The sequence below is a fragment of the Hyla sarda genome, chromosome 3 (genome assembly GCF_029499605.1).
Source record: "Hyla sarda isolate aHylSar1 chromosome 3, aHylSar1.hap1, whole genome shotgun sequence".
Lineage (NCBI taxonomy): Eukaryota > Metazoa > Chordata > Amphibia > Anura > Hylidae > Hyla > Hyla sarda.
This window is the reverse complement of record NC_079191.1, coordinates 27050095-27171990: the sequence shown is the minus strand read 5'-3', so window position 1 is coordinate 27171990 and position 121896 is coordinate 27050095. Positions and strand designations below refer to the sequence as shown.

The 121896-nt window shown below is 43.6% G+C and overlaps 1 protein-coding gene across 2 annotated transcripts; it reads left to right on the top strand.

Moving 5' to 3' along the window:
* Positions 1-2528: 2528 nt before the first annotated feature.
* MMUT (methylmalonyl-CoA mutase) lies at positions 2529-88340 on the top strand. 2 transcript variants are annotated; one of them, XM_056563946.1, is made up of 13 exons: positions 2529-2616; positions 8158-8580; positions 10105-10472; positions 13603-13760; positions 15562-15733; positions 15832-16080; positions 17391-17502; positions 21690-21805; positions 40928-41043; positions 64406-64537; positions 67437-67584; positions 80410-80577; positions 88007-88340. In XM_056563946.1, the coding sequence occupies exons 2-13, from the start codon at positions 8193-8195 to the stop codon at positions 88133-88135; spliced, it is 2256 nt and encodes a 751-aa protein (XP_056419921.1). In that variant the 5' UTR covers positions 2529-2616; positions 8158-8192; the 3' UTR covers positions 88136-88340. The 2 variants fall into 2 exon arrangements, with proteins under 2 accessions (XP_056419921.1, XP_056419922.1); XM_056563947.1 differs by lacking the exon at positions 2529-2616 and adding an exon at positions 6455-6564.
* Positions 88341-121896: the final 33556 nt, after the last annotated feature.

Genomic DNA, 121896 nt, shown 5'->3' with positions numbered 1-121896 from the left:
CTGAGGGAACGAAAGCGAGAGAAGGAATTCTTGCACACTTCACCATGGTACACCCCTGTGAAGACCTCTGATAGCTTGTTTAGGTAAATTGGACATTCAACTAGTGCAGAGTTAGGGCTGGGTTCACATCACGTTTTCTCCCATACGGGAGCGCATACGGCAGGGGGGAGCTAAAACCTCGCGCTCCCGTATGCCTTCGTATGCGCACCCATATGTAATTAATTTCAATGAGCCGGCCGGAGTGAAACGTTCGGTCCGGTCAACTAATTTTTGCGCTGTATGCGCTTTTTCCCCGGACCTAAAACTGTGGTCAATCACAGTTTTAGGTCCAGCTGTAAAAGCGCATACGGCGCAAAATTGAGCCGACCGAACGTTTCACTCCGGCCGGCTCATTGAAATTAATTACATATGGGAGCGCATACGAAGGCATACGGGAGCGCGAGGTTTTAGCTCCCCCCTGCCGTATGCGCTCCCGTATGGGAGAAAACGTGATGTGAACCCAGCCTTACAGCCTCAAGCCAAACCTAAAACCCTTGAATTAAGTTTAGTCTCAAGAGCTGTGAAGAACAAGCCGAGCTACACCATGCAGAGAACACATATCACCCAGGGTAGACCGAGCTATTGAGTCTAACACGTATCACAAGGGAAAAAAAACTCTAAATCTTAATAAAACCAAATCTTAAATCTGCAAATTATTTCCGGACTGTGACCAACTGATCCTAAACTACAAAATGTATCTCAAGAACTGTATCTCAAATCTGCATTATTCCAAAGTGCTGAACACAGCAGCATGTACAAAAAAAACTCCTTTAGGGAAGGGGGAACATAGGGCTATCTCTTGCTATGTACCCATCGTATGTTATATATAACCATATATTGAAATAGTATAGCGTATAGCACTTGTCATATAAAAAATACTGGATGGATAAGTAACTGAATAAGCACGGACATGCCTGATGCAAAAGGAGGGTCAAAAAATACCATTGACATGAATGGGATTTTTTCACGGCCGCTTTCAGGACTTTTTGCGGGGAGTAATAACGGAGGATTTTACAGGAAGATACATATAGTGTGAAAGGGGCCTTACAATAACATATACTCTATGATTTTATTTATGATAAAATGTGTGTTCTGTGTTTTTTCCTTTAGTCATTTGCATCGCATACTACGGCACATCCGTGATATGTTAGATCATTTCAGTGCACCTATAACACACCCCAGCAGCGTTACTTGTGGCTTCAATAGCCCCCACAATAAATACAAATAAAGCCTTACTTTCTCCCACAGGAGTGTGCGCACTTTTCATTTGATTCCCTTAATTGTACAAATGAGCTTGAAAAAAGTCCTATTATTGGTTTTGCAGACGCCCTATTTCACAGGGGTTGGATATAGCAAGGAAAAGGTGACCTTCGTGAAGGTCACCGTTTCCTTGCTATATCCAGTCCACATACAGGATCTTCTTCTGGACCCATCCTGAGACCTGCGGGCTTGCACAGGACCCTCTCTTTTGCGCCTCAAATTGAGGTTACATGTGTATTTAATGTACACTCCAGGTGAGCGGCCATCCATTAGACCCCTTACCCACCCCCACTTTTTGTGGGGAATTTCATGTCTCCCAGCGTAATGCACTAGGTGACTTTATTGGGCCTCTTTTTTCTTTCTTTACTATTTCACAGGGGGTCCTAACTACATCTGACCCCCTCCCCCCTATTTCACAGGGGGTCCTGGCTACATCTGACCCCTTCCCCCCTATTTCACAGGGGATCCTAACTACATCTGACCCCCTCCCCCCTATTTCACAGAGGGTCCTGGCTACATCTGACCCCCTCCCCCTATTTCACAGGGGGTCCTGGCTACATCTGACCCCCTCCCCCTATTTCACAGGGGGTCCTGGCTACATCTGACCCCCTCCCCCCTATTTCACAGGAGGTCCTGGCTACATCTGACACCTTCCCCCCTATTTGACAGGGGTCCTGACTGGCTACATCTGACACCTTCCCCCCTATTTGACAGGGGTCCTGACTGGCTACATCTGACACCTTCCCCCCTATTTCACATGGGGTCCTGGCTACATCTGACACCTTCCCCCTATTTGACAGGGGGTCCTGACTGGCTACATCTGACACCTTCCCCCCTATTTGACAGGGGGTCCTGACTGGCTACATCTGACACCTTCCCCCCTATTTCACAGGGGGTCCTGGCTACATTTGATCCCCTCCCCCTATTTCACAGGGGGTCCTGGCTACATCTGACCCCTTCCCCCCTATTTCACAGGGAATCCTAACTACATCTGACCCCCTCCCCCCTATTTCACAGGGGATCCTGACTGGCTACATCTGACCCCTTCCCCCCTATTTCACAGGGGTTCCTGGCTACATCTGACCCCCTCCACACTATTTCACAGGGGGTCCTGACTGGCCACATCTAACCCCATACACCTTTACACAGCCGCATACGGGGTGGGTGTGTCAGACGGAACCCAATCCACGGCTCCTTTTCCCGGGGGTGTTGCACGAAGGTCCGGACACCGGAAGTGACGTCCGTGCCGCCCTGAAGCACGCCGGGATTTGTAGTTCGGTCACGTTTCCTGACAGTGTACAGCTTGCAGGACATAAGGTGAGAATGTCAACACGTTCTGGGGGTCCTGTGAGTCAGGTTATTGGGGGGGACAGAGCACAGACCCCCTGTCTGTATGTAATTACACATATGCCATGCATTTTGCTGGTAAACATGGTGGTGTGTGCAGGTGATATAAGTTATATACTGTATATATATATATATATATGGACTGAAATCAGAACCATATGTTTGCAAGCTCTTGTGTCCAGATTGCCCCCTATTGCTCATATGTAGGGGTATGCCTACTTCTAAATTTCTAATATACTTTTAAAGGGGTTATCCAGCATAGTTGCTCTCTTTCAGAAATAGCACCACCCTTGTGCTCAGGTCGTGTGCAGAATTACAACTCTGCTCAATACCATGTGCCAGTGTTTCCCAATCAGGGTGCCTCCAGCTGTTGCAAACTACAACTCCCAGCATGCCCAGACAGCCGAAGGCTGTCTGGGCATGCTGGGAGTTGTAGTTTTGCAACAGCTGTAGGCACTCTGGTTGGGAAACACTGCCACACGCAAACTGATAACAAGGGTGGCGCTGTTCTCTGGAAGAGAGCATCTGCGTTATTCTAATTTAGCATTTCCCAACCAGGGTGCCTCCAGCTGTTGGGAGTTGTAGTCTTGAAACAGCTGGAGGCACCCTGGCTGAGAAACACAGTTCTAATCCATCATTTCTAAGAGCCAGCTGTGCTTGCTGTTAGTGAACGGAAAAGGAGTTTGATTATATGTGTCTGCCTCGAGCAGAGGGTTTGTTACAGTGTATCCGTCTCTGGATGATCAGCCAGCAGCAATGACAATCCCTGTCCTGGGCTTTAGACTGATCACTTTTTTTTACCTATGCAGATGAATTTGTAGCAAACCCTCATCTGTGAGCAAAGCAGGGCTGGGAAAAGTTGGAGGCAAACACAGAGCCCGCCCTCACCATGTAGTCACTTCCTCCCTGAGTCTGCTGTGCTGGGTCTTCTCATCCAATCACTGCAGGCTGCTCTGTATCCCCCTCCTCTCCGTTTTCTTGCTGCAGTCTGATAGGACAGGAGTGAGCACAGAGAAGTGCTAGTCCCGACCTCACTTCCTGGACATTGTGCCTGCCTGTGCTTCAGCTGGGACAAAGATGATGCTGCAGCCGGACAGGAATATGTTCTGGATGGTATGGGGACCCCTAGTGGCCATTTTTATTATAAGCCATGATTTATATAAAAAGGAGATGTACAACATATTAAATGTTTTATATTCAGACGGCACATTTTGGTTACTGGGATTAGAGCTGGCTGTGAGTGTTATCTGCTAGGTATGGAGCAGGCTCAGGAGAACAAAAAATGTTTATTTATTTATTTTTTTAAATCACCTGGTGCCAGAAAGTTAAACAGATTTGTAAATTATTTCTATTTAAAAAGCTCAATCCTTCCAGTACTTATCAGCTGCTGTATAATAGAGAGGAAGTTCATTTATTTTTGAATTTCTTTCTGTCTGACCACAGTGCTGTCTGCTGACACATCTGTCCATTTAAAGGGGTACTCCTTTAATAGGGGATAAGATGTCTGATCACGGGGGTCCCGTCGCTGGGGACCCCCGCAATATAGCATGCAGCACCCACCTGTATCTGCTTCCGGCAGCGCTGGAGGTTCTGGCTCCCGACCATGGGAACGGAAGATCGTGACGTCACGGCCCCTCCCATAGGCTTGCATTGAGGGGGCGGAGCATGACTTCACACGGGGGCGGAGCCGTGATGTCACAATGCTCTGGCCCCGTGATCGACAGTAATCAGACCCGGAGCGAACACGCTCCAGGGACTGATTTTAACAGGGTGCAGCGTACAAGATCATGGGGGTCCCCAGTGGCGGGAACCCCGCAATATGGCATCTTATCCCTTATCCTTTGGATAGGGGTAAAGATGTCTAAGTGCCGGAGTACCCCTTTTAAGAAACTGTCCAGAGTAGGAGCAAATCCCAATAGCAAACCTCTCCTGCTCTGGACAGTTCCTGAAATGGACAGAGGTGTCAGCAGAGAGCACTGTGGTCAGACTGGAAAGAAATTAAAAAAGAAATGAACTTCCTCTGTATTATACAGCAGCTAATAAGTACTGGAAGGATTAAGATTTTTTTAATAGAAGTAATTTACAAATGTATTTAACTTTCTGGCACCAGTTGATTTAAAATTAAATTGTTTTCCACTGGAGTACCCCTTTAAGTGACAGGCATTAGAGCCGGCCGTGAGTGTTATCTGCTGGGTATATACTTATAATTGGGCATTAAAGGGGTTCTCCCCCATAAGGTGATTTTAGTACGTACCTGGCAGACAGTAATGGACATGCTTAGGAAGGATCTGCGCTTGTCTTGGGGCTAAATGGCTATGTTGTCAGATTACCATAACACTGTGGCTAGCTTTTTGGGAACTGGTATTTCCTGTTCAGTTTTGGGCACCTGTCCATAAAAGGGACACTGCGGAGTTGGAAAGGGTGCAGAGACGTGCGACTAAACTAATATGGGACATGGAACATCTTAGCTATGAGGAGCGATTAAAGGAGTTACAATTGTTTAGTCTTGAGAAGAGACGTTTAAGGGGGGATATGATAAACGTATATAAGTATATTAATGGCCCATACAAAAAATATGGAGAAAAACTGTTCCAGGTTAAACCCCCCCAAAGGACGAGGGGGCACTCCCTCCGTCTGGAGAAGAAAAAGTTTAGTCTCAAGGGGCGACACGCCTTCTTTACCGTGAGGACTGTGAATTTATGGAACGGTCTACCTCAGGAACTGGTCACAGCAGGAACAATTAACAGCTTTAAAACAGGATTAGATACATTCCTGGAACAAAATAACATTAATGCTTATGAAGAAATATAAAATCCCATCCCTTCCCCAATATCGCGCCACACCCCTACCCCTTAATTCCCTGGTTGAACTTGATGGACATATGTCTTTTTTCGACCGTACTAACTATGTAACTATGTAACTATGTTTGACTTTTCTTCTTTTGACTACAAATCCCATAATTCCATTTTCCTCCCTCCCACACATCAGCCACCCCCCCACCCATTGAAACATAAATGAGCTGCATCCATTCAAAAGACCTGTGGTTTTCAATCAGGGTGCCTACAGCTGTTACATTAGTTGCAGATTGATCTCTCTCCCACCAAGCGATCGCTACACCCATTGAAGCAGACAGGCTCCCTGTCATCAGCTGACTAGTGATGTAAGGTCTCGGCCGCATTGCAACCTGGGAAAAAATCTGAGGCAACAGTCATTTTGTATGCTGGTAAAAATAAGTATTGGGGTGAAAATCACAGAAGAATTGTGAGAAAACCGTCACACACAGGTACAGACACTATTAGAGATGAGCGAACTTACAGTAAATTCTATTCGTCACAAACTTCTCGGCTCGGCAGTTGATGACTTTTCCTGCATAAATGAGTTCAGCTTTCCGGTGCTCCGGTGGGCTGGAAAAGGGGGATACAGTCCTAGGAGACTCTTTCCCAGGACTGTATCCACCTTTTCCAGCCCACCGGAGCACCGGAAAGCTGAACTCATTTATGCAGGAAAAGCCATCAACTGCCGAGCCGAGAAGTTCGTGACGAATCAAATTTACTGTAGGTTTGCTCATCTCTAGACACTATATTATGAACTACACTAACTTTACAGCCCCTGTAGCATAGTCAAATAAAAAAAAATTCCTGGAATAACCCTTTAAGGGGAGAAAGTAATTGAACAAATTACACAAGATCTCAGAATGAGAAATTTGGCTCTGAAAGCTGTTCTGTCTTGGTCACATCCCCCCCCCCCCCCTCTTATTTGACATATAAGGAGGGGCTTGTCTGTAGTGGTGACTCCAGATCCTCACTGCCCCGTATTACTATACGCCTCTGATAGTAAATGACACTTCATCTCTATGTCTCAGGGAAGAGATTCCTCCCGGGGTTCTAGGACGATCTATGTGTCCAGCTGCTGCTGTAGGTGAGGTCTGCAGCCGCCCCCTCCCCCCCCATACTGTCCTTGTGTGATGATGCACTGAAGTGGATGAGTGTGACTGTGCCAGTTTTTCCCTAACCAGGGTGCCACCAGCTGTTGCAAAACTACAACTCCCAGCATGCCTGGACAGCCTTCGGCTGTCCAGGCATGCTGGGAGTTGTAGTTTTGAAACAGCTGGAGGCACCCTGGTTAGGAAACACTGGACTGTGCGGTGAATGGATGCCGTGTCCCTAGAATCCTACAACCATGGGAAACTGTCCGAAACCATCGGATGAGGTTTATATTATGTGCTGGGTTTATACTTTACCAGTACGGGAGTATTATAAAGGTCAGTATTACATCGTAACTATTTGATGAATTAATAATTATTTAATTGAGATATAAAGAAATAATAATAATAAAAAAAATAAAATAAATGTCAGTATTACATCCACAATTCCCGGCCCAACCATGGTCCTGATGACCTGAACTGACAGATGTCAGGCTCATGGTTGGCCGGGAATTGCGGACGTTGCCCAACATGCGTCTGTGATCAGTTCTGAGATAGATCTGTCTGATCACTACAGCAAATGATGAGAAAAACACTGATTATATTATTCTACAGAGCTGTACTCACTGTTCTGCTGGTGATGTCACTGTGTACATACATTACATTACTTATCCTGTACTGATCCTGAGTTATATCCTGTATTATACTCAAGAGCTGTACTCACTATTCTGCTGGTGAGGTCACTGTGTACATTCATTAAATTACTTATCCTGTACTGATCCTGAGTTATATCCTGTATTTTACCCCAGAGCTGTACTCACTATTCTGCTGGTGAGGTCACTGTGTACATTCATTAAATTACTTATCCTGTACTGATCCTGAGTTATATCCTGTATTATACTCAAGAGCTGTACTCACTATTCTGCTGGTGAGGTCACTGTGTACATACATTACATTACTTATCCTGTACTGATCCCGAGTTATATCCTGTACTATACTCCAGAGCTGTACTCACTATTCTGCTGGTGGTCACTGTGTACATACATTACATTACTTATCCTGTACTGATCCTGAGTTATATCCTGTATTATACTCAAGAGCTGTACTCACTGTTCTGCTGGTGGAGTCACTGTGTACATACATTACATTACTTATCCTGTACTGATCCAGAGTTATATCCTGTATTATACTCCAGAGCTGTACTCACTATTCTGCTGGTGAGATCACTGTGTACATACATTACATTACTTATCCTGTACTGATCCTGAGTTATATCCTGTATTATACTCAAGAGCTGTACTCACTATTCTGCTGGTGCGGTCACTGTGTACATTCATTAAATTACTTATCCTGTACTGATCCTGAGTTATATCCTGTATTATACTCAAGAGCTGTACTCACTGTTCTGCTGGTGGGGTGACTGTGAACATACATACAAGTAATGCATGTACACAGTGACCCCACCAGCAGAATAGTGAGTGCAGGTTTAGAGTAGAATACAGGATGTAGCAGGAAAAGTAATTCAATGTGTGTTGATTATTGAAGGAGTTAATTCTTGTATATTAATTCCTCTTCTATTGCATTTTCAGCTCCACCTGCTTAGACTTCTGCCCATCGCCGGATCATGCTGAGGGCGAGAGTGCAGCATCTGCTGCTGGGGAAGATCTGCGGACACCAGCGCCCCGGGCCCACCGCGCTGCCAGCTCTGCTGAGCCATCCCTCCGCGCGGAGCCATCAAACCTTACATCCGGAATGGGCAGCCCTGGCCAAGAAACAGCTCAAAGGGAAAGATCCAGAGAGTCTAAGATGGCACACGCCAGAGGGTATAGTGATCAAGCCTCTGTACACCAAGAGGGACACCGCAGACCTACCCGAGGAGCTGCCGGGGGTCAGTCCGTTCACCCGCGGCCCGTACCCCACCATGTACACCCACAGACCCTGGACCATCCGGCAGTACGCTGGCTTCAGCACCGTGGAGGAAAGCAACAAGTTCTATAGGGATAACATAAAGGGTAAGTCACTACTAGCTGTAGAGTAGGGAAAGTAACCCTCTCACTGCCAGGGACCTGTCTATTACATCACGGCAGTTGTCAGGATGCAGCATGGAAAGCTTTACCATCTGGTTTTTGGGGGGGGGGGGGTGTTCACAAACTTTTTATCCACATGTATTCACACCCTGCACCTATACTGAATATCGACCTTATAGCCTGGAGATTTTTGAGGTCTGTAGTCCAGTGTTTTCTAACCAGTGTGTCTCCAGCTGTTGCAAAACGTCAACTCCCAGCATGCTGGTAGTTGTAGTTTTGCAATAGCTAGAGGCACACTTGGTTAGGAAACACTGCTTTGGAGGCTCAGTTTATGCATTAGATGGTCAGCAGGTTTGGCAGATGGGGCAAAACTACAACTCCCAGCATGCCCAGACAGCCAAAGGCTGTCTGGGCATGCTGGGAGTTGTAGTTTTGCAACAGCTGGAGGTGCACTGCTTAGAAAACACTGGTCTACGTTCTCCCACCTTTGCTAAACTACAAAGCCCAGCATGCCCTGACAGCCATCGACTGTCCGCAGGCATGCTGGGAGTTGTAGTTTTGAAACAGCTGGAGGCGCACGCTTAGGATACAGTAGTCTACTTGCTCCCACCTTTGCAAAACTACAATGCCAAGACAGCCATCGGCTGTTCGCAGGCATGCTGGGAGTTGTAGTTTTGCAACAGCTGGAGGCGCACTGCTTGGGAAACACTGGTCTATGTTCTCCCACCTTTGCTAAACTACAAAGCCCAGCATGCTCTGACAGCCATCGGCTGTGCGCGGGCATGCTTGGAGTTGTAGTTTTGAAACAGCTGGAGGCGTACTGCTTAGGAAACAGAAGTCTACTTGCTCCCACCTTTGCAAAACTACAATGCCCAGCATGTCCTGACAGCCTTCGGCTGTCTGGGCATGCTGAGATTTGTAGTTTTGCAACAGCTGGAGGTACACTGGTCTACGTTCTCCCACCTTTGCTAAACTACAAAGCCCAGCATGCCCTGAAAGCCATCGGCTGTCCGCGAGCATGGTGGGAGTTGTAGTTTTGAAACAGCTGGAGGCGCACTGCTTGGAAAACACTGGTCTACGTGCTCCCACTTTTGCAAAACTACAACGCCCAGCATGCCCTGACAGCCTTCGGCTGTCCGGGCATGCTGGGAGTTGTAGTTTTGAAACAGCTGGAGGCGCACTGCTTGGGAAACACTGGTCTACGTGCTCCCACCTTTACATGAACCAAAGAGGCTACAAGGTTGAGCATCCTTATGGGATCATTGATGGTGATCATAGTGATGTGGAGGGGGAGGCCATGAAATGACTACATAGGGATGAAATACCATGAATGTTAAGTGAATTGGGTGAAGGCCGTAATTGTGCTCCTTCTGCTTCTGGAAGCTTTCTCCTCAGGGTTTCCTTGGTGAGATGAGGCTGCATTCCCATGGTCACTGGTTGGGCCCCTTCTCCTGATCTGTCACACTTTACAGGTGCCACGTCTCTCACAACCTTTTGATCTCCTTGCAGCCGGTCAGCAGGGATTATCCGTAGCCTTTGACCTGGCCACCCATCGGGGATATGACTCGGACAACCCTAGGGTTCACGGAGACGTGGGTATGGCCGGGGTGGCCATCGACACTGTAGAAGACACCAAGATGCTTTTCGATGGTATTCCCTTGGAGAAGATGTCCGTTTCCATGACCATGAACGGGGCGGTCATCCCTATCCTGGCCATGTTCATCGTCACCGGACAGGAGCAGGGCTGTCCTCAGGAGCAGCTGACCGGGACCATACAGAACGACATATTGAAGGAGTTCATGGTCAGGAACACCTATATATTTCCACCGGAGCCGTCCATGAAAATCATCGCTGATATCTTCCAGTACACCTCACAGGTGAGATCTTAAATGGACACTGTCACCAACTTTATTTTTTGATATGTTGTAGTATTTATGTACTACAACATATCTCTAATATACTTTTATTTTTTTCATTAAAAAGGTTTAATTTACATTTAAAAACCGGCCACTAAAAAAGGACTGATTTTGGAGTGGCAATCAGTCCTTTTTCAGTTAGGCTGCACTCGCTCCCTGCCTGTCAATCAGACAGGCTGGAGCGAGCGCATTGGCTCCCCGGTCACTGGCTTGGAGGCCACTCCTCCCGCACATCGCCGCCGCCGCCTCGTTGCTGCCGCTGTCCCTGCACGCTCGCTGCCGGACTCTGCAGTAACTGCAAGTGTAATGAGGGAACGGGGTATGCGGGGCGGGGGGAGGAGTGAACAGGCTAGTGCCGTAGCAGGGGGGGGACGGGCTAGCAATAAAAAATAATAGGATGGTGGGAGCTACCCTTTAAAGAGGTACGACACTGGAAAACGTGTTTTTTTTATTTATTTTTTTTATTTTTTTTTTTTAATCAACTGGTGCCAGAAAGCGAAACCGATTAGTAAATTACTTCAATTAAAAATAATCTTAATAATTCCAGTACTTATCAGCTGCTGTAGGATCCACAGGAAGTTCTTTTCTTTTAGAATTTTCATTCTGTCTGAACACAGAAAGTCTGAACACAGAAAGTCCATATCAGGAACTGTCCAGAGCAGGATAGGTTTGCTATGGGGATTGGCTTCTACTCTGGACACTTCCTAAAATGGACAGAGGTGTCAGCAGAGAGCACTGTGTTCAGACAGAAAGGAAATTCAAAAAGAAAAGAACTTCCTGTAGAGCATGTAACAGCTGATAAGTACTGGAAGGATTAATATATTTAATTTTTTTCCAGTGGAGTACCCCTTTAACTCACGGTGGTGTGAAGTATTGCAGCTCAGGGCTGCGGCAAGGATATAGAAGGCCCCTTTACAGCTCCCCCCATATAGCGGGCCCCTTTACAGCTCCCCCATATAGCGGGCCCCTTTACAGCTCCCCCATATAGCGGGCCCCTTTACAGCTCCCCCATATAGCGGGCCCCTTTACAGCTCCCCCATATAGCGGGCCCCTTTACAGCTCCCCCATATAGCGGGCCCCTTTACAGCTCCCCCATATAGCGGGCCCCTTTACAGCTCCCCCATATAGCGGGCCCCTTTACAGCTCCCCCATATAGCGGGCCCCTTTACAGCTCCCCCATATAGCGGGCCCCTTTACAGCTCCCCCATATAGCGGGCCCCTTTACAGCTCCCCCATATAGCGGGCCCCTTTACAGCTCCCCCATATAGCGGGCCCCTTTACAGCTCCCCCATATAGCGGGCCCCTTTACAGCTCCCCCATATAGCGGGCCCCTTTACAGCTCCCCCATATAGCGGGCCCCTTTACAGCTCCCCCATATAGCGGGCCCCTTTACAGCTCCCCCATATAGCGGGCCCCTTTACAGCGCCCCCATATAGCGGGCCCCTTTACAGCGCCCCCATATAGCGGGCCCCTTTACAGCTCCCCCATATAGCGGGCCCCTTTACAGCTCCCCCATATAGCGGGCCCCTTTACAGCTCCCCCATATAGCGGGCCCCTTTACAGCTCCCCCATATAGCGGGCCCCTTTACAGCTCCACCATATAGCGGGCCCCTTTACAGCTCCCCCATATAGCGGGCCCCTTTACAGCTCCACCATATAGCGGGCCCCTTTACAGCTCCACCATATAGCGGGCCCCTTTACAGCTCCACCATATAGCGGGCCCCTTTACAGCTCCACCATATAGCGGGCCCCTTTACAGCTCCACCATATAGCGGGCCCCTTTACAGCTCCACCATATAGCGGGCCCCTTTACAGCTCCACCATATAGCGGGCCCCTTTACAGCTCCACCATATAGCGGGCCCCTTTACAGCTCCACCATATAGCGGGCCCCTTTACAGCTCCCCCATATAGCGGGCCCCTTTACAGCTCCCCCATATAGCGGGCCCCTTTACAGCTCCCCCATATAGCGGGCCCCTTTACAGCTCCCCCATATAGCGGGCCCCTTTACAGCTCCCCCATATAGCGGGCCCCTTTACAGCGCCCCCATATAGCGGGCCCCTTTACAGCGCCCCCATATAGCGGGCCCCTTTACAGCGCCCCCATATAGCGGGCCCCTTTACAGCTCCCCCATATAGCGGGCCCCTTTACAGCTCCCCCATATAGCGGGCCCCTTTACAGCTCCCCCATATAGCGGGCCCCTTTACAGCTCCCCCATATAGCGGGCCCCTTTACAGCTCCCCCATATAGCGGGCCCCCTTTACAGCTCCCCCATATAGCGGGCCCCCTTTACAGCTCCCCCATATAGCGGGCCCCTTTACAGCTCCCCCATATAGCGGGCCCCTTTACAGCTCCCCCATATAGCGGGCCCCTTTACAGCTCCCCCATATAGTGGGCCCCTTTACAGCTCCCCCATATAGCGGGCCCCTTTACAGCTCCCCCATATAGCGGGCCCCTTCACATTGCCCCCATATAGCGGGCCCCTTTATAGTTACCCCACATTCCCTCACATTGACCCCTATATTCCATCATATTGCCTTCATGTAGCTGGCCCTTTTCATTGACCCCATATAGCAGGCTCCTCAAATTGCCCCCATATTTACGCACACTCTCCCCCCTCCCTCAATATTTATTCACATTGCCCCCATATCCCCTCACATTGGGGGAGATTTATCAAAACCTGTCCAGAGGAAAAGTTGCCGAGTTGCCCATAGCAACCAATCAGATCGCTTCTTTCATTTTAAAAGAGGCCTGCAAAAAATAAAAGTACCGATGCTGATTGGTTGCTATGGGCAACTGCACCGCTCTTCCTCTACACAGGTTTTGAAAAGATTGCCCCCATCTAAATCCCCTTGCATTGTCCCATGTTCCCTCACATTGCCGCCCTACAGCAGGCCCAATAAAAATTCCCCACACCCCTCCCTTGTTCCCCCTAATCCTCTCCCAGCGGCTCCTATTATTTCTGTGCAGGCAGTGTCATACAGATGCCCAGTTTAAATGTTTACTTTTCCCTAACAAGTCATTTTGATGATTTTAGACTTTTGATAATTAATACAATCCTACATTTTACCCCTTTGTTTTACCTTTTTCCAGTTCATGCCAAAATTTAACTCCATCTCAATCAGCGGATATCACATGCAGGAAGCCGGGGCCGATGCCGTCCTGGAGCTGGCGTACACAATAGCGGATGGTCTGGAATATTGTCGGACAGGGCTAAAGGCCGGGCTGACCATTGATGAATTTGCTCCAAGGTATTAACTATTAACCCCTTAAGGAACAGTTTTTTTTTTCCGTTTTTGCACTTTCATTTTTTCCTCCTTGCCTTTAAAAAAGCAAAACTCTTTAAATTTTGCACCTAAAAATCCAAATGATGGCTTATTATTTGCGCCACCAATTCTACTTTGTAATGACGTCAGTCGTTTTACCCAAATATCTACAACGAAACGGAAAAAAAAATAATTGTGCGACAAAATTGAAGAAAAAACACCATTTTGTAATTTTGGGGGCTTCTGTTTCTACACAGTGCATTTTTTGGTAAAAATAACACCTTATCTTTATTCTGTAGGTCCATACGATTAAAATGATCCCCTACTTATATAGGTTTGATTTTGTCGCACTTCTGGAAAAAATCATAACTACATGCAGGAAAATTTATCAGTTAAAATTGGCATCTTCTGACCCCTATAACTTTTTTATTTTTCCGCATATGGGGCGGTATGAGGATTCAATTTTTGCACCGTGGTCTGAAGATTTTAGCGGTGCCATTTTTTGTATTGATAGGACTTTTTGATCGCTTTTTATTCATTTTGGCATTACAGTGATCCCTCAACTTACAATGGCCTCAACATACAATGGTTTCAACATATAATGGTCTTTTCTGGACCATCGTAAGTTGAAACCAGATTCAACATACAATGCTACAGACAGTCCAGATCTGTAAAACGTGTCAATGACTGGAAGAACCGACCAATCAGAATGGGCATTCACTGGTAAAACACCTGTATTACTGAAGTGTATGCACTGACTGCTGTCTGGTAGCGCCCCCTGCAGTACATGGAGGTATTACATGTTCTGTACTCTACCTGTATTACTGAAGTGTATGCACTGACTGGTAGCGCCCCCTACAGTATAGGGGAGGTATTACATGTTCTGTACTCTTTACCTGTATTACTGAAGTGCATGCACTGACTGATGTCCCCTACAGTACAGGGAGGTATTACATGTTCTGTACTCTTTACCTGTATTACTGAAGTGTATGCACTGACTGGTGTCTGGTAGCGCCCCCTACAGTACAGGGAGGTATTACATGTTCTGTACTCTTTACCTGTACCAGGCTTAGCTGCTCCTTTGAACACCAGGTGAGGGCGACTCCATTTTTAAGACACTGTGTGTACTGTACAGGACCCCGAAGAAGCTCCTGTCCTCTACATAGACCAGTGTTTCCCAAGCAGAGTGCCCCCAGCTGTTGCAAAACTACAACTCCCAGCATGCCCGAACAGCCAAAGGCTGTCCAGGCATGCTGGGAGTTGTAGTTTTGCAACAGCTGGAGGCTCCCTGCTTGGGAAACACTGACATAGACAGTAGATTTACAGCTCCCAGCAGATCTTTCTTACTTTTATATGTAAGGATTTGCTTTATCTATATTAATTATCTATTTATTTTTCTTTAATCCTCACTTTTTCCTATTTTTGGATGACATTTTGGGCCTTTAGAACCAATTACCAGGTTTCCATAGAGTTCTGGTCTCAACACACAATGGTTTCAATATACAATGGTCGTCCCGAAACCAATTAATATTGTAACTTGAGGGACCACTGTATATAAAAATTGACCAAAAATACGCTATGTTGGACTTTTTTTTTTTTGCGCCTACGCAATTGACTATTTTTATAGTTAGAACATTTCCGCACGCGGCGATACCACATATTTTTATTTGCACAGTTTTTTTTTTTTTTTTTTTATGGGAAAAGGCGGGTGATTCAAACTTTAATTAGGGAAGGGGTTAAATGACCTTTGTCATTTTGTGACTTTTTTTGTGACCTACCCCCTCAGGTTGTCCTTCTTTTGGGGCATCGGGATGAATTTCTACATGGAAATTGCAAAAATGAGAGCCGGTCGGAGGCTGTACGCCGACCTGATAGAGAAGAACTTCCAGCCCAAGGAGAAGAAGTCGCTGTTGCTGAGAGCGCACTGTCAGACTTCTGGGTGGTCACTCACAGAACAGGTGGGGGCGCTCACACTCACTGAGAGGGTCCGGTATAACACCATCTTCTATATTGTCTTTGTCCGACTCACGTGATACCCTTTGCACATTATTGGCAGGACCCCTATAACAATGTCGTCCGCACGGTGATTGAGGCCATGGCCGCAGTTTTCGGGGGCACCCAGTCGCTCCACACCAATTCCTTCGATGAGGCTTTAGGTCTGCCCACAGTCAAGAGCGCACGGATCGCCCGCAACACCCAGATTATAATTCAGGAGGAGTCTGGGATACCCAAGGTGGCGGACCCCTGGGGTGGGTCCTACATGATGGAGTGCCTGACAGAGGATGTCTACCAAGCTGCTCTGAAGGTGAGCTGTGCTTCTGGTACTATGTGTCGGCAGAGCTGAACCTGGCACCATGTAAACCTACCCTTAAGAACAGCAGTTTCCAACCAATGTACCTCCAGCTGTTGCAAAACTACAACTTCCAGCATGGCCGGACAGCCGAAGGTTGCTAGGAGTTGTAGTTTTGCACCATCTGCCAAACTTGCTGACCATCAAATTCGGTGTTTGCCAACCAAGATGCCTCCAGCTGTTGTAAACTACAACTCCCAGCATGCCCAGAAAGCCTTTTGCAACATCTGGCAAACCTGCTGACTATCTAATGTAGCCTTTACCAACCAGGGTACCTCCAGTTGTTGCAAAACTACAACTTCCAGCAAGCCCAGAGAGCCGAAGCCTGTCTGGGCATGCTAGGAGTTGTAGTTTTGCAACATCTGCCAATCCTAATGAAGCATTTCCCATTCCAGTGTGCCTCCAGCTGTTGCTAAACTATAACTGTGGAGGCACAGTGGTCGAGAAACACTGTCTTAGAACAGTGTTTCCCAACCAAGGTGCCTCCAGCTGTTGCAAAACTACAACTCCTAGCATGCCCGGACAGCCTTCGGCTGTCCGGGCATGCTGGGATTTGTAGTTTTGCAACAGCTGGAGGCACCCTGCTTGGGAAAAGCAGCCTTAGATGCTCAGTTTGTGGCAGCGTTATTACATTGTATACTTGCCCATTTACTTGATATTGTTGCCCGGCTTGGGAGCCACAATAAGGCATTAAAGGAGTACTCCGGTGGAGTTTTATTATTTTTTTTCTTAAATCAACTGCTGCCAGAAAGTTAAACAGATTTGTAAATTACTTCTATAAAAAAATCTTAATCCTTCCATTACTTATTAGCTGCTGAATACTACAGAGGAATTTCTTTTCTTTTTTGGAACACAGAGCTCTCTGCTGACATCACGAGCACAGTGCTCTCTGCTGACATCTCTGTCCATTTTTAGGAACTGTCCAGAGCAGCCTATGTTTTCTATGGGGATTTTTTTTTTCTTCTCTGGATAGTTCTTAAAATGGACAGAGATGTCAGCAGAGAGCACTGTGGTCATGATGTCAGCAGAGAGCTCTGTGTTCCAAAAAAGAAAAGAAATTCCTCTGTAGTATTCAGCAGCTAATAAGTACTGGAAGGATTAAGATTTTTTTTATAGAAGTCATTTACAAATCTGTTTAACTTTCTGGCAGCAGTTGAAAAAAAAAAAAAAAAAAAAAGTTTTCCACTGGAGTACCCCTTTATCTAAACTCACTTTTATACGTCTTTTCTCCTCCATGTTTTGGCACGCTCCTCATCCCGCCCCAGCTTATTAATGAGGTAGAAGAGATGGGCGGAATGGCCAGAGCCGTGGCGGAGGGTATCCCAAAACTGCGCATCGAGGAGTGTGCGGCCCGCAGACAAGCCAGGATCGATTCAGGTGAGGAATCGGCACTGACATCTACAAAGCAGCATGTATGGTACAGCACCAAAGCAAAACTATGTATATGCAGGTTATGACCAGCAGATGGCAGTATAATATTGCAAGTCTGAAATTTGCAATACAGTTCCCGTATACGTTTTCAATGTGAAAACCGTACGGAACCGTCTTGACAACCGTATGCATTCACTCTCCATTGAAAACCGCATGACAAATGATGCATCCGGTTGTGTCTGTTTTCCATCTTGTACGATTTTGTCTTTTTTTTTTTTTTTTTCCCGTACCCAAAAACGGAGCCTACCACAGTTTTTGGTCCGGGTGAAAAACTGTATGAAAATCGTATACTTTTTATTTTTTATTTATTTATTATTTTTTTTAAACATGGGATCCAATGGGAAGATTCGTATAGTACCGTATGTGCGTACGGTTCCATCCGGTTTGCACCATACGGTTTTTGACTTTGCACATGCGCAGTGCACGCCAAAATAATTATTTTTTCTTGGAATTTCAATCAAACAAATGAAACTTGGAATGAAAAGCTAAAAACGTATACCGTATTTTCCGCCGTATAAGACGCACTTTTTCTTCCCCAAAACTGGGGGGGGGGGGAAGTTGGTGCGTCTTATAAGGCGAATACACACCTATCGCGACGGTCCCTGCAGCCATCAATGGCCGGGACCCGCGGCTAATACAGGACATCACCGATCGCGGTGATGCCCTGTATTAACCCTTCAGACGCGGCGATGAAAGCTGACCGCCGCGTCTGAAGCGAAAATAACACGGCTGTTCAGTCGGGCTGTTCGGGACCGCCGTGGTGAAATTGTGGCGTCCCGAACAGCTTACAAAACACCGGGGGGGACCTTACCTGCCTCCTCGGTGTCTGATCCGTGCCGGGATCCCCTGCATGGCCGGCGCAGTCCTTCGTCGTCATCACGTCGTTGCGCACGCCGTCCCGTCATCCAGTAGGAGCGGCGTGCGTAGCGACGACATGGTGGTGACGGAGAGCGAGGATACCGGGCAGCAGAGACGTTCCGGAGCGACGTGGACACCCCGGGGACGGGCGACAGCGATGGAGTGCGACATCCAGGGCAGTGGTGACGGGTCCGGAGCGGCGGGGACACGTGAGTACTACCTCCTATACCAGTGGTCTTCAACCTGCGGACCTCCAGATGTTGCAAAACTACAACTCCCAGCATGCCCGGACAGCCAACGGCTGTCCGGGTATGCTGGGAGTTGTAGTTTTGCAACATCTGAAGGTCCGCAGGTTGAAGATCACTGTCCTATACTTTACATTGTATTTGGTTCAGAATCTTTATTTTCTAGATTTTTATCCTATAAAATTAGGTGCGTCTTATGTGCAGCAGCGTCTTATATGACGAAAAATACGGTACTTTTTTTTCTTAAAAAACGGATGCAGATTTCAAACCGTGTACGGGTTAAAATTTGTACACACATTTTGATACAGTTGAGGGCGCATTCACACCACGTTTTTGCAATACAGTTCCCGTATACTTTTTCAATGTGAAAACCGTATGGAACCGTATTGAAAACCGTATGCATTGATTTTCCATTGAAAACCGCATGACAAACGATGCATCAGGTTGCATCCGTTTTGCGTCTGTTTTGCGTCTTGTAAAGTTTTGTCAGTTTTTTTTCCCGTAGACTACCACGGTTTTTTGTCCGGGTGAAAAACCGTATTAAACCGTGTAATTTTTTTTTTTTTTTTTTTTTTTTTAACATGGTTCCATCAGGTTTTCACCATAGGGTTTTTGACTCTGTACAGTTTTTTTTTCATGGAATTTCAATCAAACGAGTGAAACTTTATTTATAATGTGAAAAGTTAAAAACGTATACTGTTTTTTTTTTTCTTAAAAAAAAAAGGATGCAACCGGACATCATTTTTCAAACCGTATACGGGTTAAAATTTGTACACACGTTTTGATACAGTTTAGTCCGGTTTTGAGGAATCTGTTTTTCATCCAAAAACCTGATACGGGAACTGTATTGCAAAAACGTGGTGTGAATCAACTCTAACTCTGCTTCATCTCTGTGTGAACTGGGTGAAACAAGAACAGTGATAGGTTGTTGTGGAAAGCAAAAGTTACACTCACCCAGTTACATTCCTTAAAGGGGTTATCCAGGAAAAAACATTTTTTTTATATATCAACTGGCTCCAGAAAGTTAAACAGATTTGTAAATTACTTCTATTAAAAAATCTTAATCCTTTCAGTACTTATGAGCTGCTGAAGTTGAGTTGTTCTTTTCTGTCTAAGTGCTCTCTGATGACACCTGTCTCTCGGGAACTGTCCAGAGTAGAAGCAAATCCCCATAGCAAACCTCTTCTACTCTGTGCAGTTCCCGAGACAGGCAGAGATGTCAGCAGAGAGCACTGTTGCCAGACAGAAAACAACAACTCAACTTCAGCAGCTGATAATTATTGGAAGGATGATGAAAGGTCACATGACCTGAAACGCGTCATGCTGGGCGCTTCCAAAGATTTTATCCTTGTTTGTTACTGAAGCTCTTCCATGACCATGCTTTTAATATGAAGAAATAAAGGTGAAGTTTTCCTATCGCTGGCAACTACCCATTCTTCTGTTTAGATTTATAACTTACTTCTATTAAAAAAAAATCTTAATCCTTCCAGTACTTTTTAGGGGCTGTATACCACAGAGGAAATGCTTTTCTTTTTGGTTTTCTCTTTTGTCACGACCACAGTGCTCTCTGCTGACCTCTGCTGTCCATTTTAGGAACTGTCTAGAGCAGCATATGTTTGCTATGCAGATTTTCTCCTGCTCTGGACAGTTCTTAAAATGGACAGCAGAGGTCAGCAGAGAGCACTGTGGTTGTGACAGAAGAGGAATCCAAAAAGAAAAGCATTTCCTCTGTAGTATACAGTCCCTAAAAAGTACTGGAAGGATTAAAGGGGTTATCCAGGAAAAACTATTTTTTGTATATAAACTGGCTCCAGAAAGTTAAACAGATTTGTAAATCACTTTTTATATTTTTTTTAATCCTTTCAGTACTTATGAGCTGCTGAAGTTGAGTTGTTCTTTTCTGTCTAAGTGCTCTCTGATGACATGTGTCTCAGGAACTGCCCAGTTTAGAAGCAAATCCCCATAGCAAACCTCTTCTACTCTGTGCAGTTCCCGAGACAAGCAGAGATGTCAGCAGAGAGCACTGTTGCCAGACAGAAAACAACAACTCAACTCAACTTGATTTAAAAAAAAACAAAGTTTTCCACAGGAGTACCCCTTTAAATGACGGACATTGGAGCGATCTCAGTTGTCCGTCATTAATGGCAGATGTCAGCTGCTATCAGCAGCTGACATCTTCCGGTTATGATGCAGACCCAACCCGCGGGCTCTGCTCACCCCACCAATGATGTATGTCATAGGAAGGGGTTAAAGGGGTACACCGGTAAAAAAAAAAAAACTTTTATTTATTTTTTTATTTTTTATTAACTGGTGCCAGAAAGTTAAACAGATTTGTAAATTATTTTTTTTTAAATATCTTAATCCTTCCAGTACTTATTAGCTGCTAAATACTACAGAGGAAATTACTTTCTTTTTGGAACACAGAGCTCTCTGCTGACATCACAAGCACAGTGCTCTCTGCTGACACCTCTGTCCATTTTTGGAACTGTCCAGAGCAGCATATGTTTGCTATGGGGATTTTCTCCTACTCTGGACAGTTCTTAAAATGGACAGAGATGTCAGCAGAGAGCACTGTGCTCGTGATGTCAGCATAGAGCTGTGTTCCAAAAAGAAAATAATTTCCTCTGTAGTATTCAGCAGCTAATAAGTACTGGAAGGATTAAGATTTTTTAATAGAAGTAATTTACAAATCTGTTTAACTTTCTGGCACCAGTTGGTTTAAAAAAAGTTTTCCACTGGAGTACCCCTTTAAAGACGCGTAGTTGTGCCGCCATATTTACATCAAGAAATCTTATGTGTGTGTAGGTGCCTTATGTTGTTCGTGGAGCCGGGTGTCACAATGATACAAACTCATGCAGAGCAGTGAAGAGCAGAAGGGATAGACATATGAGTAGCAGTATATCACAAAGCATGAATGCCATACACATCTGAAGAGTTGTATAGTGTCAGTCTTCACTGTACGTCTAGAATTCTGCTCGTGATTATAGGATCCAACACTAGATCAATCTGTAACTTCATCATATTTTGCAGCTTCTGAAGTGATTGTCGGTGTGAACAAGTACCAGCTGGAGAAGGAGGAGAGTGTGGAGGTTCTTGCCATCGATAATACAGCGGTCCGCACCCGGCAGATTGAGAAGCTGAAGAAGGTAAAAACCTGAAAGAGTGATAAGTGTAACCCCAATGGTGTGTCCTAAATGCTCCAGAAAATAGGCTGCCTGACCATTGTAGTCTGACTATATTTAATGCTATGACCTGGCAATATCATAGTAGTTATATTCTTGTATATAGAAGCAGTATTATAGTAGTTATATTCTTGTATATAGGTGCAGTATTATAGTAGTTATATTCTTGTATATAGGAGGCAGTATCATAGTAGTTATATTCTTGTATATAGGAACAGTATTATAGTAGTTATATTCTTGTATATAGAAGCAGTATTATAGTAGTTATATTCTTGTATATAGGTGCAGTATTATAGTAGTTATATTCTTGTATATAGGAGGCAGTATTATAGTAGATATATTCTTGTATATAGGAGCAGTATTATAGTAGATATATTCTTGTATATAGGAGGCAATATCATAGTAGTTATATTCTTGTATATAGAAGCAGTATTATAGTAGTTATATTCTTGTATATAGGAGCAGTATTATAGTAGTTATATTCTTGTATATAGGAGCAGTATTATAGTAGTTATATTCTTGTATATAGGAGCAGTATTATAGTAGTTATATTCTTGTATATAGGAGCAATATCATAGTAGTTATATTCTTGTATATAGGAGCAGTATTATAGTAGTTATATTCTTGTATATAGGAGCAGTATTATAGTAGATATATTCTTGTATATAGGAGCAGTATTATAGTAGTTATATTCTTGTATATAGGAGCAGTATTATAGTAGATATATTCTTGTATATAGGAGCAGTATTATAGTAGTCATATTCTTGTATATAGGAGCAGTATTATAGTAGTTATATTCTTGTATATAGGAGACAGTATTATAGTAATTATATTCTTGTATATAGAAGCAGTATTATAGTAGATATATTCTTGTATATAGGAGCAGTATTATAGTAGTTATATTCTTGTATATAGGAGCAGTATTATAGTAGATATATTCTTGTATATAGGAGCAGTATTATAGTAGTCATATTCTTGTATATAGGAACAGTATTATAGTAGTTATATTCTTGTACATAGGAGGCAGTATTATAGTAGTTATATTCTTTTATATAGGTGCAGTATTATAGTAGTTATATTCTTGTATATAGGAGCAGTATTATAGTAGTTATATTCTTGTATATAGGGGCAGTATTATAGTAGTTATATTCTTGTATATAGGAGCAGTATTATAGTAGTTATATTCTTGTACATAGGAGGAAGTATAATAGTAGTTATATTCTTGTATATAGGAGGCAGTATTATAGTAGTTATATTCTTGTATATAGGAGCAGTATTATAGTAGTTATATTCTTGTGTATAGGAGCAGTATTATAGTAGTTATATTCTTGTACATAGGAGGAAGTATAATAGTAGTTATATTCTTGTATATAGGAGGCAGTATTATAGTAGTTATATTCTTGTATATAGGAGCAGTATTATAGTAGTTATATTCTTGTATATAGGAGCAGTATTATAGTAGTTATATTCTTGTATATAGGAGCAGTATTATGGTAGTTATATTCTTGTATATAGGAGGCCGTATTATAGTAGTTATATTCTTGTATATAGGAGGCAGTGTTATAGTAGTTATATTCTTGTATATAGGAGCAGTATTATAGTAGTTATATTCTTGTATATATGAGGCAGCATTATAGTAGTTATATTCTTGTATATAGGAGGCAGCATTATAGTAGTTATATTCTTGTATATAGGAGGCAGTATTATAGTAGTTATATTCTTGTATATAGGAGCAGTATTATAGTAGTTATATTCTTGTATATAGGAGCAGTATTATAGTAGGTATATTCTTGTATATAGGAGCAGTATTATAGTAGATATATTCTTGTATATAGGAGCAGTATTATAGTAGTTATATTCTTGTATATAGGAGCAGTATTATAGTAGATATATTCTTGTATATAGGAGCAGTATTATAGTAGTTATATTCTTTTATATAGGAGCAGTATTATAGTAGTTATATTCTTGTATATAGGAGGCAATATCATAGTAGTTATATTCTTGTACATAGGAGTAGTATTATAGTAGATATATTCTTGTATATAGGAGCAGTATTATAGTAGTCATATTCTTGTATATAGGAACAGTATTATAGTAGTTATATTCTTGTATATAGGAGCAGTATTATAGTAGTTATATTCTTGTATATAGAAGCAGTATTATAGTAGTTATATTCTTGTATATAGGAGCAGTATTATAGTAGTTATATTCTTGTATATAGGAGCAGTATTATAGTAGTTATATTCTTGTATATAGGAGCAGTATTATAGTAGGTATATTCTTGTATATAGGAGCAGTATTATAGTAGATATATTCTTGTATATAGGAGCAGTATTATAGTAGTTATATTCTTGTATATAGGAGCAGTATTATAGTAGATATATTCTTGTATATAGGAGCAGTATTATAGTAGTTATATTCTTTTATATAGGAGCAGTATTATAGTAGTTATATTCTTGTATATAGGAGGCAATATCATAGTAGATATATTCTTGTACATAGGAGTAGTATTATAGTAGATATATTCTTGTATATAGGAGCAGTATTATAGTAGTCATATTCTTGTATATAGGAACAGTATTATAGTAGTTATATTCTTGTACATAGGAGGCAGTATTATAGTAGTTATATTCTTTTATATAGGTGCAGTATTATAGTAGTTATATTCTTGTATATAGGAGCAGTATTATAGTAGTCATATTCTTGTATATAGGAACAGTATTATAGTAGTTATATTCTTGTACATAGGAGGCAGTATTATAGTAGTTATATTCTTTTATATAGGTGCAGTATTATAGTAGTTATATTCTTTTATATAGGTGCAGTATTATAGTAGTTATATTCTTGTATATTGGAGCAGTATTATAGTAGTTATATTCTTGTATATAGGAGCAGTATTATAGTAGTTATATTCTTGTATATAGGAGCAGTATTATAGTAGTTATAGTCTTGTATATAGGAGGTATCTTTCATGTCATTTGCAGTCAGTGCAGTTTTCTATGCCCACAGACTCACAGAGGTCAAGTCCTGATATTTTCTCTCAGCTGATAGATGCTTCTCTACGTACTTGACCATTTGTGAGATTATTGTTAAACATAAGAGTGTTTTCACTTAATTACGCTGTTCACTCTCAATGGCACTACAGAACATAGCTGAGCATTGTACTCCACTATCGTCACAAGCCCCCATAGAGAGTGAAGTGCCACTCTAGCGTGTACACTGCCACTCTAGTCACCCAGGGGACAAGGAACCTCCATTCTCATAATTGGTGGGGGTGGATAGAGGAGAACTTTCATTGCTGGGATAACTGCTTTAATTCCAGTTATATGCTATGTAAATATAATGTGCATGTAGCTATTACCTTGAAAGGAGCCTAGGTATAAGCATTGTGACGTCTGAGCACTACACCACAATGCTAATTAAAGGGGTACTCCAGTGGAAAACATTATTATTATTATTATTATTTTTTTTTTTTTTTTTTAAATCAACTGGTGCCAGAAAGTTAAACAGATTTGGTAATTACTTCTATTAAAACATCTTAATAATTCCAGTACTTATCAGCTGCTTTATACTACAGAGGAAGTTGTGTAGTTCTTTACAGTCTGACCACAGTGCTCTCTGCTGACACCTCTGTCCGTGTCAGGAACTTGCCAGAGTAGGAGCAAATCCCCGTAGCAAACCTCTTCTGCACTGAATAGTTCCTAACATGGACAGCGGTGTCAGCAGAGAGCACTGTGGTCAGACTGGAAAGAACTACACAACTTCCTGTGGAGCATACAGCAGCTGATAAGTACTAGAAGGATTAAGCTTTTTAAACAGAAGTCATTTACAAATCGGATAAACTTTCTGGCATCAGTTGGAGCACCTCTTTAAAGGAGACGATAAAAAGTTGTATTTTGGCTCTTAGTGGGCTAAATGCGTATGGGTGGGTCATTAAAGGACAACTGTAGTGGTCAAAAATCCCTGCCCAAATGTTCCCCAAACAAAAGTTATACAATTCAGTCAATTAGTCCTATTTACCTATATGCAGCCATTTCTGAGATATTAGAGTTGCCAGCATAGCCCAGTAGTCCTGCGTCCGTCCCCTATTCATTACATTGCAGCCGCCATCTTGGGGACGGAGATCTCTTCCTCCCAGCAGTGTTTGTGCTCCCCCTAGCCTCTGTCAGCTCCTCCCTGCTTATGCATATGCATGAGCGGGTGCTTTCTGAGGCAGCCATAGGCTCATCCTCAGAAACGCCCCTATCTATAAGATTCAAGCAGGGGGAGAATGAGGACGTCCACAGCTCCTCCCCCTCCCCTGCTCTGTCTACATAGGACCTCACTTATCACCGGGAGGATTCAAGTTTTCATGGGGGAAAACACAGAGCAAACCACAGAGCAGGGAGGGGAGGACGTGTGTGTGAAGGAGACATATTACACTGCACGGGCTGGTGGTGTATACAGGGAATAAATATCATACTGATTCTGTGTGTGAGAGGGGGGGGACTACTGAATGACACATGCTGGGAGTTGTAGTCCCTGTTATGTGTGTGTGTATGCCAGTGTTTCCCAACCAGGGAATGCTGGGAGTAGTAGTTTTGCAACATCTGGAGGCACCCTGGTTGGGAAACACTGGTGTATGAACTACAACTCCCAGGAGATTACAGAGATAAAATATAGGTGTTAGTGAACTACAACTCCCAGGAGACTACAGAGATACAATAGAGGTGTTGGTGACATACAACTCACAGGAGACTACAGAGATACATTACAGGTGTTGGTGAACTACAACTCCCAGCCAGGAGACTACAGAGATACAATATAGGTGTTGGTGAACTACAACTCCCAGGAGACTACAGAGATACAATATAGGTGTTGGTGAACTACAACTCCCAGGAGACTACAGAGATACAATATAGGTGTTGGTGAACTACAACTCCCAGCCAGGAGACTACAGAGATACAATATAGGTGTTGGTGAACTACAACTCCCAGGAGACTACAGAGATACAATAGAGGTGTTGGTGAACTACAACTCCCAGCCAGGAGACTACAGAGATACAATATAGGTGTTGGTGAACTACAACTCCCAGCCAGGAGACTACAGAGATACAATATAGGTGTTGGTGAACTACAACTCCCAGCCAGGAGACTACAGAGATACAATATAGGTGTTGGTGAACTACAACTCCCAGGAGACTACAGAGATACAATATAGGTGTTGGTGAACTACAACTCCCAGCCAGGAGACTACAGAGATACAATATAGGTGTTGGTGAACTACAACTCCCAGCCAGGAGACTACAGAGATACAATATAGGTGTTGGTGAACTACAACACCCAGGAGACTACAGAGATACAATATAGGTGTTGGTGAACTACAACACCCAGGAGACTACAGAGATACAATAGAGGTGTTGGTGAACTACAACTCCCAGGAGACTCCTGATACAATAGAGGTGTTGGTGAACTACAACACCCAGGAGACTACAGAGGTACAATAGAGGTGTTGGTGAACTACAACCCCCAGGAGACTACAGAGATACAATAGAGGTGTTGGTGAACTACAACTCCCAGGAGTCTACAGAGATACAATAGAGGTGTTGGTGAACTACAACTCCCAGGAGTCTCCTGATACAGTAGAGGTGTTGGTGAACTACAACTCCCAGGAGTCTCCTGATACAGTAGAGGTGTTGGTGAACTACAACTCCCAGGAGTCTCCTGATACAGTAGAGGTGTTGGTGAACTACAACTCCCAGGAGTCTCCTGATACAGTAGAGGTGTTGGTGAACTACAACTCCCAGGAGTCTCCTGATACAGTAGAGGTGTTGGTGAACTACAACTCCTTTATACACTCAAACAGCAGAAAGCTGACACGGCATGCTTGGATGTATAGTCTTACAACAGCTGGAGTCACCTCTGCAACTCCAAGCATGCACATACAGCAGAAAGCTGACAGGGCATGCTGGGATTTGTAGTCTTGCAACAGCTGGAGGCACCACTGGAATTCCCAGCATGCCCGAACAGCATATAAAATAACTGGGCATGCTTGGAGTTGTAGTTGTGAAAAAGATGGAGGGACCCCTATCAGGACAGTTTTATAGACAAACAATTATGTTTTTTTTTACCATTTTTACTTTCACTCTCCACTCTCCAGTGTCCACACTACAGTGAGCACGGAGGCAGCTGCTTCATCACTGGACAGGAGCAGCATGGGGAGGGGGAGATGAGCAGAAGGGGAGGGTGTATGCATAGGGAAGGGAGATGTGGGCGTTACAATATAATAATTTGCTCGGGGGGGGATAGAACAGGGGGAGGGCAGCAGCTTACAGGAAGTAAGCACAAGGCATGATGGGAGATGTAGTTTTATTTTCACTTCTCCTCCGTAATTCGTGTGCTGATAACGGGAGAAAGACTGGGCCAATTTTGATGGGGGAGACATCGTTGGAAAGGTCTTTCAAAGACCTATTAAATGAGGTAAAAAAAAGTTTTTTTGCCCAGCACTGCAGATGTCCTTTAAGCCAAAGTGACCCGCAATTTGTATGCAAGCTTAGGTAAGCCAGGGGTTCTCCTATTGCAGTGTTTTCCAACCGGGATTTCTCCAGCTGCTTCCAAACTACAACTCCCAGCACTCTGGTTAGGAAAGACTGTCTTGTACTAATATGGTTTAAAGGGGTACTCCCGTGGAAAACTTTTTTTTTTTTAAATCAACTGGTGCCAGAAAGATTTGTAAATTACTTCTATTAAAAAAAATCTTAATCCTCACAGTATTTTTTAGGAGCTTTATACTACAGAGGAAATGCTTTTCTTTTTGGATTTCTCTTCTTTCATGACCACGGTGCTTTCTGCTGACCTCTGCTGTCCATTTTAGGAACTGTCCAGAGCGGGAGAAAATCCCCATAGCAAATATATGCTGCTCTGGACAGTTCCTAAAATTGACAGAGAGGTCAGCAGAGAGCACTGTGGACAGACAGAAAATAAATCCAAAAAGAAAATAATTTCCTCTTTAGTATACAGCCTCTAAAAAGTACTGGAAGGATTAAGATTTTCTAATAGAAGTAATTTACAAATCTGTTTAACTTTCTGGCACCAGTTGATTAAAAAAAAAAAAAAAGTTTTCCACAGGAGTACCCCTTTAAACTGCAGGTCAGTATGGGTTTAGTGACTCAGGGAGTGTGAGCTGACCCTTGGAAATCTTGCCACAGAAGTGAGCGCTGCAAAACGAGGACCTCAGACTCACCTAAGCTTGCATTCCAATTGTGGATCACCTTGGCTACATTGGGTCATTACCCTGTCTTTTTTGACAGAGTTGCTCGAACATATAAATATTGTTGGAACCTTCCCTCACTCAGGTCCTTTTTACGTTTGTGGAGGTTATGGGAAACCCAAACGAAGTATGTATGTAATGTATGTATACTAGGGCTGCACGATATGGGGAAAATGTGCGATTGCGATTTTGGACCTAAGTATTGCGATTTTGATATGCGATGCAATATAATAAAAAAAAATAGTGAAATCCCCCCATTTCATGTCAAATCGCCTCCATTTCACATCTACCTACCCATTTTATGCCCACCACCTATTTCACATCCCCTCCACCCTTGTCACATTCACCTCCCCCCTTGTCACATTTCCCCTCCCCCCCTTCTGTCACACCCCCCTCCCCCCCTTGTCACATCCCCCTCCCCCCCTTGTCACATCCCCCTCCCCCCCTTGTCACATCCCCCTCCCCCTTGTCACATCCCCCTCCCCCTTGTCACATCCCCCTCCCCTCCCCCCCCCTTCTGTCACTTCCCCCCCCCCTTCTGTCACATCCCCCCCCCCTTCTGTCACATCCCCCTCCCCCTTGTCACATCCCCTTCCCCTCCCCACTTGTCACATCTCCCCCCTCCTTGTCACATCCCCCTCCCCCTTCTGTCACATTCCCCCCCCTATTCTGTCACATTCCCCCCCCCCCATTCTGTCACATTCCCCCCCCCCTTCTGTCACATTCCCCCCCCTTCTGTCACATCCCCCTCCCCACTTGTCACATTCCCCCCCCCCCCTCCTTGTCACATCCCCCTCACCCCCCCCCTTCTGTCACATCCCCCCCTTCTGTCACTTTCTTGTATTCTTGTACTGTAGTAATACATTGGGTTTCCTGGGCGGATTTCAAATCTTCCATGGGACCCGGGAATCCTAGTGTATTGCTGCAGTACAAGATCTCTCCCCATCAGCCAATCACTGGCTTGACATGTTGCACCACTGCGGCCAGTGAATGGCTGAAAAGGGAAAGGTCCTACTGTACCAAGAAGAGATGAAACTCTGTAGCGCACGGAGACGAATCTGCAGGGACCGGGACATGTGAGCAGAAGGTTTTTTTATTTTTCTCCCTGCGCCCTTAGCTCAGTGTTTTTCTAGCAGGGTGCCTCCAGCTGTTGTGAAACTAATACTCCCTGCATGCCCGGACAGCCTTTGCCGGTTCGGGCATGCTAAGAGTTGTAGTTTTGCAACAACTGGAGGCACCCTGGTTGGGAAACACTGACTTTTAGTATTTAAATTAGTTTATACCTGTTCTGGCTGCCCCCGCCACGGGAGCCAGCCCGAGCAGATAATCGCATGTTTTCCCGGGGGCCGTATCGCCACATCGCAAAAAGCAAAAATCCTGATTCAATTGCTTATGCGATATATATCGTGCAGCCATAATGTGTGTATGTGTCTATATAATATAATTATTTATTTTTTCTGGCTAATGTTGTGTACTATCCAGTTTTAATACTAGAAACCCAGACAAATGCGTACAGTCTAGGTGTCCCCTTAATTGAGGCTCTGAAGTAATGGGAAGGTAATTGCGGCTGTTTCGGAGATTACTAAGGCTTTTTAACAAGACCTTCATCCACAGGGACCATCATCTGCAAGGAATATAGGAGTCTTCCGACTGCCGCAATTGTCATATAATTGTCCCGAAGAAAGTCACGAATCTGAGCCTAATGTTGAAGGGATTGTAATTATTCCTTAGTTATATTTAGGAGTAAAATGTTTTCCCAATCACAAACGCAGCTCATCGTGGCAAAAAGTTTTGAGACTGACATCATGCATTTTGGTTAGAATCAGCTGCTGGGCTAAATCCTGAATGGTGACAACACATTCTCACCTAATGACTGCACGGAGTGTATCCCAATTTCATTGTTTAGTGTTTGCCCCATTGACCACAGGTTCTTAAAGGGGAACTCCAGGACAGAACTTCTTATCCTCTATCCACAGCATACGGGATAAGTGTCTGAACGCTAGGACCCCCCATGATTTCCTGCCGGGCTCCTTGGCTCTCTCCATGGACAGAGCGATCTCGGCTACTTGCACGGATTACTGTGGACCTCGCCAAAAAGCGCTGGCCAACACGCCCTTCCATGAATCTTTATGGGAGAGTCGGAGATACAGAAGTACTATAGTGCCATGTGAAGTACTATATACAGAAGTACTATAGTGCCATGTGAAGTACTATATACTATATAGAGAAGTACTATAGTGCCATGTGAAGTACTATATACTATATACAGAAGTACTATAGTGCCATGTGAAGTACTATATACTATATAGAGAAGTACTATAGTGCCATGTGAAGTACTATATACTATATACAGAAGTACTATAGTGCCATGTGAAGTACTATATACTATATACAGAAGTACTATAGTGCCATGTGAAGTACTATATACTATATACAGAAGTACTATAGTGCCATGTGAAGTACTATATACTATATAGAGAAGTACTATAGTGCCATGTGAAGTACTATATAGAGAAGTACTATAGTGCCCATGTGAAGTACTATATACAGAAGTACTATAGTGCCATGTGAAGTACTATATAGAGAAGTACTATAGTGCCATGTGAAGTACTATATACTATATAGAGAAGTACTATAGTGCCATGTGAAGTACTATATACTATATAGAGAAGTACTATAGTGCCATGTGAAGTACTATATACAGAAGTACTATAGTGCCATGTGAAGTACTATATACAGAAGTACTATAGTGCCATGTGAAGTACTATATACTATATACAGAAGTACTATAGTGCCATGTGAAGTACTATATAGAGAAGTACTATAGTGCCATGTGAAGTACTATATACAGAAGTACTATAGTGCCATGTGAAGTACTATATAGAGAAGTACTATAGTGCCATGTGAAGTACTATATACTATATAGAGAAGTACTATAGTGCCATGTGAAGTACTATATACTATATAGAGAAGTACTATAGTGCCATGTGAAGTACTATATACAGAAGTACTATAGTGCCATGTGAAGTACTATATACTATATACAGAAGTACTATAGTGCCATGTGAAGTACTATATACTATATACAGAAGTACTATAGTGCCATGTGAAGTACTATAAACAGAAGTACTATAGTGCCATGTGAAGTACTATATACTATATACAGAAGTACTATAGTGCCATGTGAAGTACTATATACTATATACAGAAGTACTATAGTGCCATGTGAAGTACTATATACTATATACAGAAGTACTATAGTGCCATGTGAAGTACTATATAGAGAAGTACTATAGTGCCATGTGAAGTACTATATACAGAAGTATATAGTGCCATGTGAAGTACTATATACAGAAGTACTATAGTGCCATGTGAAGTACTATATACTATATAGAGAAGTACTATAGTGCATGTGAAGTACTATATACTATATAGAGAAGTACTATAGTGCCATGTGAAGTACTATATACTATATAGAGAAGTACTATAGTGCCATGTGAAGTACTATATACTATATAGAGAAGTACTATAGTGCCATGTGAAGTACTATATACAGAAGTACTATAGTGCCATGTGAAGTACTATATACAGAAGTACTATAGTGCCATGTGAAGTACTATATACTATATAGAGAAGTACTATAGTGCCATGTGAAGTACTATATAGAGAAGTACTGATAGTGCCATGTGAAGTACTATATACAGAAGTACTATAGTGCCTATGTGAAGTACTATATAGAGAAGTACTATAGTGCCATGTGAAGTACTATATACTATATAGAAGTACTATAGTGCCATGTGAAGTACTATATACTATATAGAGAAGTACTATAGTGCCATGTGAAGTACTATATACAGAAGTACTATAGTGCCATGTGAAGTACTATATAGAGAAGTACTATAGTGCCATGTGAAGTACTATATACTATATACAGAAGTACTATAGTGCCATGTGAAGTACTATATACAAGAAGTACTATAGTGCCATGTGAAGTACTATATACTATATAGAGAAGTACTATAGTGCCATGTGAAGTACTATATACAGAAGTACTATAGTGCCATGTGAAGTACTATATACTATATACAGAAGTACTATAGTGCCATGTGAAGTACTATATACTATATACAGAAGTACTATAGTGCCATGTGAAGTACTATATACAGAAGTACTATAGTGCCATGTGAAGTACTATATACTATATACAGAAGTACTATAGTGCCATGTGAAGTACTATAAACAGAAGTACTATAGTGCCATGTGAAGTACTATATACTATATACAGAAGTACTATAGTGCCATGTGAAGTACTATATACTATAACAGAAGTACTATAGTGCCATGTGAAGTACTATATACTATATACAGAAGTACTATAGTGCCATGTGAAGTACTATATACTATATACAGAAGTACTATAGTGCCATGTGAAGTTACTATATACAGAAGTACTATAGTGCCATGTGAAGTACTATATACTATATACAGAAGTACTATAGTGCCATGTGAAGTACTATATACAGAAGTACTATAGTGCCATGTAAAGTAACTATATACAGAAGTACTATAGTTCCATGTGAAGTACTATATACAGAAGTACTATAGTGCCATGTAAAATACTATATACTATATACAGAAGTACTATAGTGCCATGTAAAATACTATATACTATATACAGAAGTACTATAGTGCCATGTGAAGTACTATATAGAGAAGTACTATAGTGCCATGTGAAGTACTATATACAGAAGTACTATAGTGCCATGTGAAGTACTATATACAGAAGTACTATAGTGCCATGTGAAGTACTATATACTATATACAGAAGTACTAAAGTGCCATGTGAAGTACTATATACTATATACAGAAGTACTATAGCGCCATGTGAAGTACTATATACTATATACAGAAGTACTATAGTGCCATGTGAAGTACTATATACTATATACAGAAGTACTATAGTGCCATGTGAAGTACTATATACTATATACAGAAGTACTATAGTGCCATGTGAAGTACTATATACTATATAGAGAAGTACTATAGTGCCATGTGAAGTACTATATAGAGAAGTACTATAGTGCCATGTGAAGTACTATATACAGAAGTACTATAGTGCCATGTGAAGTACTATATAGAGAAGTACTATAGTGCCATGTGAAGTACTATATTACTATATAGAGAAGTACTATAGTGCCATGTGAAGTACTATATACTATATAGAGAAGTACTATAGTGCCATGTGAAGTACTATATACAGAAGTACTATAGTGCCATGTGAAGTACTATATACAGAAGTACTATAGTGCCATGTGAAGTACTATATATACAGAAGTACTATAGTGCCATGTGAAGTACTATATAGAGAAGTACTATAGTGCCATGTGAAGTACTATATACAGAAGTACTATAGTGCCATGTGAAGTACTATATACAGAGAAGTACTATAGTGCCATGTGAAGTACTATATACTATATAGAGAAGTACTATAGTGCCATGTGAAGTACTATATACTATATAGAAGTACTATAGTGCCATGTGAAGTACTATAAACAGAAGTACTATAGTGCCATGTGAAGTACTATAAACTAAGAAAGAAGTACTATAGTGCCATGTGAAGTACTATATACTATATACAGAAGTACTATAGTGCCATGTGAAGTACTATATACAGAAGTACTATAGTGCCATGTGAAGTACTATATACTATATAGAGAAGTACTATAGTGCCATTGTGAAGTACTATATAGAGAAGTAATATAGTGCCATGTGAAGTACTATATACAGAAGTACTATAGTGCCATGTGAAGTACTATATACTATATACAGAAGTACTATAGTGCCATGTGAAGTACTATATACTATATAGAGAAGTACTATAGTGCCATGTGAAGTACTATATACAGAAGTACTATAGTGCCATGTGAAGTACTATATACTATATACAGAAGTACTATAGTGCCATGTGAAGTACTATATACTATATACAGAAGTACTATAGTGCCATGTGAAGTACTATAAACAGAAGTACTATAGTGCCATGTGAAGTACTATATACTATATACAGAAGTACTATAGTGCCATGTGAAGTACTATATACTATATACAGAAGTACTATAGTGCCATGTGAAGTACTATATACTATATACAGAAGTACTATAGTGCCATGTGAAGTACTATATACAGAAGTACTATAGTGCCATGTAAAGTACTATATACAGAAGTACTATAGTTCCATGTGAAGTACTATATACAGAAGTACTATAGTGCCATGTAAAATACTATATACTATATACAGAAGTACTATAGTGCCATGTGAAGTACTATATAGAGAAGTACTATAGTGCCATGTGAAGTACTATATACAGAAGTACTATAGTGCCATGTGAAGTACTATATACAGAAGTACTATAGTGCCATGTGAAGTACTATATACTATATACAGAAGTACTATAGTGCCATGTGAAGTACTATATACTATATACAGAAGTACTATAGCGCCATGTGAAGTACTATATACAGAAGTACTATAGTGCCATGTGAAGTACTATATACTATATACAGAAGTACTATAGTGCCATGTGAAGTACTATATACAGAAGTACTATAGTGCAATGTGAAGTACTATATACAGAAGTACTATAGTGCCATGTAAAGTACTATATACTATATACAGAAGTACTATAGTGCCATGTAAAGTACTATATACTATATACAGAAGTACTATAGTTCCATGTGAAGTACTATATACTATATAGAGAAGTACTATAGTTCCATGTGAAGTACTATATACAGAAGTACTATAGTGCCATGTAAAGTACTATATACTATATACAGAAGTACTATAGTGCCATGTGAAGTACTATATACTATATAGAGAAGTACTATAGTTCCATGTGAAGTACTATATACAGAAGTACTATAGTGCCATGTAAAGTACTATATACTATATACAGAAGTACTATAGTGCCATGTGAAGTACTATATACTATATAGAGAAGTACTATAGTTCCATGTGAAGTACTATATACAGAAGTACTATAGTGCCATGTGAAGTACTATATACTATATAGAGAAGTACTATAGTGCCATGTGAAGTACTATATAGAGAAGTACTATAGTGCCATGTGAAGTACTATATACTATAGAGAAGTACTATAGTGCCATGTGAAGTACTATATACTATATAGAGAAGTACTATAGTGCCATGTGAAGTACTATATACAGAAGTACTATAGTGCCATGTGAAGTACTATATACAGAAGTACTATAGTGCCATGTGAAGTACTATATACAGAAGTACTATAGTGCCATGTGAAGTACTATATACAGAAGTACTATAGTGCCATGTAAAGTACTATATACAGAAGTACTATAGTGCCATGTAAAGTACTATATACTATATACAGAAGTACTATAGTGCCATGTGAAGTACTATATACAGAAGTACTATAGTGCCATGTGATGTTCGAAAACTATAGTGCCATGTGAAGTACTATATACTATATACAGAAGTACTATAGTTCCATGTGAAGTACTATATACAGAAGTACTATAGTGCCATGTGAAGTACTATATACAGAATTACTATAGTGCCATGTGAAGTACTATATACAGAAGTACTATAGTGCCATGTGAAGTACTATATACAGAAGTACTATAGTGCCATGTGAAGTACTATATACAGAAGTACTATAGTGCCATGTGAAGTACTATATACAGAATTACTATAGTGCCATGTGAAGTACTATATACAGAAGTACTATAGTGCCATGTGAAGTACTATATACAGAAGTACTATAGTGCCATGTGAAGTACTATATACTATATACAGAAGTACTATAGTTCCATGTGAAGTACTATATACAGAAGTACTATAGTGCCATGTGAAGTACTATATACTATATAGAAAAGTACTATAGTGCCATGGTCAACAGTTATCTGTGCACAGAGTGTAGGTTGAAAAATAAAAGTATATTCTTCTGAAAAAGGCGCTGGTTCCCAAGATTTATGACAATAATTACTTTATTTGCAACGCGTTTCGATCCCGGACAGGGATCTTCGTCAGGCATCTCTGACAATATTGCAACGCGTTTCGATCCCGGACAGGAATCTTCGTCAGGCATCTCTGATGCCTGACGAAGATCCCTGTGCTGGATCGAAACGCATTTCAAATAAAGTAATTATTGTCATAAATCTTGGGAACTAGCGCCTTTTTCAGATTTATGACAATAATTACTTTATTTGAAACGCATTTCGATCCCGGACAGGGATCTTCGACGGGCATCAGAGATGCCTGACGAAGATTCCTGTCCGGGATCGAAACGCGTTGCAAATAAAGTAATTATTGTCATGAATCTTGGGAACCAGCGCCTTTTTTTCAGAGGAACGTACATTTGTTTTTCTGCCTATCTCCACCGGTCCGACTGACGTCACACCGGGAAGTTCCTCGTGGCAGCGATCCTGCCGTCCTCTCTCTCAAGACGCTACTGTAGGTGTTGTGCCCTGAGCGCAACACCACCCATCTTTATTTTTACTTTTGGTACTTGTGGTCAACAGTCTTCACTAGGGGCGCACCTCTTGTCCTTTGTAGGTTGCTCCTTGCATGAGGAGAGCTGGGGGGGCTTGGCAGGAGATTGCGGGGGGTCAGACTGCTGGGACCAGACATTTATCCCCTATCCTGCTGATAAGGGATAAGATGGTTTTGTACCAGAGTACCCCTTTTAAAGAGGTACTCCACTCCCCAGCGTTCTGAACATTTTAGTTCCGAGCACTGGGTGTGGGCTTCGGGATCCCTTCTGCTCCACGGGAGGTTTTGGTCCTCCATGAGCTCGCCCTGCCCCCTCAATGCAAGTCTATGGGAGGGGGTGTGATGGCCGTCACACCCCCTCCCATAGACTTGCATTGAGGGGGCGGGGTGTGATATCACGAAGGGTGGGGCGTGGCATCACGAAGAGTGGGGCGTGGCGTCACAAGGGGGAGACCCCGAAGCCCGCACCCAGCGTTTGGAACTAAATGTTACGAATGCTGGTGAGTGGAGTACCCCTTTAAAGTGTACCAGTCATATTACAGGAAAAAAATAATGCATATATATATATATATATATATATATATATATATATATATATATGTGTATATATGTTACTTATATATGATGCTTCACATGTCTTTTTATGTGTCTTTGGTTCACTGGATTAAGGGCTCGTTTCCCACTACGGACATTTGGCCTGCAGAGTTCTGTTGGCTGAATGTACACTTGCAACTTGCACCAGCAGGGGCTGTTAGTCGATAGAACCGCACAGCTGTGCGGCTTCTCATAGATGGCAGTGCAGTCCGGTAGAATTCTTCCTGAAGAATGAACATGTTCTTTCTTTGGGCAGACGTTTATTCCACCGGCTAAATGCGCATGATGAGCAGAGCAGCAGACTCCCATTAAAAACAATCTGGAAGCCAGTTTAACTGGAGCCAGAAAGTTTAAACAGATTTGTAAATTATTTCTATTAAAAAATCTTAATCCTTCCAGTACTTATCAGCTGCTGTTATGATTCACAGGAAGTTCTTTTCTTCTTTAATTTCATTTCTGTCTGGACCACAGTGCTCTCTGCTGACACCTCTCTCCATTTTAGGCACTGTCCAGAGTAGGAACAGATGCCATAAAACACCTATCCTGCTCTGGACAGTTCCTAAAATGGACAGAGGTGTCAGCAGAGAGCACTGTGGTCAGACAGAAAGGAAATTCAAAAAGAAAACTTCCTGTGGATCATAAGAGCAGCTGATAAGTACTAGAAGGATTAAGATTTTTTAAATAGAAGTAATGTACAAATCTGTTAAATTTTTTGGCACCAGTTGATTTAAAAAAAGGTTTTCCAGTGGAGTACCCCTTTAACTGTGCTTAATGTAGTTCATAAAATAGTGTTTGCACCTGTGTTTGATGGTGGTCTCGCAATTCTTTTGTGATCTTTGCCCCAATGTTAATTTTTAGCAGCATACAAGAAGAGTGTCGTCTTGGGCCTTTCACAGGTTGCAGTGCGGCCCAAGGCATTACATCACTAGTCAGGTGTTCAAAGGGAGCCTGTCTGGGCTTCAATGGGTGAAGCAACCGCTTGGTGGGAGGGAGATCATTCTCCACAGGGCTTCAGGAAATTGTAGTTTCAAGCACAGCATGGAAGGGAACTCAGCTGTGCTGCAATGGGTGGGGTGGCTAATGTGTAGGAGGGAGGTAAGTCACTTCCAACCAAGAAACAGGGGATCCTGGGGATTGTAGTTGGAGGGAGGACACAGAAAAAGGAAATGGCCAGTTGACACAAACAAGCCAGCAGCGTGATGGGGGACACCGGACATGGCTATTTACCACCAACACAAGCACAGGTCCTTTGTTAGCATGTCCATTACTGGCTGACAGGCAATTAGAAAAGTCACCATATGTTGGATAACGCCTTTTAAAATAAATGCCTGCTTTGGAGCATTTGTTTTGTTATAGAAGGTTCCCCCAGTGATAAGTCGATCATATATTGTTCTGTAGCTCTGAAACTCCAACAATCAGCAGTGATCTGATTAGAATCTGGCTGCAAGGGTTCAGTTCTGCTGCAGCGCCACCACAGGGCACGCTAAGAATTGCATGGATCCCACTTAAAGGGTATTCCAGGCAAAAACTTTTTTTATATATATCAGCTGGCTCCAGAAAGTTAAACAGATTTGTAAATTACTTCTATTAAAAAATCTTAATCCTTTCAGTACTTATGAGCTTCTGAAGTTAAGGTTGTTCTTTTCTGTCTAAGTCCTCTCTGATGACACCTGTCTCGGAACTGCCCAGTTTAGAAGAGGTTTGCTATGGGGATTTGCTTCTAAACTTGGCGTTTCCCGAGACACGTGTCATCAGAGAGGACTTAGACAGAAAAGAACAACCTTAACTTCAGAAGCTCATAAGTACTGAAAGGATTAAGATTTTTTAATTGAAGTAATTTACAAATCTGTTTAACTTTCTGGAGCCAGTTGATATATATAAAAAAGTTTTTGCCTGGAATACCCCTTTAAAGGGGTTATCCAGGAAAAACCTTTTTTTTTAATGTAAATTACTTCTATTAAAAAAAATCTTAATCCTTTCAGTACACATGAGCTGATGAAGTTGAGTTGTTCTTTTCTGTCTAAGTGCTCTCTGATGACACGTGTCTCGGGAACCGCCCAGTTTGGAAGCAAATCCCCATAGCAAACCTCTTCTTCTAAACTGGGCGGTTCCCGAGACACGTGTCATCAGAGAGCACTTAGATAGAAAAGAACAACCTTAACTTCAGAAGCTCATTAGTACTGAAAGGATTAAGATTTTTTAATAGAAGTAATTTACAAATCTGTTTAACTTTCTGGAGCCAGTTGAATATATATATATATATATATATATATATATATATATATATATATATATTATATATAAAAAGTTTTTTCCTGGATAACCCCTTTAAACCAGTCATGCAATGGGCTTTGAGGGAAACAGGTGCTTTTTATAGCCCTCTATGCCCTGCATCAGTGTTTCCCAACCAGGGTGCCTCCAGCTGTTGCAAAACTACAACTCCCAGCATGCCCGGACAGCCGGAGGCTGTCCGGGCATGCTGGGTGTTTTAGTTTTTGACAGTTGGATTCACCCTGGTCGGGGTTCTGAATGGGGTGACTTCTTTCTATAAACCTAATAGGGTTTTTAATTTTTTTTCTTAACCACCCGTAGATAAGGTGTTGTGCATTCTTTTAAATTTTTTTTTTTTCCAAATGTTTATAATAGCTTCTTTTTGGTGCATTTAGTGAGTGTAGGACATATACTGCTCTTCATGGTATCTGTCTGCCTCGTAGGTCAAGGCCAGTAGAGACGGAGCTGCTGCGGAACGCTGTTTGACTGCAATCACTGAATGTGCCGCCACCGGCCAGGGAAACCTCCTGGGACTTGCAGTGGAAGCCGCCCGTGCAAGGTGACCCCATTTCTTCTTTATTTTAACCTTTTATTTGTAGCAACATTTTATATCCCAGTCCTGTGCGGCCAGGCCCTACAGACTAACCTATAGACTGGTCACTGCCCCCCCACAAGGTCAACATACTCCTACTACAGTGTTTTCCAAACAGCGTGTCTCCAGCTGTGGCAAAACTACAACTCCCAGGATGCCCGGATGTAGAGGAAGAGTGGTGCAGTTGCTCATAGCAACCAATCAGATCGCTTCTTCCATTTTTCAAAGGCCTTTTTAAAATAAATTTGGGAAGCGATCTGATTGGTTGCTATGGGCAACTGGTCAACTTGCGCAGGTTTTTATAAATATCTCCCAATGAGTTTGATGGACGTGCCAACACCTATAAAGCAAAAAGCGTCTCTTTTTGGTGGCTTCTTATTGGGTATAATAGAGGAAGATCTAAGGGGTCCTCCTCCATTATGGCTGAAAGCCTCAGGGCCCCTTCACATGTCAGATTTGATGTCGATTTCGGATCTGGTTCTTTGTTGAAATCCAAGTCAAATCCCGAGATGATCCCTATCCTTATTATGTACAATGGACACCTTTGGAAACCTTTTATATATTTTATTTATTTATTTATTTTTAAAATCGACTGGTGCCAGAAAGTAAAAATACTTCTATTAAAAAAATCTTAATCCTTCCAGTACTTTTTAGGGGCTGTATACTAAAGGGAAATCCAAAAAAGAAATGCATTTCTTGTGATGTCCTGACCACAGTGCTCTCTGCTGACCTCTGCTGTCCACTTTATGAACTGTCCAGAGAAGTATATGTTTGCTATGGGGATTTTTTCCAGTTCCTAAAATGGACAGAATAGGTCAGCAGAGAGCACTGTGATCAGGACATCACAAGAAATGCATTTCTTTTTTGGATTTCCTCTGCAGTATATAGCCCCTAAAAAGAACTGGAAGGATTAAGATTTTTTTTTATAGAAGTGATTTACAAATCTGTTTAACTTTCTGGCACCAGTTGATTAAAAAAAAAAAAAGTTTTCCACGGTAGTACCCCTTTAATCCTTCCCGTGCTTATTAGCAGCTGTATACTACAGAGGAAATGCTTTTCTTTTTGGATTTTTTTTCTGTCACGACCACAGTGCTCTCTGCTGACCTCTGCTGTCCATTTTAGGAACTGTCCAGAGCAGGAGAAAATCCCCATAGCAAACATATGCTGCTCTGGACAGTTTCTAAAATGGACAGCAGAGGTCAGCAGAGAGCACTGTGGTCGTGACAGAAGAGAAATCCTAAAAGAAAAGCATTTCCTCTGTAGTATACAGCCCCTAAAAAGTACTGGAAGGATTAAGATTTTTTAAATATAAGTAATTTACAAATCTGTTTAACTTTCTGGCACCAGCTGATTTAAAAAAAAAAGAAAAAAAAAAGTTTTCCACCAGAGTACCCCTTTTTAATACCTTATAATGATAAAGTGATCACAGATGGTATTGGGCCAGGGCCTCTTTTCCTCCAGACACTTAGAATTGAGAATAACTTACTAATCCATTCAATTATATATATATATATACACCTCTGTATCAGTCACATAAGATACCAAACTGCATAGTCGGATTTGACTACTTCTTCAGGCGTGAATGTGCTTATCCATTCATCTATATTCTCATTTATGCACAAGCACATCCCCCTACTCGTATATATCCCTTAGGCTCCGTGTTACTCACCGTATATTTCATTTAATCTTTTTCATTTATTTTACACTCCATATTTTATACCACAGATTTTATTTAATTTTCCACATACGTCTGCTGATTCATTTATTTTATATCTTTTTTTTTCTTATGTAAAATGGATTTTCTTACATTTTTACGTTCTATGCAAACAGGACTCGATCATTGCTTATTTTTATTTTTTATTCTGTATTTCTACATATATTTTTATTCATCCCACAATATGAACTCTTTTTAAATGTATTTATCCTATTTATTATACATCTACAAATTGTTTTATTGTGGACTACATCTTCTGTTACATTGAATTAATCACAATTGATGTTGGTTCAGGAGTCCAATAAACATTTAGGAGATCACCCCCCCCCCCACCTCTATTTCACCTGACAGGAGGAAAACCATGATAAATTCCATTTTATTGTAAATCCAGATTCTTTGTCTGTCCTGTCCGAGATAAGAAATGTCACAGACGTCTGTGAATGTAATATCAGGTTATCCATCAGTCCCAGCCATAGGGCGGAGACGGGGGACATGTTATTTTCTCAGCTGAATGATAATCCACACGGGTGACAAGATATTAAGTAATTACTATAGCAATCATTTACCAGCAATCTGTATGACGCCCAACCACAATACAACCGCACTGATGTCATATTGTAGAGTTGGTATATAGGAGCAGTATTATAGTAGTTATATTCTTGTATATAGGAGCAGTATTATAGTAGTTATATTCTTGTATATAGGAGCAGTATTATAGTAGTTATAGTCTTGTATATAGGAGGCAGTATTATAGTAGTTATATTCTTGTATATAGGAGCAGTATTATAGTAGTTATATTCTTGTATATAGAAGGCAGTATTATAGTAGTTATATTCTTGTATATAGGAGCAGCATTATAGTAGTTATATTCTTGTATATAGGAGCAGTATTATAGTAGTTATATTCTTGTATATAGGAGCAGTATTATAGTAGTTATATTCTTGTATATAGGAGCAGTATTATAGTAGTTATATTCTTGTATATAGGAGCAGTATTATAGTAGTTATATTCTTGTATATAGGAGCAGTATTATAGCAGTTATATTCTTGTATATAGGAGCAGTATTATAGTAGTTATATTCTTGTACATAGGAGCAGTATTATAGTAGTTATATTCTTGTATATAGGAGCAGTATTATAGTAGTTATATTCTTGTATATAGGAGCAGTATTATAGTAGTTATATTCTTGTATATAGGAGCAGTATTATAGTAGTTATATTCTTGTTTCCTCATCGTCCCCTCCGGCAGCACAACTGGGTAATACTGGTCATTTGACCACACACTAGGACCGCCCACCTAGACTCAATAAATTAATTAATTAATTAACACTGGGCCAAATTGCCCATAAAACACCCTCACCAACAGATCCACACTGTGTTTTTTTTTGGTCCTCTTTGATGAGGGCCACACGCTGTTCGCCCATCTATCAGTCCTGCGGGGTCTGGGCTGCATCTTTGTACGTGAGTATGCTGCCAGTGCGGGGTCCTGGCCTTCCCTGCCACCCTATGTGCCGGTGCGGGGTCCCGGAGTTGCTCCTGGACAGGAGTAGGTGGCAGGGCTCAGTCAGTGAAGTAGCCTGACTTGGATGGAGCGGACCAGTGCGGGGCCTGGGCTCCGAGGCGGAGATGTCCGGACTCTGATTATAGGCTTATGTGGCGGTGAAGAATCCTGTCAGCCTATCCTGTCTACATGTCCCGTGATTGTACCGGGGTCCTCCGGCAGATGCTGTGGCGGTGAGTCTTCTTCTCTACCTTTTCCGGGCTGTGCGCGCGGCCTCCAGCTGCGCTTCTGTGTACTGGAGGCGCGCTTGTGACGTCGGCGCCTCCTCCTGTGTGTTCCGGCGTCTTGGGCGCGCGGCCTCCAGTTGTTGCTTCTGTAGGCAGCAGCTGGGCGCGCGCTGGTGACGTCATTGGCGTCCTTCTCAGCGGGGTGCCGGCAGTTAGTACTATATTAGACCGGGAGTCTGGTGTGCTCACCCTCTTGCTGGGCAGCCGGGCTCTTGGTCTAATAAGGTATTTAAGTTTTTATGGTGGTGTTTCCTGGGCATGCTGCTGTTGCTAGCATTCTGGTTGCTGGTTTCTTCTTCCTGTATTGCAGATGTCGGAATCTGGCAGGAAGAAGAAGACAAAGTCTAAACATAGATGCTGTATGTTCTGCAATGAACCCCTTCCTGATGCCTTCCCATTTGATGACTGTGAGCTCTGCTCTAAGAATATGGAGCAGAGGTCTCTAGGTTCCAGTAAAGTTAAGCGCTGTATAAGCTGTCTTCACCCGCTCGGGGCCTTATCCTCTTCCAATATCTGTGATGATTGTGCTCCTATTGAGAAGGAAGGCTTTGAGGATGAGGCTAGAGACTTCTTTTCATGGATGCGTGAACGCATGTCTGTACCTATTACTTCTGACAGCAGTGCGAAGCCTAAGAGAACTAGATCACATTCTAGTTCTTCATCTGATTCTGGGCCGGTGTGTTCCAAGAGAGTGAAGCGTGTAAAGAAGTCGGTCAAAGTTTTGTCTTCTTCTTCTGATAGCTCTTATGGGAAAAAGAGGAAGCATTATAAAAAGAAATTATCCTCATCCTCCTCTTCTAGTTCCGGTTCGGAGTCCGATGTATCTGATGACTATTACTTGTTTAACTCTGAAAAAACTAACAAGTTGATAATGAAAGTGAAGAAATGTGTGGAGACAGGAAAAGATAAGCATAATATTAAAGGGAGAGAAAGACTCTTTTATTTTCCTAAGAAAAGGTCTAAACATCTATCAGGTCATAAGATACTTGAAAGTATCATGAATAAAGAATGGGAGAAGCCGGATAAACGTCTGGACTTAGGATCCAGATTCAGACGTCTATACAGGTTAGACCCTTCAGTATCTAAACGGTGAGAGGAACCTGCTAGAGTAGATCCGGCGGTGGCAGGAATCTCCAAAAAAGCATTTTTTCCAGCTGATGATTCCATCCTGTTAAAAGATACCATGGATAAGAAAGCTGACACTTTGCTAAAGAGGTTACATATTAATATGGTGTCTTTAAATAAAGCAACTTTGTCTTCAGTCCCCGTATCCAGGGCTATGAGATTGTGGTCCAGCCAGCTCTCTCGCAGGTTAAAGAGAAAAATGCCAAATCATCATGCAAAAACTCTAATTTCCTCTATTAATTCTGCTACTGATTTCTTATGTGACTTTTCTTTAGATGTACTGAAGATAGCAGCCAAGTCTATGGCAGTAGCAAACTGCGTCCGCAGAGCTATCTGGTTAAAATCCTGGTCGGGAGACTCTTCATCTAAATCTCACTTTTGTACCTTCCCCTTCCAGCCAGGTAGACTATTTGGGAAACATCTGGATAAAGTCCTTAAGGATAAGAGAAGGGATGGTGGTCTGGTCCTGCCGCATTCCTTTCGCAGACCCTTCAGAGGGAACCGTAACCAAAGGGGCAGAGGAGGTTTCCGCAGGCGGAGTTTTCAGGAAAGACCGGATAAAAGGTTCCAGTTCAAATCTCAAGATAAGGGAAGAAAAAAGCCTCCAGGTCCCCATCTGCCTAAACCGGAGTTCTGACGCCAGAGGTATGGTTCCGGTAGATGCAAGGCTTTTCCATTTCTTGGAAAACTGGGAAGAAATTACTTCCGACCGGTGGGTTTTGAACATAATCCGATCCGGTTATGCTCTGGAGTTTTGCCACCTGCCCAGGGACAGATATTTGCTCAATCTGGACAAAGACCAGCGGGTCTTAACTCTTCTGTTTTTTAAACAAACATCTTCTAAAAACCAAATTTCGAATGGACAACATCAGGTCCATTTATGGGATCGTCCAGCAAGGGGAAGTCATGGCATCACTGGACTTGAAAGATGCTTACCTACACATCCCTATCAAAGAAGAGCACAGAAGGTACCTCAGAGTAGCGATTTCCTCGGAAAGGGGAAAAATTTTGCATTACCAGTTTCGTGCTCTACCCTTCGGGTTGTCTCCTGCTCCAAGGGTATTTACAAAAATTGTGGTGGTCCTTGTAGCAGCCCTCCGGCTCCAAGGAATGAGAATCGTACCATATCTGGACGACTGGCTGGTTATTGCCAACACCCCAGAGCTATTGAAGGATCATCTATCAGCCTGCATTCAGTTATTACAAAAAGTAGGATTCATTATAAACTACCAGAAATCGGAACTTCTTCCAACATCGCGGATTCAATTTCTGGGGTTGATGATAGATCTGCAAGCGATGAAGATTTTCCTGCCATCTGCCAAGATCAATTTGATAAAAAGAATGATACTGAGTCTGTATCACTTTCCGAGACTGACCATCAGAAGGGCGATGAGCATCCTTGGTCTCCTTACGGCGACCATAGAAGCGGTTCCGTGGGCGAAGGCGCACTTTCGACCACTGCAGCAGGAAATTCTTCTAGCCAACCAGCGTTTTCTTCACCTGGATGCTTCCATGAATGTTTCCTTCAAGGTCAGGACCAACCTTTTGTGGTGGACAAACAAACTACATTTACAGAAAGGAAAGAGTTTCGTTCCAAGCGACCAGGTAGTGATTACAACGGATGCCTCGGCTGTGGGTTGGGGTGCCCATTTAGGACAGTCATGGACTCAAGGTCTCTGGATCCCAACTGTCTCGAAGAAATCATCAAATTTCAGGGAGCTTAAAGCCATTCAGCTTGCCCTGCGCCATTACGAGTCATCTGTCTTAAAAAAATATGTCTTAGTGCAGACAGACAACGCTACCGCAGCTTTCTATATCAACAAGGAAGGCGGAACTCGTTGTCGCTCCCTCCAGAAATTCTGTGCAGAGATCATGAGTTGGGCGGAGCCTGTGGTTCTGGGTCTAAGAGCCATTCATATCAAGGGGGAGACGAATCTTCAGGCAGATCTTTTGAGCCGACAGACTCTTAAGGCAGGAGAATGGTCCCTGAGCACAAAATACTTCAACACGATAACGGAATTATGGGGAGTCCCAGAAATGGATCTGATGGCCACCAGGGAGAATCGGAGATTACTCAAGTTCGGTTCTCTCAGAAGACTCGACCGTCCGGATGTGTTGGACGCGTTCTCTTTACCATGGATCGGGAAGTTTCTGTACCTCTTCCCTCCACTTCCCATAATTCCCAAAGTATTGAGCAAGATTTTGGCAGAGTCACCATCTGTAATTCTAGTGACACCTTTCTGGCCCAGGAGGGCCTGGTTTCCGGTTGTCTTACATCTGTCAGGAGGCAAGTTCTTCAAGTTACCACCTGTTCCGGATCTGCTCCGACAAAAAGGGTTCTTGCATCCGCGTCCGGAGCGCCTTCAGTTGACGGCCTGGTATCTGAAGGGGAGAGATTAAGGCTTCTGGGACTTTCAGATAAAGTAGTGAACACCTTGCTTGCATCTAGAAAGTCTTCTACAAATTTTATATATTCCAGATTGTGGAAGAAATTTCAATCTTGGCTGACGATGGAAGACCTGCAATTGTCATTGTCCTCGGTACTACAGTTTTTGCAAGCAGGATTTGATAAAGGACTCAAGCCGAACACTCTTAACGTCCATCTTACTGCAATCAATGCTATGACTGATGGTAGATTTAACAATCAACCTCTTATATCTAGATTCTTCAAGGCTCTTAGAAGACTAGATCCACTGGTACGGCCTGCGGTGGCTTCTTGGGACTTATCCTTAGTTTTGAACGCATTAACGGAACCACCCTTTGAACCTCTAGAGCTTATTGATCTAAAATGGCTTTCTATGAAGGTGTTATTTCTCATTGCAGTTACCTCCGCAAAAAGACTTGGAGAAATGCAGGCTCTTTCATCTAGAGAACCATATTTAAAAATTCTGCCAGATGGTGTTCGCCTCCGCACGATGCCGTCTTTCATTCCTAAGGTACCATCTGCGGCAAATGTTAATAAGGAATCTTTTCTCCCAGTATTTTGTCCCAATCCTAGCTCTAAGGAGGAATGTAAATTCCATACCCTGGATGTCAAGCGTGCTCTTATCTGCTATCTCTCCCGTGTTGAGGACTTCAGGAGAGAGGAAAATCTGTTCATCCTAACTGCAGGTGTCAGGAAAGGTTTAAAAGCCTCCAAAGATACTTTGGCACGATGGATTCGTTGCACTATCCTGGAAGCCTATGCTAAAGAAGGTAAAGATCCTCCAAATCCTTTGAGAGCACACTCGACTCGGTCTACCTCCACTTCGTGGGCAGAGAGAGAGCAGGTATCACTGTTGGACATCTGTAACGCGGCTTCTTGGTCCTCGTCATCAACTTTCGCCAGGCACTATCGCCTCGATATCCAGACCAAGAGCCCAGCCTTCAGCACCGGGGTTTTGTCCGCAGTTAAAAAGTATTGATTCCCCCCCTTTGTGTTCTATGTTATATCCCAGTTGTGCTGCCGGAGGGGACGATGAGGAAAGTGGGTATTTTACTTACCGTAATTCTACTTTCCTCGAGTCCCCGAAGGCAGCACACATACCCACCCAATAAATGTTATTTTGCATCAATCGGTCTATTTTATTACACAGTGTGGATCTGTTGGTGAGGGTGTTTTATGGGCAATTTGGCCCAGTGTTAATTAATTAATTAATTTATTGAGTCTAGGTGGGCGGTCCTAGTGTGTGGTCAAATGACCAGTATTACCCAGTTGTGCTGCCTTCGGGGACTCGAGGAAAGTAGAATTACGGTAAGTAAAATACCCACTATATAGGAGGCAGTATTATAGTAGTTATATTCTTGTATATAGGAGCAGTATTATAGTAGTTATATTCTTGTATATAGGAGCAGTATTATAGTAGATATATTCTTGTATATAGGAGCAGTATTATAGTAGATATATTCTTGTATATAGGAGCAGTATTATAGTAGTTATATTCTTGTATATAAGAGCAGTATTATAGTAGTTATATTCTTGTACATAGGAGCAGTATTATAGTAGTTATATTCTTGTATATAGGAGCAGTATTATAGTAGTTATATTCTTGTATATAGGAGCAGTATTATAGTAGTTATATTCTTGCATATAGGAGACAGTATTATAGTAGTTATATTCTTGTATAGAGGAGACAGTATTATAGTAGTTATATTCTCGTATATAGGAGCAGTATTATAGTAGTTATATTCTTGTATATAGGAGGCAATTTTTATTGTGCAAACAAACAAAATTACAATTAACATAATTTCTTACAATGCAAAACAAAAATAACAAGCATTGTACACACAATGACTACTCAACTAGAGTATGTACAGAGTAATATTAAACTTAGAAAGTCCACATTTGCTGGAAAAGGAAAAACACAAAAAATTTAATAAGATAACATGACATCATCTGTGTTAAACCAAAGAGACATTCCTCCATTATTTTGGTTCCTCCGTATCTCTAATGACTTTACCCACTGGAGCTCGGACATGATCTGTCTTACTGCTGTGTTGTGATGGAATGGCTCGTTGTGTATGGACACTCTAGTTCTCATGTGCCAATGGTAATATTTAATGATTGTTATAATTATGTACATTGTCTCTCTGTCTACAGTCCTGTTACTGGATGGTACAGCATATATAATGTCAGGATACGTCAGGTTCTGCAGTAATGGGATGTTCAGCTTACTGGACACTTCTTCCCATATCCTCCTCCCGGCCCTGCAGTCAGATATGAAATGCTCCATGGTCTCCTCCTGCTGACAACCCAGAGGACAGTTCCTATCTGAGACACTTAGATATTTCAGGTTACCCCTAACAAAGAGCCTCCCATGGAGCGACAGCCAAGCTATGTCAAAGAATTTTGCGGGGAGTCGTTTCCCATTGAGGAACTTAAGACTTTCCTGTAAAGTGCTGGTCACACAGTCCCTCAAGGCAAGTGGAGAGCAGAAGAAAGCCCTACAAACCCTTACGTATAGATCCTTCCTTGGCTTACTCTCTATATAGGACTTCTCAATGCGCCATCTCTTCAGACATCTGAGCCCGTATTCCAGGTACGGGGGGAGGTAGTCACGCGTCCATCTCCCCCTCTTGAGACTGCCGCCTCGCACCCAAGACTCTGCAAAAGGCAATATCCAGTCCCTGATACTATTCGCCCACAGAGAGCTGTTTGAGTCCATGCAACCAAAATTAACTTTTAGAAACATGGAGTCAAAGAACACCCTTGGATTCAGCATATCCAACCCACCCTCTCTCCTCTGTAGGTAGGTGACCCCTCTTTTTATCAGGTTCAACCTGTTCCCCCAGAACATTTGGAAGAACAGGCTAAAGAGCCGAGCAGAGAAAGATTCTGGCAAAGGAAAAACAACAGAGACATACAAAAAGACAGGGACCAGGTAAGTCTTCAACATTTTAACCCTTTCTCTATAGGTCAGCCTCCAGTTCTTCCATCGCTGAACCTTTGCATTTCCGGCTTCCAACTTCTCTTCCCAATTTAATTTGGCGTTATCGTCCCTCCCGAATTTGACCCCTAGGATTTTAATATAGGAGGAGGCTCTCACAAATTGGAGCAGATCAAAGTCTGGATCAGAATCAGATATCCAGAGAGCTTGACTCTTCTCAAGGTTGACCAGAGACCCTGAGGCCTCCGAGTAACTTCTGATGGCTGCAGACAACATCTCCACCTCACGAGGCTCAGATATCACTACAGTCACATCATCCGCGTAGGCAACAACACTCAGGGGTAGGCAGTGGGGGACCGGCACCCCCTGAAAACCACACTCCTGCAGTGACCTCAGAAACGGGTCTAAGGCAAACACATACAGCAGCGGACTCAGTGGGCAACCTTGTCTCACCCCCCGCCTCAACCCTGAAGGTGTCACCTTGCCAACCATTGATCAGAGGAAAGCTCTCGGCCTCACAATACAAAGTCTTCAGCCAATCGATGAATTGTCCCGGAATACCGTACTTTGACAAAGTGGCCCATAGATACTCGTGATCTACTCTGTCAAAGGCTTTAGCCTGGTCAAGACTCACAACATATCTCCCACACCTCAGGGCTTTACATCTCTCAAACATCTCCCTTATGGAGATCACTGCCCCAGAGATGTTCCGCCCTTTTACTGTGCCATACTGACAGCCTGCCAACAGTGTCGGGGACAGACAAACTAACCTAGAAAACAGGATTTTTGCCAGAATCTTCCTGTCGACATTCAAGAGGGCAATCGGCCTCCAGTTCTTGATGTCACTCGGCTCTTTACCTTTAGACAGCAGAATCAGCGAGGACACTCTCATGGATGGAGGCATCAGGTGGCTTTCTAGACAATTTGTGTAAACATCCACGAGGATTGGGGCCAAGAGGTCTCTGAATGTCTTATAGAATTCTGCTGTTATCCCATCTGGACCTGGTGCCTTCTTCAGATGTAACTTATCAATGGCCTCTTTGACCTCTGCCACCGTCAATTCTGCTGTCAAAGGAGAAAAGTCCAAATCATTAGTATCAGGGAGCGGAGTTGTCTCCAAGAATTGGGTCATCTTGTCTCTATCCAAAACCTTCCTCTGAAACAAGTCAGCATAGTACGATCTCACCACCCCCAGGATACCCTCCCGAGATTCCTGCAAAACACCCTGGGAGTCAGTGAGACCGGTGACAGATTTATTTGCCACCCGCTCCCGGCAATTCTCAAAGGGATCAGGAGACCCTAAGGACCCATAATCCCGTTCAAGAACCAGGGAGGTATACCTGCTGTACTGATACTGCCTTATCTCAGATTTCAGCCGGTCTATCCTTTGTTGGTCCCCACCCGCCGAATACAGTGACTCCAATTCTTTGCGCAGCTTGAGATACTGGCCATACTTACTCTTCCCCTTTATAACTGACAGTCTCTTTAAGAGGTTTCTGATCTCATCCTTGACATCCTCCCACCAGGCGGCCATATCATCATAGAAGTCCACCCGCTCTAGCTGACCCTGTATAAGAGAGTGAACCTGTCTCTGTACAGAAGGATCCTCTAATAGGCTGGAATTCAGTCTCCATAACCCTCTACCTGTCTCAGGGCACCGTGTGACACCCAAACAGAAATATAAGGCCAGATGGTCAGAATAAGGGACGATCTTCTCATCTTTCTCACCAATCGTCTCTGTAGGACTAACCAGAGCCAAATCTATCCTACTGCTTCTTCCACCACAAAAATAGGTATACTTTGCCTTCCGACCACCCTGCACAAACACATCTGACAACCCGGCCTGTAGAATGATTTGGTTTAAGACCTTGGAGTCTCGTGTTAGAGGTCTATTAGAGGATCTGTCACTAGTTGTTCTGGAGGCATTAAAATCTCCGGCCAAGATGACGGGGACAGACGTGAAGAGATATGGCTTCACTTCATTATAAAGGTTAACCCTTTCAGTCACTGTCTGTGAACCATAGATATTAATGAGTCGGAGCCTTCTACCCCGAATAGTAACTTCTAGCATTAGGCACCTTCCCATCAATACCTCTGTCAGCCTATGTACAGTTACATCATTGGTGGTAAACAGAATAGAGACCCCGGCACTTGGTTCCACAGCCAGTGACCAAAAGGATGGACCAGACCGCCAATCACGCTCTGCCTCACGTAACAGTCCTTGAGTATTTAAACGTGTCTCCTGTAAGAAGAAGATGTCAGCATCAATAGACTTTAGATGGTCATATACGACGTGTCTGGTCCTCCTCACTCTGACACTGTTCACATTACTGGAGAACACTTTAAGGGTAAAGTCGGCCATCATAACAAAGGAAAGCAGAAGAAGCAGAGATGTCACCCCCATCATCACAGATCTGAGTCCGAGCCCTCCTGCTGACCACCTGTTTCCATGTCCGATTCGGACAGACGTTTATCCCGCGGGGGTCTCCTTTTTGTGGGGGGATCACCCTCTTTGTCCTCATTAAATTCATCTACCACTCGCTTTAGCTCCCTCTCCATCTCTTCCTCAGCGTCTGACTCTGACAACACACTGTACCTATTTGTGATGGTCATTACACCTGACCTGGGGTCTACTTTCTTTTTGGAGGGCTTTTGGACAGTGGTCCATCCCTCCTCAGGCTTACGGCTGGTTTTGTCTTTTTTCCGTCTCTTCTGCGGATTTATTGATGCTGGGGCGGAAGAAGACATGGCCACAACCTGATCAGTGACATCCCTGTTCCCCTCAGTGGCTCCTGGCTGGGACTGGTCGGGCACTGTGTCACCAATATTGTCACCCATATTGTCACCCCTAGTGTCACCTACAGTGTCACCCATATTGTCACCCCTAGTGTTATGCTGAGGCTCGGGCTGTGTCACTGCTGACCCTGACACCAACGTCTCCTCCTCCAGGTCCTCTGCCCCCTCCAGCAGGTCCTCATCAGGGAAGTCCTTACAGATGTTATGCCAGGCGTCAGGACAGTCCCTGTGGGAGTGACCGGTCTTACCACAGAGGTTGCAGCGGATGTTCTGGCAGGTGGCGCTGACATGGCCGATCTCCCCACATAAATTACACTTCACCAGGGTGCAGACACTCGCGATATGACCGGTCTTCCCACACTTAAAGCATTTTCTGGGCTGACCTGCATAGAAGCAAACCCCTTTCTCCCGGCCAATGAAGAAAGAATTGGGCAGATGTTGGGTGATGTTATTAATCTGCCGTAACTTCACCAAAACCTTCCACCCGCCCGTCCATATGCCGTCCTCATCCCTGGTCTTAGTCAGGTCTGACATTAGGTCACAGTGTCTCTTTAACCATACAACAATATCCTGGGGGGGGACAGACTCGTTCCAGAATATAATGGTGACATTCGCTGTGTCCGGTCTGGAGATGGGGACAAAGCTGAACTTATTCCAGCCATCAGCATCTCTCACCCGGGTGACATGGGCCCAGAAGCGGTCCAGGTCAGACATGAGTTTGAAGCTGACGTCATAGCCCTGCCTGTCAGGAAGGTTTATCACTGCCAGGATGTTAGATGGCAGGAAGCCCATTTGGTGGCACAGAAGTTCACGGACCACAAACCTCCTGTCAGGCAGCTCCTCCTTGGCCCCTCTATGTCTGAACCTGACCACGTTCCTCCTCTTGAAAGCCTGACCCGTGTAGTTTACATTAGACATGAATGGTGACCCACGACTCCAGGCATTACCAGAGGAGGCGCCACTACTTCTACCCTCCTGCTGTACTTGGGGGCGCTGTGATGGCTGCTGACCAGCCGTACTAGGGGGGTCTGACACTTGTGTGACTAAAGGGGGGAAGTGTTGTGCATAAGACTGTACAGCCCCCTCCCCACCATCAACCTCTATACTCTGGGGGTCACAAGCCTCTGAAGGCTGAACTAATGGTGGACCTGACCCCAGAGATGACCCCAGATCCCACACAGACTGTGAAGCACCCCCCTCTGCAGACACATTATCAGTAATATCACATACAGTCATATCAGTGCAGTCACTGGCAGTATGATCCTGCACTACAGAGCCCAGCAAGCCCTGCAGAGCCATGTCCTGTGAACTCTCTGCTGCACTGCTGCCTTCAGGTAAGAGTCCACAGTCCTGCTGCTCTCTACTGCCCCCAGGGGCTTGTGGTGACTGCACTACTGTTACAGAGTTACCTTCAGGTATGTGTCCATAGTCCTGCTTCACCGTGCTGACTGCTGGGACTTGTGGTACCTCTGGAGGAGTCTCTGCAGGTCTCTGATGTTGCTGGACGCTTGCTTCTGCTTGTCTGTACAAATCCCCTTTTTCAAAAGGGAAGCTGGCTGGTCTGAGGAGTGGTCTTGCACAGGACTGCTGGATGTCCTCTTGTCTTGTACAGGACTGCTGGGTGTCCCCTGGTGAGGCTGAAGACTTGGGTGCAGCAGTAGATGGAGATGACTTTGTTGCTGGTCTTTCCTTATATCCCTCAAATCGCTGCTGGTTTCTGAAGGTTTCAGCGACTGGTCCCATCTGGTCCAATACGTCTTCCATGTCCTGCACAGTGTCAGCGAGCTGCACAGCGAGGGAGCTCAGCTTCTTTTCATGTATAGCCTGGTTATTGGGGTTTGCTGCCTTTAGCTTGTAAATACATTCAATTTGTTTCTGCAGCTGTAACTTAGTCTTTTTTAAAGTCTCAAGTCTCTTTACCAGAGCTGGGATCTGCTCGGCCAAACACAGTTCAGGCGCCCGCTGAGTATTGGGGGGCCGTGCTGGTGGGGTACTCACAGGACTCTGCTTCTGAGGTGGGATCTGTCTCGGTGCGGCTGTGGTCACTGCTGCAGGGTCACAATCTCCAGACTGGGGACTGGGCCCCTGGTTCTTCTCAGTGACCGCACTTGTGGCCCCCTGAAGCCTTCCTGGTGTATTCCCTCTGGTCTCATCTGGCGTGCTTGTAACTTTTGCGCTGCTCCCGCTCCCGTATCGTGTGCGGTCAGAACGTATCAGGACAGGCTGCTGCAGATTCTCCTGCATGGTCTGCTTCTCCAGGGATGTTCTCCTCTGTCTGACTGCAGGAGGGGTGGATTGCACACCTGCAGCCATTACCTTACTTGATGATTCCTTCTTTAGTTCCACAGCTTTCTTCTCATCTGTGATTCTTACTGCACCAGAACTGACAACATTCTGAACATTTCTCACATCCATAGAAACTTTAGGATTTTCATCCATGGTTTGTGGTGTCTGGGGATTAATTCCCAGAATAGGCCGAGAAGCCTGGGCCTTGCTTGGGGAGCTTCCCCACCCAGGGTGGCCCCGCCCTGGGCTTTCTCCAGACATCAGGAGAGCTACACAGACACAACCTCTCAGCTAGGAGGCAGTATTATAGTAGTTATATTCTTGTATATAGGAGGCAGTATTATAGTAGTTATATTCTTGTATATAGGAGGCAGTATTATAGTAGTTATATTCTTGTATATAGGAGCAGTATTATAGTAGTTATATTCTTGTATATAGGAGCAGTATTATAGTAGTTATATTCTTGTATATAGGAGCAGTATTATAGTAGTTATATTCTTGTATATAGGAGCAGTATTATAGTAGTTATATTCTTGTACATAGGAGCAGTATTATAGTAGTTATATACTTGTACATAGGAGCAGTATTATAGTAGTTATATTCTTGTATATAGGAGCAGTATTATAGTAGTTATATTCTTGTATATAGGAGCAGTATTATAGTAGTTATATTCTTGCATATAGGAGGCAGTATTATAGTAGTTATATTCTTGTATATAGGAGGCAATTTTTATTGTGAAAACAAACAAAATTACAATTAACATAAATTCTTACAATGCAAAACAAAAATAACAAGCATTGTACACACAATGACTACTCAACTAGAGTATGTACAGAGTAATATTAAACTTAGAAAGTCCACAATTGCTGGAAAAGGAAAAACACAAAAAAATTTAATAAAATAACATGACATCATCCGTGTTAAACCAAAGAGACATTCCTCCATAATTTCCCATTATTTTGGTTCCTCCGTATCTCTAATGACTTTACCCACTGGAGCTCGGACATGATCTGGCTTACTGCTGTGATGTGATGGAATGGCTCGTTGTGTATGGACACTCTAGTTCTCATGTGCCAATGGTAATATTTAGTGATAGTAATTATAATGTACATAGTCCCCCTGTCTACAGTCCTGTTACTGGATGGTACAGCATATATGATGTCAGGATACGTCAGGTTCTGCAGTAATGGGATGTTCAGCTTACCGGACACTTCTTCCCATATCCTCCTCCCGCCCCTGCAGTCAGATATGAAATGCTCCATAGTCTCCTCCTGCTGACAACCCAGAGGACAGTTCCTATCAGAAACGCTTAGATATTTCAGGTTACCCCTGACAAAGAGCCTCCCATGGAGCGACAGCCAAGCTATGTCAAAGAATTTTGCGGGGAGTCGTTTCCCATTGAGGAACTTTAGACTTTCCTGTAAAGTGCTGGTCACACAATCCCTCAAGGCAAGCGGAGAGCAGAAGAAAGCCCTACAAACCCTTACGTATAGATCCTTCCTTGGCTTACTCTCTATATAGGACTTCTCAATGCGCCATCTCTTCAGACATCTGAGCCCGTATTCCAGGTACGGGGGGAGGTAGTCACGCGTCCATCTCCCCCTCTTGAGACTGCCGCCTCGCACCCAAGACTCTGCAAAAGGCAATATCCAGTCCCTGATACTATTCGCCCACAGGGAGCTGTTGTTTGAGTCCATGCAACCAAAATTAACTTTTAGAAACATGGAGTCAAAGAACACCCTTGGATTCAGCATATCCAACCCACCCTCTCTCCTCTGTAGGTAGGTGACCCCTCTTTTTATCAGATTCAACCTGTTCCCCCAGAACATTTGGAAGAACAGGCTAAAGAGCCGAGCGGAGAAAGATTCTGGCAAAGGAAAAACAACAGAGACATATAAGAAGACGGGGACCAGGTAAGTCTTCAACATTTTAACCCTTTCTCTATAGGTCAGCCTCCAGTTCTTCCAGCGCTGAACCTTTGCATTTCCGGCTTCCAACTTCTCTTCCCAATTTAGTTTGGCGTTATCGTCCCTCCCGAATTTGACCCCTAGGATTTTAATATAGGAGGAGGCCCTCACAAATTGGGGCAGATCAAAATCTGGATCAGTATCTGATACCCAGAGAGCTTGACTCTTCTCAAGGTTGACCAGAGACCCTGAGGCCTCCGAGTAACTTCTGATGGCCGCAGACAACATCTCCACCTCACGAGGCTCAGATATCACTACGGTCACATCATCCGCGTAGGCAACAACACTCAGGGGTAGGCAGTGGGGGACCGGCACCCCCTGAAAACCACACTCCTGCAGTGACCTCAGAAACGGGTCTAAGGCAAATACATACAGCAGCGGGCTCAGTGGGCAACCTTGTCTCACCCCCGCCTCAACCCTGAAGGTGTCACCCTGCCAACCATTGATCAGAGGAAAGCTCTCGGCCTCACAATACAAAGTCTTCAGCCAATCGATGAATTGTCCCGGAATACCGTACTTTGACAAAGTGGCCCATAGATACTCATGATCTACTCTGTCAAAGGCTTTAGCCTGGTCAAGACTGACAACATATCTCCCACACCTCAGGGCTTTACATCTCTCAAACATCTCCCTTATGGAGATCACTGCCCCAGAGATGTTCCGCCCTTTTACTGTGCCATACTGACAGCCTGCCAACAGTGCCGGGGACAGACAAACTAACCTAGAAAACAGGATTTTTGCCAGAATCTTCCTGTCGACATTCAAGAGGGCAATTGGCCTCCAGTTCTTGATGTCACTCGGCTCTTTACCTTTAGACAGCAGAATCAGCGAGGACACTCTCATGGATGGAGGCATCAGGTGACTTTCTAGACAATTTGTGTAAACATCCACGAGGATTGGAGCCAAGAGGTCTCTGAATGTCTTATAGAATTCTGCTGTTATCCCATCTGGACCTGGTGCCTTCTTCACATGTAACTTATCAATGGCCTCTTTGACCTCCGCCACCGTCAATTCTGCTGTCAAAGGAGAAAAGTCCAAATCATTAGTATCAGGGAGCGGAGTTGTCTCCAAGAATTGGGTCATCTTGTCTCTATCCAAAACCTTCCTCTGAAACAAGTCAGCATAGTACGATCTCACCACCCCCAGGATACCCTCACGAGATTCCTGCAAAACACCCTGGGAGTCAGTGAGACCGGTGACAGATTTATTTGCCACCCGCTCCCGGCAATTCTCAAAGGGATCAGGAGACCCTAAGGACCCATAATCCCGTTCAAGAACCAGGGAGGTATACCTGCTGTACTGATACTGCCTTATCTCAGATTTCAGCCGGTCTATCTTTTGTTGGTCCCCACCCGCCGAATACAGTGACTCCAATTCTTTCCGCAGCTTGAGATACTGGCCATACTTACTCTTCCCCTTTATAACTGACAGTCTCTTTAAGAGGGTTCTGATCTCATCCTTGACATCCTCCCACCAGGCGGCCATATCATCATAGAAGTCCACCCTCTCTAGTTGACCCTGTATAAGAGAGTGAACCTGTCTCTGCACAGAAGGATCCTCTAATAGGCTGGAATTCAGTCTCCACAACCCTCTACCTGTCTCAGGACACTGTGTGACACCCAAACAGAAATATAAGGCCAGATGGTCAGAATAAGGGACGATCTTCTCATCTTTCTCACCAATCGTCTCTGTAGGACTAACCAGAGCCAAATCTATCCTACTGCTTCTTCCACCACAAAAATAGGTAAACTTTGCCTTCCGACCACCCTGCACAAACACATCTGACAACCCGGCCTGTAGAATGATTTGGTTTAAGACCTTGGAGTCTCGTGTTAGAGGTCTATTAGATGTTCTGTCACTAGTTGTTCTGGAGGCATTAAAATCTCCGGCCAAGATGACAGGGACAGACGTGAAGAGATATGGCTTCACTTCATTATAAAGGTTAACCCTTTCAGTCACTGTCTGTGAACCATAGATATTAATGAGTCGGAGCCTTCTACCCCGAATAGTAACTTCTAGCATTAGGCACCTTCCCATCAATACCTCTGTCAGCCTATGTACAGTTACATCATTGGTGGTAAAGAGGATAGAGACCCCGGCACTTGGTTCCACAGCCAGTGACCAAAAGGATGGACCAGACCGCCAATCACGCTCTGCCTCACGTAACAGTCCTTGAGTATTTAAACGTGTCTCCTGTAAGAAGAAGATGTCAGCATCAATAGACTTTAGATGGTCATATACGACGTGTCTGGTCCTCCTCACTCTGACACTGTTCACATTACTGGAGAACACTTTAAGGGTAAAGTCGGCCATCATAACAAAAGAAAGCAGAAGAAGCAGAGATGTCACCCCCATCATCACAGATCTGAGTCCGAGCCCTCCTGCTGACCACCTGTTTCCATGTCCGATTCGGACAGACGTTTATCCCGTGGGGGTTTCCTTTTTGTGGGGGGATCACCCTCTTGGTCTTCATTAAATTCCTCTATCACTCTCTTTAGCTCCCTCTCCATCTCTTCCTCAGCGTCTGACTCTGACAACACACTGTACCTATTTGTGATGGTCATTACACCTGACCCGGGGTCTTCTTTCTTTTTGGAAGGTTTTTGGACAGTGGTCCATCCCTCCTCAGGCTTACGGCTGGCTTTGTCTTTTTTCCGTCTCTTCTGCGGATTTATTGATGCTGGAGCAGAAGACATGGCCACAACCTGCTCAGTGACCTCCCTGTTCCCCTCAGTGGCTCCTGGCTGGGACTGGTCGGGCACTGTGTCACCAATATTGTCACCCATATTGTCACCCCTAGTGTCACCTACAGTGTCACCCATATTGTCACCCCTAGTGTTATGCTGAGGCTCGCGTTGTGTCACTGCTGACCCTGACACCAATGTCTCCCCCTCCAGGTCCTCTGCCCCCTCCAGCAGGTCCTCATCAGGGAAGTCCTTACAGATGTTATGCCAGGCATCAGGACAGTCCCTGTGGGAGTGACCGGTCTTACCACAGAGGTTGCAGCGGATGTTCTGGCAGGTGGCGCTGACATGGCCGATCTCCCCACATAAATTACACTTCACCAGGGTGCAGACACTCGCGATATGACCGGTCTTCCCACACTTGAAACATTTTCTGGGCTGACCTGCATAGAAACAAACCCCTTTTTCCCGACCAATGAAAAATGAATTGGGCAGATGTTGGGTAATGTTATTAATCTGCCGTAACTTTACCAGGACCTTCCACCCGCCCGTCCATATGCCGTCCTCATCCCTGGTCTTAGTCAGGTCTGACATTAGGTCACAGTGCCTTTTTAACCACACAACAATATCCTGGGGGGGGACAGACTCGTTCCAGAATATAATGGTGACATTCGCTGTGTCCGGTCTGGAGATGGGGACAAAGCTGAACTTATTCCAGCCATCAGCATCTCTCACCCGGGTGACATGGGCCCAGAAGCGGTCGAGGTCGGAAATGAGTTTGAAGCTGACGTCATAGCCCTGCCTGTCAGGAAGGTTTATCACTGCCAGGATGTTAGATGGCAGGAAGCCCATTTGGTGGCACAGAAGTTCACGGACCACAAACCTCCTGTCAGGCAGCTCCTCCTTGGCCCCTCTATGTCTGAACCTGACCACGTTCCTCCTCTTGAAAGCCTGACCCGTATAGTTTACATTGGACATGAATGGTGACCCACGACTCCAGGCATTACCAGAGGAGGCGCCACTACTTCTACCCTCCTGCTGTACTTGGGGGCGCTGTGGTGGCTGCTGACAAGCCATACTAGGGGGGTCTGACACTTGTGTGACTAAAGGGGGGGAAGTGTTGTGCATCAGACTGTACAGCCCCCTCCCCACCATTAACCTCTATACTCTGGGGGTCACAAGCCTCTGAAGGCTGAAACAATGGTGGACCTGACCCCAGAGATGACCCCAGATCCCACACAGACTGTGAAGCACCCCCCTCTGCAGACACATTATCAGTAATATCACATACAGTCATATCAGTGAAGTCACTGGCAGCATGATCCTGCACTACAGAGCCCAGCAAGCCCTGCAGAGCCATGTCCTGTGAACTCTCTGCTGCACTGCTGCCTTCAGGTAAGAGTCCACAGTCCTGCTGCTCTCTACTGCCCCCAGGGGCTTGTGGTGACTGCACTACTGTTACAGAGTTACCTTCAGGTATGTGTCCATAGTCCTGCTTCACCGTGCTGACTGCTGGGACTTGTGGTACCTCTGGAGGAGTCTCTGCAGGTCTCTGATGTTGCTGGACGCTTGTTCCCCCTTGCTTGTACAAATCCCCTTTTTCAAAAGGGAAGCTGGCTGGTCTGAGGAGTGGTCTTGCACAGGACTGCTGGATGTCCTCTTGTCTTGCACAGGACTGCTGGATGTCATCTGGACAGGTTGTAGACTTGGGTTCAGCAGTAGATGTAGATGACTTTGTTGCTGGTCTCTCCTTATATCCCTCAAATCTTTGCTGATTCCTGAAGGTCTCAGCGACTGGTCCCATCCGCTCCAATACATCCTCCATGTCCTGCACAGTGTCAGCGAGCTGCACAGCGAGGGAGCTCAGCTTCTTATCATGGACGGCCTGGTTATTGGGGTTTGCTGCCTTTAGCTTGTAAATACATTCAATTTGTTTCTGCAGCTGTAACTTTGTCTTTTTTAAAGTCTCAAGTCTCTTTACCAGAGCTGGGATCTGCTCGGCCAAACACAGTTCAGGCGCCCGCTGAGTATTGGGGGGCCGTGCTGGTGGGGTACTCACAGGACTCTGCTTCTGAGGTGGGATCTGTCTCGGTGCGGCTGTGGTCACTGCTGCAGGGTCACAATCTCCAGACTGGGGACTGGGCCCCTGGTTCTTCCCAGTGACCGCACTTGTGGCCCCCTGAAGCCTTCCTGGTGTACTCCCTCTGGTCTCATCTGGCGTGCTTGTAACTTTTGCGCTGCTCCCGCTCCCGTATCTTGTGCGGTCAGAACGTATCAGGACAGGCTGCTGCAGATTCTCCTGCATGGTCTGCTTCTCCAGGGATGTTCTCCTCTGTCTGACTGCAGGAGGGGTGGATTTTACCTGCAGCCATTACCTTACTTGATGATGATTCCTTCTTAGCTTCCAAGACTTTCTTTTCATCTGTGCTTCTTGCTGCACCAGAACTGACAACATTCTGAACCTTTCTTACATCCAGAGAAACTTTAGGATTTTCATCCATGGTTTGTGGTGTCTGGGGATTAATTCCCAGAATAGGCCGAGAAGCCTGGGCCTTGCTTGGGGAGCTTCCCCACCCAGGGTGGCCCCTCCCTGGGCTTTCTCCAGACATCAGGAGAGCTACACACACACAACCTCTCAGCTAGGAGGCAGTATTATAGTAGTTATATTCTTGTATATAGGAGGCAGTATTATAGTAGTTTTATTCCTGTATATAGGAGCCAGTATTATAGTAGTTATATTCTTGTATATAGGAGGCAGTATTATAGTAGTCATATTCCTGTATATAGGAGGCAGTATTATAGTAGTTATATTCTTGTACAGAGGAGACAGTATTATAGTAGTTATATTCTCGTATATAGGAGCAGTATTATAGTAGTTATATTCTTGTATATAGGAGGCAGTATTATAGTAGTTATATTCTTGTATATAGGAGCAGTATTATAGTAGTTATATTCTTGTATATAGGGAGCAGTATTATAGTAGTTATATTCTTGTATAGAGGAGACAGTATTATAGTAGTTATATTGTATATAGGAGCAGTATTATAGTAGTTATATTCTTGTATATAGGAGCAGTATTATAGTAGTTATATTCTTGTATATAGGAGCAGTATTATAGTAGTTATATTCTTGTATATAGGAGCAGTATTATAGTAGTTATATTCTTGTATATAGAGGCAGTATTATAGTAGTTATATTCTTGTATATAGGAGCAGTATTATAGTAGTTATATTCTTGTATATATGAGCAGTATTATAGTATTTATATTCTTGTATATGGGAGGCAGTATTATAGTAGTTATATTCTTGTATATGGGAGGCAGTATTATAGTAGTGTTACACTATATTCTTACACATAGTGGGCAGTATTTTTAGATGAGAAGTAATTTTTTTGTCTTCATGCACAAATTGAAATATTGGTCTGTGTCGATACCAGGACTGGGCCCTAAACATAGGGAAAATATTTAGATTTATCCTCCCAGAATTGTCTTGAGTAAAGTGATGGAATGTACAATGTATGGCTGAGGGTCCCTAATTATTAGGCAGATCAGTCACAAGGGGTTCGCTCAGTATTCCCTCATTCCTTATGTCTGAATTCCTTGTAGATGCACCGTGGGAGAAATCACTGATGCCATGAAGAAGGTTTTCGGTGAACACAAAGCCAGCGATAGAATGGTGAGCGGGGCGTATCGCCAGGAGTACGGGGAGAGTGAAGAGATCGCCTTTACTCTGAAGAGGTAAATACAGATGATATAGGATTATGTGCTCATGTGTCGGTGGATGATGTATTGTGGTCCCTTACTGTCGAAATTACTTTTTATGTTAACCTTATATTTTTTAAGAATTTTGGGTGATTATTTTAAAATACAGATAGTAAAATGAAAAAGTAGAAGAATCTTTCTGAAATCTTTCAGATTCCATTTTGGCCACTATGCCTAAAATTATTCCGAGCCCTCCTTCCTTTTCTGTACAGGAGTCTCCTCCTTATCACATACTGAAGGACAGCGTTTTGTTTTAAAATATCTTATTTTTTAACAACACAGCAGATTTACAGTGCATACAATATCTATCTATTCATATGTGTGTATGTGTGTGTATATATATATATATATATATATATATATATATACACACAGTGGTCCCTCAACATACGATGGTAATCCGTTCCAAATGGACCATCGTTTGTTGAAACCATCGTATGTTGAGGGATCCGTGCAATGTAAAGTATAGGACAGTGGTCTACAACCTGCGGACCTCCAGATGTTGCAAAACTACAACACCCAGCATGCCCGGACAGCCAACGGCTGTCCGGGCATGCTGGGAGTTGTAGTTTTACAACATCTGGAGGTCCGCAGGTTGAAGACCGCTGGTATTGGAGGTTATACTCACCTGTCCCCGCCGCTCCGGACCATCACCGCTCGTTACCGCTGCCCTGGATGTCGCCTTCCATCGCTGTCGCCGTGTCCCCGATGCTCCAGCAAGGCCTCTGGTTCCCCGACACCGTCGCTCTCCGTCGCTGCCATCACATCACTACGCACGCCGCTCCTATTGGATGACGGGACGGCGTGCACAGCGACGTGATGACGACGATGGAGAGCACCGACGATGCAGGGGATCCTGAAGAGGACGCTCCGGAGCCCCGAGGACAGGTAAGTGACCATCACCGGACCACACGGGGCACCGTAAATGGCTATCCGGAGGCAGCTGAAGCAGTCTGTGCTGCCAGATAGCCGTTTATGCGATGGCACCGACATACAAAAGCATTGTATGTTGATGCTGCCTTCAACATGCAATGGCCTCTGGGAGTGATCGTATGTTGAAATGATTGTATGTCGGGGCCATCGTAGGTCGGGGGTCAATGTGTGTGTGTGTGTGTATATATATATATATATATATGTATATATATATATATATATATATATATATATAGATATATATATATATATATATATATATAGATATATATATATATGTGTGTGTAAGAACTGGTCAACAGTATAATACAACAAAACATAGCCACTTATTTGGTACACATATTTATAGTAATATTACTGCAGCTTAAAGGGGTACTCCACTGAAAAACATCTTATCCCCTATCCAGAGGCGTCTGGAATATGGAAGCTTGCAGCTTGCGTGTTCATGAGGTCACGCCATGCCCCATCCATTCATGTCTATGGGAGTGACGGCTACTAAAACGGTTACTCCCATGGACATGAATTGAGAGGGCATGTCAGCTGTAGCCGCCAGTCATCCGGCACGGAGTGTAGTTCGCTCTGTATACGGATGACTACGGTGCCGTGCCGAAGATCACATGGTTCCACAGCGTTGGGACCCCTGTGATCTGACATCTTATTCCTTATCCAAAGGATAGGAGATAAGATTTTTTTTTCCGGCGGAGTAACCCTTTAAGTTTCAATACCATTAATGACCATGGTGTGTCTACCGCAATCTCAATTTTTCTTTTTGATAAGTGCGTCAAGGGGTAGTAGAAAAGAAGCGAGTATCCTCACATGTTTGATGATTGAATAGGTTGTCGTGGACAGCTCAGAATGGCGATGATAACCAAGGAGGTAGGGAGGGAACCTAAGGAGTGAGGGAATGAAAGAAGGGAGGGAGGAGAAGAGGTTTGTAGAGGATGGCAAGTCTTATTTAAAGGGGTACTTCCATGGAAAAATTATTATTTATTTTTATTTTTTTAAATCAACTGGTGCCAGAAAGTTAAACAGATTTGTAAATTACTTCTATTAAAAAATCTTAATCCTTCCAATACTTTTTAGGGTCTGTATACTACAGAGGAAATGCTTTTCCTTTTGGATTTATCTGATGTCACGACCACAGTGCTCTCTGCTGGCCTCTGCTGTCCATTTTAGGAACTGTCCAGAGCTGCATATGTTTGCTATGGGTATTTTCTCCTGCTCTGAACAGTTCCAAAAATGGACAGCAGAGCTCAGCAGAGAGCACTGTGGTCGTGACATCAGATAAATCCAAAAAGATAAACATTTCCTCTGTAGTACACAGCCCCTAAAAAGTATTCCAGGAAAAAACTTATATATATCCACTGGCTCCGGAAAGTTAAACAGATTTGTAAATTACTTCTATAAAAAAAAGTCTTAATCCTTCCAATTTTCAGCTGCTGAAGTTGAGTTGTTCTTTTCTGTCTGGCAACAGTGCTCTCTGCTGACATCTCTGCTTGTCTCGGGAACTGCACAGAGTAGAAGAGGGATTTGCTTCTACTCTGGACAGCTTCCGAGACACGTGTCATCAGAGAGCACTTAGACAGAAAAGAACAACTCAACTTCAGCAGCTCATAAGTACCGAAAGGATTAAGATTTTTTTTTTTTATAGAAGTAATTTACAAATCTGTTTCTGGAGTCAGTTGATACATAAAATAGTTTTTTTTTCCTGGATAACCCCTTTAACTTACTGATCTTTTCATTCAGTTGTTTACATTTAAATTTCATTTAGCTCTTTAAGTTTTTGGCAGCACATAAGGTGTGCAACTAGGGTCTTGACGGAGGGGGAACAGGGTATTATGTATATTAGTCAGCGCCTAATGTTACTGACGGGGCCTTGTAATACTGCTGAAAATTTATAAAAAGTTAAAACGTCTTTTTCTTCATGTATCATTTATTGCAGAGTCCAGAGTTTCATGGAGAGAGAAGGACGGAGACCTCGTCTGCTGGTCGCCAAAATGGGTCAAGACGGCCATGATAGAGGGGCAAAAGTTATCGCCACGGGGTTCGCAGACCTTGGCTTTGATGTGGACATCGGACCCCTTTTCCAGGTTATCTATTAGTTCTATATACCCATTGCACAAGCTCGGTCTGCTCCTCTTATTGCATTCTGTATGCCAGTGTTTCCCAGCAGGGTGCCTCCAGCTGTTGCAAAACTACAATTCCCAGCATGCCCGGACAGCCTTTGGCTGTCCGGGCATGCTGGGAGTTGTAGTTTTGCAACAGCTGGAGGCACCCTGGTTGGAGAACACTGCTTTAGGCAGTTTACCTTCAGGTTGCAGGGCAGCATTGGGGGGGGCAGGAAGCTGGGAGGATGCAGCATTTATCCTTTTTTACTAGTTACGGGTTTGTTTTAGTTGTTTTTTTTTTTGTTTGTTTGTTTTTTAATATCTAAATCAAATTTCAATTGAGTTTTCATATTCTTGAACATGATTTTCTGAGTAGAGATGAGCGAACTTACAGTAAATTCGATTCGTCACGAACTTCTCGGCTCGGCAGTTGATGACTTATCCTGCATAAATTAGTTCAGCCTTCAGGTGCTCCGGTGGGCTGGAAAAGGTGGATACATTAGTAGGAAAGAGTCTCCTAGGACTGTATCCACCTTTTCCAGCCCACCAGAGCACCTGAAAGCTGAACTAATTTATGCAGGAAAAGCCATCAACTGCCGAGCCGAGAAGTTCGTGACGAATCGAATTTACTGTAAGTTCGCTCATCTCTACTCGTGACGAATCGAATTTACTGTAAGTTCGCTCATCTCTACTCGTGACAAATCGAATTTACTGTAAGTTCGCTCATCTCTATTTCTGAGCTTTTGGCGCATTTTGAACCCAAATGACCAAACAAAAAAAGTTTTATTTTGTATATTTTTTTAACCTTTTTTTTTATTTTTTATGAATGAATCACAGGGGGAATACGGATGCTAAAAAACATGGTGGAAAATGTAATGAATTAGTCAGATTGTGAAAAAGTAGAAATATGTAGCCATGTTTTCGTAAGGACTCATTTGGTGGTGTGGGGGGAGTAGATAATATAAGGGTGTATATGTGAGTATTGGACTAAAAGGGTATAGCCTGAAAAATGCCCAAAAGTAAATAAATAGCAGAAATTTACAGTTTTAAAATAGCTACCCTATATACTCGAGTATAAGCCGAGTTTTTCAGCACGATTTTTTGTGCTGAAAGCAAACCCCCCCCCCCTCGGCTTATACTCGAGTGAACTCTCCGCCTGTCAGTCCCTTCTCAGTGGTCTTAAACCTGCGGACCTCCAGATGTTGCAAAACTACAACGTCCGGGCATGCTGGGAGTTGTAGTTTTGAAACCCCTGGAGGTCCGCAGGTTGAAGACCACTGCGGCCTTCGTCATCATCCAGACCCCCCCCCCCCTTTTAGCTTTCTACTCCCCTCCCCTCGGTGGGAAGGAAGGGTGAGCTGGTCCGGGACATTATGCTGCAGGGACCGTCCGGTGGGGAGGGTTAGTCGTTCAGGGCTGTCCATCTTCACCGGTAGGCCCTCTTCTTCGCTTCGTCCCTGCGCATCAACGTCCCTGTGCGTCGTCGTCAAGGCAACGTCACTAGTCCGGGGCCGGCCCAGAGCGGAAAAGAGGGCCTCCCGGTCTTCAACCTGCGGACCTCCCAAGGTTTAAAAACTACAACTCCCAACAGGCGGTGATGATGAAGGGGGGGGGGTGTGGGAGGATGACAGGGGGATGATGACAGGCGGTTATGATGAAGGGGGGGTGGGATGATGACAGGCGGTGATGATGAAGGGGTGGTGTGGGATGATAACAGGGGGATGATGACAGGCGGTGATGATGAAGGGGGGTGTGGGATGATGAAGGGGGGGTGTGGGATGATAACAGGGGGATGATGACAGGCGGTGATGATGAAGGGGGGGTGTGGGATGATGACAGGGGGATGATGACAGGTGGTGATGATGAAGGGGGATGATGACAGGGTAATGATGAAGGGGGGGGTGGGTGATGATGACAGGGTCTGGATGATGACATGGAGGGATGATGTATTTCCCACCCTAGGTTTATAGTCGAGTCAATAACTTTTCCTGGGTTTTAGGGGTGAAATTAGGGGCCTCGGCTTATATTCAGGTCGGCTTATACTCGAGTATATACGGTAGTTTAATGAGTAAATAGTTCATAAAACATCAAAGTGGATGCCGGCAATCCACTTCAAAACATGAAACAAAATTGTTGGAATGATGCAATAAAATAAACTAGTAAACACTGTCCACAGATAGCTTCCAATTTGTGTTAAAAAATAGTCACAGCTGCCAAAAGACAATGGTGCATGAAGAAATAGAAAAAGGTAGTAGTCTGTGTGAAGTAAATGAAGCGCTGGAGCACCTCAAGAATTGTCCCACTCCTGCTGTGCTAATGTTCTGCACATTGGATAAGTGCTAATGCGCTGAATGTCTGGTCCCTGTATTTTATAAATCCATAAACATGTAAATGTTATACAATTGCTGTGATGTTGGTGAGTGAGACACTGTAGCGCGACTCGGCGGTCGGCAGAAATCAAACCAAATTCACTCACCCACCCTTGGTTCCAGGCACGGGACGTCCTCAAGCTTCGGATGTCAGCAGATCGTGCCGGTGCTCTAGCTTCAAGCAGGGGAGTTCGCTGTTAAACAGACAAGCCCTGTTAGTGAGCGGTGTCTTGGCGTGTAGGATACTTGGCTGATTCGGTCCTCGTGGAGACGTGCGCACATCAATGATGCGCTGAGTATGCTGTGAGTCTTTTGGCAGGTTCTTTAGGATATCTGACTGGAAGTGTGGTGTGGGTACAGGTCAACCACAGACGCGTTTCGAGCCGCTTGGGCTCTTCCTCAGTGGTGTGTGCGCACACATCACTGAGGAAGAGCCCAGGCTGCCAAAAGACTCACAGCATACTCAGCGCATCATTGATGTGCGCACGTCTCCACGAGGACCGAATCAGCCAAGTATCCTACACGCCAAGACACCGCTCGCTAACAGGGCTTGTCTAACAGCAGACTCCCCTGCTCCAGCGCTTCATTTACTTCACACACACTACTACCTTTTTCTATTTCTTCATGCACCATCGTCTTTTGGCAGCTGTGACTATTTTTTAACACAAATTGGAAGCTATCTGTGGACAGTGTTTACTAGTTTATTTTATTGCATTATTCCAACAATTTTGTTTCATGTTTTGAAGTGGATTGCCGGCATCCACTTTGATGTTTTATGAACTATTTACTCATTAAACTACCGTATATACTCGAGTATAAGCCGACCTGAATATAAGCCGAGGCCCCTAATTTCACCCCTAAAACCCAGGAAAAGTTATTGACTCGACTATAAACCTAGGGTGGGAAATACATCATCCCTCCATGTCATCATCCAGACCCTGTCATCATCACCCACCCCCCCCTTCATCATTACCCTGTCATCATCCCCCTTCATCATCACCACCTGTCATCATCCCCCTGTCATCATCCCACACCCCCCCCTTCATCATCACCGCCTGTCATCATCCCCCTGTTATCATCCCACACCCCCCCTTCATCATCCCACACCCCCCTTCATCATAGGGGGTATATAATTAATAAAGTATAATATTTTTCATATTGGTGTGCGCTTCTTGCAGTAGTCACTGCTGTTGGTTTAGATTGTTACTATAAATTACTGATTAGCAGCACCCGTAGTATTTGTTAATTAGGTTGAGCCCTCCCCTCTGTATTTGTTTATATTTTTTAAAGGGGTACTCCGCCCCTGGCATCTTATCCCCTATCCAAAGGATAGGGGATAAGATGTTAGATCGCCGCGGTCCCGCTGCTGAGGACCCCGGGGATTGCCGCTGCGGCACCCCGCCATCATTACTGCACAGAGCGGGTTCGCTCTGTGCGTAATGACGGGCGATACAGGGGCCGGAGCAGCGTGATGTCATGGCTCCGCCCCTCATGACATCACGGCCCGTTCCCTTTAATGCAAGTCTAAGGCAGGGGGCGTGACGGTCCCATAGACTTGTATTGACGGGCGCGGGCCGTGACATCACGAGGGGCGGAGCCGTGACGTAACGATGCTCCGGCCCCTGTATTGCCCGTCATTACGTGCAGAGCGATCTCGCTCTGCGCATTAATGATAGCGGGGTGCTGCAGCAGCGATCCCCGGGGTCCCCAGCAGCGGGACCCCGGCGATCTGACATCTTCTCCCCTATCCTTTGGATAGGGGATAAGATGTCTAGGGGCAGAGTATCCCTTTAACACAAATTGGAAGCTATCTGTGGACAGTGTTTTACTAGTTTATTTTATTGCATTATTCTAACTATTTTATGTTTCATGTTTTGAAGTAGATTGCCGGCATCCACTTTGATGTTTTATGAACTATTTACTCAGTAAACTAGCTATTTTAAAACTGTAAATTTCTGCTATTTATTAACTTTTGGGCATTTTTCAGGCTATATCCTTGTAGTCTACTACTCACATATACACCCTTATATTATCTACTCCACCCACACCACCAAATGAGTCCTTGAGAACCATTATGTTTTCCTTCAAGATTTGTAAATTACTTCAATTAAAAAAATATTAATCCTTCCAGTACTTATCAGCTGCTGAAGTTGAGTTGTTCTTTTTTGCCTGACCACAGTGCTCTCTGCTGACACCTCTGTCTGTCTCAGGAACTGTCCAGGCAGGAGAGGTTTGCTATGGGGATTTGCTCCTACTCTGGACAGTTCCTGAGACAGACAGAGGTGTCAGCAGAGAGCACTGTGGTCAGGCAGAAAAGAACAACTCCACTTCAGCAGCTGATAAGTACTGGAAGGATTAAGATTTTTGAATAGAAGTAATTTACAAATCTGTTTAACTTTCTGGAGCCAGTTGATATGATTCGATGAGAAATGTGAAGAGGAAATGTGGAGGAGCAGCAATCGTAATACAACCGCCAAAGGCTGGCCCTCCATTATCCTTTAGAAAATTCTGCTCCAAATAAAGTCCTATTGACTTTGATGGGCTTCTGCCTGCGGATTCTGCCAGAAGCATGAACAGGTTTAGTCTTCTGCCAGAATACGATTATCCATAGGATTTTGTCTGTGGGAATTGCTCAGTGTGAACAGAGAGTCGGAAAGACCATTAAAGTCAATAGAACTTTCATTTAAGAGGAAATTAGAGCGCTATACTGGCGCGGAATTACACAAGTAAATTCCTTATGAATTCCTCAATGTAAACATATAGGGGGGAGATTTATCAAAACCTGTCCAGAGGAAAAGTTGACCAGTTGCCCATAGCAACCAATCAGATCGCTGCTTTCATTTGTGAAAAGGCCTGTGAAAAATGAAAGCAGTGATCTGATTGGTTGCTATGGGCAACTCAGCCACTTTTCCTCTGGACAGGTTTTGATAAATCTCCCTCAGAGTGCCTATGGCCACCATACATTAATGGGGGGAGATTTATCAAAACCTGTCCAGAGGAAAAGTGGCTGAGTTGCCCATAGCAACCAATCAGATCGCTTCTTTCATTTTTCACAGGCCTTTTCACAAAGGAAAGCAGCGATCTGATTGGTTGCTATGGGCAACTGGGCAACATTAGTGTTTCCCAACCCCGGTGCCTCCAGCTGTTACAAAGCTACATCTTCGGCTGTCCGGGCATGCTGGGAGTTGTAGTTTTGCACCATCTGCCAATCCTGCTGACCATATAATGCAGTGTTTCCCAACCAGTGTGCCTCCAGCTGTTTCAAAACTACAACTCCCAGCATGCTCAGGCAGCCTTTGGCTGTCTGGGCTTGCTGGGAGTTGTAGTTTTTCACCATCTGCCAAACCTGCTGACCATCTAATTCATAAACTGAGTTTCTAAAGCAGTGTTTCTTATCCCGGGTGCCTCTAGCCGTTGCAAAACTACAACTCCCAGCATGCTTGGACAGCCGGAGGCTTGTCTGAATATGTTGGAGATGGAGTTTTGCAACATCTGCCAAACCTGCTGACTATCTAATGCAGCGTTTGCCAACCAATGTGTCTCCAGCTGTTGCAAAACTACAACTCCCAGCATGCCCAGGCAGCCTTTGGCTGCCTGCGCATGCTGGGAGTTGTAGTTTTGCACCATCTGCCAAACCTGCTGACCATCTAATGCATAAACTGAGTTTCTGAAGCAGTGTTTCCTAACTGGTGTGCATCTAGCTGTTGCAAAACTACAGCTCCCAGCATGCCCGGACAGCCTTCGGCTGTCCGGGCATGCTGAGAGTTGTAGTTTTGTAACATCTGGAGGTACCCTGTTTGGGTCCCAGATCCCAACCCCCCCCAATGTTTTAATGACATCACATAAAATGGAGTTCACCTTTAATTATAAAGCAGATTCCTGCACTGTAGTTTAGCTGTATATAAGGTGACTTTGCAGCGTATCCCAGAATAAACCTTTTTTCTTTCTTTTACGTCTGACCTGGTACATACTCCCTAAGTAAAGGGCACGCGGGCAGTCGTGCCATGTGAACAGATTTCCTGCAGCTGGAAGCAGATAGGATCCAATATTAATGTCATGCTCACTTGCCCCTGGCACCCAAAGCAAAAAGTTAACTACTTATATACAAGATAAGCTACTTCTAGCCTTAAGAAGTATCCAGTATGTGGATTTATTTTTTATTTTTTGGCGGGTCAGTGTTTCCCAACTAGGGTGCCCCCAGATGTTTTTGTAGATTTATCCGGTCTGGTTGACCCCTGAGGAATCCACTTACGTGGTAGAAACGCGTCGGGTTTTTTCCAATATACCAGTGTACACTTTTTTTATAGGGATTTTAGAGTCCAAGGGATAGATCGGGGCAGGGGGTCTCCCTTTTTAGGGCAAGTGCCCTGATGGTCCTTGTGCGAGCAGGGGTAGAACCCACTACATCTCCCCGATAGGGCATATCAGGGTCATATTACACCCTAGGTTAAACCTTTTGTATCTACCACCTGTCTCCTTTGGTTTGCTTGATTCCCAGGTCATATGTGGATGGATTATACTCCCCATCATCCCATTGTGTGTATTTGATTAGGAATTGGTTTTTGGTCCATGTTAAGTTAGGGGCTATCGGTCCCCCATTTTCTGTTTTTGTGTGTTCTGCCGTGGCTTTGTGCACTATTCTAGTGGGGTTGTTTGGTTTTAAGTGTCGTTAAAGGGTTATTCCAGGAATTTTTTTTATTTGACTATGCTACAGGGGCTGTAAAGTTAGTGTAGTTCATAATATAGTGTTTGTACCTGTGTGTGACGGTTTTCTCACAATTCTTCTGTGATTTTCACCCCAATATTTATTTTTAACAGCATACAAAATGACTGCTGTCTCAGATTTTTCCCAGGTTGCAATGTGGCCGAGACCTTACATCACTAGTCAGCTGATGACAGGGAGCCTGTCTGCTTCAATGGGTGGAGCGATCGCTTGGTGGGAGAGAGATCAATCTGCAACTAATGCAACAGCTGTAGGCGCCCTGATTGAAAACCACAGGTCTTTTGAATGGATGCAGCTCATTTATGTTTCAATGGGTGGGGTGGCTGATATGTGGGAGGGAGGAAAATGGAATTATGGGATTAGTAGGCAAAGAAGTAAACTAAAACAGGGAATACCAGTTTACAAAAAGCTAGCCACAGTGTTATGATAATCTCACAACATAGCCATTTAGCCCCAAGACAAGCGCAGATCCTTCCTAAGCATGTCCATTACTGTCTGCCAGGTACGTACCAAAATCACCTTATGGGGGAGAACCTCTTCAATAAAAGTTACATTTTAAAGTATATCCCCCCCAGAGCAGCATGTGTTTGCTATGGAGATTTTCTCCTACTCGGGACAGTTCTTAAAATGGACAGAGATGTCAGCAGAGAGCACTGTTTTCATGATGTCAACAGAGAGGTCTGTGTTCCAAAAAGAAAAGAAATTCCTCTGTAGTATTCAGCAGCTAATAAGTACTGGAAGGATTAAGATTTTTTAATAGAAGTAATTTACAAATCTGTTAAACTTTCTTGCACCAGTTGATTTAGAAAAAAAAAAAAAAAGATTTCCACCGGAGTACCCCTTTAACCCCTTAAGGAAACAGGGCGTATCCATACGACCCCGTTTCCAAGTCCTTAAGGACACAGGGCGTATGGATATGCCCTGCGCATTTCCGGCCCCAGCCGCTAGCTGGAGGGGAGCCGGTGCCCGATGCCTGCTGAAATCGTTCAGCAGGCATCCCGGCATATCGCCCAGGGGGGGGGGGGGGGGGTCATTATGTCCCCCCATGTCGGCGATTGCCGCAGATCGCTGGACAATTCAGTCCAGCGATCTGCGGCGGATTCCGGGTCAATCGGGTCTCCAGTGACCCGGTGACCCGGAATTACTGGCTGATCGGGGCCGTCAGAGATGGCCCCGAACAGCCATAGCCAGCAGGGGTGAGGTAGCACTGGTGCCACCTCACGATCACCCTGATTCGTTGGCCGGTTTCCCGGCCGACCAATCAGGGCGCCTGCTGCGGTTGTCACTCCCGCATCCCGCTCCGCCCCTCTTCCAGAGGACGTGAGCGGGTGCGGGCAGAAGACCCTGGGTGCTGGGGACCCCGATCCCTGGCGTCCCTGTTGGGATCGGGGCCCCAGGAGCGACGGCGGCGGCGGGACTGACCTGCGCGGCGGCGTGGAACAGCTCCCAGCATGCAAAAAGGGCATGCTGGGAGCTGTACTTATGCAACAGCAGGAGGCAGACCACCACAACTCCCAGCATTCCCTTATGGGCATGCTGGGACTTGTGCCTCCAGCTGTTGCAAAACTAAATTTTTCTATGGAAAAGTGTACCTTCAGCTGTTGTATAACCAGCTAAAGTGCATGCTGGGTGTTGTAGTGGTGCATCTGGTGGTTGCATAACTACAACTCCCAGCATACCCGTTGGCTGTCGGTGACTGCTGAGAGTTGTAGTTTTGCAACAGCTGAAGGCACACTGAGTTAAGTAGCAAACCAGTGTGTCTCCAGCTGTTGCATAACTACAATCCCCAGCCAAAGTAGTATGCCTCCGGCTGTTGCATAACTACAAGACCCAGCATGCCCTTCCGCTGTCCGTACATGCTGGGGGTTGTAACTTTTGCAACAGCTGAAGGCACACTGGTTGCAAAACACTGAGTTTGTTACCAAACTCGGTGTTTCACAACCAGTGTGCCTCCAGCTGTTGCAAAACTACAGCTCCCCGCATGCACTGATAGACCGTACATGCTGGGAGTTGTAGTTTTGCAACAGCTGGATTGGCGGAGGTTTAGAGTAAGTATCCGGCTGCAAGTTTGAGCTGCGGCAAATTTTCTGCCGCAGCTCAAACTGCCAGCGAGAAACTACTGTGAACCCCCACCCGTGTGACTGTACCCTAAAAACACTACACTACACTAACACACAATAAAATAAAAAGTAAAAAACACTACATATACACATACCCCTACACAGCCCCCCTCCCTCCCCAATAAAAATGAAAAACGTCTGGTACGCCACAGTTTCCAAAACGGAGCCTCCAGCTGTTGCAAAACAACTACTCCCAGTATTACCAGACAGCCACCGACTGTCCAGGCATGCTGGGAGTTTTACAACAGCTGGAGGCACCCTGTTTGGGAATCACTGGCGTAGAATACCCCTATGTCCACCCCTATGCAATCCCTAATTTAGGCCTCAAATGCGCATGGCGCTCTCACTTTGGAGCCCTGTCGTATTTCAAGGCAACAGTTTAGGGTCACATATGGGGTATCGCCGTACTCGGGAGAAATTGTGTTATAAATTTTGGGGGGTATTTTCTGTTTTTACCCTTTTTAAAAATGTAAAATTTTTGGAAAAAGAAGCATTTTAGGTAAAAAAAAAAAAAATTTTTTTTTACATATGCAAAAGTCGTGAAACCCCTGTGGGGTATTAAGGTTCACTTTACCCCTTGTTACGTTCCCCAAGGGGTCTAGTTTCCAAAATGGTATGCCATGTGTTTTTTTTTTTTGCTGTCCTGGCACCAAAGGGTCTTCCTAAATGCGGCATGCCCCCAGAGCAAAATTTCCTTCAAAAAAGTCAAATGTGACTCCTTCTCTTCTGAGACTTGTAGTGCGCCAGCAGAGCACTTTTCACCCCCATATGGGGTGTTTCCTGAATCGGGAGAAATTGGGCTTCAAATTGTGGGGGGTATTTTCTGCTATTACCCTTTTTAAAAAAGTTAAAATGTTTGGGAAACCAAGCATTTTAGGGACATTTTTTTTTTTTACATATGCAAAAGTAGTGAATCACCTGTGGGGTATTAAGGTTCACTTTACCCCTTGTTACGTTCCCCGAGGGGTCTAGTTTCCAAAATGGTATGCCATGTGGGTTTTTTTGCTGTTCTGGCACCATAGGGGCTTCCTAAAGGTGACATGCCCCCCAAAAACCATTTATCGCTCCTTCCCTTCTGAGCCCTCTACTGCGCCCGCCGAACACTTTACATAGACATATGAGGTATGTCCTTACTCGAGAGAAATTGGGTTTCAAATAAAAGTAAAAATTTTCTCCTTTTTACCCCTTGCAAAAATTCAAAAATTGGGTCTACAAGAACATGCGAGTGTAAAAATGAAGATTGTGAATTTTCTCCTTCACTTTGCTGCTATTCCTGTGAAACACCTAAAGGGTTAAAATGCTGACTGAATGTCATTTTGAATACTTTGGGGGGTGCAGTATTTATAAAGTAAAAACACGTCAATTTTATGATGCAAACATAAAGTATACATATTGTATTTGTGAATAAAAAAAAATTATTTGGAATATCCATTTTCCTTACAAGCAGAGAGCTTCAAAGTTAGAAAAATGCAAAATTTTCAAATTTTTTCATCAAATTTTGGGATTTTTCACCAAGAAAGGATGCAAGTTACCACAAAATGTTACCAGTATGTTAAAGTAGAATATGTCACGAAAAAACAGTCTCGGAATCAGAATGATAACTAAAAGCATTCCAGAGTTATTAATGTTTAAAGTGACAGTGGTCAGAATTGCAAAAAAACGTCCGAGTCCTTAAGGTGAAAAAGGGCTAAGTCCTTAAGGGGTTAAAATGGAAAGATCTACCTGGATTTGTGCTGCAGTTCCCTGGGAAAGCATAAGCTACATGCCGTGACTGTAGAAGTTTACAAGATCCCTGTAAGCCTCTCGCAGACCCGAGCGCCATTGATTTTAATGAATATTTTACTGCAGAATCCTAATAAACAGAAGACGCTCCTGGACATCATTGAAAGTGTTGGGTCCGTTCATGTGTGAAAGTGCAAATTACGATAATTTTTCATATATGCGCAAAGAAAAAAAAAAAAAACAACTTTGTATAATAAATATTTTATTGGCATAAGGCGCGGGGGAGCAATCTGCCGGACGCCAGGGAACTGACCTGTGATTTTACGTGAATTATTATTTAATATCAGCGGCTTTTAAGTTTAATGGATATTCCTCATACGTCCTGCTACTTGTGTCTAGAAAAGCATCAACATCTTCCATTGACGTCATCTCCCAACTTTCCTGGATTCCTGATGGCGCTCCTTACTTCGTATGCGGTCCTTCTTTGCGGCATAACTAGGGAAAGTTACCATTCTGGGCTCTAGGAAAAAGAAGGGTGGGGGGGGGGGGCATGTAATCAGCCATTTTATCAGTCACCCAACTTTCTTGAAGACTGCAACCCAACGGTTTGTATTTAAAGGGGTACCCTCATGACACCATGCCACACCCCTCAATGCAAGTCTATGGGAGGGGGCGTGGCAGCAGCCACGCCCCCTCCCATAGACTTGCATTGATGGGGCGTGGCTATGGAATGTTCTGTACGCTGGAGCAGTGGAGTACCTCTTTAATGTTTGCATTTGGGAGGGGGGTAAGACAAAGAATCTCTTGCGTCCTGCTTCACCCCCTTGGGCTATGCATTGGGTTTAGCACAGAACATAACATCAATTTTTCTGGAGTGTTCCTTTAAAGGGGTACTTCGGTGAAAAACTATTTTTTATTTTTTTTATTTTTTTAAATCAACTGGTGCCAGAAAGCTAAACAGATTTGTAAATTACTTTTATTTAAAAAAATCTTAATCCTTCCATTACTTATCAGCTGCTTTATGCTCCACAGGAAGTTGTATTTCTTTCTGGAGTTCTTTTCTGTCTGACCACAGTGCTCTCTGTCTGACACCTCTGTCAGTATCAGCAACTGCCCAGAGCAGGAGAGGCTTGCTATGGGGATTTGCTTGTACTCTGCGCATTTCCTGACATGGACAGAGGTGTCAGCAGAGAGCACTGTGCTCAAACTGAAAAGAACTCCAAAAAGAAATACAACTTCCTGTGGAGCATATAGCAGCTGATAAGTACGGGAAGGATTAACATTTTTTAATAGTAGTAATTTACAAATCAGTTTAACATTCAGCATTTGAGCTTATTAAAAATTTTTTTCCAGTGGAGTATCCCTTTTAAAGAAGTACTCTGTTAATAGTTTGCTTATATAATGCAGCGTAGGCTATTATAAGAGAAGAATGTAGAGGTTCTTGTATAGGCCTTGCGCTTACCTGTTTTAGCTGATGTGGCATGCATGGGTTTATAGCCATATTGATTCCAACTCAATCACTGAAATGATTTTCTAATGCCTCCTATATTTCCTATGAATCCTCTGGCATTGCAGAGAGAGGGGGTGGATTCTCATTACTGCACCTGGTTATCTAAAATGTGATGTGTATAAACTTGTGTGTGTTCTAAACCACCTTTTATTTACCTCAGACATTCCACTGCCTGTTTGTCCCAGACACAACTATGGCCTCCGAAACACATTTAATGTCTGCCGCATTTTAACTAGTGGAAATTACTTGAATCGTTTGAACTCTATATGGTACATTTCATATCAGAACCTCTGATTTTATCGGTACAAATACCACACAATGGTTACACACACACTAATGTCCTCTTCTTGACTCTTTCCACAGACTCCTCGTGAGGTGGCGCAGCAGGCCGTGGATGCGGATGTGCACACTGTTGGTGTCAGCACGCTAGCCGCAGGGCACAAAACCCTCGTCCCGGAGCTCATCAAAGAGTTAAAAGCCTTAGGACGACCTGATATTCTGGTGATGTGTGGAGGAGTCATCCCACCCCAGGTAACTATACAGCAGGGTCTGCATCTCCATACAGATCTACCCTCACTGAGGCCAATAACCCTTGGTCTATGGGGGAGACTTATCAAAGTCTGTGCAGAGAAAAGGTTGACCAGTTGCCCATAGCAACCAATCAGGTCACTTCTTTAATTTTTTGACAGGCCTTGTTAAAAATATAAGAAGCGATCCGATTGGTTGCTTTGGGGAATTGCTCAATGTTTCTCTCTCTCTCTCTCTCTCTCTCTCTCTCTCTCCTCCCCCTCTCTCTCCTCCCCCTCTCTCTCCTCCCCCTCTCTCTCCTCCCCCTCTCTCTCCTCCCCCTCTCTCTCCTCCCCCTCTCTCTCCTCCCCCTCTCTCTCCTCCCCCTCTCTCCTCCCCCTCTCTCCTATATATATATATATATATATATATATATATATATATATATATATATATATATATATAATGGCCCTCATTTAATATTTCAAATCCGTCATGTTTTGTCGGGTTGTGCACCAGATTCTGTCTCATTGCTCCAGAAATTCTGTCTGTTACAGATTGTGCCCCAGAATTTGCGACAGAATTGAAAAAACCCGACTAACTCTCCATTTTGCTAAGAGAACCGGGGAAAAGGGGCGTGGCCGCCGGGTACAGGGGTGTTGTCTCCGAAAAGGGGCGTGTCTCCGACATTTTCACAAAAAAACAACAAAAACTAAGGTTTCCACATAAAATGTGGTGGATTTGAGCTGAGGAAAACCCGACAGATCCGAGCGGGTGTAAAAAAAACAAAATGTAGGGAAAGTGGAAAATGTAGGGAAACCTTAGTAAATACCGTGGAAAAGAAATTGTAGGGAATTAAAACCCACAAAGAAACCTACACTCCACTCTTAGTAAATGGGGGCCTATATATTGCTAAAAGACAAGGAGGCACAGTTCAAACTTCTGGGATGAATTGATCCAGCACCTGGGAAATGGTACCATGTGAATACAGCTGAATATTATAAGATAATGGGGTGTTACGTGAGTGGTGCACAGATACAGAGAACATGGATATATACAGCAGTAAATAATAGTGATGAATACCACACCTACCGCTCCATAACAGGAGGCTCCATGGAGGGGAAAAGACGATTGACGGGGGCTCAGAGGCAATGACCGGTGGTTTCGTGCTAATGAGCAATTCTTCCTGCCCTCCAGGCCGAAACCACCGGTCGTTGCCTCTGAGCCCCCGTCAATCGTCTTTTACCCTCCATGGAGCCTCCTTTTATGGAGCGGTAGGTGCGGGATTCATCACTATTATTTACTGCTGTATATATATATATATATGTATGTGTGTATATATGTGTGTGTGTGTGTTTCTCTTTCTCTCTTTTTATCGCTCTCTTTTCTCTTTCTTTCTCTCTCTCTCTCTCTCTTTCTCTCTCTTTCTTTCTTTCTCTCTCTCTCTTTCTCTTTCTTTCTCTTTCTTTTTCTTTCTTTCTTTCTCTCTCTTTCTCTCTCTCTCTCTTTCGCTCTCTCTCTTTCACTCTCTCTGTATGTGTATATGTGTGTGTGTGTTTCTCTTTCTCTCTTCTCTCTTTCTCGCTCTCTCTCTCTCTTTCTCTCTTTCTTTCTTTCTCTCTCTCTCTTTCTTTCTTTCTCTTTCTCTCTCCCTCTTTCTCTCTCTCTTTCTTTCTTTCTCTCTCTTTCTCTTTCTCTCTCTTTCTCTTGCTCTCTTTCTTTCTCTTTCTCTCTCTCTTTCTTTCTCTTTCTCTCTCTTTCTTTCTTTCTCTTTCTCTCTCTCTCTTTCTTTCTTTCTTTCTTTCTTTCTTTCTCTCTCTCTCTCTCTCTCTTCTTTCTTTCTCTCTCTCTTTCTTTCTTTCTTTCTTTCTCTCTCTTTCTTTCTCTCTTTCTCTCTTTCTTTCTCTCTCTTTCTCTCTCTCCTTTCTTTCTCTCTCTTTCTCTCTCTCTCTCTCTTTTGCTCTCTCTTTCACTCTCTCTCCTTACCCAGAATGCCTTGCTAAATGGCCTTATCCTGAATCTCCCTACACCAGGGATGGTGTACCGCTCCTTAAGGAGTGATCTTATCCTCTTGACCCTCGTCTATTGGCCTCTCACTTAGCCAGCCAGAAACCAACTCTGCACTGACGAGGACCAAAAGTCCGAAACAGCGCTGTCTACAGGTGGGTTCATCTTTCCTTCTGGAGAGAGAATCTGGCTTGGCATTTAAATATCAGTTATGCAAAGGAGAGAAGATGTCCAGCGCACACAAGTATAGAGGAACTTCATTTATTCAGTTGCCATAGGATACAGCAGGTACACAGGTAACGTGAAGCGTTTCGGCCCACAGGTAACGAGTCGCGTTACCTGAGTACCTGCTGTATCCTATGGCAACTGAATAAATGAAGTTCCTCTTTACTTGTGTGCGCTGGACATCTTCTCTCCTTTCCATATTTGTGGACAAGTCCTAGTCCTGTCCGTGCACGCGCTTTGGGGTGAGCTGGATATACCTGACTCTGCTACTAAATATCAGCTTCGAAGACTCTGTACATAGCTCACTCTCAATTTACATACCCCCAATCACATCATTAATCAAATGTAACGTCCTCAGGGAAAATGAAGTCATTTTAATCATTCCTTTCTCCTGAGGACGCCATGTTGATTGTGGTGAAACATGTTGGTAGGGGAAGATAGCATTTTGCCATGTTTTAAAGCAGCAGAAATCCTGATTATTGTAGCGTCCTTAGGGGCAATGAAGTCATTTGCGTCATTCAAAGCCCCTGAAGATGCCACATTGAGTGTAGTAAAACATGTTGGGGAGGAAGGGAGTATTGTAAAACTTAGATAAGGGAAACCCAGCTCACCCCACCCGACTCCAGACATCTGTGCAATGGACCCGCTTGTACCGCCCTCCAAACATAGGAACAGGATTGTCCCGCACCATGAAATGGAGTCCAAAATGTCTTGCTATGTATTAAGGAATCAATATACAATTGAGAACATGTACAGGGCAGTAAAACATCTGATGCATTTTACTCTGGCGCATTTTACTAATGGGCTTAGTCATAGAATGAATGCTTTAATAGAAATCTTTCAATGAGTCATTCATTGCTCCTGAGGACGCCACATTGAGTGTGGGGAAACATGTTGGGGGGGGAGAAGAAAGCCTTGTACCATGTTATCAAACTGCAAAAATCCTGATTATTCTTCCTGTGTGCATACTGCAGGCTCACAGTGGTGTATTTAGGTAGTGTGTGCCAGTGGGCAACGAAGAGTTATGAAAAACAATATCTAACCAGACAGGATATTGCTGGGTTGCGGATATATTCTTCTGCCTTCTGTATAGCCTGGGTATAGTCCAATGTTTCACCACCAAGGTGCCTCCAGCTGTTGCAAAACTACAACTTCCAGCATGCCCGGACAGTCTTTCAATGAGTCATTCATTGCTCCTGAGGACGCCACATTGAGTGTGGAGAAACATGTTGGGGGGGGGGAGAAGAAAGCCTTCTTCTACCATGTTATTAAACTGCAAAAATCCTGATTATTCTTCCTGTGTGCATACTGCAGGCTCACAGTGGTGTATTTAGGTAGCGTGTGCCAGTGGGCAAAGAAGAGTTAAGAAAAACAATATCTAACCAGACAGAATATTGCTGGGTTGCGGATATATTCTTCTGCCTTCTGTATAGCCTGGGTATAGTCCAATGCTTCACAACCAAGGTGCCTCCAGCTGTTGCAAAACTACAACTTCCAGCATGCCCGGACAGTCTTTCAATGAGTCATTCATTGCTCCTGAGGACGCCACATTGAGTGTGGAGAAACATGTTGGGGGGGGGGAGAAGAAAGCCTTCTTCTACCATGTTATTAAACTGCAAAAATCCTGATTATTCTTCCTGTGTGCATACTGCAGGCTCACAGTGGTGTATTTAGGTAGCGTGTGCCAGTGGGCAACGAAGAGTTATGAAAAATAATATCTAACCAGACAGGATATTGCTGGGTTGCGGATATATTCTTCTGCCTTCTGTATAGCCTGGGTATAGTCCAATGTTTCACAACCAAGGTGTCTCCAGCTGTTGCAAAACTACAACTTCCAGCATGCCCGGACAGCCTTTGGCTGTCCGGGCATGCTGGGAGTTGTAGTTTTGCAACAGCTGGAGGCACCCTGGTTTGCGAAACACTGGTATATGGTCGGTTTATGTGCAGACAGGATGTAGGGTTAATGCTGCCTGACTGACGGGAAAGGTGACCTTGCGCCAAACTTTCGGTGTGGCTTTCTATGACGCGGCTGGGGACAGCAGCTATAACACGCGGAATGTATTTCTGCATTTATGTATGAGAAGCAGAGCCCGCGGCAAAGAGTCCGTGACATTTTATTCTCATGCCCAGAAAAGCTGTCATGGTCCACAGGGGGTGCGAAGGAAAAAGCCGAGACGTTCACACTGCGGGAAATCATGTTTTATCCGGACTGACACGAGAAATTTGTACATATACTTACTGAAGCTGTCAGGGACCTGATAGATGCCATACAGGACAGGGGCCATACGTTTTATGGATTCGTAGTCCAGGTAATGTTTTTAATATCAGATTTAAAGGGTACCTGTCATATCACAGAATTAAAAAAAAAAAAATGTCTTCGATATATTACTACGACGTCATGCAGGTGCTTTAAATGTCTTTCTTATGTGTCCAGCTTCTGTATTTCATCATAACTGGTCTAGACCAGTATATGGAGGGTTAACCTAAAACACAAAAGAAGTATATGGGAAACCAGGGTGTTATTGGATTTCCCTAATGGGGAATCTTTTGGAAATAAATAGCTTCTGTATTTGGCTCACAAATCCCTTTTTATTCTGCTGCTTATTCATTCTGACATCCACCTCACAGGAAGGGGCGTGTCCCAGGCAAGCACTGAGCCCGCCCTCACTCACCATGCATTCACTTCCTCCCTGAGTCTGCTGTACTTTGCTGGGTCTCTTCAATCACTGCTGTCTGATAGGACAGGAGAGAGCACAGAGTAGTGCTAGTCCCACCTTCACTTTCTGGGACAAAGATGGTGATGCTGCAGCCAGGCAGGATTATATTCTGGACAGTATGGGGACCCCTAGTGGTCTTTTTTTTATTTTTATTTTTTTTATAAGCCATGATTTTTATAAAAAGGAGATACATCTTTTTTTATCAATTATGTTAGAAAGGTTAAGTATATCCCGTAACCAAAGCAGTCGGACCCCTCGCGATCTCCTGCATCGCACACCGGCAGTCCACAGAAAGGGGGTGTGCGGACCTCCGCAGGAAGCCACGACACCCCTCCATGTATGGGATACATGGTGGGGGCGTGTCGGCCGCTGCTTTGTCCTCCTTACTGAGGACTGTCAGGGTGCCATGCAGGGGATCGTAGGGGGTCCCAATGGTCAGACCCCCCGCAATCTAAAACTTATCCCCTATCCTTGTGATGGGGGATATGTTTTATTGCACTGGAGTACTCCTTTAATGTTTTGCCAAGATTTACAACATATAAAAAGGTTTTTGAAGCCGACAGCGCCACCCCTTGTCATCAGGTCGTGTGTGGTATTACAACTTGGCTCCATTCACTTCAAGCTAAACTGATCAAAATAACACACACACCCACCCTGTGGACAGACTTGATGCTGTTTTTAAAAGAAATCAACTCAAAGTATTCCCTTTTACCCAATGAAAGTAATAGACAAGACCCTAAACTCTAAGGCTGCACTAGTTCAGGTACAGTGTTGTCATGGAAACAAAAACTTCAAACAGTTAATAGCCGGCAGCAATTCCTTTGGACATGGATGTCTAAGATTGACGAAAGGTCTCCATGACGACACTTGGACCTGACGGAATTCAGAAAGGACCATATTTAACCCCTTTCTGCAATGGAATAATGGATTCCATGGGCATGGGTGATGTACCTGTGCCGCCGGGCTGGCATTAGAGTTGTCTCTTAATCCCTATAAATACCATGGTCAATGGCAACCAGAACATGGGGATGCCCTTATGGGGTTTCATGGACTAGACAAAGGCCCATCAGAGACATCTGCCTATTCCAGTGTTTTCCCAACAAGGTTGCCTCCAGATGTTGCAAAACCAAACTCCCAGCATGCCTGGACAGCCAAAGGCTGTCCAGGCATGCTGGGAGTTGTAATTTTGCAACACCTAGAGGTACCCTGGTTGGGGAAACACTGGCCTATTCAGTCATGTCAGGGTCATGACCTAATAGATTGTCCACCATTTCAGTGGACTCCGGTCCCACTGCTCAGCACTTTCTTGTCTCAAGTGCCCACTCAACCTATGAGGTAGGACCCCACTGCAACCAATGAATGGCTATGCAGACACCTCCTTGTATTAAGACCAGAAAGGGCTGAGCAGTGAACCCAGGCTCCATCCGAATGGTGGCAGTGGGGTAGCTAGACAAGTAAGTACACTTTTTTTTTTTTTTTTTATAAAGTTGACAGCTCACCCCAAAAGTGCACAGAACTCAAGTCCCAATCAACAGCTGCAGTAAATAGAGGCCACGTTAATCAGACGAAAAATTCAACACTTAGTTTATCAATGACATCTTAAAATTCTGGAAAAAAAAGAGTCCAGGTGCATGATTGGAAGAACGCGCTTCGAGCTAATCTGGCTCTTAATCAGCTCAAAAAGTGTTGTTTCTTTTCCTTTATGCTAAAATTCATCTGTAACCACCATACACTTATGGACTTTTTTATTATTTTTATTATTTATTTTTTCCCTGCATTTTTATATATCATAAGAGAGTCCTTAATTGCATGGTAGTTACAGATGAATTATAGCAAGGGAACAGACCGACACGTTTTGAGCTGATTTAAGAGCTATATCAGCTTGAAACATGTTGGTTAGAGATGAGGCACAGCTTAAAGGGGTATTTCGGCTTTATACATCTTATCCCCTATCCAAAGGATAGGGGGATAAGATGTATGATGGCAGGGGTCCCGCTGCTGGGGACCCCCACAATCTCGGTGCAGCCCCCGGCATTCTGTGCCGGGCGCTGCCTTCAAGACGGGGACGTGACATCATGGACATGCCCCCTAGTGGCATTATGCCATGCCCCCTCCATTCATGTCTATGGGAGGGGGGCGTGACAGCCGTCACGCCCCCCTCCCATAGACATGAATGTAGGGGGCGTGGTGTGATGTCACTAGGGGGCGTGGTCGTGACACCACATCCCCGTCTCGGAGGCAGCGCCCGTCACAGGATGCCGGGGGCTGCACCGAGATTGTGGGGGTCCCCACCAGCGGGACCCCTGCGATCATACATCTTATCCCCTATCCTTTGGATAGGGGATAAGATGTATAAAGCCGAAATACCCCTTTACTGGGAATGAACAGCCATGGATTTTCCTTTTTTTCTGCATTTGCTATCTTTTATAAAATAAATACCCCCCTTCACTACTGAACTTTTTAGTCTGTGTATTTCTTACTCTGACATTTTGTTATTTCGGCAGGACTATGAGTTCTTGTATAACGCCGGAGTGTCCAATGTGTTCGGACCCGGAACCCGAATCCCCAAATGTGCGGTACAAGTCATCGATGACATAGAGAGGAACCTGGAGAAGCGTCAGCAGTCGTTATAAATGGGCAGGACTCCATGTTGTACCCTGCTGAAAGAGCTCTACAGATCGTGATGGACTCTTGAAGAACTTTGTAACACAGTTTAAAGACTATTTTTGGTCTCAAAAGACTTTTTGCCCCGTGGCATCAAATGTGATCAGATCTTTGGTGTTTGTAAGAATAACTTTATATATTCAATTATAATTTAAAATAAAACACTTTTTGTAAATGTGACTTTGTTGGGAGTATATGGTGCATTTAAATTGAGTTTTTTTCATTTTAACTCCTTAAGGACACATGACGTACTGGAACGTCATGTGTCCGCTCGCGATCTATAACGTGGAGCCACGGCGCGGCATTGATCGCTGTGCCGCGCGCTATTAACCCTTTAGACGCGGCGTTCAAAGTTGAACGCCGCGTCTAAAGTGAAAGTGAAAGTATGCTGGTTAGCTCAGTGGGCTGTTCGGGATAGCCGCGGCGAAATCTCGGCATCCCAAACAACTTACAGGACAGCAGGAGGGTCCCTACCTGCCTCCTCGCTGTCAGATCAGATCCCCGAATGACTGCTCAGTGCCTGAGATCCAGGCATGAGCAGTCATGCGGCAGAATCATCGATCACTGGTTTCCTATGAGAAACCAGTGATCAATGATAAAGATCAGTGTGTGCAGTGTTATAGGTCCCTATGGGATAACAGTGATCAGCATAGAAGATCAGTGTGTGCAGTGTTATAGGTCCCTATGGGAGCTATAACGCTGCAAAAAAAAAGTTTTAAAAAAAAGTGAATAAAGATCATTTAACCCCTTTCCTATTAAAAGTTTGAATCACCCCCCTTTTCCCATAAAAAAAAAAAACAGTGTAAACAAAAATAAACATGTGGTATCGCCGCGTGCGGAAATGTCCAAATTATAAAAATATATTGTTAATTAAACCGCACGGTCAATGGCGTACGCGCAAAACAATTCCGAAGTCCAAAATAATCAAGAAGTCCTATCAATGCAAAAATGATACCGCTAAAAAATGAGCCCTCATACCGCCCCATACACGGAAAAATAAAAAAGTTATAGGGGTCAGAAGATGACAATTTTAAACGTATAAATTTTCCTGCATGTAGTTATGATTTTTTCCAGAAGTCCGACAAAATCAAACCTATATAAGTAGGGGATCATTTTAATCGTATGGACCTACAGAATAATGATAAGGTGTAATTTTTACCGAAAAATGTACTACGTAGAAACGGAAGCCCAGAAAAGTTACAAAACAGCGTTTTCTTTTCAATTTTGTCTCACAATGATTTTTTTTTCCGTTTCACCGTATATTTTGGGCAAAATGACTGATGTCATTACAAAGTAGAATTGGTGGCGCAAAAAATAAGCCATCGTATGGATTTTTAGGTGTAAAATTGAAAGAGTTATGACTGGAGCAAAAAACGAAAGTGCAAAAACGGAAAAACCCTCGGTCCTTAAGGGGTACTTCGGTGGAAAACTTTTTTTTTTTTTTTAATGAACTGGTGTTAAACAGATTTGTAAATTACTTCTATTTAAAAAAAATCTTTATCCTTCCAGTACTTATTAGCAGCTGTATGCCACGGAGGAAATTCTTTTGCTTTTTGAATTTCTTTTTTTGTCTTGTCCACAGTGCTCTCTGCTGACACCTCTGTCTGTGTCAGGAACTGTCCAGAGTAGCATAGGTTTGCTATGAGGATTTTCTCCTGCTCTGGACAGTTCCTGACACGGACAGAGGTGTCAGTAGAGAGCCATGTGGACAAGACTAAAAAGAAATTCAAAGAGCAAAGAATTTCCTTTGTAGTTTACAGCTGCTAAAAAGTACTGGAAGGATTAAGATTTTCTAATTGAAGTAATTTACTAATCTGTTTAACTTTCTGGCACAAGTCGATTTAAGAAAAAAAAAAGGTTTCCAACTGATTACCCCTTTAACCTCTTCAGGACATAGGGCGTATGGATACGCCCTGCATTCCGAGTCCTTAAGGACCGAGGGCGTATCCATACGCCCGTGGAAAATCCGGCCCCCACCGCTAGCCGGTTGGGGACCGGAGCCGGATGCCTGCTGAAATCGTTCAGCAGGCAACCCGGCATATCGCCCAGGGGGGTCATTATGTCCCCCCATGTCGGCGATTGCAGCACATCGCTCATCGCACATCGCTCGCCGGGCGGGGATCGGAGCCGGATGTCTGCTGATTTCTATCAGCAGACATCCCGGCAGTGTGCCGGAGGAGGTCCGGAGGACCTCCTATACCGGCGATCGCTGCAGGACGCCGGTAACTACTAACCGGCGTTCTGCAGCGGTTCCGGGTCCTCAGGGTCACGTGTGACCCTGTGACCCGGATATAGATGGTGACTGGTGGTGTAGTATACACCACCAATCACCATCCTTGCTGTAATGGGAGGGGATGGTGGGGGCTAGGAGCACGTTGCTCCGTTCTGCCCGCCATTCCACTCAGAGCTGGTGTGGAGGACGGAGCCCCGTGTGCCCACCATCCCCTCAGTAAAAAAAAAAGTGCCTCTTGCCCCCTTTCTTTGGCCCCTTGGCACAGAAATCCCCAGGGATAGCTTTAGATTTAGGTAGGGACAGGTTAGGGTTAAAAAAAAAAAAAGTTTTTTTTTTTTTTTTTTTTCGGCGTACCTCAGTGGGTGTCCGTGGTTCCGTAGCACCTTTAGCTGCGTGACCCCGGCCCTTCTGGGTCGCTGCGGTCTGCCGCCAGCATTTTTTGGGGGGCGCAGATCTTTTTTTTTTCTTTTTTCCCTAAGCGTGTGTGCGGACCCTCTTAGTTATAAAAGAGCGGTCCGCCACCGTTTGTTAAAGCCCACCCGCCGCTGATCAGTCCCGTAGTACTTTTGGTGCCGGCGCTTTTTTACGTGTTTTCTAGCGCTTTTTTTGCACCCATAGGCGGTCCGTGCCACCAGTAGCAGGCGTGTACTGTGTGGCCGGACCTTACCTGTGTGTGCGGCGCGCCTCACCGCTGTCAGTGATTTATCACTGATCAGCGTTTTTTTTTGTGGTAAAGGCACTTTTTTCGGTTAACGTGGATTTTTTTTTGCACCCATAGGCGTTCCGTGCCACCAGTAGCAGGCGTGTACTGTGTGGACGGACCGTAACTGTGTGTACAGCCTGTCCCACCGCTGTCGGTGATTTATCACTGATCAGCGTTTTTTTTGGGGGGTTCAGGCGGGTGCATTTTTTTCGGGGTTAAGCGCTTTTTTATTTTATTTTTCGGGTTTTTTGTGTGGGGGTCTGAGTACAAGCCACCAGCCACTGTTCTGGGCTGAGTGGCCTGACCCCCCTCTGACTTCTGCGCCCCCTGCCACAAGCGCTAATCAGTGCGCACACCACTGATTAGATAAACGCTTATTTTTTTGGCGCAGGGTTTTTTTTTTGCGTTAGAAGTCCCCCTTTTTTTTTTTTTTTTAAAGTCCCCTTTTTATTTTATATTTTTTTCTGTTAGGGCGATTTAGTTTAGTTAGGTTAGGGTGGGTTAGGGAGGTAGTATCGCACCACACCACACGCAGCACACACACCAATAAAGTTTCCCCCCCCCACACACACACACACCCGTATCCCCATTAGAGTAGGGAAATGGCCCGCAGAGCGTTTTCGGCGGAGGAGGCATATGCCATAATTGCCTCCAACACCGAGAGCGGCTCAGAGGACGATGAAGACCCCCACCTTCCTTATTTCATCGTCCTCCTTATCATCTAGATCAGATGATGAGCCACCAAGGCGGCGGAGACGCCGCCGTGCGGTGCCGCAAACCTCCTCTGCCCTTGACCCTGTGCCCCATGCTAGTATGAGTCCCCCTGGCGCTCATACTAGTGAAGCCCCCCTGCCAAGGTCACTGGTACCTCGTACCGGAGAACTTGACTGGGCTGAGCAAGCGGACCACGAGCCCGTGATTCCTGAGTTTGTTGGCGACTCAGGAATCAAAATTAACATCGCCGGGTTCACTGAAAAGGACTTTTTCGGGCATTTTTTCAGTGACGACTTTGTTAATCTAATGGTTACACAGACGAATCTGTACGCCCAACAGTTCGTCGCCGCTAACCCGGGCTCACTTTTAGCTAGACCCGGCGGCTGGACTCCAGTCGATTCAGCCGAAATGAGGACCTTTTGGGGCCTCGTGCTGCATATGGGTCTAGTTAAAAAACCCAGTGTCAGGCAATATTGGAGTGGGGACGTCTTTTACCAGACACCCCTCTACAGTATGCCCATGGCACGTTCCCGGTTCGAGGCCATTCGGAGATGTTTGCATTATGCTGATAATGCGGCATGTCCCCCCCCGAACTGATCCCGCGTATGACCGCCTGTATAAAATCAGGCCGGTCATCAATCACTTCGGGGCCAGATTTTGGGAGGCCTATGTCCCTGGAAGGGAGGTCGCTATTGATGAGTCGCTCATCAGCTTTAAGGGGAGACTCAGCTTCCGGCAATACGTCCCGACCATGCGAGCGCGGTATGGCGTGAACTTTGCGAGAGTACCTCCGGGTACACTTGCAAGTTTATGGTGTATGAGGGACGAGATTCCTGCATTGAACCCCCAGATTGTTCCCCCACTCTGGGTGTTAGCGGGAAAATCGTTTGGGGCCTTTTGCACCCATTGCTAGATAAAGGTTACCACCTTTACGTGGATAACTTTTATACTAGTATCCCTCTCTTCACATCCCTCGCCGCCAGATCCACGCTCGCTTGTGGGACAGTCCGGAAGAATCAGAGGCCTTCCTTCCTATCCCCTGCAGACTCCTATCCCCAGGGGTGAGTCCCGTGCCTTTTCCCATGAGAACCTGTTGTTGGTCCGGTATAAGGACAAGAGGGATGTCCTTATGCTCACCACAATTTATGGGAATGGCAGCACCCCTGTCCCTGTGCGAGGTACCGTGGGACCGGTCCTCAAGCCCGATTGTATTCTGGACTACAATCGGTATATGGGGGGAGTTGATCTTTCTGATGAAGTCCTCAAGCCATATAATGCCATGCGGAAAACAAAGATATGGTACAAAAAAGTAGCGGTCTACATGGTACAGGTTGCCATGTACAACTCTTTTGTACTGTACAAGATCGCTGGCAACACAGGGACATACCTGCAGTTCCAAGAGGAAGTTCTAAAGGCCCTCATCTATGGTGACCGCCAAAGAGCGGGTCAGAGCACCTCTGGAACTTCAGGTCCCCGGATCGTCCCCGGCCAACACTTTCCAGGTGTGATCCCCCACACTGGAAAGAAGGGACGATCTCAGAAGAAATGCAGAGTGTGTCGCAAGAGGGGGATTCGGAAGGACACCACCACTCAATGCGACACTTGCCCCGATCATCCGGGCCTCTGCATAGGCTGCTTCAGGGAGTATTACACTTCCATGGAGTACTAAATTTTCCGTCCTTTGCCCTAATTTTCATTCCCCACAATTCGACTCCAATGTACCAGTCCAGGGTACATTGTCTTCCAAATTTTATACCAAACACCCCCTCCCCCCCCCCCCCCCAAAAAAAAAAAAAAAAAAACCTTTTTCTCAATACCCCCAATATCTTTTTTTCTTCCCCCTAAAAAATGGGTCATGGGACACAGAGTCAACAGCATTGGAGGCTTGCAGTTGCCTCAAATGCGCAACGCTCTCTCTCCCCACCTGAGTGGGTTGCGCATTTGAGGTAACAGAATAGGGACGGCCCCACACATCCCCTTCCCAGAATGATGATTCAGAGTATAGGGTTTGGGGCGGGCATCATTTTTACTTTTGGCTGTACTCTGGGTCATCATTCTGGGAAAATAATTGGCATATCAGTTCTAAAATTGCAATTTTCTTCCCCCCATAGTACACTTCATCCATTCCTGGAAAATAAATGAAGGGAACACCCGTCTGTTCCAAATCTCCACTTCACCCTATACACCTTCCCTAGGGGGTGCACTGTTTGTAGTATTCTCACATGTGGGTGTTCCTTTCTTGTATTTTCCTCTGAATGTATGTAACTGTTAGGTCCATAACAAACATCCACCTCAAATGCGAAGAGTTCTCGCTGAGCTCTGTCGTATTTCCAGGCGACAATTCGGAGTCACATGTTAGTTGTTCCCAGAAAGATGAAGCAGAGTATAGGTTGAAAATTGCAATTTTCAAAAGCTACCCTTCATCCATTCCTGGAAAATAAATATAGGAAACCCCTGTGCGTTAGAAATGTCCTCTTTACCCCTATACCCATTCCTCAGGGTGGGTACTTTCTGTAATGGTGTCACATGTGGGTGTTTCATTTTTGTATTTTCCTCTGAATGTATGTAACGTCAGCTACTGATATGCCATAGGCCACAAATACAAAGTGACCTCTATGACTTCTGAGCCTTGTTGTGCGCCCGTCCAGCACATTACCCCATATGTGGATGTATTTTTATAGTCAGGGGAAAAAGCCCTCAAAAATTTGTAACCCAATTCCTCATATTACCCCTTGTGAAAATGTAAAAAATTGGGTAACCCCAGCATTTTAGTTGAAAAAAAATAAAATTTTTCAATTTAGGCCCACTTTTCAAAAAACCTGTGAGGTGTTATTTCCCACTGTACCCCTTTTTACATTCATTGAGGGGTGTAGTTTCTAAAATGGTGTCACAAATGTTTTTTTTTTTTTGCTGTTGGGGCTTTATAAATGCACATGACCCCCAACTTCAATTTCAACAAAATTTTCACTCCTTCCATTCTGAGCATTGCAGTGTGTCCACAGAGCAATTTACATCCACATATGGGGTATTTTTTTTCTCAGACGAAATTGTTCTACAAATTTTGGGGGCCTTTTGCCCTATCAAATGTGACTCCTTCTCTTCTGAGACCTGTAGTGCGCCAGCAGAGCACTTTTTACCCCCATATGGGGTGTTTTCTGAATCGGGAGAAATTGGGCTTCAAATTTTGGGGGGTATTTTCTGCTATTACCCTTTTCAAAAATGTAAAATTTTTGGGAAAACAAGCATTTTAGGTAAAAATTTTTAATTTTTTTTTTACATTTGCAAAAGTCATGAAACCCCTGTGGGGTATTAAGGTTCACTTTACCCCTTGTTATGTTCCCCAAGGGGTCTAGTTTCCAAAATGGTATGCCATGTGTTTTTTTTTTTTTGCTGTCCTGGCACCATAGGGGCTTCCTAAATGCGGCATGCCCCCAGAGCAAAATTTGCTTCCAAAAAGCCAAATGTGACTTCTTCTCTTCTGAGACCTGTAGTGCGCCAGCAGAGCACTTTTTACCCCCATATGGGGTGTTTTCTGAATCGGGAGAAATTGGGCTTCAAATTTTGGGGGGTATTTTCTGCTATTACCCTTTTCAAAAATGTAAAATTTTGGGGAAAACAAGCATTTTTGGTAAAAAACATTTTTTTTTACATTTGCAAAAGTCATGAAACTGCTGTGGGGTATTAAGGTTCACTTTACCCCTTGTTATGTTCCCCAAGGGGTCTAGTTTCCAAAATGGTATGCCATGTGTTTTTTATTTTTTTTTGCTGGTTTGACACCCTAGGGGCTTCCTAAAGGTGACATGCCCCCCAAAAACCATTTCAGAAAAATGTTCTCTCCAAAATCCCCTTGTCGCTCCTTCGCTTCTGAGCCCTCTACTGCGCCCGCCGAACAATTAACATAGACATATCAGGTATATGCTTACTCAAGAGAAATTGGGCTACAAATACAAGTAAAATTTTTTTCCTTTTACCTCTTGCAAAAATTCAAAAATTGGGTCTACAAGAACATGCGAGTGTAAAAAATGAAGATTTTGAATTTTCTCCTTCAGTTCGCTGCTATTCCTGTGAAACACCTAAAGGGTTAAAACACTGACTGAATGTCATTTTGAATACTTTGGGGGGTGTAGTTTTTATAATGGGGTCTTTTATGGGGTATTTCTAATATGAAGACCCTTCAAATCTACTTCAAAACTGAACTGGTCTCTGAAAAATAGCAAGTTAGAAAATTTTGTGAAAAATTGGAAAATTGCTGCTGAACTTTGAAGCCCTCTGGTGTCTTCCAAAAGTAAAAACTCATAAATTTTATGATGCAAACATAAAGTAGACATATTGCATATGTGAATAAAAAAAAATTATTTGGAATATCCATTTTCCTTACAAGCAGAGAGCTTCAAAGTTTGAAAAATGCAAAATTTTCAATTTTTTCATGAAATTTTGGGATTTTTCACCAAGAAAGGATGCAAGTTACCACAAAATTTTACCACTGTGTTAAAGTAGGATATGTCACGAAAAAACAATCTCAGAATCAGAATGATAACTAAAAGCATTCCAGAGTTATTAATGTTTAAAGTGACAGTGGTCAGATGTGCAAAAAACGCTCCGGTCCTTAAGGCCAAAATGGGCTTGGTCCTGAAGGGGTTAAAGGGGATTTTTTTATATATATATCAACTGGCTCCAGAAAGTTAAACAGATTTGTAAATTACTTCTATTAAAAAATCTTAATCCTTTCAGTACTTATGAGCTTCTGAAGTTAAGGTTGTTCTTTTCTGTCTAAATCCTCTTTGATGACACCTGTCTCGGGAATCGCCCAGTTTAGAAGAGGTTTGCTATGGGAATTTCCTTCTAAACTGGGCGGTTCCCGAGACACGTGTCATCAGAGAGCACTTAGACAGAAAAGAACAACCTTAACTTCAGAAGTACTGAAAGGATTAAGATTTTTTAATAGAAGTAATTTACAAATCTGTTTAACTTTCTGGAACCAGTCGTATCAGGAAGGACCTTGGCATCATTAGGCTTTTAGGGCCATGTCACATTGACATTGAGATTCACCTGCCAAGTGTTCATTGAAGTCTATGGGAATTGACTCTACGTCTGATTCACTGCATCAAATGCTACTTCACAGTACGTATAGATACAGCAAAGCTGTATTGGCCTCTATTGTATTGTTTGTCACATTACAGTGAATAGGTTTTGAATTAATTCCGTTCACACCATGTGGCCCCCGTATGCCCATTGGCACAATATACAAATTCACAAGTTACAATTCCACTGGTGTTATTTCCTTTTTTAACTCATTTGCATCACACGTTGGCAGATAGCATCTGATGTGAGCCGATTCCTAAAGCCATGCATTTTACAGCAACCGTGGTTTTGAGTTTCAGATTCATTTCAGACTATTTTTAATATCTTTTCAGATCCTTATTTCTTTACAGTATATCTCTTGATACTTGTGGGTGCTTGATACATACGTTCGATGTACAGTGGTCCCTCAACATACGATGGTAATCCGTTCCAAATGGACCATCGTTTGTTGAAACCATCGTATGTTTAGGGATCCGTGCAATGTAAAGTATAGGACGGTGGTCTACAGCCTGCGGACCTCCAGATGTTTCAAAACTACAACACCCAGCATGCCCGGACAGCCGTTGGCTGTCCGGGCATGCTGGGAGTTGTAGTTTTGCAACATCTGGAGGTCTGCAGGTTGAAGACCACTGGTATTGGAGGTTATACTCACGTGTCCCCACCGCTCCGGACCGTCACCGCTCATCACCGCTGCCCCGGATGTCGCCGTCCATCGCTGTCGTCGCGTACCTGGGGTGTCCCCGAAGCTCCGGCAAGGCCTCTGCTTCCCCGGCATCCTCGCTCACCGTCGCCGCCATCACGTCGCAACGCACGCTGCTCCTATTGGCTGTCCGGGCATGCTGGGAGTTGTAGTTTTGCAACATCTGGAGGTCCGCAGGTTGAAGACCACTGGTATTGGAGGTTATACTCACGTGTCCCCGCCGCTCCAGACCGTCACCACTGCCCTGGATGTCGCCATCTATCGCTGTCGCCGCGTCCCCGGGGTGTCCTGACGCTCCGGCAAGGCCTCTGCTTCCCCGGGATCCTCACTCTCCGTTGCCGCCATCACATCGTTACGCACGCCGCTCCTATTGGATAACGGGACGGCGTGCGCAGCGACGTGATGACGATGATGGAGAGGGCCGACGATGCAGGGGATCCCGAAGACGACGCTCCGGAGCCCCGAGGACAGGTAAGTGATCGTCAACGGAGCACACAGGGCACCGTAAACGGCTATCCGGTGGCAGCTGAAGCAGTCTGTGCTGCCGGATAGCCTTTTATGCGATGGCCCCGACATACAAAAGCATCGTATGTTGATGCTGCCTCTGAGAGGCCATCGCATGTTGAAATGATCGTATGTCGGGGCCATCGTAGGTCGGGGGGTCATTGTACTGTTTGAGTGGCTACGTTATTGAAGGAGATTTATCATTCTTTTCAAACGTTTGGCTTTTATATGACAATTTTTTTTTTAACCTACTTTTGCTTACATTCGGCCTATTTATCAAATAGTCGACCGACCTCGATAAATAAATCGCACGTAAGCAAAACCCGGTAAATCCACTTATAAAAGCATTTTTTAAAGCAGAAAAGTTTTCCCTTATGTTAATATGCTGAAGTTCTTTATCTCCCCTTTATTACCAGAAACGTTGCTAGAGAGTGACGAAGGGGGGGGAGGGGGTGTACCGCATCGGGTGACACCCTGACTGGTCTGCCTGGCACTAAATAGCTGCACTCCAACTATCTCGCAACAACCCATCCACCCTCCTCAGAAATGAAAAAATATTAAAAACATACTATGCCGCCCCATGAATATCCGTACTCTGGAGGCTTTTTTGTTTAATTTTGAGCCCGTATTTTGTGACATTGGTGAGTGGGGTCTTGCGTCGGGAAGGAAGACAGCGCAGCACCGACAGGCACATAAACAATAATGAAGCCACAAAATAAAAACTGCTCAGTACGTTCCCCATCCCAAAATGTGCATGAAGCTGTTTTACTATGGATGTTTCTTTTTTTTTAAGGAAAGAATTTAGTGCCACATATGGGTTATTTACGTAGTCTGTAAAAATTCTTACACAATTATTTTGTGCCTTATTCTATTTTAACACAACATTAATTTCAACATTTTAGAGGGTACGCCAGCATGTATCTGTCCTAAAATTAACAAGGTGTGCAGTGTGCATTTTCAACCTTAAAGGACAACTGCAGCAGTATGACACTTATCCCCTATCCACAGGATAGGGGATAAGTGTTTGATTGCGGGGGGTCCGACCGCTGGGACCCCCCTCTATTTCCCCAACGGGGCGCCGCCATTAGCGCTCATGTTGACGTAGCATCGACCTAGAGGTCGACGGTGATGCCCCGTCTCCTCCCCGTCCCCATACAGTTCTATGGGGGAGACGGGGAGGCACGAACGCTGCCTCCCGCCTCTCCCATAGAGATGTATGGAGGAGGCGTGCCGGCTGCAACGTCATGCTGCGGCTTGCACGCCCCCTGCACGGAACAGCCACGGCCCCGTACAGGAGATCACAGGGGGTCCCAGCGGTCGGACCTAGAGATGAGCAAACTTACAGTAAATTCGATTCGTCACGAACTTCTCGGCTCGGCAGTTGATGACTTTTCCTGCATAAATTAGTTCAGCCTTCAGGTGATCTGGTGGTCTGGAAAAGGTAAGTTCGCTCATCTCTGGTCGGACCCCCCGCGATCAAACACTTATCCCCTATCCTGTGGATAGGGGATGTGTTAATTAAGCTGCAGATGTCCTTTGAAATTAAGAGTTATTAATTATACAATAAATTTTTTCTATAATTAATATTAATGTAGTAGCTTTGTTTCATGATGCAAGAACAGTTGTTATAGTGGGTGTTAATGTCCTTTTCTGTGGACGTATGCGCTTTCTGTAAGCCAGGTTGGACCTGGAATACATATGCGACTTTTAAATGGAGATGCAACTTTTTTTCTTCATAAATAGCAACTATCACATTTGATAAATACATGATCACTGCAAAAATTACTACGTGAGCAGATTTCAGAAATGTGCTTCGGAATAAGCAAAAATCAAAAAGTCGCAGCATGTATAGAAAAGTACATGTGACTTTTTCTACTACGGAGCTTGATAAATCTCTTTGATTGTGTTTTGGTTCCCTGATGAACCTGTGTGAGGACTGGGAAACAAGGTGGAACACTTTTGACTCGGATTGTGCCGTTTTTTCAATTTAGTACACTGCTTATGTGTGTTGGACACTGGAAATTTTTACATCAACTTAGGGTTCGTCTTTGTAACTAGTATTCTGCGCTACTGCTACGTTTTGTCTACATTTTTATTATCATGGTGTATACTTCAAAATGGCAGGCAAGTAGAATTGAGCAGGCACAGGAAGTTACCCTGCAGTGACCGTGTCATACACCACCTGCAGCTGCCATGACTCAAATAACTCTCAATCCTGCCTTGTTAACAAATTAGATGTGGCTTCTAAGCCATTAGACCGCGGGGGGAGCTCTGTCATCTAATGGATGCCCCCCACAAGACTATTGCCAAGCAGTTGATGTGGCAACCAGGAGCCTAGTGAATAATAATACAGTGGTCCCTCAAGTTACAAAAATAATTGGTTCCAGGACAACCATTGTATGTTGAGATCATTGTATGTTGAGACCATAACTCTATGGAAACCTGGTAATTGGTTCTGAAGCCCCAAAATGTCATCCAAAAATAGGAAAAAGTGAGGATTAAAGAAAATAAGTAGATAACTAATATAGATAAAGCAAATCCTTACATATAAAAGTAATAAAGATCTGCTGGGAGCTGTAATCACTGTCCACATAGAGGACAGGAGCTTCTTCGGGGTCCTGTACAGTACACGCAATGTCCTAAAAAAGTAACATGGAGCCGCCCTCACCTGGTGTCCAAAGGAGCAGCCAACCCTGGCACAGGTAAAGAGTACAGAACATGTAATACCTCCCTGTACTGTAGGGGGCACTATCAGACAGACAGTCAGTGCATGTACTTCAGTAATTCAGGGGTTTTCCAGTGAATGCCCATTCTGATTGGTCTGTTCTTCCGGCCATTGACATGTATCACAGATCTGTACTGTCCGTAGCATTGTATGTTGTGTCTGGTTTCAATTCACAATGGTCCAGAAAAGACCAATATATGTTGAAACTATTGTATGTTGAGGCCATTGTAATCACTGTATAAGGACTTCCATGTTAATACAATCTGCTGCTTCACTGCATCTGTAGAAGTCCAAACTATTAGTGTGTGTTCACACCATGTTTATCACCTACGGGGACTGAATCCGGCTGGGAGATGGGAAAACCTGTCGCTACCGTATCCCAGCCGGACCCAGCCCGCATCTCACTCTCACTCCGGTCGGCTCATTTTTGCTCCTTATCAGGTTTTGTAACCGGACCTAAGACCGTGGTACACCCATAGACTTGCATCGAGGGGGCATAGTGTGACATCATGAGGGGTGTGGCCGTGATGTCACAACCCCTGCAGCGAGCACCCAGCGATCGGAACAAAATGTTCCAAAAGCTGGGGCAGTGAAGTACCCCTTTAAGAGGTGAAGTTAAAAACGTACAACAGAAAAAATTATGTGAAGGGTTATCGAGTGATGTGACGCCCGAGCAGAAGTGACCAGGAGAGACGGAGCCGCGCCACCGGCCCATTTACACAATAATCACGTCAATTTCTTGACATCCTAAAACTCTGCAAGAAAAAGGTTTATTTTTACTATCGGTCAATGTGAGTCCACTTATCGCCGGCTCGCAGCATGTCTCTGTGTGATGTGTTAATTTTATTGTTCTCTTTCGCCACTTATGTCTTTTTTAGTCTCCATTGTGCGTAATAGCGACCAGCAGGAAGCAAGGGGGCTGCTAATGCAGTACATAGTGTTTTCACTGGCGTATTTTTCTATAGTCTGCATGTAAATAATAATCCCGCTGTGTACTCTGGTTAAGACATTGTTTTTTTCATCTATAAATGCTGTTAAGAAAGAATAGTTGTGAAAATCTGACCAGTGCGGTGTGAATGCATTTCCCGTTTTTTTGTTTTTTATTGTTTTTTATAATTTTCCTCCTTGTTTTCTAAGTTGCATAACATTTATCTATTTCTATTAACAGAACCATAGGAGAGCTTATTTTTCAGGACAAGTTTTTTATTTTTTTTATTTTTATTTATTTATTAATTTATTTTTTGTTTTTAATGGCGGCCTTCAATTTACCATGTAACCTGTATTGCAAAACAAAAAATATAATAATTGCGTAACTTTGAGGAAGTAAAAAACAATGGGGGAGATTGATTAAAACCTGTCCAGAGGATAAGTTGCTGAGTTGCCCATAGCAACCAATCAGATCGCTTCTTTCATTTTTCACAGGCCTAAAGTTGCTGAGTTGCCCATAGCAACCAATCAGATCACTTCTTTCATTTTTCACAGGCCTAAAGTTGCTGAGTTGCCCATAGCAACCAATCAGATCGCTTCTTTCATTTTTCACAGGCCTAAAGTTGCTGAGTTGCCCATAGCAACCAATCAGATCGCTTCTTTCATTTTTCACAGGCCTAGAGTTGCTGAGTTGCCCATAGCAACCAATCAGATCGCTTCTTTCATTTTTCACAGGCCTAAAGTTGCTGAGTTGCCCATAGCAACCAATCAGATTGCTTCTTTCATTTTTCACAGGCCGTGAGTTGCTGAGTTGCCCATAGCAACCAATCAGATCGCTTCTTTCATTTTTCACAGGCCTAAAGTTGCTGAGTTGCCCATAGCAACCAATCAGATCGCTTCTTTCATTTTTCACAGGCCTAAAGTTGCTGAGTTGCCCATAGCAACCAATCAGATGTCTTCTTTCATTTTTCAGAGGCCTAAAGGCCTCTGAAAAATGAAAGAAGCCATCTGATTGGTTGCTATGGGCAACTCAGGAACTTTTCCTCTGGACAGGTTTTGATAAATCTCCCCCAATGTTTTTGTTTTTTCTTTCTGAGATTCAATACAATGGCAATGATACAAAGTTTAACTACTATTAAAAATAAAGAAACTGGTATAAGCCCTCCCACTCTTCTGGGAAGACTTTTTACATGGTTTCGGAGGTGTCTCTGGGATTTTTGGCCCTTTCATCTAGAAGAACATTTGTGACATTGGATGAGAAGGCCTGGCTTGTGATCACCATTCACATTGATTCCAAAGGTGTTGAATGGGGTTGGGATCAGGGTTCTCTGTGAACCAGTAAAGTTCTTTCACCCAAAACAATCCCACCCCATATTTTTATGGACCTTACTGCGTGCACAGGGGCACAGTCATGCTAGAGCAGTAAAAAGGGCCAAACCCAAACTGTTCCCGCACAGTTGGAAGGGACAATCCTCCCAAATTTGGTGATGACCTAAAGTATTAAAGGGGTACTCCACTGCCCCAGTGCTCGGAACATTTTGTTCTGAATGCTGGGTGCAGGTGCGTGAGTTGTGACGTCACACCACGCCCCCTCAATGCAAGTCTTTGGGAGGGGGCGTGGCAGCCACCACGCCTCCTTCCATAAACTTGCATTGAGGGCGTGTGGTGTGATGTCACATTAGGCGTGGCCATGACGTCACAACCCCTCACCACCCGTACCAAGCATTCAAAACAAAATGTTTCGAACACTGGGACAGTGGAGTACCCCTTTAACCCCTTAACGACGCAGGACGTATATTTACGTCCTGCGCCGGCTCCCGCGATATGAAGCGGGATCGCGCCGCGATCCCGCATCATATCGCGTCGGTCCCGGCGCTAATCAACGGCCGGGACCCGCGGCTAATACCACACATCGCCGATCGCGGCGATGTGCGGTATTAACCCTTTAGAAGCGGCTTCTAAAGTGACCGCCGCTTCTAAAGTGAAACTGAAAGTGACCCGGCTGCTCAGTCGGGCTGTTCGGGACCGCCGCGGTGAAATCGCGGCGTCCCGAACAGCTGACCGGACACCGGGAGGGCCCTTACCTGCCTCCCCGGTGTCCGATCAGCGAATGACTGCTCCGTGCCTGAGATCCAGGCAGGAGCAGTCAAGCGCCGATAACACTGATCACAGGCGTGTTAATACACGCCAGTGATCAGCATAGGAGATCAGTGTGTGCAGTGTTATAGGTCCCTATGTTAATAAAGTGTTAATAAAGATCATTTAACCCCTTCCCTAATAAAAGTTTGAATCACCCCCCTTTTCCCATAAAAAAAATAAAACAGTGTAAAAAAAATAAACATATGTGGTATCGCCGCGTGCGTAAATGTCCGAACTATAAAAATATATCATTAATTAAGCCGTACAGTCAATGGCGTACGCGCAAAAAAATTCCAAAGTCCAAAAAAGCGTATTTTGGTCACTTTTTATACCATTAAAAAAGAATAAAAAGTGATCAAAAAGTCCGATCAAAACAAAAAGCATACCGATAAAAACTTCAGATCACGGCGCAAAAAATGAGCCCTCATACCGCCCCATACGTGGAAAAATAAAAAAGTTATAGGGGTCAGAAGATGACATTTTTAAACGTATAAATTTTCCTGCAGGTAGTTATGATTTTTTCCAGAAGTGCGACAAAATCAAACCTATATAAGTAGGGAATCATTTTAACCGTATGGACCTACAGAATAATGATAAGGTGTAATTTTTACCGAAATATGCACTGCGTAGAAACGGAAGCCCCCAAAAGTTACAAAATGGCGTTTTTTTTTTTCAATTTTGTCGCACAATGATTTTTTTTCCGTTTCGCCGTGCATTTTTGGGTAAAATGACTAATGTCACTGCAAAGTAGAATTGGTGACGCAAAAAATAAGCCATAATATGGATTTTTAGGTGGAAAATTGAAAGGGTTATGATTTTTAAAAGGTAAGGAGGAAAAAACGAAAGTGCAAAAACGGAAAAACCCTGAGTCCTTAAGGGGTTAAAGGGGAACTCTGGTGGAAACAAGTGGAAAACAAATGTTTTCAAATCCACTGGTGCCAGAAAGTTACACAGATTTGTAAATTACTTCTATTTCAAAATCTGAAGCCTTCCAGTACTTATCAGCTGCTGTATACTGCAGAGAAAATTGCGTCTTTCTTTCCAGTCTGACAATAGTGCTCTCTGCTGACACCTCTTTCCGTGTCAGGAACTGTCCAGATTAGAAGAAAATCCCCATAGAAAACCTCTCCTGCTCTGGACAGTTCCTGACACGGACAGAGGTGTCAGCAGAGAGCACTGTGGTCAGACAGCAAAGAACTTCACAAATTTCTCTGTAGTATATCTGTAGTATACAGCAGCTGATAAGTACTGGAAGGGTTAAGATTTTTCAATAGAAGTAATTTACAAATCTGTTTAACTTTCTAGCACCAGTTGATCTGAATTTCTTTTCCCAGACAGTAGTTTCCCTATAAGACATCCCTATAATAGAACTAAGGGTCCTAGGCCAAATCCTGAAAATCAGTCCCACAGAATTATCCCTTCTCCACCAAACCTGCTACAGTGCAGTCAGACAAGTAATGTTCTCCTTGTATTGCCCAAACCCAGCTTTATCCATTAGATTCCATTAGAAGTTTGGTCCCTGCAGTTATTGAGTCAGAGTATTGTAGACTTTATGGCTCTATAACTTGGTGCTCTCCACCTCGAGGCTGACTTGTTGTGGTTCCTTAAAACTTACACTTCTCAGTAATATCACTCATAGCAGAAAATCTGAAAGGGAAGAAATTTCAGGAACTGACTTGTTGCAGCAGTGGCTTCTATTACAGTGCTATGCTGGAACTTATTGTGTTCTTTAGAGTCTGTGACCTCTCCTTCAGGGGGGGGGGGCTGCATGTATGGGGGGGGGCTGCAGACACGTGCCTAACAAGATCTTATGAGCAATTCTACCTTTTACATATTTAGTGAATATACAGTGCTCTACTTCACCCACTCGTCTGGATTCAGTAATAATTGAGAATCCCTTTAATCTTCATTATTGCTGCTCAGTCTAAAAGGAAGAAGCCACTTAGACTAAGGAAGGAAGAGGAGAAGTTACTTCCAAGGTCTTATTATTCTTTTCTGAAGCCAATCTACCTGACTACTCCATATTAATGGACACAAGGATATACGGGGTTGAACAGATGCTGATGCTCTATAATGGAGCTATAAACAGTTCTCTATTATTAGTAATTATATTCAGCATCCTATTTATAAGGGCTCTAGGAAATAATATCTGGTGCAAATATAATAGAATGAGTCATTCCTGTACTTCATGCCTTTCGCTGGACAGATTGATGTCTCCTCGTATGTTTTGGATTTGAAGTTCATTTAGAATAGAATTAATAATAATCTAGTTTATTTTTTATTATCAAACTATTGGAGGTTTGGATGTACCCTATTGCTATTCCTGGCAAAGACGAAGTAAAGGCAAGGAATACCTCTAAAATGGGACATTAATTGGGCGCAGACCTCCCGGAGTCAGTGTAGATGGTAGAACAATTTATTCCAATAAAAACATGCAACGCAAAAAGTTAAAAGTTAACAGCGTTTCAAGCCCGGACCGGGCTCTTCATCAGGCACATATACAATTCAAATTACAGGCAGTATTAAAACAAAATTAGAATTGCTTCCGGGTGTCTGGGCTGTAGAAACGAACTGGAACCAGTATAAATATGGCCCAAAGAACATAATAATAAAAAAAACAAAGTATAAAATCAAGTACAGAGTAGTGAATAAAAACATCAATTATATTAGTGTGTAAGACAGTGTTATAGAAAACCAATAATGTATAAGCGTGACTACGGAGCACTGTTGTGTTATCTATCAGGGGCGGAGCATACGTCATCGATCTCTGAAGTTAAGTGTTTACGGGGTGATGCGTAAGTCAGGAGCCAGGATCACGTATGTATGTTAGGAGACATGCGCAGTGAAAGTGATGCACAGTAAGGAGAAGAGATCGCTGATAGGTGTTAATTGCTGTCGCTGCAGAACAAGACGCAAACAGTAGGACGCAGTAGAATACTGTAAACCTGAAGCAAGAGTATTAATATTTATGAGATAATTTCTCTAATCTCATTAAGGCCATGTGGAGATAACGTTTGCATTTTGTACATCCAGAACATTTCCAATCTCTTTAGTTGTTCAAATCTGTTATTTGCTGTAGCAGGTACATAATCAATTGGTGCGATTGTAATGAACTTCTCGCTGTTGGGATGTGACAAAGTGACATGCTTGGAGACGCCATGGAGTAAAAATGTCTTTCTTTATATTTTGTCTGTGCTGATTTAATCTGAGGTGAAGAGGGCGGGCGGTGCGTCCTATGTATTGTAATGGGCAATCCGGACATTGAATCATGTAAATGACATGGTCTGGTAGGTAAGATGGAATTTTATGGCAAATTTCTCACCTGTCGATGAAGAAATAAAGTCAGATTGACCATTGGAGATCTGACGACAGCAAAGGCAATGAGCCTTTTTGCACTTAAAACTCCCTTTTTTCAGCGGTATGCCTAAGACCTCAGCATGTGTTGTATCCTTCTTCTGCTGTCTACTGATTTGACTTGGGGCCATCTTCAAGGATGCCGAACACGAAAGAAGCGTACTAGCATTGGCAGCAGGTCTCCTCATGCTCTCCAGTGCACCATCTCACCATCTCGGAGCTACGTCAACAACAGTACAATGTGTTAATCCAACATTAACAACACTGAGTTCGATCTATCCTCCTTATCTTTACATCTGACTCCGGCACCTTTCGATCTCTCTATCAATGACGACACTATAGTTGATGCATCCAATTCTTCTCCTGGCCCTTTAATCTCATTGGAAGATCATCCACACGGTACCGTCTTGCCTAGCACTTCGGTACCAAGTACACCTGATGTTCCACTACCATCTGCATTGAACAGAACAGAACTATATTTTTAGAACTGAGTCCAGTCAAGACTTTGAAGATCCTGGACTTCTTCGCCCCTCTGAGCAGAAAAAGGAAAAAAAGAAGAGGAAAGAGGGATTGCTGTGATGACCAAAAAAGGGAGGATACAAGTTCAAAACAAACCAATTCACAACAAAAAAAAAAACAAGTCAATACAAGATACTGTTTACATTTTCAACATATCTAAACACAAATTGACAGCAGCGGAGACGAGCCTTCTGCAGAAAGGTTTGTTCTTTGTCCCCATTCCAACAGTAAAAAGTTTGATTTATTTTTGGACTTCCAAAAATTCATCCAGAAACTGACCCTTCAGCGTCATTTTGAAAATTTAAAACAGAAATATCCTACCAAAATCTGACAATCAATGTTTACCCATTGCTTCTGTAACTGATTCAACCTGTAGGGTTGATATTATCAGACACCAACCACTAAAACCATCATCAAGGTTTTATCCAATCCAATCCCAGGGCTCACACATTGCGATTTTTTTCACAGTTAGTCAGTGATGACTTCAATAGCCGACTGTCTAAAAAATTTATCGTAATCTCACCGCATCTGAACGCAGGTCGATGAAGAGTTTGCGTACTGATACTGAAGTCGTTATACGTCCATCGGACAAAGGCGGTGGCCTTGTCTTATTGGATTATGAAGAATACCATGCATAATCTCTGCATATCTTATCTTACACCGATTACTATATGGTTGTCAAAGCTGACCCTTTTGAGAGGATAGAACAGAATCTATCCCAGATGACCACCAAGGCTTTCGAACTAGGCATTCTAACCAAAGATGAACACAAATTTATTACAACAAGCCATTTTTCTACCATTTGCCTAAAGTCCATACATCCACTGACCACCCGCTGGGGAGACCAATCATCTCCTCCACTAATGCCACCCTCAGCAAGCTGGCACACTATTTAGATCTTTACCTTCAAGTTCATGCCACCAGTCTCACCAGCTATCTAAGGGATTCCTCACAGTTGATTGAACGCCTTTTACCCTTACGATGGGAGTCCAATTTTATCCTTGTGACGTGTCATCTTTGTACTCCAACATTCAGAATGAGCTAGAACTTTGTTGTGCAAAGGAAGTTCTGGATAACGATCCATCTATTACTCCATTACATTGCAATTTTCTTATGGAAGCACTTTTATACATCCTTCACAACAATTACTTCACATACGATGGAACCATATACCATCAGAAGCTAGGGACTGCGATGGGCTCTAAAGTCGCACCTGTTTATGCAAACATCTTTATGGGGGCTTTTGAATCTGAGTACATTTGGGAAAACCCAGTGATTATGGACAATATAGCAGTATATTACTGTTATATTGATGACCTATTCTTTGTCTGGAAGGGGCCCGGTGAGGACATTCCTATGGTCCTCCAATATCTGAATGAGAACTCTTGGGGTCTACAATTTACAATTGAGTCCAGCAAAGATTTAAACAACAACAAAGATGTGGTCTCAAATAGCAGGAGGTGCTCAACCCCAAATGCAGTTGTGCATATATACTGGGGGAGCAGATCCTGCGCTTGTGGTCTGTTGCTAAGGGCGATCCCCAGCATAAAAATTCATACAATGGGGGATGCCTGCAACAGACTACAAGTGCCACAAATCCAGCAAAGATAGTATACATTTTTTGGATGTCTGCATTTCACACAATGAGCAGTTATTTATCACATAAACATTTTTTAACCCCTTAAGGACCCGTTTTTTTTTTCCATTTTTGCATTTTCGTTTTTTCCTCCTCCTAACCTTTAAAAAATCATAACTCTTTAAATTTTGCACCTAAAAATCCATATGATGGCTTATTTTTTGCGCCACCAATTCTTTTTTGTAATTATATCAGTCATTTTATCCAAAAATCTACAGCGAAACGGGGAAAAAATCATTGCGAGACAAAATTGAAAAAAAAAAAACGCCATTTTGTAAATTTTGGGGGCTTCCGTTTCTACACAGTACATTTTTCGGTAAAAATGACACCTTCTCTTTATTCTGTAGGTCCATACGATTAAAATGATAACCTACTTATATAGGTTTGATTTTGTCGTACTTCTGGAAGAAATCATAACTACATGCAGGAACATTTATACGTTTAAAATTGTCATCTTCTGACCCCTATAACTTTTTCCGCGTACGGGGCGGTATGAGGGCTCATTTTTTGCGCCGTGATCTGAAGTTTTTAGCGGTACCATTTTTGTATTGATGGGACTTATTGATCGCTTTTTATTCATTTTTTCATGATATAAAAAGTGACCAAAAATACATTATTTTGGACTTTGGAATTCTTTTGCGCGTACTCCATTGAACGTGCGGTTTTATTAACAATAGATTTTTATAAATCGGACATTTCCGCACGCGGTGATACCACATATGTTTATTTTTATTTACGCAGTTTTTTTTTTTAAATGGGGAAAATCAAAAATGTTTTAAATGGGCAATTCAAACTTTTATTAGGGAAGGGGATAAATGATCTTTATTAACTTTTTTTCCACTTTTTTTTGCAATGTTATAGCTATAACACTGCACACACTGATCTTTTACATTGATGAATGGTTTCTCATAGGAAACCATTGATCAATGATTCTGCCACTTGACTGCTCATGCCTGGATCTCAGGCACTGAGCAGTCATTCGGCGATCGGACACCAGGAGGCAGGTAAGGAGACCCTCCTCGTGTCACAGAGCTGTTCGGGATACCACAATTTCGCCGCGGACATCCCGAACAGGCAACCGGCAATGATTTAGAGGCCGGGACCGACCCGCTATTATTGAACGGAAGCGGACTCAGGACGTACCGGTACATCCTGGGTCCTTAAGAGGATATAAAGGTGGATGCTAATGTTATCTTGACTTCCACAGGTCACACTTAAAAAAATGGCTATTAAATATACCTTATATCCAGTACAAGAGGATAGGCAAAAATTGTACCAACCAGGTAACCTTTAAAGAGCAGTCCCAAACGCTACGAGAATGCTTTAAGGAAAAACATTACCCTACTTAAGTGCAGAGTAATGCCTACAACCGTACTAAAATACTCACTCAGAAGGACTGTTTGTCTACTAATACAAAACATGAAGAAGAATCAGAAGAAAAATCCTAATTTTCATCTAATTTTATTACTACCTATAGCAATGACTCTCACCTGATCAAGAGAATAGTGTCACGTCATTGGCATGTGCTGAAAACAGATCCCTATCTTCCCAAAATCATATCACATCAACCCCGTTTGACGTACAGAAGGTCGGCATGCTTGAAGACCATCTTGGCCCCAAGTCAAATCAGTAGACAGCAGAAGAAGGATACAACACATGCTGATGTCCGCTGAAAAAAGGGAGTTTTAAGTGCAAAAAGGCTCATTGCCTTTGCTGTCGTCAGATCTCCAATGGTCAATCTGATTTTATTTCTTCATTGACAGGTGAGTATTACGCCGAGCGCTCCGGGTCCCTGCTCCTCCCCGAAGCGCTCGCGGCGTTCCTCTCTCTGCAGCGCCCTGGTCTGACCCGCTGACCGGGAGCGCTGCACTGACTCTGCCAGCGGGGATGCGATTCGCATAGCGGGACGCGCCTGCTCGCGAATCGCATCCCAAGTCACTCACCTGTCCCGGTCCCCGGCTGTCATGTCCTGGCGCGTGCGGCTCCGCTCCTTAGGGCGCGCGCGCGCGCGCCAGCTCTCTAAGATTTAAGGGGCCAGTGCACCAATGATTAGTGCCTGGCCCAATCAGTCCAATTAGCTGACACAGAGGATCCACATCCAGCTAGCCGAATCCTAACAGTGAGAAATTTGCCATAAAATTCCATCTTACCTACCAAACAGATCACGTCATTTACATGATTCAATGTCCGGATTGCCCATTACAATACATAGGACGCACCGCCCGCCCTCTTCACCTCAGATTAAATCAGCACAGACAAAATATAAAGAAAGACATTTTTACTCCATGGCGTCTCCAAGCATGTCACTTTGTCACATCCCAACAGTGAGAAGTTCATTACAATCGCACCAATTGATTATGTACCTGCTACAGCAAATAACAGATTTGAACAACTAAAGAGATTGGAAATGTTCTGGATGCACATAATGCAAACGTTATCTCCCCATGGCCTTAATGAGATTAGAGAAATTATCTCATAAATATTAATACACTTGCTACAGGTCTACAGTATTCTACTGCGTCCTACTGTTAGCGTCTTGTTCTGCAGCGACAGCAATTAACACCTATCAGCGATCTCTTCTCCTTACTCTGCATCACTTTCACTGCGCATGTCTCCTAACATACATACGTGATCCTGGCTCCTGACTTACGCATCACCCCGTAACCACTTAACTTCAGAGATCGATGACGTATGCTCCGCCCCTGATAGACAACACAACAGTACTCAGTAGTCACGCTTATACATTATTGGTTTTCTATAACACTGCCTTACACACTAATATAATTGATGTTATTATTCACTACTCTGTACTTGATTTTATACTTTGTTTTTTGATTATTATGTTTTTTGGTCCATATTTATACTCGTTCCACTTCGTTTCTACAGCCCAGACACCCGGAAGCAATTCTAATTTTGTTTTAATACTGCCTGTAATTTGGATTGTATATGTGCCTGATGAAGAGCCCGGTCAGAGCTTGAAACTCTGTTAAACGGGTACTCCGACGCTAAGACATCATATCCCTTATCCAAAGGATAGGGGATAAGATGCCTGATGGCGGGGGGCCCACTCCTGGGGACCCCTGAGATCTTTCACACAGCACCCAGTTACCATCAGCCCCCAGAGCATGTTCGCTTCGGGGCTCATGACTGCCGATCACAGGGCAGAGTATTGTGATGTAACGGCTCTGTCCCTGTGTGATGTCCCGCTCTGCCCCCTCAATGCAAGCCTATGGTAGGGGGCGTGACAGCTGCCACGCCCCCTCCCATAGGCTTGCATTGAGAGGGCGGAGCGTGATGTCACAATACTCTGGTCCCACGATCGGCAGTCATCAGACCCGAAGCGAACACACTCCGGGAGGCTGATGGTAATGGGGTGCTGCGTGAAAGATCACAGGGGTCCCCAGTGGCGGGACCCCCGCCATCAGGCATCTTATCCCTTATCCTTTGGATAAGGGATATGATGTCTTAGCGCCGGAGAACCCCGATTGATGTCCCATTTTAGAGGTATTTCTTGCCTTTACTTTGCCATTATTGACCGGTCTTCACTCTCGGATTGCCGGAGGGACCACGAGGCTGCGACTGTTTGTTACATGCTGACTCTCTCGGCATAACTCTGCCAGGTAAGGGACCATCCAATTGGCCCTAATTCAATTCCATTTACAATTTGGTAATCTGCACGAGGAGCACACCATTTTTATTTTCTGTCTACCTATTGCTACTCCTAGCTCTTCAGCCCAAATACTGATATCCACGTGAATAAGTGGTGGGTAACAGGCAGCCGGCCCAATCAGTGCTCTCCAAATGGCATCCAGTTCCCCTCTTTCATTTGTGGACAGTATGGCAGTGTGGCATATATATAATACATCACTGGGTCTTACCATAATTGTCTTCATAGTGGTGGGATTGTTTGGATAGTGTGACACCCATTGGGTTGGTAGCTATAGAAGGTGAAAATGTAACAGTCACATCCAACCAAAGGTCCCTTTGGCACATAAAGACACCTGAAGGGCGCATGCGTGCAGCTCACTGAGGCGGACATGTGGTATGTAAGATCAGTGCTGACCATGGGAAACTAACCTACTTAAAGGAGTACATCGCTGGAAAACGTTTTATTTTTATTTATTTTTTTATCAACTGGTGGCAGAAAGTTAAACAGATTTGTAAATTAGTTCAATTTAACAATCTTAATCCTTCCAGTACTTATCAGCTTCTTTTTTAATTTCTTTTTAGTCTGGCCACAGTGCTCTCTGCTGACACCTCTGTCCATTTTAGGAACTGTCCAGAGTAGAAGCAAATCCCCATAGCAAACCTCACTTGCTCTGGACAGATCCTGACATGGACAGAGGTGTCAGCAAAGAGCACTGTGGTCAGACAGAAAGGAAATTCTAAAAGAAAAGAACTTCCTGAGGAGCATACAGCAGCTGATAAGTATTGGAAGGGTTAAGATTTTTTAATAGAAGTAATTTACAAATTCGTTTAACTTTCTGCCACCAATTGATAAAAAAAAAAAAAGTTTTCCAGCAGAGTACCTCTTTATGCCGGTCTAACAGCTTCTTAGCAGACTGAAAGCACAGTGAGTGCTCCATCTCGTATTTCTCTATATATTTACTACTGAAAGAGGAGACTGTTCAGTCTGATACGAGAGGTGGTGGCCTTAACCAGTTTCTTTCACAGACTGTTCCGGATATCTTCAGAGCCGGCCTGTCTTCCAACATGGCCCCTGAAGACTCTCATGAGGGCAACCCATTGAAATGTCCGCTCTTCCCCATTGAAATGTCCGCTCTTCCCCATTGAAATGTCCGCTCTTCCCCATTGAAATGTCCGCTCTTCCCCATTGAAATGTCCGCTCTTCCCCATTGAAATGTCGGCTCTTCCACCATCTCATGAAGAACCTCTGAGCCATGCTACCTTGTACCACAGTATCCACAAGCTTTACAAGGAAGAACTTTCCAAGACTGTTGCTGACTTCATTAAACACGTTGGTGAGTTGGGACAGTGGGTGTCTGATTTCGAAAAGCCAAGGGGATGACCTTGCTGATGAGTCGACAGTATGGAGACTCTCCAGCAAAAAAAATGGAGGACATAGAAAATAGGTCCAACCGTGCTAACATCTTGTTGTCAACAGTTCAGTAAGTGTAGTTTTCAGGTCTCATTGGTGTCCTTTAAAGTCCTAAATAGGACTTACTACACAAGTCAGTGACACTTCTGTGAAATCCCACTGTCCACTCAGGAAGCAACACTGATTGACAATCCATTTCACATGCTGTTGTGCAAATGGAACAGACAACAGGTGGAAATTATAGGGAATTAACAAGACACCCCTAATAAAGGAGTGGTTCTGCAGGTGGTGTTAACAGACCACTTCTCAGTTCCTATGCTTCCTGGTTGATGTTTTAGTCACTTTTGAATGCTGGCGGTGCTTTCACTCTAGTGGTAGCATGAGATGGAGTCTACAACCCACACAAGTGGCTCAGGTAGTGCAGCTCATCCAGGGTGGCACATCAATGCGAGCTGTGGCAAGAAGGTTTGCTGTGTCTGTCAGCGTAGTGTCCAGAGCATGGAGGCGCTACCAGGAGACAGGCCAGTACATCAGGAGACGTGGAGGAGGCCATAGGAGGGCAACAACCCAGCAGCAGGACCACTACCTCCGCCTTTGTGCAAGGAGGAGCACTGCCAGAGCCCTGCAAAATGACATCCAGCAGGCCACATATGTGCATGTGTCCACTCAAATGGTCAGAAACAGTCTCCATGAGGGTGGTATGAGGGCCCGACATCCACAGGTGGGGGTTATGCTTACAGCCCAACATGGTGCAGGACGTTTGGCATTTGTCAGAGAGCACAAAGATTGACAAATTCTCCACTGGCGCCATGTGGTCTTCACAGATGAAAGCAGGTTCACACTGAGCACATGTGACAGAGTCTGGAGACGCAGTGGAAAATGTTTTGCTGTCTGCAATATCCTTCTGCATGACCGGTTTTGTGGTGGGTCAGTAATAGTGTAGGGTGGCATTTCTTTGGGGGGCCGCACAGCCCTCCATGTGTTTGCCAGAGGTAGCCTGACTGTCATTAGGTACTGAGACGAGATCCTCAGACCCCTTGTGAGACCATATGCTGGTGCGGTTGGCCCTGGGTTCCTCCTAATGCAAGACAATGCTAGACCTCATGTGGCTGGAGAGTGTCAGCAGTTCCTGCAAGAGGAAGGCATTGATGCTATGGACTGGCCCGCCCGTCCCCCAGACCTGAATCAGATTGGGCACATCTGGGACATCATGTCTCGCTCCATCCACCAATACCACGTTGCCCCACAGACTGTCTAGGAGTTGTCGGATGCTTTAGTCCAGGTCTGGGAGGACATCCCTCAGGAGACCATCCTCCACCTCATCAGGATCATGCCCAGGCATTGTAGGGAGGTCATACGGGCACGTGGAGGCCACACACACTACTGAGCCTCATTGTGACTGGTTTTAAGGACATTACATAAAGTTGGATCAGCCTGTAGTGCGGTTTTCCACTTTGATTTTGAGTGTGACTACATATCCAGACCTCCAGGGGGTGTTAAATTTGATTTCCATAGGGAATTTTTGTGATTTTGTTGTCAGCACATTCAACTATGTAAAGACAAAATTCCTTCAGATCACGGATGTGTTATCTTAGTGATGCCGTTATTTTTTTGAGCATTGTATATCCCTACCTGTTTACATTTTCTCTACCCGTCAGTCTTCCCCATGTATCGGAGAGGTTGTCTCTACAGTATGTGCCACATTTGGTGGACGTGTTCCGTGGTTTCTGCATTCTGGTGCACGTTGGTTGCTTTAATTCCCTCATACTAAATGCCCTTTGTCTCCTATTGTGGTGCTCCATTTTTAAATTGGTTTAATTTATATTGTTTCTATAAATTTCTTAATTTGACATCTACAGTTTAAATGGCACATATTAGGTGGAGGTACTGATGCAATTTTTCCACCGTGGCTCAAGGAATTCGTGGTATGTCTCTGATCCCCATCAATGCAGAGCATGTGCGCCCAGTGTCCCCTTGTTTGCATCATAGAGATGGCTCCAAAAGCAAATACAGTACTTGTCCAGCAGTATACAGAAAAAGCTGAAGGGTAGGTGTATAACTACTATATATCCTGATCCCATAGAGATAGCAGCAGTATACAGATAGAGCTGGAGGGGAGGTGTATAACTACTATATATCCTGATCCCATAGAGATAGCAGCAGCAGTATAGAGATAGAGCTGGAGGGGAGGTGTATAACTACTATATATCCTGATCCCATAGAGATAGTAGCAGCAGTATACAGATAGAGCTGGGTGGGGAGGTGTATAACTACTATATATCCTGATCGCATACAGATAGCAGCAGCAGTATAGAGATAGATAGAGATATATAACTACTAATATATTCAGATCCTATAGAGATAGAAGCAGTATACAGATAAAACTGGTGGGGAGGTGTAAAACTACAATATATTCTGATCCCATAGAGATAGCAGAAACAGTATACAGATAGAGCTGAAGGGGAGGTGTATAACTACTATATATCCTGATTATTTAGTGATAACAACTCAGTATGCAGATACAACTGGTGGGGAGGTATATAACTGTTATATATCCTGATCCCATAGAGATAGCAGCAGTAATATATATATATATATATATATATATATATATATATTTCTCATATCTATCTATTTATCTATCTCATATCTATTTATCAATCTATTTCTCTCATATCTATCTCATATCTATCTATTTATCTATCTCATATCTATCTATCTATCTATTTATCTATCTCATATCTATCTATCTATCTATCTCATATCTATCTATCTTTTATCTATCTATCTATCCATCTCATATCTATCTATCTATCTATCTGTCTATCTATCTCATAGCTATCTATCTATCTATCTATCTCATATCTATCTATCTATCTCATATCTATGTCATATCTATCTATCTCATTTCTATCTATCTCATATCTATCTATCTATCTCATATCTATCTATCTATCTATCTAATATCTATCTATCTATCTATCTCATATCAATCTATCCATCTCATATCTATCTATCTATCTCTCTCATATCTATCTATCTCATTTCTATCTATCTCATATCTATCTATCTATCTCATATCTATCTATCTATCTATCTAATATCTATCTATCTATCTATCTCATATCAATCTATCCATCTCATATCTATCTATCTCATATCCATCTAGCTATCTATCTATCTACCTACCTACCTATCTATCTATCTATCTATCTCATATCTATCTATCTATCTCTCTCATATCTATGTCATATCTATCTATCTCATTTCTATCTATCTCATATCTATCTATCTATCTATCTCATATCTATCTATCTATCTATCTAATATCTATCTATCTATCTATCTATCTATCTCATATCAATCTATCCATCTCATATCTATCTATCTATCTCTCTCATATCTATCTATCTCATTTCTATCTATCTCATATCTATCTATCTATCTCATATCTATCTATCTATCTATCTAATATCTATCTATCTATCTATCTCATATCAATCTATCCATCTCATATCTATCTATCTCATATCTATCTATCTATCTATCTATCTATCTATCTATCTATCTATCTCATATCTATCTATCTCATATCTATCTATCATCTCATATCTATCTATCTATCTATCTATCTATCTATCTATCTATCTATCTCATATCTATCTCATATCTATCTCATATCTATCTATCTACCTATCTATCTATCTATCTATCTATCTATCTATCTATATCATATCTATCTATCTATCTCATTTCTATCTATCTATCTATCTATCTAACTATCAATCTCATATCTATATTTGTTTCTGTGAAGTAACATTTTTACAATCCCATCTTGTATGTAGCAGTTTTTATTGTATTAGTATTTTTCGGAGCAGATCTGCTTCCCATTATATGATGTAAATCTCGGCCTCTCCCCATTTATGGCCCTGTTATTACACATGAATAGCGCAGTAATATGGGGACGGGAGATCTAAGTGTTCTTCCATATTATCACAGCAAGCCTTCTCTCCTCTGCCGCTAACACCCAGCACTGCCTAAAATGGATCGAAATGTGGAAACTGGCAAAACACATTATTTCATCTTTTCTGCTTGAAAAAAATATCCAAATGACAGATTTAATTTGCCCTCTATTCTTTTCAGCCTTTATGTCGGTTTCTGGGAAAGCTGGGTGCTGAACTATGTGGCTTTCATTATAATCTCTACAGGTTTTATCTTACAGCATAGGAAATCTGCTTGTGTATAACAGTAAGGGCATGTTCACACTGTGGATTCCTTGCTAAAATCAGCTGCACCAGAAATCCATGCACATTAATTCCTTTTATTAAAGGAGCAGTACAGGATTTCATGTTGTTTTCTTTTTTGCCTATATCACCCACACTCACCATCACTAGTCCTACAGTGCCATCTGTTTAATTCCAGCGCAGCTGCATACGTGCCTTTCATTACTGTAACTGGGTCATGTTATCATAAGTCTAACCGACAGAAAGCCACTGTGTCACATGTTCAGAGGAAGTGGTAAGTCCTGGGTCAGCTGACTTTCTGTGAGCTAAAGAATGACATCATCACCTATCAGATCCCTCCTGCTAGCTCCTTGCCCCCTCCCCGCTCAGCTCTATCTGTATACTGCTGCAATCTCTATGGGATCAGGATATATACTAGTTATACACCCCCCCTTCAGCGCTATCTGTATACTGCTGCTATCTCTATTTGATCAGGATATATACTAATTATACCCCTCCCCTTCAGCTCTATCTGTAAACTGCTGCTATCTCTATGGGATCAGGATATATAGTAGTTATACACCTCCCCTTCAGCTCTATCTGTATACTGCTGCAATCTCTATGGGATCAGGATATATACTAATTATACCCCTCCCCTTCAGCTCTATCTGTAAACTGCTGCTATCTCTATGGGATCAGGATATATAGTAGTTATACACCTCCCCTTCAGCTCTATCTGTATACTGCTGCAATCTCTATGGGATCAGGATATATACTAATTATACCCCTCCCCTTCAGCTCTATCTGTAAACTGCTGCTATCTCTATGTGATCAGGATATATAGTAGTTATACACCTCCCCTTCAGCTCTATCTGTATACTGCTGCAATCTCTATGGGATCAGGATATATACTAATTATACCCCTCCCCTTCAGCTCTATCTGTAAACTGCTGCTATCTCTATGGGATCAGGATCTATAGTAGTTATATACCTCCTTCCAGCTCTGTCTGTATACTGCTGCTATCTCTATGGGATCAGGATATATAGTAATTATACCCCTCCCCTTCAGCTCTATCTGTATACTGCTGCTGCTATCTCTATGGGATCAGGATATATAGTAGTCAATACATCCCCTGCAGCTCTATCTGCATACTGCTGCTATCAGAAGCATCAGACAATCTTATCTGTTATGTGATTCTTATGCCAATACTTCAATAAAGCAAGCTTCATTCATCCTTACACCTTAAAGGGGTACTCCGCTGCTCAGCATTTGGAACAAACTGTTCCGAACGCTGGAGCTGGAAGCTCGTGTCGTCATAGTCCCGCCCCATCAATGCAAGTCTATGGGAGGGGGTGTGACAGCCGTCACGCCCCCTCCCATAGACTTGCATTGAGGGGGTGGGGCTATGACGTCACGAGCTCCCGACGCCTGCTCCAGCGCTCGGAACAGTTTGTACCAAACGCTGAGCAGCGGAGTACCCCTTTAAGTGCCAGACATATCCTTTCTTGCATTCCTGTTGAGACGCTGAGGGAGGGACCGGCCGGACTGTGGCACGGGTGGGTTGAGGGAAAACAGCAAGGGTGAGCGGACACACAGTACTTACTATTTAGTGCATTTTATTATTAATCCTAGAGGTCTCTGAAACAAGTGAAAACAGTCAAAATATTTACAGATTTTGCGTTTCTCTTGTCTCTAATATACAGCATCCATATTATCAACAGTGCCACAGTTTCTTCCCTGTCATATTTTTCATTTGCATTCACACTGCGATTTGGGGTACGGAAACCAGATCCAGCGGGAGAATTTTTAAAAACGGCTGCTACCTTATCCCCGCCAGACCCGCGCCAAACCCCATTCATTTCAATAAGTCCAATGGACTTATCCGTTTTTGTTGCTTTTGTTGTTTTTTTTATCAGCTCTTGTTTCTGGACTGAAACCGTGGTCTGCTGCAGAAACAAGAGCTGATAAGGTCCAAAAATGATTCGACCGGAGTCACTATCTGGCTCCGTTTGGCTCGTTGAAATAAATGGGGTACGGCGGGGATACGGCAGCAGCCAGTTTTTAAATTTTCCTGCCGGGTCCTGCTGCCGTATTCCCAAATTGTGGTGTGAATGCTTAAAGAGATATGAAAAAAAAGGAATAAAAAATACACAATGGGAAAAAACAACAAAAAAACTACAAAAAAAAACCAAACAAACATAGAAAATAACCCAAAACCTAGAAAAAGGAAAACAGAAAAAGAAAAAAAGAAGACAAAGGGTGAATTTATTATACATTTACATCCTTTTTCTGGTGTCAAAAAGATACAGATTAGTGCGCAACCCAGGGATATGGCGGCAAATGGTTTTCAAATGTTCCCTCCGGATCTGGCTTCCATATGCGCCAATTGTGGTGTGAATGCAGCCATACATTGGTGGGATTTTTCTTAAAGGGTAACTCCAGTGAAAAAACTAATTTTTTTGTAAATTGATTGGTGCCAGAAAGTTAAAGGGGGTATGGTATACTGGTCTAAAGTCAACCCTCACCAATGTAGGATTTTGCCACTTCTGATGCCATAACCACTCCCTCTATGCCAGGTCACTGCCCTGCCACGCATATCAACAAAAAGTTACTAAATTTATTTATTTATTTATTTATTTGCCCCAGTTGAAGACTTTGATAAATCCCCCTTCTCCCCCCCCCCAAAAAGAAAAGATTTTTTTTATAAAAAATATATAGCGAAATTGGCCAAAAAAGGAAAAAGAATAAATTTAAGAATATAAGCAAAAAAAAAATTATAAATAAATATATAGACAGAAAGCCAAACATATAGGATAAAAAATCTAATAAACATTTCAGCTCCTGCATAGGTACAAAGTCATTTAGGGTTCCATTTCACATTCAAGGGCATACGTCACTGGGTAGGGACCCTAAAGGATGGGGCACCTATTGGTTTGCCTCAATAGGGAGCACCCAGGTGTCCAGAGGAGAAGACATTAGAGGTCTGATGTGACTCACCGTAGACTTATTTGAAGGGACTCTCACTTCAAATTTTTTGTTATTGGCCAAGAGGATGGAAAGAAGACATTTTGCTGTTAGAGTGTTCTACCTATTGGCACTTTACTGGGGTCATTTCGTGGGTGTCAGGGACGTGCACAGACAATTTGGAAGGAGGGCTCAAGTTAAAAAAAATAAAATAAAAAAGGTGTGTTTCCCTATACTGTGCGCAAAT

Coding starts and splice junctions, on each gene's coding strand:
- MMUT (XM_056563946.1), top strand. CDS start 8,193: ATGCTGAGGGCGAGAGTGCAGCATCTGCTGCTGGGGAAGATCTGCGGA. Junction 41,044..64,405: donor GTGGAAGCCGCCCGTGCAAG/GTGACCCCATTT, acceptor AATTCCTTGTAG/ATGCACCGTGGGAGAAATCA. Junction 67,585..80,409: donor ACATCGGACCCCTTTTCCAG/GTTATCTATTAG, acceptor CTCTTTCCACAG/ACTCCTCGTGAGGTGGCGCA.